Genomic DNA, 141,011 nt, shown 5'->3' with positions numbered 1-141,011 from the left:
CATAACCTTCCTATTGTCTACTCTGCATAGGTTTTGAATTTTTTAAAAAGATTTATTTATTTATTTTAGAGAGTGTGTGTGTGTGCTTGCGAGCAGCGGGGAGAGGCTGAAGGAGAGGGAGAGAGAGAACCTCAAGCCGGCTCCCTGCTGAGCGCAGAGCCCCACACAGGCTGATCTCCATCTCAAGACCCTGAGATCATGACCTGAGCCGAAATCAAGAGTCGGATGTTTAACTGACTGAGCCACCCAGGTGCCCTTGTAGGTTTTCTTTCTTTCTTTCTTTCTTTCTTTCTTTCTTTCTTTCTTTCTTTCTTTCTTTCTTTCTTTCTTTCTTTCTTTCTTTCTCTTTCTTTCTCTTTCTTTCTTTCTTCTTTCTTTTCTTTTCTTTCTTTCTTTCTTTCTTTCAAGATTTTTTACTTTTTGAGAGCGAGAGAGAGCGAGAGTGAGCATGAGGTAGGGGGAGGGGCAGAGGGAGAGGGACCCTGGGATCATGACCTGAGTGGAATGAAGGCAGATGCTTAACCGACTGAGCCACCTGGGTGCTCCTGTAGGTTTTCAATTTTTTACCTTTTGCATGTATAACTTAAAAAACATCAACATGTTTTATTTATTTTTTTAAAGATTTTATTTATTTGACAGAGAAAGACACAGCGAGAAAGGGAACACAAGCAGGGGGAGTGGGAGAGGGAGAAGCAGGCCTCCCGCCGAGCAGGGAGCCCTACGTGGGGCTCGATCTCAGGACCCCGAGATCATGACCTGAGCCGAAGGCAGACGGTTAACTGACTGAGCCACCCAGGCGCCCCAACATCAACATGTTTTAAAACAAAAAGAAAAATGCTCTGGTGCTTGGAAATAAACATGGAAAAAAGGGAAAGGGGTTTCTTTGCTCCGCCCTTTCCCCATACGGCCAACCCCCTGGGCATCTCCCCTGCAACTCTATTCGTTTATGTTTGTGTATCTGCCTCCTGCAGCGCCCAGTGCCCAAGAGGGCGGGGTGCTAAGGGTGGGAGGTGGGCTCAGTGGCACCCCTGGAGCCTGGAAGCTAGGAGTGGAGGACAGGCACAAGCAGTCACGTATTGGCAGCAGAGGCTGAAAGGTAGCCACACAAGGCAACAGAGGCCGGCTGGAGGAGTTGCGGGTTTAATTGCGTAGCACAAAGCCTTGATTTTTTTTTTTTTTAATTAGCCTAATTGCCAAATGAGTGGTGGAGACAGAAACCCCTGCAGGTTCCAGGGGAGGAGAGAGGTCTGTGAATGGGCAGCAGGGAGGGCTTGGCCAGGGGTGAGAGTGGGGGCGGGGGGAGGTGAAGTTCTGAGCTGGGCAGCTGACAGCTGAGCTGTGGGACGGCGGGGAGCTGACCAGGGTCAGGTGTGGTGCTGGGTTGTGGGAATCGGGCGTTTTGGGCCTCCTGGGCACCAGCTCTCTAAGTGACACGTATTAACGTAATATGTTGACGTGAGGGTTTCTAAGACCAAGATGAAAAAGCATCTGGAGCAGAGCTTCTCCAACTCTCTGTGGTCAAGGGCCAATTGTGTTCTTAATGTCTAGTCAATGACGGGCCATTTCTTTTGTGAAATATAACACAAGAGAATCACTGGAAAAAAAGGAAATGAACAAAGGACATAACATACAAGCCAAATTTTTTTTTTATTAGATTCAAGGGACATAAAACAACTCTGTCGAGTTGCTGTGAAAGTATCTAAATGCTTGGGGACAATTCCAGTACTTACCTCATCCTGGATCTGAGCTCTTGGCTTGCACAGGGGGCCCAGACCACACTTTGAGTAGCCCTGCTCCAGAGGGAGCCTCAGTGAGCAAGAAGGCAAGAGCTTCAGAGAAGATGATGGCCAAAGACTGGGGCCTTGAGAGCTGCGTCCCAACCACCACCCCCTCCGGGGCCCCCGCCCCTTCCAGGCTTCTCCCACATCCTGGTCTGGGACACTCCTGGGAGGAGAAGGCCCTGGGGAGGCAGGCAGGCCAAGCTGGGATCAGTGGCGTCCTGGCATGTTCATTCATCAGAAGACCTACATATTGTGTTATTTAAGTGCTTGTTCAACATTTGTTTGGAGGAGAGGCTGAGCCCTGCCTGGGGCGCAGAGTTGGAAGAGGGGAGGCTAGCTGAGGCTTCAGTTTCTCCCTGACTCTCCTGGGCAGTTTGCCCTGCTCCCAGTTGCTGACCCCTCTTCCCCCACAAATGCCCTGCCAGTGACCAGACTGTCGTCTCTGGAAGGAAGCTCAGTAAACAGCCCTGGATGGAGCATATTCCTCGGTGAAAATCTCTCCCTATCCCTATAGGCAGCTTGTCGCAGTGGGTCCCGTGGGCTCCTGAGGAAGGCCTCCAGCCCTTCCTGGAGGGGTGCTGGAGAGTGCGGCTTGCTCAGTCCTGTTAGGACTGGTGATGTTTCAGCACCCAGCGTGTGAGCCTCTTCCTGGCTTAGTATCTGGACAGCTGCCCAGCAGGCCGCCTTTAATTAGCTCTGTGAGGGAGCAGGTTAGGAACCTATTTCCCTGCTGTGAAGGGGCAAAGATAATAAGAATAAAGCTAACTACCCTCTCTGACTCTGAGCCGGGCACCGGGCTCAGCACCTTCTGTGCACCGTCTCCTCTCAGTCTCAGAGCCCGGGGAGGGGGTGTGTGGGCACTGCTCCCATTTACAGACCAGCAGACCATGGCTCAAAGTTTTAAGCCACCTGCTGAGGTCACACAGGTGGAGCTGGGAGAGGCAGGGAAAGCCAGGTCTGTCCTGCTCTGGGCCCACATTCTGCACCAGGGCGTGGGAGCCGCGAACGAGCGGTGGGGAAGAAGAGCCCAGAGTGGGAGCCGGGCCAGGGGAGGGTATAGAAAGCTGAGCGGCAGGGCAGCTGGGGCAGCTCTGGCGGGGCTTTGGGGAGGGGGCGGGGCTGCGAGCAACCATCATCTGGTCCATCCCCTTGGAAGAGGAGGAGGGCAGCCCTCAGCTCTCCTGCCACAGTTCACGCTCTGGCTCTGGGCTCAGGGGACCCTGGCAGGTGCCACTGCTCAGCCTGGCTTCGGCCGGCGCTTTACACTCAGCCCTCTCGCGCGGCTATGAGGGGCCAGCCGGGGATTTTACCCTAGGACCGTCGGCAGCTGTCCTGCAAGATGATGAATCAACCGGGGGCTTTGACTTTTTTTTTAAAGGTTAAAAAAAGGAAATGATTTGGGGGATATGATCGGGCAAGACTAATGACCCCTTCTTTTGCCGCTTTTCCCAGCAAGACCCTGGAGAGAGAAGGTCTTCAGGCCAGAGGGAAAGAAGGCAGCTTCAGTAAGACAGCCACCATCGGGGCCGGGCGTGGGGTGGGGAACTCGGCCTGGACCTTCTCACCTCTTCCTAGTGGCACCGAATCCCTAGCAGGGCAGACACTAGAAGCCCCACTTAGGTTTGGATCAAGAGTAGAGGGACCCGTGCTCTGCTTTCTGGCTGTAGCTCTGGGAGGCCCGCCAACCCCAGAGATTTAGTGACAGCTATCCGTGGTCCTGGGTGGCCTTACCCGGAGTCCCCACCCTCCCCCCATGAGATGCACCCCAAGGATTTTCTGCATGAACAAGGATCATACAAAGGTGAGGCTAAGGGCTGGAGGGCCCTGATGAGGGAGGCGGGCCACAGGGACGGAGCATGAGCCCACACGGGGCAGATCCGCACTGAGCCACGAGCCCCAAAACACCAACCATGGGGAGTCAGCCCCAGAGAGGAGGAGGATAAGAAGGCAAATCCTGATTATAATGGAGTTTAAGCAAGAAACAACTTAGAGATCATTGCAGTGACTAAGTTTATCTGGAAGTTATCAGATTAAATGCTATCTGAGATAATATGGGGGCAAATGTAGCTTATGATAAAAATTAAGCTGAATAATGGGAAAAAGAAAACGTACACGTTTGCATGTCAAAGTGTTAGGAATGTGGAATAATGTCCCTGGAAAACTGAGGCCAGCCTTCTCCACAAATCCTAGAGGCTGAGCTCTCCCACTCAGCCCCAGGACAACCACCCTGGCCTCCCTGTGGATCTCCTGAAGCAAAGGGACCTTCTGAGGGGATAAACTAAAGCTTCCCCCATGATTCTTTCCTACAAGGTGTAGGGGAGCCTCTCTGGCCCCCAGGGGAAGGAGAGAGTGACAAGCCCACAGGGGATGCTGCAGTAAATACGGCCCTCAGTGACACACGCCTCATGGCAGCCCCCAGAGAGAAACCTAACTCATCACTACATCTAACCTTGTGAGACTCCACGTCAGCTCACTACGCACAAATCACAGATGTCGCAGACAATATAAAGGTCATGAAGCATAATCGACGAATGCCATGGGGGAACCCACCACCTCACTTGAGGACAGCGCACAGCATTTACTCCTCGCCATGACCTGTGAGGTCCCATTTCACAAATGAAGAAACAGAGGCTCAGTGAGGTCAAGGTCACAGAAACCGTTGAGTGGCTGAGTCAGGATTTACACCCTGTTGGTCTGTGCCCTTCCTCCTCCCTCAGCTCCCTTACGAGCAGTCAGAGTTCCCTGCCCCGGCCCTCCGTGCCCTCATTTTCTGGAGGACTCTAGGCTCCCCCTCTCTCCGAGGTGTGTGTAGTCCGCTGAATCACAGAGCTTGAAGGGACCCCCCCCATGCCGAGCTGAGTCACCCCAGCCTCCGGGCACCCCCCAATGTCAGGGCAGCAAAGGAGCCTGCACCGTCTCTCTCTGTACCCCCTCAGCAGCCACGTGGGAACCCCGGACTGCCAAGAGTTGAAAATGTCCGTTTTATCAGCCATTCCCAGGCTGAACACACAAAGCTGTTGCTGGCCACAGAGAAAGGAAGGCCAGGGCTTGGATGGTGCATTGGTGGGTGACCTGGCCAGGTGTCCAGAAGCTAAAGGCTTGTCCCTGTCATTTGATTTCTCTCATCCCCTCCCCTACCCTGTGTAAATGGTGCCAATGTTCCTGGCAAGCCAGGGACTCAGTTCACAGAGAGGGAGGAAAGTGTCGTGCTTACCCTCCCAAGAGACCTGTTCTAAAGGGCAGTGGGGAGGGCTGTCTGGGTGGTTCAGTCAGTTAAGCATCTGCCTTCTGCTCAGGTCATGATTTGGGGTCCTGGCATCGAGCCCCACATTGTCGGGCTCCCTGCTCAGTGAGGGGCCTGCTTCTCCCTCTCCCTCTGCTGTTCCCCCTGCTTGTGCTCTCTTGCTCTGTCAAATAAATAAATAAAATCTTAAAAAAAGGATAAATAAAGGGCAAGGGGGCTCTCTTACCCTTGGCTCCCCTGGCTAACGTTGAACTGGTACAGCATTGAAATGCTTGCATTCCAGTTGGTAACTAGCGGCCCACCCCGCCTCCTTCCCCACACCAAACCCTCCCACTACTGTCCCAGTCACTCCCCCTGGGAACCTGAGGACCTCTCCCAGATCCCGCAACTACAGGGACATCTCTGGGGCCTTCAGGACCCTGACCCAGTGCCAAGGACAATGCCCATTCTGACTGCTGAGGCTGTGCCTTGGGGTCGTTAAAATATTTGACTATCTCCCCTTGTAGGATCTATTGTCTCTATGTTGAGGAAACACCATTTTGAGGGAAGTTAGGGACTCTGATTTCAAGCTCTGTCACCAGTAAGCCATGTGGCCTTGGACACACAGTCCTCCTCTCTGAGCCTCAGTTTCTTTATCTATAAAATGAGGGCACTGGACCAGGGGAGTCTAAAGGCTTTGATAGAACCCTCTGATTCTATCCTCTCTCCAAAGCAAGTGTGTAGGCGTGGGGGGTGGGGTGGCAAATCCCCAGTTTCCTTGCCACCGAGCCTCATCTCCAAGACTGACAAGACCTGCTGCCTTCCATACCTTCAGGCTTTAAAACCTGGTGACCCCTGCTTTGATGGTCCCTGGTCCCCTTTCTATGTCCCCTCCCCCCTTCAACCCTGGGCAGTTCCCAACCGCATGGGCCTCAGATCCTCTGTCTGCCTCGCAGGCTTCCTCAGGCAGAGCGGGGCAGGGCTGCTTCCCTCTGAGCAGCTCTTCTTCCTCACTGTCATCTACCTTCCCCCCCAACCCCAGTCCCAGGCTCAGCGCTGCCAGATCCCCGCTTGGGAGCCCCAGTGCGCACAAAGACCAGAGGCTCCCAAAATGCAGGCTCAGATGACCATGGGAACAGAGGGCCATGACCAACTCTGAAGGAGTGCTGGTGTGTGGCAGGGGGAGGGGAGGAGGGAACCCTGACAGATGAATCCCTGTGGATGTGGGAGCTTCCCTCACCCCCAAAGGGAATACCTGTGGTCTGTGGATTAGCTGCACCAGTTGGGGGCTGTAAAATGCAGATCCCTGGGCCCTAGGATGGAAGGGGTAGGGCTTATTCCTGCGCTTTTAACGGGCTTCCCTCCCCCTCTGATTCTGATGCACACCGAGTTTGAGAACTTTGGAGAAAGCAAAACATGTGCTCTGATAAGCTTTCCAACCTTCTCCCCTAGGACATCGCCATACCACCTGAACCGCCCGATCGTCCCCTAGGACATCCAGATAGAGATCTGTCTTAGCAGCTACAATCTGGAATTCTCTAGCCCTGCAGAGTCTCCAGGGCCTGTTACCTCCTGCTTCCCTCTCAGCTCGGGGTGGATCCTGGATGCTCAGCAACGCTGCCTTCGAACTATGGCCTCCCCACCCCAGCGCTGAGTCCGGCAGGGCCAGCCCATGCCAACTCCTCCTGGTCCCGTCCGCGGAGAGTCACGCTGTCCTCACTACAGCCTCAGAGCGCTCTGCTTCTCACGGTACGTAGGGCTGGCTTCACGGCCACGTCCCTTTGAAATTCCCATCTGGTGTTCTTCCATGGACGATTGAAAGCTGCCTCGAGGAAGGATTCCTAACCCTGGCAGCATGAACCCCTGGGAAGCCCCAGGATGGTCTACGGGGAGGGTCAGCAGACCCCCTGAAATTGTATGCAAAATTGGGGAGGGTGCCTTTTTCTGGGGCAAATACATAGTTTTCATCAGATTCTCAAAAGCGTCTGTGTCTCAGAACATATTAAGAGACATGTTAAGGACAGGGACTTTCTCTGGCACAACTCTGTGCTCCCCGAGGTGCCCCTCACCGTGGAGTTCCGCATAGGACACATGTAATCACGACGTTCACTGGGTTTGTTTCTGGAGGGGTGATGGTCTCCACCTTCTAGATGAGCTGACATGGGAAGGGCCATCACCCTGGTAAGAAGAGAGCAGTTCTTTCACTTTTCGAAATATCTCTAAGTCATCTTGGGGAGTAAACACACCACACCTGGGCATCCCCAAGGCGGGAAGGTGTGGGGAGCGAGTGGACAAGAAAGAGGCCCCTGGGCAGGTCTCCCATTTAATTCATGGCAAGAAGGAGCAATCTGCCAACTCTACAGCTCATGTTCTGCACTCACTTTTCACCCTGCACATCAGTGGATGCTGTCCCTGTCTCTAGAAGCTGCTACGTATAGGACATACTACATGGGAGAGACAGAAATATGGACAGACAGGGGTAGAGGGGGATCTACCATAGAGGGGGCTTTCACGTGGGTCGTGTTTGAGACGGGGGACGAATATGAAATGTCTTGGATGCTGAAGGATCCGGAACTGGACCCCTTGTGGGGAAGGAATGGGTGGAGGGGTGTGAGTCCCGGGCAGGTGGAGGGGTTTGGAACCAGGCTGAGCTGAGGGGAGGGTAGCAGGGTCCCAGCTTCAGCCCAAGATGTGTCTGTGCAGGAAGGCCTTCTAGAAAATCTGTTTGCGAGAGCCGTGGAGGGGTGTATGGATCTGACTCATCTCCAGGGAGGGGATCAGGCCCCGTATGCTAGGATCCAGAGGTGTCCAGGCGTAGGGGTAATTCTGGGGGCCACCAGGGAGTGTGACAAGGATTCCCCTCACACTTGAGCCATGTGGAAACCTGAGGCAGACATAGAGCGGGTGTGGAAAATTACAATGGGAAGAATTCTCTTATTCAAAATGGTTTGTGTCCCTGGGAGCACAAGCAGCCCTGTTTGGGGGGTTTTTACAGAGTTTCTCCCCCTGCAGCCAGGTGTGTGGACGGTGGCATGATTGTAACTGCCGGTGGGGCGGTGTCCCTAAGAATCAGGACAGAACAAGTGTCAACGGTACCCACAGAGTTAACCCACAGGTGCCACATGGTGAGGAACTGGCCTGGTCTGCAAATGCATGCAAGATGCCTGGAAGTTTCCAGAAGTTGTTGATAAGACTTAGGGGACACTTTGCAGAGGCCTTTGGTCCTGCATTAGTGACTAGAGGTGAGTATCAGGAAGACCAGGGGACAGGTGGGAGTGGTCAGCAGGTCCGTGTGTGTGCGTGTGTGTGTGATCAGATGTGTAGAGCTCATGGCTGGAAGTCTGGGACCAAGGGTCAGGCCTCAGGCAGGAACAGAGGCCAAACCAGGAGACGTGCACAATTAGGGGGTGGATCAGCTTAGGGGAAACTGAGTCAGGGAGCTAGTTGAGGTTTCTGAGAAGCAGGTGGGGTGGGGTTGATGGAGGTCAGAGGGCCAGGCCAGGGCCATGGTAGCAGAGGTGGGAACAGCTGGTAGAATTGTCGTCTGGGGTAAGCAGAGGACTGTGCTTTGTGTTCAGACCCTCAAAGGTCCTGGGGATATGGAGGCTTGTCCGGGGGACCCCTTTTATACTTAAGGGAGATGATGAATGAATGAAGATTTGTGTTCTTCAGCTCTTGTAGATTTGATAGACCCAGGGATGAGTCAAGATACCTTTGGATCCTTTCAACAATGGAAGGAACTCGAATCAGGCCTCCAGGGAGGGAAACCGGGGCTCTACTATGTTGGTGGCCAGAGTTGCCACTGGGCCTAGAGAGCTCTCAGGAGGACACATTCAGATCCCCTCTAGCTTGATAAGAACAAGAGAACAAGGCCTGGAGTGGGCACTGGGCAGCTGGAACGTGGGAGATGCAGCCAGGTTGGGGGGCAGAGTTACCACCACAGAAGGGGGAGGACCTGTTGACTGAGGACTTCCCTGCTGCCAGCGCCCCCCCACCAACACCATCATCCTTATTGAGGTCTGGGTTCACAGGGCCCCCAGCAGGGGGCTGTTAGCTCTCCCCTTACAGGTAGGGGGTGTCAAGTGTTTGGCCCAAGGCCCTGAGGCCAGTAAGTGGCAAAGCTGAGATCTGAGTCCAGAGCTCTCCTTGGCCCCGTCCAGGGAGGGCCCCCAAGAAGCTGGCGGCAGGAGCCTTGCTTTGCCCAGACACTTAGCAGTCGACCTCACCCAGCATGTGGGGGCTTCCCTGTTTGCAAAATGGGAGGGTAGCCCCCCAGGGGCTGCAGTGCCAGCCTGAGCACGAAGAAGGAACAGGGATGGAGATGGAGACTGGCGTGTGGTTGTGAGCCTTGGGACCCGGGCCCACGGTAGGAAAGCCTGCCCGGGAAATAAGTCTGAAATGGGTAAATTCACCTACCCTTCTGCCTGTCCTTCCTCCCTTGCAAAAGCAAGTCTTCACCGCCAATGTCACTGAAGACCTCCCTCACCCTTTTCTTGGGATTTTACTCGAGGCTGGCCCAGCACAAGCTTCCCACAGGTGTGAAGGATGAAAACCTGATGTGAGGCCCGCCCCTCCCCTGCCCGCTCCAGGCCTCCTAGGACAGTTTGCATTTTCATGGGAGGGGATTAGCAGCCTGGGATCTGACCGATGCCAAGGAGGGAGTCTCCAGTGGCCCAGATTTCAGCCTCAGGGACAGAAGGTGGGGCTTTTGAGACAGGCCCTGTCCCGGCTCCTGGCTCCTGCCTAGCCTGGCCAGTCTCTGCCAGGGAGGGCAGACTTCCCTGGGCCTGGCTTCTGAGAGCCAGGCCAGGCTCCAGGCTGGGCTCCAAGCAGATCCCCGAGTTTCCCTTTTTCCCCCCACAACACACCCAGGGTTGGGCCCCCTCTCCACCCTCTTCTGGGGAGCCTGGATTCTCCCCAGCCCTGGCCCGGGGCCCAGGGCCGCTCCCCTCCTGCCCCCTCTTTCCCGGCCCCGTCGGAGCCTGGACCAGCTGTGAGTGAGGTGGGGCGGCTGCAGGAACTGCAGGCCCGCCTCGGGGCGGTGGAACCTAGCAGTCAGCCTGGACCAAGCAGGCAGGCTCAGGCTGGGGGGGGGGGAGGGGGGGTGGCCAAGGCGAGCAGGCCCCAGCAGCATTCTGGAGGAATTTCTGAATTACTTACTGGCTGGAGACCAGAGGCTGCAGCAGGCCTGGGCTGGCCCAGCTGGCTGAGGACCTTGAGGAGCCTTTCTCCTGGCTCCGAGGCCTAACCGCCTCCCGCCTCTGCCCCCCACTCCCTTCTGCCTGCCTGCCTCAGAACTGAGGCCTCGTGCAATGGCGGGTGCCCGCTGAGGGGCTCACCCGTGCTCCCCATGACCCCATTTGTGGAAGAGGCAGCTGGAGCCTGAGGAGGAGGGGCTGGTCTTCCCCTGGCCCCTGCCTTTCTTCCTTCTTGGCCTTTTGGGCAACCTGTTGAAGTCAGGGCTGCTCTTGATCTCTCTGCTCTTCTGAAAACATATTCCATCTGTCCAAGAGAGGAACCCACTCTAGTTTCTGTGTCTTCATTGAGTTGTTGGGGGCAGGATGGTGGGTTGGCTGTCCCCATAGCCTCCAGTTCGGTTTCCCAGACGGGAAGGCCCTTTGTGTATAAATGTCTTCTCCCTCAGACAGGACCACTATGTAATTTGCAGGGCCCTTTGTTAAAAAATAATCAAGAATTTTAGGACAGTGACAAGGGACCATGAAACCAAGCCCCAGGCCCTTCTGAGTCGGGGCCCGTGCGACCACACACATTGCACCCATAAAACCAGCCCCGCTCGCAGAACACCCTTGGCCCTTATTGGCCCCTCCCCAGCCCTCTCCTGGACCAGAGCATGTCTTTGGCTGGAAGGCAGGTCTGAGCAGACATCCACCCACTCTGCTCCTTTGTATCTTACACTGTCCTTAGTGGTGGGGTCTGATGTCCCATACTCACGGTCCTCCCGGGGAAACTGAGGCAGCGAGGAGACTGGGGCCTCATGATCCCACGCAGTACTGCCCGTCTCAGACAACGGGCGGGGTGGGGGAGGCTTGGCAGTGACAGCTGGGCCCAGGGGCTCCCCTTAGCTGTCCGTGTGGTGTGCCAGCCCCAGAGCTCTGGGCCGAAGGTCAGGTGTCCCAGTTCCTGCCCTGGCCTTCTGTTCCCCATGAGTGTTATTCCTTCTGAGAGGCGGGAGTAGGGGGACAGCGGGGCCGCTCTGTCAGCTCCGGACCAGGCCTCGGTGCAGCCGAGCCTGGTTGCTTTGTTCTTTGTCACCATTGTGTCGCGGCTGATCAGCTGCCACCTGACAGGGGTACTGCCCTCGGGGCTGTGGGGTCCCCCGAGCCAGAGGAATGGTGGCGCCTGGCTCCAGGGGAGTCCTGACTCAGGAGTTTTGTTTTGTTTTTTTTTAAAGATTTTATTTATTTATTTGAGAGAGAGAGAATGAGAGACAAAGAGCATGAGAGGAAGGAGGGTCAGAGGGAGAAGCAGACTCCCTGCCGAGCAGGGAGCCCGATGTGGGACTCGATCCCAGGACTCCAGGATCATGACCTGAGCCGAAGGCAGTCGCTTAACCACCTGAGCCACCCAGGCGCCCGGGAGTTTTGTTTTGACTTCGGGAGCCGAAGCTCAGCTGAGGTCAGGGAGAGCAGGTGCTTCCTGCCCAGGGACTGGAGCCTCCCCGTCCAGCTGCATGGAAGTGCCAGGCCAGAGGGAAGGAAGGCCTGACAGGAACAGAAACCAGCGCTGCCCTGCCCTGGCAGGCCCCTGGGGCACAAGCCCGTGCAAGACCCTTCTTCTTCGGTAGCCTCATCCCCACGCTTCCAGGCCCGCCGTTAGCCTCCTGATGGTAATGGCCACCACCCCTCCCGTGGCGAAGCCCTTAGTCAAGGCCTTGCGAGGGGCATTTGTGGCCTATGGGCAGTGTCCCATTTCTTCTCACAAAAGCCACGGGAGGTGGGTCCTATTGTTCCAATAACAGAGTCTGATGAGCTGAGCGACTGGCTGCCGTCCCCACGGTGGCCACGTCGTCCCCGGACACTCTTCCTTGGTGGCAGCCCTTAACATAGCCGTGCTTGGGCGGCTGTGGGTTTCTGTGCGCCTCCCTGATTGGGGTTAAACTCCATGTCAGGGCGCCTGGGTGGCTCAGTTGGTTAAGTGACTGCCTTCGGCTCAGGTCATGATCCTGGAGTCCCTGGATCGAGTCCCACATCGGGCTCCCTGCTCGGCGGGGAGCCTGCTTCTCCCTCTGACCCTCCCCCCTCTCGTGTGCTCTCTGTCTCTCTCATTCTCTCTGTCTCAAAAAAAAAAAAAAAAATCTTAAACTCCATGTCAGTGAGCAGAGCTGCTGTTTGGATTCACGTCTGGCCAGTCGCCACGCTGAAGACTAGCCCTGGTGTCACACTCAGTGCCCAGCACAGAGCGGGATGGCCATAGATGATGAGGGGAGGAAGGAGGGGGGGGAGGCGGCTGAGCGAGCATTCCAGCACAGACCAGCCTGACACGAAGCCTGGGACCCTAACCACTGGACTGTACCAGCTCCTTCTCACCGGAGACTCCCCTGACATACTTCTGCCAGGCTAAAGTGGGTCCCTGTAGCAGACTCGAAGGGGGCAGGACTGAGCGTGGCATCGTGGAAGGAGCTTGGAACGAGGAGGAAAAGGCCTTGTCACCCTCTCAACTCCCAGTCAGGGGTCCTTAGTGCTGAGGTTTCAGGAAGACCTCTCCTTCTGGGGGCACCCCACTGGGCCAGTTGGTTCCTGGCTGACTTCTTGACTCCCCAGCCCTGTGGGGCAAGGGTTTGGGAGCTGCAAGAGTCTATCTCTGTAGGGGCTGGGTAGCAGGGTGGGTGTCAACAGGGAGGCCTTTTGTAGAAGAAACACCTGCATTTATAGCCTGCTTCCAATCTGGCCCCGTGGAGCAATTCAGTGCTCCGTTCCCCGTGCATTTGGAATATCTGCTTTCCTAGTGGTGCCGGAACTACAGCCTCTGGGCCAGTCCTTCTGTCAGCCGAGGCATTTGTGGGCGTTCACCCCAGACATGTTTACACACGGGCACTGCCAGGCTGCTGGAGTGCAGGGCATCTGCTGAGGCAGCTCTCAGGAAACCCAGCAGCTGGGCTGCTGAGAGCAGGGATCCCCTCACTCTGTCCTCCATTCTTTAAATGTATTCATCAAATATCTCTGAGCCCCTACTCTGTCCCAAGCATGTTGCTAAGCCTGGAGATCACAGATGGCAACACAGCCCCAGATTCGAGGGGCTCCCAGTCCCGTAGGGGAGGGCCATGTGTCACCAGACATTGGCCACACAGTGATGGTGAGGACAGGAAGCGTGGGAAAGGTGGCCTGCATCTCCTAGGATGCTTTGGTACAAGCCTGGGCAGAAAGACATTTCCTGGCTCACTTCGCAGGGCAGGTGTGAGGCTGGGTTGCCTAGCAACTTAGTGATGTCTTTGAAGTCAGGCTCGTCCCCATCTTTCTGCCCTGCTATGCTCAGCATTTTTGGGTGATGCCACCTCCAGCCCATGTGACGGATACTGCATCCTCACACAATCATGTCCAGAAGCAGAGAGCAAGGGTAGGCTCTCCCTGTGCCTGTTCCTTTTATCAAGGAGGAAAGAGTTTCCCACAAGCCCCTAGGGGCCTGCCCTTCATATCTCGAAGCCCAGCTGGGTCACCTGGGCGTGGCTAGCTGCAAGGGAGGCTGGGAGAGCGCAGGCCAGGCATTCTCAGCTCTCCCTGGAAGACAGGGAGGGGCACCTGTCCCCGGCTCCATTTAGTCTCAGTTTGTTCACGCTGCCACCAAAGAAGAGTGTAGACTGGGTGGCATATAAGCAGCAGAGGTTTATCTCTCCACAGTTCTGCAGGCTGGAAAGATAAGATGGCAGCAAATTTGCGGTGTGAGGACCTGCTTCCTGGTGTGCAGATGGCCATCTTCTCTGTCCTCACGTGGGGGAGGGGCAAGGGAGCGAGCTCTCTGGGGCTTCTTTTAGAAGGGCCTTATTCCCACGCATGAGGGCCCTACCTCATGATCTAATCACACCCCAAAGGCCCATCTCCTAATGCCATCACCTTGGGGGTTAGGATTTAAACACACGAGTTTGGGGGTGGGGCACAAACATTCCATCTACAGCAGGGCTCCCGTGTACATCACAGATGTTTGGCAGCACCTTGGCCTCTACCTACTCGATGCACCCTTCCCCAGGCTCTGACAACCAAAAACCATCTCCAGACGTGGCCAAAGGTCCTTTCGGGGACGTGGGATCACCCCCTCCCCCCATTGAGAACCACAGATCTAGTCTTCTTTAAGCCACGCTGAGGAGACAGGGAAGGTTTCCCCTGACTGAACTGAGCTGTGAAGGAGGGCTTACCTGGCTGAGGAAGGTGAAGGGCCTCCTTCCCCTCCTCCTCCTCACACGTGTCAGGCTTCCAGCAAACTCGGATGGCTACTCCCTCACATTTGTATACAGCTTTCGAGTTTGAAATGCGCTCTTGTTGATTTAATCGTACTTATTCCTCATCACAGTCCCGAGAAGTAGGCACTTGCCCCTCACTTGCGGGTAAGGAAACTGAGGCTCAGAGAAGTTATGATCTTATGGCCAGAGGATGGTGGCACAAAGGTCTGAACCCAGGTCTTTAAACCTGGAGTTCTCCCCATTGCTCTGGATGCTTCTGAGATGGTACAGACATTGCTACGTGACTGATGATGGTCGCTGTGGCGGGGGCCGCTTTCTAGGAGATGTGGGCACAGAGTGGGAGGGAAGGCTACTTGGGCAGCTATGGTAGCCTTGGAGACTGTGAGGTTTACAACTTCTGCCTCTGATCCCCTCCCAGCCTGACAGACAGTCGACAGTTCCGTTGGCTGCTGGTGTGACAGCACGGAGCTAAGACTCTTGCGGGGCCCTGGCAGGCGATTTGATATTTAGGACACTCTCCTGTCCCTTTATTCCCCGCTGGCCTTTGCCCTCAGCCCACGTGAGCTCTTCTCGTCCTGCTCACCCACCCACACTGTTCTTGGGAGAGGCTTTGGGGTGAGTCTTTTGGGCTTGGCTGCTTTCCTCAAGTGCCTTCTGGGTCCTGCACTGTGGGGTCCCCCCTTCCTCCTGGCTGGGGTGTCCCCCCGCAATGCCTTGTGCCGGTTCTGCTCTCCCTCTCTTCTCTGTCCATGCTAAGCCCCCCAGGGCCCTCCGCTGCTCTCAAGCCATCTCTCTGACACCCAGGACTCCCAAGCATACTCCTCAGTCCTGATCCTTCCCCCAAAGCCCATTCTTGGATTCCGAAGCCCTGCGTGACTCCTCCCTGCAATATCTCATAAACACCCCTGAATAAATTCTTGATTTTCTTTCTCCCCATCCCCAACACCCAAATCTGCTCCATCAGAGGCTTTCCCGTGTCAGCGATGAGGACTTTCTTCTTCCAGGTGTTTGGGCCCCAAACCTTAGGTCATCGCTTTCTCGCACAGTCCATATCTTACCTGTTGGGGAACCTTGTTGGCACCACCTGGAAGCACATCCAGGGTCTGGCATCCGCATCTCCCCCACAGCATCCCCCTTCAGCTTTTGCCGCTATTATCTTAATGGCCCCACTGGTGACTCTTCTGATTCCGCTTTTGTGTCCCTAAAGTCAAGCTTAACCCAGCTTGGCCCAAACATCCTTTCAAAAGGTGTCTGAGTGTGCCCTCTGCTGCCCCAAACCCTGCAAGGGCCCCTGTCACCCAGACCCCGCGTGCTGCCTAGTGGCCTTCAGGATGCCACGTGGGCTGGCCCTTCCCTCTGACCTCATCCCATCGCCCCGCCCCCCAGCAGGCTCCTCCCCTCGCTCTGCTGCCTTTGCACAAGCCCAGTCATGGGTCCTACGGGCACGGTCCTGTCTTGGGTCTTTGCTCAGCCTGGAAAGCTCTTCCCCGCCCCCGATGTTCTTCAAGTCGTTGCTCAAATGCCACCTGTTACCTGCCTGAAATTGTAACCGCCCCCAGTCCACCCCCCGCAGCAATGACCCTCCCGAACCTCCTTCCCCAGCTCATTTCCCCCCCATAGCACTTAATATCTTCTCACACACTGTAGGATTCACTTATTGATTGTCTATATTGCGTGTAAACTCCATGTAAGAGATGGGTTTTGTTTTACTCACTGGTGTAACCCAAACATACCCACAATAGCACTGGACACAGGGGGAGCTCTTAATAAATGTTTATTGAGTTTAAGTGAAGTCACTCACACTTTAGTATAAACTGAAGTACGTAATCGCTCTCCCTACCCACCCCCATCCCTCAGACTTGCATTCACCATTAATCTTAAGAAAAGGTTATTTCCTGTATCACAGTACCCTTAGGAAAGGCATTTTGGGGGCTGTGAGTTCTAGAATCTTGAAATAAGGGCAGGTAGATGGAGGACCCACAGTGAAGCCAGGACTCAAGGAGGGAGAAGCAGCACCTGGCTCCTCAAAAGGCAGATAGATAGAGGTGGCAGCCTCTGGGGTGTGGCAGAGAGGGAAGGGACAGCGGCCGGCCATGCACATGGTCATGGTGTGGTTACAAGTGGCTACTCCAAGGACAGTGGTGGGGGGAGAGGAGCCGAGACCTAGACAGGCGGCTGGCCTGAGCTGTGTCTTGCTAGCGTGTTTTCATGGCAGGATGGGCTCAGGAAGCAGGCTGGTCGCTGCTGGGGGAGATGCAGGCAGAGGCGGAGTCCCCTGCACCCCTAAAGAAGCTAAAGAGGCTGGAGCTGCACGGACCCTCACTCAATGAGATCCTCTACCAAGGCCCAGGGTCCATCTGACGTTCAGCTTCTAGAAAGTGTGCCTTTTGTTGTGACTTTTTCCTCCTTCTAAATAAACATCCACTTACTATACCTCATCTTGTATTTGTAAGTGTATATTTTTATAAAGAGGTCCCCCAGCTCGTGCAGCTCAGTCTGCACAGAACCTGGACCTGCCCCTGGGTGGAGAAGCTTGCTCTCCAGGCAGGGTGAGAGTTCTGGCCCACGCCCCTCTCCTGTGACCAGTGTCGCTGAAGCCAGGTGCACTGCTACCCTTTTCGGGCATCTGAATTTGACTTCCTGGAGCCAGTCTGGGGTCCTGTTTTCTTTTTATCCCCCCAAACCCCGCGTTAGAGAGCTGAAGCTTTCCGGAGGGGGAGAACTTGTGAGGTTGGAGCGCCATCTGCTGGGAACTCGGAGGTACAGCCAGGAGAGGTACAAGCCGGGACTGGCTGTGAGTTTAGTCCTAAGGATGCAAGCAATAAAGCAGGCGGATCTGGGGGTTAATACGCAGGTAAGGCCCTCTTGTTGGGCACAGAACCGTCTCATTGGTCATGGACATATATGAGCGCACACATTATGTCTCTATAGTTCAAACGTGATAATGCATTCATGTACAGTTTCCATTTCCATCACGCCTGGGGCTGGGGCAGCACCACCAGAGTGTTGGACAAATTCTTTTGACTTTTATGTAAGTCTTAAACCAAAGCCTGAGATTAGAATGCTTTCATGGTGTTTCGGAGGCCCGGTACTTGGATATTTCAAAGGAGGCTGCTTGGTTTGGGCCGCTCTTATGCCTGTGGGACCTAGGGCTCCTCTCATCCCGCCCCCCCCCCCCTCGGAAAGGAACGCCCACTGTAATGAGGTCATCCTTATAAGAAGCACTTACTGTGGGCTAGGCCTTGGGCTCAGTGTTTCACATGCATGAGTTCATTAAATCTTCACAGCAATCCTGTGGGGCGGAGGATACCATTATTGTTTCTGTTTACAGATGAGGAAATTGAGAGTCAGAGAGGTTGAATGACTTGCTCAAAGTTACAGAGCTGGCAAGTGGTAAAGCCAGGCAGAATTTCAAACCCAGAAATGTCACATGCCAGAATCTGTGATGCTGGCACATAGAACTTTCCAGACGTTTCCTTCTGTTCTCCCATCCTACCTCCCCTGGTGCAATTCCTGAGCAATGCAGGGGACAGGGAGAGCCTATCAACCTGACCTTGAGAAATCAGCTGCAATACAACATTACCATCTGCCTTTGCCTCCCTCCCATTGGCTAGTCCAGCCTGGCCTGGAGCTCATGCCTGCTTATGAATTTAGTTATTCCTCACTTTGTTGCAGAAAGAGTATAAACAGAGTAAGTGCCCATCAACTTCCCTGTCTTGATCTGAAGCTGCCACTTGGAAGCCACCGAGGGGCGGGAAGTATAGTGGTTAAGACCCCAGGGAGCCAGAGCTGTATTGTTAGGGTCTGAATCTCAGCCTCGCCACTTACTAGCAAGACACCTTGAGTGAGATGCTTAACTTCTCCATGCCTTCATTTCCCCACCTGTAAAATGGGGTTAAGAACAGACCTCCTGTACAGGGTTTCTGGGAGAAGCAAAAAGCGCACAAAGAAAGATAACCGAGTTAGGGCATGGAAGGAGGGGCACTCCCAGGGTGCTGTTTCCTGGGGCTGCAGCCTGACCCCCTCCAGTGCCAGGTCAGTGTCTTTGGGCCATTTCCACCCACCAGCCCCGCAAGCTTCGTCTAGCCCCGCCTTGGGCTTGCCGCTCCCGCCTGGGTCCTCCTGCCCGCCAGCCTCCCAACTTGCCAAGCCCATTGTCAGAGGATGAGTTCCTTGTGCAGTCCGCCCCCCCCCCCCCCAAATGAAGCGCTGTCTCCTCCTGCGGTCTTGCCCAGCTCCATGGTGGGCTGACTGGGGGAAGGACTGAATGTTTATGGTTTTTACCAGCCCCTGATTTTCTTCCCCAAAGGGTGCAAATGTAGCTGTTAGAAACCTCAGTTCACCTTGAGGACACTGAGCCTTGGAGAGGTTTGCCCAAGTGTCAGGCTGCTGGACGCTTCAGGGCTCAGATTTCACGTCGGGCTCTTGAGAGGGCAGAAGTTTGGGAGCTCACAGAAAGTGCAAGGCAAAAGCTGCAAACCAGTCTGTAAAGTCTGGAGGAGACGTGCTCCCCCGGACTTTTGGAGCTGCCCTGACACCTAGTGGCCACTTGTAGGAATTACTCCCACTTTGGGAAGGCTCCCAGGCTGCTACAAGGCAGGGTTTTTTCGGCTTGGCAATCCTTCACCCGCTTGGGGGTGGCGGTGCCAGGGATGGCCTGGATGGCCGGGGGTGGTGGTAGGGGTGGAGTTTAGCTTCCCTGTATCTCCATAATTTCCCCAAACCTACCCCCCCAAAAATTACATTTGATCAGAAGACTGCTGCCTTTTCATTTTTATGCAAGAGATGGTTTAAAAGCCTCTTGAGAAAACTTTGCTGTCTTTTTTTTTTTTAAAGATTTATTTATTTATTTGAGAGAGAGAGAATGAGAGAGAGCATGAGAGGGGGGAGGGTCAGAGGGAGAAGCAGACTCCCCGCCGAGCAGGGAGCCCGATGCGGGACTCGATCCCGGGACTCCAGGATCATGACCTGAGCCGAAGGCAGTTGCTTAACCAACTGAGCCACCCAGGCGCCCAAACTTTGCTGTCTTTATGGATCCATGGCCTACAGTCCTCAAATTCTGATACTTTGTGGCTTCATAATCCTCCGGGTTCCACCCAGACACCAGCAGTTATTGGATGCTCCGTATGGGCAGGAGACTTGATGGGGAAATTTATAGATTATAATAAACTTAAAAGACATAGCCTGACTTCAAGGGGATTCGATTTGTTTGTGGAGTCAGAGCAAAAGACAGCTACATATTCTGGTGAGTATGGTAGATGTGAGCTTCAGCTCTCAAATCCCTTATTGCATTTCTTTATTTTCTTTTATTATCCTAATTTTGACTCTGAGCTCCTATACCACCCAATCAATGGAAATTCAACTTCAGGCTAAGACCTCAATTAAGGAAAGGAAAGGGGGAAATGCACTGTGGGGAGGGGGCATAAATTATTTCGAATAATGATTCTGCCCCATGTGCAGAGGGGCCTGGGTGTCAGATCCACCCCCTGGTGAAGCAAAGTGAAACCCAGGGTGGTAACAGGATGCCTAGATGCCGGTCCAGCACTCCACAGTGCTCAAAAGTGTTGGTTCTTGGTTACCCCCAAATTTTCCCAGTTCTCCACCACTTGCCCCAAACAATTGCCTGGTGAATGTATTTGTTCATTCCAAAGGTATTTATTGAGCATCTACTTTGTGCCAGGCACTCTGCCGTGCTACAGAGATGCACGCTTCAGTCCCTTCCCTTGTTGACCCACAAAGACAACTGTCAAGGTTGATCAGAACCCTTCAAGGCGCCCACCCCCCTCACCTGTGCAGCGCATGCTGTTCTTGACCCTCCCTGCTCTTATGCTAAGCAACTCTTATCTCCCTAGCTTCCAAAGAATTTTAAAAAGAAATGCAGAATAGTAGATTCCCCAGAACAGATTGGGAAGCTTTTAGTTCAGCTGTCCTACTTTTCAGCTGGAAGCACAAGGCTTCAAGATCAGGTGGCCTGGTAGTGCTGGGCTGCGACCACCTGCCAGGTCTCTGTCTCCCATCCTGGGCTCTCTCCATGGGCCCCTCAGCATTTGCTTCTAGAGGTCCCTGTTCTCGTTTCCTGAGCATCTGTTCCCTCAGCCACTGCCTCCAGCATCTCAGAAATCTCTCTCCTGGACACAGTTTACATTTACTATGATGATTGCTTTTGTGTACTGATCTCCCCCCTTCCACTCCCCGCTTTTCTCTTGCAGCCTAGCAACCCCGTTGCATTCCCAATTTGTCTTCCCCCAGCTCCCACCAAGGCTGCCGAGGATGTGCCCCCTGCTGGCCACTAAAACCAGGAGGTGCTGCCCCGGGGAAGGGCACACCACCAGCAGCCCAGAGGCGTCGAGACCCAGCCAGACTTTATTGGCTCGCTCACAGTCTGGCCTTGATGTTTGTCTACGGAGATTTCAGACAGATCGCTGCCTCCTCCCTGCCACCATCTGACTTGCCAGGACTTCTCTGTCGCCAGGACTTCTTTCCAGACCAGACTTGTTGCTATGGCTTTGCCGTTTTCAAGAAACTGGTTTGAAAGGTAAGGAGATAACACTGGGTGTTGGTGAAGCTTCGTGGCTGACTGGCAGGAATGTTAGGCAGGCTCAAATCCATGCGAGACCATTTGTCAACCCACCCCTCCTGGTGGCAGAGGGTTGAACACGGGTAAGTTTCCGTGCCGGGCTGGGGGACGGGGCAGTGAGCTGGTTTACATTGTTGGCAAGCGTTTGGCAGTAGACTGAAATTTAGAATATGCATACCTTTTGGCCCAGCGATTGCACGGGATTTGCTCCACGGAGCCCTTGTTAAGAGAGTTAATGCATGCAAACACCGTATACAAAAGGATGCTGGTTACAGTCTTATTTGTAGTAGCAAAACAATGGAAATAACTTAAACGTCCATAAAAATGAGACTCAATAATGCGACTTCTGTGCTATAGCACATGGCATTTAAAAAAGATGGAGATGGATCTAAATGTACAGACGTGGAAAGATTGCCAAGACATCCTGGAAGGCAAAGCAAGTTCAGAGGAATGTGATAACATGCTTCTATTTATGATAAATAAGAACCTGTGTGTTTGTGAGGGTAAAATAATATATAAGAAAACATATGTGTCCTTTGAGCCTACCACATGCCAGGTAATGTTCTAAATGTTTTACAGGCGTTCACCCACTTAGTCCTCAAAAACTCGGCTGCCATGGGTACTATTATTAGCTTCATAGTACAGATGGGGAAACTGAAGCCCAGGGAGATTGGGTAACTTGCCCGGGAGTGGAGCTGGGCTTGGGACTCGGGTGGTCTAGCCTCGGAGCCCACGTTTAAACCCCTCTATCACACGCAAGCACGCTGATCGGGGCACAGGACAGAGGTAGCCGGGGAAGGCTCGTGGGGCAGGGCCAGAGGGGATCCCTCGGACAGAGCTCCCTAAGGACACTGCAAGACACAAAGCCGCAGGGCCAGACGGGGGTCCAAGCCGTAGGCCTCGGCGAGGAGGTGCAGCTCGGTGGAGCAGCTTCAGGAACCACACAGACCAGGTGCCCTGTTCTGTGGGCGCACTGAGCTTCTGTGCTGCCCTCCTCCAAAGCTCAGTGTCCGTCGCCGTGTGCGGGCGAGGACAGTGGCTATTGGGCCCTGTGAGAGGCCGTGGCAAGGGCTCCCTAGGGACGGCTACCCCGGCGCTTGCCTGTCTCTTTAAGGGGCGGAGCCCACGTCCCCCCCGCCCCCCCCGCCCCCCCCCCCCCGCGGAGCTAAGTGGCCCGCGGCTTCCCAGGGCAGCTCCTGGCCCTGCCGTCCTCCCCTCTGGGCTCCCGGGGGACCTGCAGACCCCTCTCACCGCACCGGGGCCTAGCCACGTGCTCCCCTGGGTCACCCCACTGTGTCCCCAGAGTCTGGCCCCGCAGCCAGCAGCCCATGGCTGAGGGGAAGCTGAGGCGGAGGGCAGCTCGCGGGAGCCCCCAGGGAGCGCTGCTTCGGGGGAGGTGGGAGATGGGGGGGGTGGGGGGGTGGGGGGGGTGGGGGGCGGACTGACCTGAAGTTCACCCCGCCTCTCTTGTCATCCAGTTTCTTTACCAGCTCCCTGACTTGGTACAGGTCTACGGGGACCTTGTCCTGCTGAAGGGGTCGGGGGGGGGGGGGGGGGGGTCGGGGGGGGGGCCGGGCAAGGTCAGCCGAGCTCTCTGACCACCGCTCTGCAGCCCCCGCCCCCAGACAGACACACGGACACACACAGACACACGGACAGACAGACACACACACACACACACACCCTGGCTGTAGCCACAGGGCCAGCACACCTGTATCATAGCTTTCCGGAAGTCGCCCACAGGCATCGTCATCAGTCCTTTAGGGTTCAAGCTCCTGAAGAAGTCCACGACTGTGATTCTGTGCTGGTCGGCGTAGCTCTGAGAGAAGCAGGCGACACCAGGAGCACGCACTTGACTTTATAACCTCTATTCACCACCCTCCACCCCTCACCCCCCACGGCCACCTTCCACCCAAGGGCGGCCTGGCAAGTGCAGGGGAGCTGTAAGAGGCAGCCTGGGGGGCGCGAGTCTCCTGTGGGTTAGCAGTCGCCTAAGCCCAAGAGCCCTGCACGGAGCTGCATGCCGTGATGGCTCTGGGTTTGCTCAGTGTCCGGAGCCCCCACTCCACGGAGCAGGATCGCCATGCGCCTCCAAAGAAGGAAGGATTAGAGTCTCTGTTGTTTGTTCTTTCTATCTATCATCTATCTATCTATCTATCTATCTATCTATCTATCTATCTATCTATCTCATCTATCTTTCATCTATCATCTATTACCTATCTTTCCATCCATCCATCATCTTTCTATCGTACATACTCTTTTATAAAATGCACTGTACTAATACATTGTGAACACCTTTTCAGTATCATTAAAACATTCTTTTGGGGTCCTTTCTAAGTATCTTTATGTTTCTCTTCCCCTCCCACTCTCAAAAGGCCCTCAAGGCCCAGCCAGATTGATAGATATTCCTGCAGATAACCGTGCTCACTGAGGAACTCCTCAGGGACCAGTCCTCCATCCCCTGCTCTTCTTTCCCCACACTTTGCCCTCTGGGGTGCACTGCCTCTCCCCCCAGGGGGACCCTACTTCTGCATCCTCAACAGCTGCTCACAAGTCCGTGCTGACACCCACTGGCACCTCAATCCATCACGTCCCAGGTGACGCTCGGGCAGCTCGACCCTGTCGGCGGTTGTAAGCACTGTGGCGGACCCCACGGGTGAGCCGACATGCCTCCCCTCCCTCCACAGCACGCCCCTGTACAGTGCAGATGCTGCAGAGCCAAATGTCGACATTCCCCAAACCCCCTTTCAGCTAGGCGTCGGAGTGGGATGGTTTCACCAAGCACCCAGGGGCGGCTTGTGTGGGAGGTCTGATTTGGAGGGAGCAGGCCGGATGCAGCTGGGGGCCGGTCCTGATTCAGCGGGTGATCCCCACTGGGCAGCCTCCCGATCATAACAGAAGCAGCCATCACCTTGGCAGCCCACATGGGGGATTTGGGGAGCCATTTCTGGAACCTAAACCAAGAATCTGTTTCTTCAGCCCCCTTCAATGTTTCTGGGGTCTGTCTCTGGTCATATATCCCTCTTTGTTTAACCCAGCCGGAGTGGATTGTGTGCTCAGCAACAAGAACTTTGACCAGCGCAAGAAGGGCTTGTTGCCTCGGTAGGTGCTAGTGATAAGACCCATCATTGCTCCTGCCCTGGAGGAGTTCAGAGACGGCCTAGCTACTCCTGACTAGGGAGTCTGGAAGGGTTGCCCAAGGACATGAACTTGAGTAGAGACCTAGAGGAAGTGTAGGAATGAGTGAGACACAGAAGGCAGGAGGAAGGGTGTTCCAGGCAGAGGAATGTGCGTGTGCACAGGCCTGGGGTTGAGCGAGAACTGGTGTAGAGAAACAGGGAGAAATCCAGGGGGGCTCAAATGTTGGAGAACCAGCTGGGAGGGGTGGACAGAGAGGGTGGGGCTAGAGAGGACTTCCCTACCCCTGCCAATGTCATCACCTTTATTTTAGTCCCTTGGGCTTGAACTTTTGGGATTATCTTTGGTTCTCTCCTATCATCACAGGCCTTCCTTCTCCCAGCACACACACACACACACACACACACACACACACTCGCACCCTCCCACACATGTACCATGTACCCAACCATTCACCAAATCTTGGAGGTGCCCCATAATGGTATCTCCTACATCTGTCTCTCCACTTCCATTCCCACTCTCAGGCAAGGCACCATTCTAGAATACTAGTTATCATACCTAGAATACTACCATAGTGTCCTCGTTGGCGTTTCCACTCTCATCTTTACCCCCTTCAGTTCATTTCCTCTCCATTGCCTGAAAAATTATTCCTCAGTCCTGCTGGATTCACATTACCCACTTCTCAGCCACTATCGCTGGCTCCCCGCTCCCTGTGGAATCCAACCCCAACACTGAGCCATATCCAGCCCTAGCCTCCCTGTGCAGCCTTGACTTCCAGGCTTTGCAGGAACCTGGAACCGTGTGGTTCTTCTGCTGGAACCACGTGGTCCTGCCCATCCCCCAAGCACACTGTGTGTACCACCCCCCCTGCTCCTTTGCTGGTGGGAATCCTATCCCCAGAGCTCCCTCCCTGTTGCTGTCGCTCACCTGAATCCTTTCTGCTCTTCAAGGCCCTTCCCCAGGACGTATCCTTTTTTCTTTGCCTAATCCCACAGTGGCCTCTACTCTGGACTTTGATGATATTTGCTGCGTTTGTCACTCAGTTATTATTTATCATATATCTTTGAGAAGTTACTGCATCTGTCCCATCTTCCCAACCAGATTGTTGGCCCCCCTGAGGGGAAGGACTGTGTTTTGCATTGCACATCTGGTTTGGTCTCTAATCTGAGATTCTTATGAGATTCTTAGAGATTTCTATGCTGTTTTAAACACAGGGTGGGACCCCCACTTTGCATCTGAGAACTCCATTCCTGTTCCCTGGAGCATCCCGCTCCCCTTGCGAAACAGGTTTCTTCTTGGTTCCATCTGATGTCATCTGACCCGTGAAGATACTTGATAACCCCCTTGCCTTCTAGAACTTTCCACACAACAATAATACTCATGCAGAGCTCTTCTATCTAGTCCTGGAAGCTAAGGCACAGAGCAGACCAACCAAGGAGCGGGAAGCAGCCCCAGCAGCACACACCCTGTAGAACCCACATCTGCATGGTATCACCACAGATGGCACCCAGTGTGCATCCAGCAGAGGCTGGTCAACCCTGCCACCGGGGAGAGCCAGGAATAGGAACACCAGCCTGTCCTGGGCACTACTCTGTGAGGTGATCAGACCAGATGAGCACCCTTGCAGCTCTAAAACTGTCTGATTTTTCATTTCCATGGTTACATCTACCTCCTGTGATCTGAGACTTCAGCTGGGAGCAGGTGACCACAAGACAGAAAGGACCTGAGGGTCCCTCTTTAGCTGAAGCCACCAAATAGCTGTCCTCACCACAGGGGTGTCTTGGCATCCTTACCAGCTACTGGCAAGAGCTTGCATTTGTTGGGTGCTTATTATTGGCCAGGCATTTGTGTGTAACAGAATTGGATCTCCACAGCAGCCCTCCCGGGGTGAGTCCTGTTGTTCTACCCATTTTCCAAGTGAAGAGACTGGGGCCCAGAGAGCACAGTGACTTGCCTTTGGTCGTACATTAGCAAGCAGAGGAGCCTGGCTGGTAGAAACCATCCTGTTCCAAGCCCCGCCCACTTCAGCCCTTTCCCAGATCGCCCCTTCCTCTGGGATCTGGGAAGCACTGCTGAGGGGATCCAACATCCACAAGGAATATTCCATGTCTGAGAGACATTCCTTGTCAGAGAGGATTGTGCAGACGCTTTTGGGGAGAGGGGACTCTTGGTCTTTGGGGTCTCCAAGAGGAAGGCAAGGGCTCACCTGGATCAATTTCATGGGGTTCGTCCACTGGAGGAGTGCTTTCTTGGCAGAGAAGCCTTGCACTGACTTGTATATCACATCCAGCTGGGGGTGGATGGCACACACCCCATCCAATATTTTTAGGAACTGCTCAGACACCAGCACATTCTGAGGTGGGAAGAGAAGGGACCCATCATGAGGAAGGCATCGCCGCCATTGTACCATCTCCACCCCCCTACTCCCTCCCGCACCTCCCCCTGCAGACCAGCAGGCCCATCCAAGCCAAAGGCAGAGCTTTTTTTTGTCTTTTCCAGCTTGTTCTGCAGTGCTGCTCCTAGACTGGGGTAGTTGACCTTTCTTAGAGCTTGCAATTTGACTTGTAAGGTTTGCACGTGATTTCGATCAGATGTTCTAGCTGAGGGCTGGTAGCCTGTCACATACTATCAGTTCAGCTCTCAGATGGTGAGCATCAGTTTCTGTGTGTGACAGATGAGACACAGCTATGGGGTTAGGAGACTGGTCTCCAGGCAAATGCCCTGAAATGTCCATTTCTACACCATATTGGTCTTTGGAGCAGGTGCCCTGGCAGAGGATTCCTCATCCCAACCACCCTTTCCTGGTTCAAAACCCACTGGAAATGCGCCTTTTGGAGGTGCCCTCAGAGCTGGGTTATAGGCCACAGGAGAAGACATGTTCTCTGAAGCAGTGTTTGACCAAAGCTGGCCTTCCCTGGTTTGGTCAGCCTGCTTCATTCCTCAGATGTGGTTGTGAAGAATTATTTGCCACTTCAAATAATTAAACCCATGCTTAAGGGCTGCAGGCTTACCTCATCCCGATTTGTAGATATTCTAGAGAAAGTTCTAGAGAAAGTTCATCTACAATGAAGGGATTCCAACACTGTTTAGAGTTAAACCAGGAGAGATGACGAAAGGGAAGGAAAAGTCTAATTCAGACCTGTCTGTGCTGGTAGGCTTGTAAGGTGGCAGTGTGATCCCAGCTCATGGGGTCGTGCACCACCCGGGGTTAGCCGAACAGCACCACTTCTAATGTTCCCTCAGACACCAAGACAGTGCCTGAGGGCATGCCTTCCAACCTGCCCTGGGTGGGGGGAGAGCAAATGCCAACAAAATCTGAACGTGTAACTGAGCTCCAGAGGCGGGGTGGGGTGTGGGTTAAGGCAGCATGAGGGGTGCAAGGCCAGAGCTGTAGGATGAGGGCGGACAGAAGGCCCCTGAGGAGAAAGACCATGAGCAAAAAGAGGAGCCTGGGGAAGGAGCAAGGGGAAGAGAACAGGGAGCCTGGCAGGGAGCAAGGGGAAGGAAGGAGCAAGGGGAAGAGAACAAAATGAAAAGAAAAGCAAGTATGTTTTTCTAATGTTTTATAATCTGTGGCAAACCTAAGTCCAAATTTTACTTATTATTTAGTTCCAAGGAGTTTGAGCTTAAATATTCAAAATACCATCACTGAGGGCGCCTGGGTGGCTCAGTTGGTTAAGCAACTGACTTCGGCTCAGGTCATGATCTTGGAGTCCCGGGATCAAGTCCCACATCGGGCTCCCTGCTCAGTGGGGAGTCTGCTTCTCCCTCTGACCCTCCCCCTGCTCGTGCTCTCTCTCTCTATCTCATTCTCTCTCTCAAATAAATAAATAAATAATCTTTAAAAAAAAAACAACAAAATACCATCACTGATATTATTGCAAGGCTTTAAGAGCTTAGCAAAATATCATATTTGTGTGGCATTAAAATAATGTAACATGACTTTAACACTGTCCCTTTATAGAACTCTAGAGTAAGAGGCAGAAACCCTGGGTTTACCCTTTGTCGTGTTTCTCGCTTGCCTATGTGGTCCTGGGCAAGTTATCTAACCTCTCTGGTTCAGTTTCCTTATATATAAAAGGGGAAAATGAGGAAAAGTTCTTGTTATGGGTTGAACTGTGTTCCCACCAAAAAGATATTGAAGTCCTAATCCCCCGTACCTGTGAAGGTGACCTTATTTGGAAATACGGTCTTTTTATTTATTTATTTATTTATTTTTAATTTTTAAAGATTTTTATTTATTTGTTTAACACAGAGACAGAGAGCACAAGTAGGCAGAGCAGCAGAGAGAGGGAGAGGGAGAAGCAGGCTCTCCGCCGAGCAGGGAGACTGGAGCCTGATGCAGGGCTCGATCCCAGGACCCTGGGACCACGACCTGAGCCGAAGGCAGCCGCTTAATGACTGAGCCACCCGGGTGCCCCGAAATACGGTCTTTTTAGATGATTGAGTTAAGATGAGGTCAGTGGGGTGGGCCCTAATCCGCTATGACTGGTGTCCTTCTAAAAAGGGGCATTTGGATACAGAAGACAGATATGCACACAAGGAGAACGCCATCTGAAGCTGAAGGCAGAACTCAGGGTGATGCTCCTACAAGCCAAGGAACATCCAAGATTGCCAACAAATGACCAGAAGCTGGGAGAAGCATCGAACCCATTCTTCCTTGCAGTCCTCCAAAGGAAACAATCCTGCCAACACCTTGATCTTGGGCTTTAGTTCACAGAACTGTGAGATAATATACTTCTATTGTTTGAGCCCCCCACCCCCACCCCGGAGTGTGGTACTTTGTTCACGATAGCTCTGGGGCATGAGTCCATTCTACCTACCTCCCAGAGTGGGGCCAGATGAGTGGAGCAGAGATCACTTTGGGGGAAAAACCAGTATAAAGTGGTGGGCCAGCTACCACCTGTCTGATGATCCAGGCAAGAACACCTGGTCCAGTGAAGTCCCCTCCTTGGGCCTTCCTCCTCCATTAGGGCGTTTACCCTTACATTCTACTCTCAGGAGGCCATGTCATGGAATACAAAATTTGTACATGTGTTAATATGCAGATTCTAAAAGTTCTGTGATTCTGGAACCGTTCTGGGACCCAGGGCTGTCCATGAGCAGGGCTGGCAGTGAACAAATGCTGCTCGGGGGGTCCCACCTCTGTCTCTGCTGTTTCTGCTCCCAGACCCACTTGGGCTCTGGTCTGGGATTTCACACCATAAAGTTATCGACGGAAGGGCTACTCCTGCGAAACGGACCCCAAGAGAGGGCCAAGTTGTACTCCAAAAGGAGTGACCCTATGGTGGAGCATTGGTGTAAGGGACAGAGCTGTTGGTGCCTGCCCACCCAGCGTGGCTGTGGTAACTGCCCACATGGCGTGCGTGGCCGTGGTAACTGGTGTGGGCCCTGGTGCGAGCAACCACCGTCTGATCACTCACGGAAATGTCGATCTCTTCCATCTTGGATTTGGGGTTCCTCTTGATGGACAGGATAAGTAAAACAGCCCCATCCATACTCATAGGGTTCAGGAAAAGCTGTGGGAGGAGGGGCAAGACCGGAGGAGGATGAGATGGGGACAGGAGAGCCTGGCTCAGAGCATGGCTTCCATTTCTTCCCATCAAATCATCATCTCTATCTTCCACCCAGATTTCTCTGTAAGCACCTGTCTCCCTGTTTGTCCAGTCATCCATCTGCTTGTCCATCACTGCTCATCCATCCATCCATCCATCCGTTCAGCAAACCTACCATGTGCCGGTTATTGGGAAACGTGCTAAGGGTTGCGCAGGCAGACAGGACAAGGTCTCTGCCCTCACGTAGCTTACACTCTAGAGGGGGCCACAGGCAAAGGAGTAAACGGCATCAGAAGTTCGGTGAGGGCAGTGACAGAGGCACATGCTGGTACTGCAGGAGCCAGGAAAAGGACATCCAGCACGGTGGAGGGGACACTTGAGCTAAGCCTTGCAGAACTAATGGGGATTCTTCTGGTCTGGAAGAAGCAGGGGGCAGGACCAGAGGAGAGAGTGAGATGCACCAAAGTAGACAAGGGCAGGCAAGTGCAAAGGTGCAGAGGTGTTTGGGCAATAGCAAACATTTCGTGAACAGGAGCAGAAAGAACAAGGCCATAGAGCTAGGATGGGCCAGATCACAGGGACCATGCAGGCCTAGCTGCGTACCCAGGGTAGTATCCTAATGTAGCTGAGAGCCACTGAAGCTTGGGGTAGAGGTTAACAGCAAAGAACATGGAGCCCAGTGGCTCTGCTTACTAGTTTTCTGGCCTTGGGTCAATTCCCTGACCACTGGGGACCTATCGCTTAGGGCCACTCTGAGGATCCAATAAATTAATTCAAGCAAAACATTCAAAGGAGTGCTTGGTACATAGTAAGCAGCAAATGAATGCTAGTTATTATTAGCGAAGGCTTTCCGCCAGGTGGTGTCTTGATGAGGCAGCCAGAACTTTCATTGAGCACCTACTGTGTGTCAGGTGTTTCCTGGGCTCTGACAGACTCAAGAGAGAAAACACAGACTTCATAGGGCTTAGCTTCTAAGAAGCCTTTGATGGACACACTTCCCTGGGGGGATCCTTATTTTTTCCAAGAGTAGGGGAAGGAGGGCTGTGCTCCACGTGGAAAACAAGAGATCATTCCACTGGCAAAACCGATGCAGCTTCCACCTACAACCAAACTGAGAGGTATGTTTTAAGTTGCGTTTAAAACTTTTTTCTTTCATTTTAAAACATTAAAAAAATTTAAAATATATTTAAACACATGACAATGGGTTTAATTAAACATTTAAGCAATGGCACATGGTCATTATACAAGAAATTCAAAAAGAGGTAGAAAAAGTGTGAAAATCACCAGTACCCCCATCAGTTAGAGAAAACCCCCACTGCCATGTTGTTAAGGCAGTGTTTCAATCTTTTACGATTCAGGTGCTCGGAACTTTCCTTGGCTTCATGGTTCCACGGAGGCTGAGTCACAGGCAGGCTGCATCAGTCAGTCTCTCTGAGTTATTCTTCGTCCCACTCTGGCCAGACCTCGCTCCCAGCTCTTGCGGTCACTAGCCAGCAGGTCGCCCTGCTCCCTCCACTGCTGGGAAGCTGGCTTCTTCTCTGCAGCTCTAAGGTGCTTGTCCTCTCAGACGGCAGCTCGTTGTCACTGATTTCTAACTCCCATCCTTCTCCACCAGCACCCCCACATCTGTGGCCTCCCCCTGAATCACCCCCACATCTTGAGGAATTTGGAGTTGCAGTAGGAAGCCAGGGAGGGCTGACTTCTTTGCCTCTCTGGAGCTGCAGGGCCTGAGCTGGTCATGTAGGCTCGGCTTTCTCATCTGACAGGTGGAGCGAGTGAAGCCCGAGCTGGAGGGCTGTGCCGTGAGCAAGAAGCAAGCCACCTGATATGCACCTGTCTCACTGTGGGAGCCCCAGGAAGGGAAACTGGTAATGGGAGGTCTCCTCTTTCATCTGTTTTCCAACTGCCCAAGAGCTTCTATGTGAGACATCTATAAGCCAATCTATTTATTTATTTTTGAAGATTTTATGTATTTATTTGACAGAGAGAGAGAGCACACAAGCAGGGGAAGCGGCAGGGAGAGGGAGAAACAGGCTCCCTGCAGGGCAGGGGGCCCGATGCGGGGCTCGATCCCAGGACCCTGAGATCATGACCTGAGCCAAAGGCAGACGCTTAATCCACTGAGCCACCCAGGTGCCCCTATCAACCAATTTAAAATGAAAGATGTATTCATTCATTCATTCATTAATGGACATTCATTGGGCATCTACTATATGCCAATAGGTACAAGGGGTATAATAATGGGCAGAAGCAAACACAGTCTTTACTCTCATGCAGCTCACACCAGTGGGGGTGACCAGACAGTCAGCGAGTCACTGAAGTCAGAGTCTAAGAAGGAACCTGGCAAGTTCTGCGTGAAGGGGTGAGCTGAGATCTGAGAGTCCGTGAGGACAGCTGCTGGAGTGCCGTGCTGAGCTGGGGCAGGGACTCAGGTAGGTGTAGGGAGGAGTGGGGGAGAGCACTACAGGGGAGGCTGAGTCCGAAGCCACAGGGAGAGTCGGGGCCTGGGATGGGGGAGATGAAAGAAGCCCCCGAGACCATGGCTGGACAGCGAGGGAGAGTGTGAGGTAAACTGAGGCTGGAGAAGCACACCGGGATGAGAGAACTGGGTTTGAACCACAGGAAGCCATGTGGGGGTCTAAGCCGGAGGAGACTAGATGGGGGTGGGGGTGAAAGTCAGACTTATGCTCAAAACACACACTCTGGCTTCAGTGCGGAGCAGAGTCTGGAGGAGACCCAGGCGGGAGGAAGGAAGACCGGTTAGAAGATGACACCAGGCACCCAGTGACCGTAGAGGGTGACACTAAGGTTAGAGCAGAGAGATAGTCAAGAACCTATGCACATGTGACACACAAGGTGAATTTTCCCAACAATTCTCTCCAGCAATATGCAGCCCCATCACCCTGCTGCCCCCACCCCAACACACACAAATACACACACACACACGGATGCACGGACACACACAGACACAGGGACACACCCACAGATGCACGCACATGGACACAAACACAAGGATGCATAGACACACACGTGGATGCACACACACAGATGAACACACATGGACACACACAGAGATACATACACGGATGCAGGCACACGGATTCATGCACACACACATGAGTGCACACATGCACACGGACACACACATAAAACGGCCCATTCCCAGCTTAAGTAAAGACTTTACCTTCAGAACTTTGAGGCTCTCATTGACCTCCAGCCCTTTGCTGATTCTGGAGACTCCGTCGTTGCTGATGCCATTGCTGCTGACGTCTAGGTAGACCAGGGAGTTGTTGAGTCTGAGGACCTCCCCTAGGGCCGTAGCCCCCTCGTTCCCAAAGCCGTTCATAGAGAGATCCAGTTTCTGCAGGGTCATATTAGCCTCCAGGGAGGGGAGAGAACAGCACTAGCATCAAGGCTGCGTGACTCTTCCAGCCACCAGGCCCTGGTTTCTCTCCCCTGCTGCCATCCAGCTGGGTGCTCAGTGGTGTCCCGGAGGGAGAGCTCCACCAGACCTTTCCAGATCCCTCCCAGTGGAGGGAGTCAGAACCTGGTCATTCCCGACCCCCTAAGGAAATTGCCCTCTTGAAGTATCCCCAAAGATGCCACCGAGGCCCCAGCAAGGTGAATTTGCTGAAGTAGGATTTATACTAAAGAATAAAGCACATGCAGAAATTATGGGAGGGATGCTAACAACTGGAAAGCATTTGATGAGAGCTCCATGTGCGCTCATCCATGGGGTCATGAGGAAGAGGTTCAAGATGGCAGGATGGGAGGCCCTGGACGTCCTCACTGGACTCCACACACCACTGCCAGAGACTGCCTTACCCAGAGACCATTGCACAAGGCCACAGCTCCCCGTATGCAGAAGTGATTCCAGCTCAGATCCAGTGACTGGAGCCCTATATTGAGGGCTGGAGGAGGGAGGGAGTCATCTTAGTGTTCCCAAATCCCAGAGAACCCATTCTCAGAGTTGACAGATGTCCATGGCACTGGGGAATAAGGACTACTCAATGTTCATGCGAAGTAAGACACTGGGACAATAATTTTTCAGTTATTCATTTAAACACAAAATTTTAAGAGGATTCCCTGTGCTGGCAACAATGTAGTAAAACAATCCTACTCCTGTATTGCAGGGGACAAGCAAATTGCTACAGTCTATTTGGCAAATGTGATCTGGCCACAGATATTTTGCTATCACACAAGCAACATCACCTCTAGACGCTTCCTAAGGAGACAGTGCAGGACATGAGAAGAGTTCCATGCTTGAGGTGTTTATCATGGCCTTACTTATAAAAGTAACATTCGTGACTCACAGGGGAAGGGTAAAGTATATAATAAACATCCATCTGGCAGAATATGATGCAACCAATAAACTAATAGAGATAGCGGGGAACACAGGGGTTGTATTTACATGGAGAGGCTGTGAAGGGGTATTACATCATGTGATGTGTTTTTCTTGGAGAACTATGGGAGCAGAGGTGGCTCTGAAAGCTTTAGGGACATCATCAGTTCTAAGTGGTGAGGCATCAGGCTTATCTAGAAGCTGGTTTGCATAGAAGTTGTATTTTTTTTAACTTAAAAATATTTTGGGGGCCCCTGGGTGGCGTAGTCCCTTAAGTGCCTGACTCTTGGTTTCAGCTCAGGTCGTGATCTCAGGGTGTGAGTTCGAGCCCTGGTTTGGGCTCTGCGCTCAGCAGAGAGTCTGCTTAGGACTCTCGCCCTCTCCCTCTGCCCTTCCCCCCGCTCTTTCTCACTCTAAAATATATAAATAAATAAATATTAAAAAATATTTTTGCTTACGTGCTACATAGGGTTGGGGAAAACATCCTGTTGAAAGACATTATCATGTTTATTTTTACGGAGGGAGGGCAGATATGCTGAGGACACTGTTGGGAAGAGGCTGAAGAACTCTTGAAACTTTACTGGGTGGGAGGCAGTGCCTTCAGCCCTCAGACCCAGGAAAATGTTTTACTCGATTTTCTTTTCAGTGCGCTGTGTACTGATTGTGTGTCTCTTGAGTCAACTACCAGGATGTACTTTAACTAAAGTGCACAACACCTTATATTGTTTTGAGAACAAACTTTCCCCCGCCTTCATTCTCTTCTTACCCCTACTCCCTCTTCTCTGCCAATTCCCTTACTTAATATGCCACGCACACCTGCATCTCTTCAAGGGCTGCAAAATTTAAATGTAAGTTCTGTTCTCGCCCCTGACTAGCTGTGTGACCTTGAGCAAGCTACTTATTCTTTCCTTACTTCTGTTTTCTTATCTGTAAAAATGGAGATATTAGGGTGCCTGGGTGGCTCAGTTGTTAAGCGTCTGCCTTCAGCTCAGGTCATGGTCCCGGGGTCCTGGGATCGAATCCCACATCGGGCTCCCAGCTCAGCAGGAAGCCTGCTTCTCCTTCTCCCACTCCCCGCTTGTGTCCCCTCTCTCGCTGTCTCTCTCTGTCGAATAAATGAATAAAATCTTTAAAAAAACAAAAAAAAAACCCCAAAAAACAAAAAACAAACAAACAAACAAAAAAATGGAGATATTAACCCATACAAGGTTTTGGGAGGGAACTGATGTGCAATGTCTAGCATGATGCCTATCACGTGGCAACCATTTAATAACTGGCAGCTTTAATAATAATAAATATTTTTAAAGCTCACATACAATATGATGATAACCACATTAAAACAGGAGGTAGTCTGTCTCACTTTAAAGTTGTTTTAAAATTTAGGGTTATTTATTTATTTAAAAAGATTTTATTTATTTATTTGAGAGAGAGAGAGAGAGCACAAGCAGGGGGGAGGGGTAGAGGGAGAGGGAGAAGCAGACTCCTCGCTGAGCAGGGAGCCCGATGCAGGACTCAGTCCCAGGACCCTGGGATCATGACCTGAGCTGAAGGCAGACGCTTAACTGACTGAGCCACCCTAGCACCCAAAATTTAGGGTTTTAAAAAAGATTTTATTTTTAAGTAATCTCTATACCCAACATGGGGCTCGAACCCACAACCCCAAGATCAAGAGTCGCAGGCTCCACCAAGTGAGCCAGCCAGGTGCCCCTAAAATTTAGTTTTAAAGTATTTGAAAATCAGTTTTCAGATGGACTCAAATTGCCCCACAAGGCTTGTACACTTTGCTCCTCCCCTCTGACCTGTCAGCCTGGACCCTCTCTCTCAGGGAAGATGTTGCTCAGCAGTGAGATGGGAGAGCTCTGCCCCCCACCCCCCCACCGGCCCACCCCCCACCCCCCGCCAGCCTACCTGCGCCTCTGGCACACACCTCCAGCCCCTCCCTCTCTCAGCACTGCTCCCAGAGGCCACCCCTGCCCCTTCGCTCCGCACTCCATGGCTGCCAGCCTTTGTTTTTTTTTTTAATTTAAATTCAATTAGTTAACATATAGTGTATTATTAGTTTCAGAGGTAGAGGCCAGTGAGTCATCAGTTGTATATAACACCCCGTGCTCACTGCATCAAGTGCCCTCCTTACTGACCATCACCCTGTTATCCCATCCCCCTCCACCTCCCCTCCAGCAACCCTGTTTGCTTCCTATGATTAAGAGTGTCTTATGGTTTCTCTCCCTCTCTGATTTCGTCTTGTTTTATTTTTCCCTCCCTTCCCCATGCTCCTCTGTTTTGTCCACCTTTTCAAGAACTTTGTCCCACAATTATCTCCTCTTCCTTCCTCACGACCCGTTTCTTCTTCTGTTCTTCCTATCAGCATTTTCCGTCTTTACGAAACTTCCTGCCTCCATGTCACCCATCTTTCTGCCCCAGCCTCCTCTCCGAGGGGCTCCTGGAGGTGCCCACATTGCCATTCACTTCTTTGCATCCCATTTTCAATTCTGCTCCCTCCAGTCAGGTCTCCACACTCACCTCCTTCACTAACACAGCTCTTGTCAAGGTCACCAATTAGCTTCATGTTGCTGAGTCCTGTGGTCACTTTTCTGATCTCATCTTATTTGACCTCTAAGCAGCACTTGACCCAGCCAAGACCTGACTCCTTCTTGAAAGCATCCCTTACTTGGCTCCTTGATACCTCACCTTCCCCCACCTACTCCTGCTCAGGCTCCTCCTCCCCCTCTGGGACACCTAAAGGTGTCAGAGTGGTCCAATGGCCACCTTCTTAACTCCATCCACACTCCTTGCCTAGATGGTCTCCTCTTGCCCCATGGTTTTAAATACGTCGCAATGCCTCTAACTCCCAGATGCCTATCTCCAGTCCTGACCTGTTCACCAAGCTCTAAATCCATATAGCAAACCAGACGTCTCCCCATAGATGTCAAACGGACAAGGCAAACATCACATGACCAAAATGGAAGTCTTGGCTCCTGACCCCTGTCCCTCTGTACCTGTTACTCCCCGAGTTTTTTCCCATCTAAGTAAATGGCACCACCATCCAACCAGTTCCTGAAACAAAATAACCAGGTGTGTATCTTCCTCTCTTCCTTTCCTTCATTCTCCACATCAGCAAGTCCTTTTGGCTTTATTTCCAAAGTCCGTTCTGGATCCATCCACTCCTCTCTATCACCACCTCCTCCCTCAGCTCCAGCTATGGTCCTGTCTTGCCTGGACTGCTGCATTAGCCTCCTAACTGTCCTTCCTTCTTCCATTCTTTTTTTTTTAAATTAAAGTGTAATTAATATACAATGTTATGTTAGTTTCAGGTGTATGACATATCAATCCAACCATTCCATACATTACTTAGCACTCACTACGGCAACTGTAGTCACTATCTGTCACCAAACAACACTATTACAATATTATTGACAGTATTCTCTATGCTATACTTCTCATCTCCATGATTTACTTGTTTTATAACTGGACGTTTGTACCTCTCAATTCCCTCCACCTATTTCACCCATGCCCCCCGCCCCTGCCCCAGCAGCCACCAGGTTGTTCTGTGTATTTAAGAGTCTGGTTGTGCTCAGCTGTGTTCTTCATGAAACTACATAAAACTTCACAAAACGGTATCTAAAACTGCAAATCAAACCGTGTCACTCCCCGACATTTAACACCCTGCGCTGACCTCTCATCGGGTGGGGAATGAAATTCAGACTTTATGCATGTCATGGCCCACCAAGCCCCACCTGAGTGGCTGCAGGCCACCTCAGTGACCTCCTCCTTCCATTCCCCTCCCCTGCCTGCTCCCCTCCCCACTCCCTTGCCTGCTCTGCTGCAGCCAAGCTGTCCCCCTCCTCAGACATGCCAGGCTCTGCTCCTTCAGCTTGGAATGCTGTGCTTCCAGAACCTGGCATGGCTGATTCTTCTTTGATATTCAGGTTTCAACAAGAAGCCACCTTCCCTGTGGGGCTTTTTCTCACCACCCCACCTAAAGCAGCGTCTCCCCCACTAATAGTGATCCCCTTTTCTACTCATTTCCCCAGGAATGAATGTTTAGGGTTCTTTCTTTTCTCTCTCTCTTTTTTTTAATGATTTTATTTATTTATTTGACAGAGAGAGACACAGCGAGAGAGGGAACACAAGCAGGGGGAGTGGGAGAGGGAGAAGCAGACTCCCCACTGAGCAGGGAGCCCAATGTGGGGCTCGATCCCAGGACCCTGGGATCATGACCTGAGCCGAAGGCAGACGCTTAATGACTGAGCCACCCAGGCGCCCCTCTTTTTTTTCTCTTATAACAAATCTACAGTGAGCCTCCTCAGACTTTCTCTGTGTACGTGTGAGAGCTTCTCTGAGACATGCACAGGTGAATTGCTCTATCATAGAATATATACATTTTCAATTTTACTAAATACTGTCGCATTGCTCTCCAAAGTGCCTTCACCTGGCAGCTTCAGAGGATTCTTATTTCTCCCTTGGGTTCAATGCACTGGATATTCTCTCACTTGAAATTTCTGTAGCTTTGGTAGATGACAAGGGGGAGCTTTTCATTGTTTTATTTTGCATTTCTCTAATTGCTAGAGAGTTTAGGCATTTGGCTTTCTTTTTGCGCTATCCATATGCCTTGGCCATTGTTTTATTGGGAGTATTTATCATTGTCCAATGGATCTATAGGCTCTTTTATCAACATTCTGAACACAAATCTCGTATATGATAAAGATGCTGTAAATATGTACTCTCTATCTGTTGCTTGTCTTTTAACATTGTCCCATAACATCTTTTATCATAGGCAAGTTTTAAACTTACTGTTGTCAAACAGATGAATGGTTTTTGTTACAGTTTACGCCTGCTGTGCATATTTACTCATCCTTAGCCTCCCTGAGGTCAGCAAGTTATTTCTTCATCTGTTTTTCTAATCTTTGTAAAGTTTTACTTCCCACATCCAGGTGTTGGTTCCACTTAAGATGTGTTTGGGGCATGGCTTCCATCCCTTTATGATCTGAACAGTCAGTAACAATAAAAATCAGGAGATACAGCCCTGACAGGCAACCGTCTGCCAAGTGCCTCTCCTTTGCTGGCCCCTTCCCTCCGCGGGGGGACTCACCCAGCATCTGGCCCACGTGCTCTCCTCCCTTATCAGAGAACTGGTTGTGGCTGAGATCCAGCGTCTTGATTTGGTAATTGGCCTGGAGAAAGAAAGTGTAGAGAGAGGTGAGTTTTGGCTTCTCTATGGCTGCGAATACCTCTTTCATCTCAGGGCCATGTGATGGAGGGCTCCCATGCACCAAAAATCGGGTGGATGTGAGTTTTTAGACAGAAGACATTCTCCTGTGCATTTTTGTGTAACTGTTGATGATCCTGGGAGGGTCTCGTCCCATCCAAAGGGCCCTGCTACTGCTGTGGCTGTTGTCAGGCTCGGCAGAGTCCAGACCCTCACCAGCTCCCTAGACATTCGGGGGACCTTGCCTCTCTCTGCCTGGAGCCACCCGCCAGGCCCCCCACATCACCCAGGGCCATCCCCCACAGGGCTCTCAGTGGCCCCTGCCCCTCACTTCTTACCGACAGGGCTTGGCACAACAATTCTGCGGCTTCATCCCTGAAGTTATTTCCTGCAGTGAAGGGTGGGGAGGTGTTTGCAATGTTGTCCAGACTAGGGCTCCCTTCCTCTCCTGCGTCCTGGCCCTGCCAGGCTCTTCCCTTTGGAACAATCAGCCATAGGAAAGGTGGCAAGTACTTAAAACAAATATACGGACATGGAAGAAAACAGGAGAAAAGAGGGCAACTATTTGCCTTTCGCTTTAACATTCCCTGCTCTCTCTGCCATGATAGGGCAGGGAGGTCCAGGAGCCTGCGTGCGGTCCCCTCTGCGCCCCCTGGTGGTGCCATCCCCTAGCTTAGTGCCTAAAATCTGTCACATGATAAAAAATAAGACAATAGCAGCAAGGCCAGGACCAGAGGGGAACAAGTGAGGCATGCCTTTTGTGTGCAAAATCTCAGCTCAGTAAGCACAATGAGCAGTATCTTAATACAATATTTGCAAAAATCAAAATTAATGCAACACTTCTATGTTGAACAAAATTTAAAAATTTTAAATGCAGGATCAGCCCCTACACTTGTGTGGCTAGGCCTCACTCACCTCACCACAATCTGTCCCTTTTGGATCCTGTTTTATATTTGAAGTGTTGATATTTTGTTCACCACAGACTTTTTTTTTTTTTTTTTTTACATTATTTTTGACTTTTACAATCATTGCAACACAATATTACTTACTTGGTTACTGAGTTTTTTTGTGCCCCTTAAATTCTGGGACTGAGGTGTGTGCCTTCCTTATCTTACTCTTATCCCAGCCCTGCTGGACAGTTTAAAAGATTTCTGGAAAATTGGGGTGCTTGGGTGGCTCAATCAGTTTAGCGTCTGACTCTTGATTTTGGCTCTGGTCATGAACTTGGGGTTCTGGGATCGAGCCCTGCATCAAGCTCCGTGTCAGGCTCTGTGCTCAGCGGGGAGTCTGCTTGAGGATTTGCTCCCTCTTCCCCCTGTTCCTCCATTCTCGTGCTCTCTCTCTCTAAAATAAATAAATCTTTTTAAAAAAAGATTTCTGGAAAAGAGATGATATAGAGACTTATCCCCAAATTTCTCCTTTAAACCCTTAATAATTGTATCTTTAGCACCTAAATAGTGCTTGGCATCTAACAGTGCTCCATAAATGTTTACTGAATGAATGAACGAATCCACTGAGACACAAATGCTTCTTGGTTGCATCTGTACCAGTGCAATAAAATGAGATAATAAGCTAGGCAAGGTATAAAATTAGGTCTCTAGCTACTCAAATTGTGTTTACATCAGTGGTTACAAATAGTAGAGTTGGCTGTAAGTTTGATAAAATACAGATTCCTAGATCCCTCCTTTAAAGATTCTGATTCAGCAGCCTAGGATGGGACTGGGTAATTTGTATTTTTACAGAGCTTTCTATATTATGCTAATGTTATATTAGAGGTCTTAGCCAATGCAACTAGAAAAATCACTGGTAGCTATAAATATTGGAAAGAAGAGACAAAACTCCCATTATCTGCAGAAAGATCACCTACCTAAATAATCCAAGAAAATTAACTGACAAGATGTTAGAACTAGTAAGATAACTCAGTAAAGTGACTGGGGCGGGTGTGCCTGGCTGGCTTAGTCAGTTTAGCATCTGACTCTTGATTTCGGCTCAGGTCACGATCTTGGGGTACTGAGCCCCATGTTGGGCTCTGCGCTGAGTGTGGAGCCTGCTTGAGATTCTCCCTCCCTCTCTCTCTGCCCCTCCCCACCCCCCACTTGCACTCTCTAAGTAAATGAATGAATGAATAAATAAATAAAGTGACTGAACATAGGGTCAATGTACAGAAATTAATAGCTCTCAGACATATCAGTAATGACCACTTAGAATATATGATAGAAAAAACATTCTGTTCATGCAGGAATAAAATGATAAAACACCTGGACCTAATATGAAATGGACAAGACTTCTAATGGAATAAAAGCATAATACTTTATTGAAGAAGATAAAAAAAAGACTTGAAGAAATAGAGAAAAACCTAGTGCTTGGGATTTGGACCCAAGCATTGACTTCAACATCCACACATTTAATTATTCTGATTTACAGATAACTTGCTGAGAGCCAAAATGGAGACAGTATAGGGAAACAGATTTTCCCCTGGTAGAATTGTAACCTGCTACTGTCTTCTTATATGAAGATATTAAATATTTTGAATATTTCAATTCTTTCCTAAATTAATCTAGAACATTAAATATAACTCCAAGCAAAATTCCAACAGTTTTGGGGGTTTTTTGGATGGAACTTGACAGGATGATTCTAAAATTCAGTTAGAGGAGAAATTGCACAAGAATAGCCAAGATTACTTTGAAAAAGAAGGTCAGATTTTGTCCACTCAAATATAAAACATATTGTGTCATATAATTATATAGCTAATATATCACATATTATATACTTGATATATTTCATTAATTACAACTAATCATTAAATTATAACACATGGCATATAATTTTAATATTCTAAACAAATATTAAAACAGTGTGGTGTTGACATAGACATAGACACAGAGATTAATAAAATGGAAAAGAAAATCTAGAAAGAAACTTGTATTTATATGGAAGTTTAATATACAATAAAGGTGACATTTCAAGTTAGTCAGTAAAGAGTAGTTTATTCAGGGGGCGCCTGGGTGGCTCAGACGTTAAGCGTCTGCCTTCAGCTCAGGTCATGATCCCAGGGCCCTGGGATTGAGCCCTGCATCGGGCTCCCAGCTCCACGGGAAGCCTGCTTCTCCCTCTCCCACTCCCCCTGCTTGTGTTCCCTCTCTCGCTGTGTCTCTCTCTGTCAAATAAATAAATAAAATCTTTAAAAAAAAAAAAAAGAATAGTTTATTCAGTTAATGATGCTGGGCACCTGGCTATTCATTTTGTAAATACAGTGTTTGATTCTTTCTCTACCTCATGCCATGAACAACAATAAACTCCAGATATATTGAAGATTAGGGATGAAAAAACAAAATCACAAAAATATTTGAAGAAAATTAAGGAAAACTTTTTATAATCTGAAGTAGAAAACAGTTTTTTGAGCAGGACTACAAAAATCAAATCCATAAAAAAGAATGATGAACTTGACAATGGTAAATAATACAAACTTATGTATAAGAAAACACCATAAGCAAAGCCATATGTAACATTCCAACATTCAAGTGTGAATATGTATAATATATAAAGAGTTTCTAACACTCAATAATACAAACAATCCCATAGAACAATTGACATTTCATAGAGGAGGAAATAAAAAAGGAAATAAGCATCTGGAAAAGATGTTTTATTTCAGTAGTAATGTGGGAATATAATAAAAATAGTAATAGTGATGAACACTTATTGAATACTTAGGTCCTAGGTATTGTTCTAGGTGTTACAGATTTTAATTCACTTCATCTCAACAGTCACTGTCTGAAGTAGGTAATATGATTCTTCCTAGTTTATAAATGAGAAAAATGAGTCACAGAAGGGCTAGATAACTCGCCTTGTGTCAAAGCCGGGATTTGCACCCACATACTGTGACTTCAACAGCCACACACTTAACTATTCTGATTCACAAAAAACTTGCTAATAACCAGAGGAAACAGATAGATATTCCATTGGTGGAATTGTAAGCTGGTATAGTCCTCTCTTTTTTTTTTTTTTTTAGACTTTTTTTTGGTAAGTAATCTCTACCCCCAATGTGGGGCTCTAACTTGCAACCATGAGATCAAGAGTTGCATGCTCTATTGACTGACCCAGCTAAGCACCCGTGGCATGATCTTCTACTTCTTCTTTTTGAAGATTTATTTATTTATTTGAGAGAGAGAGAGAGAGTGTGTGCATATGAGTGGGGGGGAGGGGCAGAGGGAGAGGGAGAAGCAGGAAGCCTGATGTGGGGCTCGATACCAGGACCCCAGGACCTTGACCCTAGCCAAAGGCAGACGCTTAACTGGCTGCCACCCAGGTACCCCTATTTCTAATAATTCTATTTTCTCAAGTTCTTGATGGGGCCACTTGTTAGAATCTGACAGCTCTCATGGTGTTTTGTTTCCTTGTTTTGCAATTTTGGACTGTGAGCTCATCTTTAGTGGAGCTTTATCTGTGGGAATCTCAAGCAGCCTGGAGCCTGGGTCAGGGACTGTTCCTCCAATGAGGTGTTCTATTTGTTCCTGTTGCATGCCCCAGGGCATTACCAGCATAGGACCACTTAGGTTAATTTCTTAGGGGTTCCAGGACCCTGAAGATAATATAAACTCAAACCACAAACCTGAGTGAGGACAAGTCTGTGGGTGCTAGAGTTCTCAAGTGACTTTTTTTTTCTGTGAGAGAGACAGATAATTAATTAAATACAAATTAAATTAATTTGTATTTAATTAAAAACTGAGTGTACAACTGGGTGTCAGGTAGCAATAAATGCTGTTAAGAAAAAAGATAGTGATGGTGATGGAGGGGAGGTCCGGGAAGTCCCCCCTCAGGAGATGACATTTGAGCAGAGGCATGAATAAAGCAACAGAGGGAACCATGCAGATATCTGGGGGAGAGACTTTCAAGCAGAGGCAGGCGTGCTGCCAAGTGGGCCAGAAGTCTCTTGTCCAGGACAGCCAGGAAGCCAGTGTGGCCATGGGGAGGGGGAAAGGATGGCCAGAGGGCTTAGCAGGGTGCGGATGCAGTGTTCTGATCTTGGATCGCAGAGGGTGCCTGGTCTGGCTCAGTTAGAGCTTGGATTCTCTCTGCTCTTCCCCTTCCCTCCTTTTCAGCCCCTTGTCCTCTCCTGCCTCTTCCATGGGCTCACCTGAAAGCTGGAGGTTCCAGAGTGAAGAGGTATTTCTCTGAAGGAATTCTGAGATTATTCTGGCCCCCTTCAAGCCAAGATCATTGTCGGAAATATTCTAAAAGGCAAGAACACGCTTATGTGTGTGAAAATCCCAGCCAAGGGCCCTCATTAACAAACGGTGTCGGGGTGGGGCTTACAGGAGGCTGGCACCAGGGAGTAGGGCTGGGAGGGGAGAGGGGCAGGGGTGAAAGGGTAGGAAGCATTGGGAAGAGCAAAGGAGCAGAGGACAATGGGAATTCAGCTTTCCTAACGCCCAGCTGTGAGGCCCTCTCACTGGTCTCCGTTTTCTCTGAAGTTGGTTTTGGTGACTCCCCACTTCTCTGGTTTAGCCCTAGTACTTTAGATAAGCACACTGTACTCTTATTATTATTTTTTTAAACCTAAGGCAGCTTTATTTGGAGAGTTTGGCATAAAGCAACTGAAAGATTCATTTAGAGTAACTCATTGTTGTAAATTCCATTCATTGATTCGTGAAGCATGGACTCTGCCAGGAACACGTAAGGATACAAATGGACATAGTCCTTTTGGGTTAGCAGGAGGGACCTTTATATAAACCAGCCCTTATTATCTTAATTGTTTCTCTTCTCTTTTTTCCCCCCATTTTTAAATTATGGTAAACTAGACATAACACAACATTTACTGCCGTAACTCTTCCTAAGGGTACCATTCAGGGGTCTGAAGTATATTCACATACTTATGCAACCCTCACCGTCATCTGTCTCCAGACACATTGTGTCTGATGAAAGCATGTCATGCCTTTATTTTCTCTAAGTTCACTTTAAAGCGATTCTGTGGAAGGGCTTATAAGGTCCAGACAGAATTGGTTTCTCAGGGTTTCCTTGGGCCACAGGGAACACAGCCCCCTGGCCAGCCTCCGACCCGCACGGCCCTCCTCTGAGAAGTCACCTCTGGAGGAGAAGAGCCTCCAGGCCACTCGCAGAAGGCTGGAGGCTGGCCGGGGCCGGGGTGGGGCCCTCTGGCCCGTCCCAGGTGGGTTCTGAGAGTCTTGGTGCGGGGGAGGGAGCCGGCAGAGCAGGGCACAGTACCATCTCCTGCAGGTAGTAATTCTCCTGAAGCATCTCCACCAGGCTCAGGAGGCCCTCCTCCATGAGACAGTTGTCTGCCAGCTCCAGCGTGACGACACTTGTGTTGGACTTCGGCCGCCACCAGGGGAGGGGGAGAAAGACAGAGGGAGTCTGTGATCCGGCCAGTTCCCCACCCTTGCCCAGAGCCTGTCCTCTTCCTTAACATCCCAGCCTTTTTGGAGGGTACGGGGATGCAGGCTGGCACTTCTGGAGAATGGAGAGGAGCAGGAGAAAGCCCAGGGACAAGCCATCCTGCTGAGGTGTGCTGGGACAATATGCTTATTCTGGGCACCTCCACCAAAGGGGGCTCTGCAGGGGAATTTAGAATGAGGACATTAAAACAATGAAGTCAGGGCACCTGGTTGGCTCAGTCATTGGCTGTGTGCCTTCAGCTCAGGTCATGATCCCAGGGTCCTGGGATTGAGCCCCACATCGGGATCCCTGCTCAGCGGGAAGCCTGCGTCTCCCTCTCCCACTCCCCCTGCTTGTGTTCCCTCTCTCGCTGTGTCTCTCTCTGTCAAATAAATAAAATCTTTAAAAAAATAAAAAATAAATAAAATGATGAAGTCCCTGAAAACTGCGAGGAACAGGGATGATCTAAACAGACCGTAGCTATTTAGCCTGGAGGAGAGAAGCTGTGACCTACTCTAAGATTAAGGAGAACTTGCTGCATTTAATCAGCGTATTTAAACATAAAACATCTACTGGCGCTGGCTTTCTCCAGAGGTCTTGCTTCTAGTTTAGGCTCTGGCTTATCTGGTAAGTTTCTTTAGTCAGGACATGGCCCCAAGGCTGCTTGGAAGGACCCGGGCTTCAGTCTTAAATATCTACATCCAAGCTAGTTGGCATGCCCACAAGCAGCAAGGTCAGAGGAAGTGACTTGCAGCAAGACGGCCAGGGGTCTGCTCTAAGCAGCACTGTTTGCTATTCAACCCTTCCACACCTTGGGGGTCCCGGTACGGAAAGAACAGATACATGGCTGGACTTGAGCATTTTCAAAGTGTGCCAAGCAGCGAGAGAGGTAGCCAGCGGTAAGGAGCTCTAGCTCCAGGCAAAGGGCAAATGTAAGCTCAGCTACTGCGATGCGAAATGGTCCGCTCGGGGCCTTCTGGTCTCAGCTCTCTGGGGCGGGCAAAAGTCCATCGTGCTCAACGGCCACGGTCCTGGCTCAGGTGGCCAGGTGTCATTTAACAACGTCCAGGATCGGGGGGTCGGATGGCCAGTTCCGGAGTCACCCTGGTGACCAGCACGGTGTGGGGGGCAGTGGGCAACCCCTCCCCCCAGGCCTATCCACATTCATCTCACACAGGCCAGTAGCCACTGGTTACCCTTTGTGCCCACTGCTGGGGAAACAAGAATGAGCAGAGAAGACCCGAGCACCCCACCAAGTGCAAGGGCGCAGAGGCGGGCAGGTGAGGGAGGGATGAGACGCATGAAAAATGACCACAACTATCAGGGTGCTTTTAAGCTAAGCCAGGGAAACACAACATGTGCAAAGTTGAACAGTACAAAAGATAAATAACAGTTCAGTCTGCTGACATGTCACAGTGATTAATTGTCAAATTGGTGACACAGAGAATCAGAGAAGAGAAAACTCCCCCCAAACAGAAACTGTTGTTACTAAGAGACACGTGGCCCAAGTCCTGAGAGAATTGCATTATTATCCAGTTGTTGTTTTTTTCATGAAACTCATGAGGTAATGGTGCATTCCTAACACCTCATTAATCAGTCTTTCAACACTCAATAAATTTCAAGATGGCTTTGTTCCTTCTCTGCTCTTCCCCTCTTCCCTCCCCGCCAGAAAGCAGCACAATCTCACATTTCATGTAGCCTCTTAATGGGCATGTGCTAAATGCAAATGCTGTGCGATTTCCCAAAATAAGTGAGTACTTTTTTTTAAAAATCAAACTTTCCCTTTACCATCCTAAATGAACAGTGTTGTGCTGACCTACAGTTGTCACATGTTCTGTTTTTCTGGGATGGAAGTTGGTTTGTATACAATCAATTATAATTATATAAAGCCATGATGAATTCAAGGTCAAGTCCTTGGTTGCTCATGCCAAGCCGAGAGAGAGAGAGAGAGAGAGAGAGAGAGAGAGAGAGAGAATTATTCCTATGGGAAAACATGACCTACTCTACAGTGTGATCTTGTAAGAATTATAACATTGCAAAAGGCAAACATTGAATGGAATAGCTCAGTAGTGAACCTATTTATAGCGAAGGTGGGCTTTGGAATTGAGACCCAGGCTGACGTTTTGTATTATGCACTTACATTAGTGCCCAGCGCAGCCACTTACCCAGGGCTGTTGCCTTTGCTTCCTGAATCAGAAAGAGCATAGGCTTCCAAGGCCAAGGTCCCTAGCAGCCCCCTTCCCAGGGGCTAATGGGGCATCCCTGCCTGTTAGGTAAATCAACTGGTAGTCAAGCAGAGCCTAGGGCAGGGTGGGCACAAAGCTTGAAATTTAGGGTCCCATGGAGGCTCTGAGTCTCAGGCCCACCACTCCATCAACCCCCACCTCTGTCTTCACGTGCTCCCATTGGCATGCTCACCACCAGGGCTGTAGCAACAGCCTTGGTACCGTTGGGGCCCAGCCCATGGTGGTTGAGGTTCACGTAGGACTCCTCCATATTCCGAAGAAAGTAGGAGACAGGCACTACGCCCATCAGTTTGCAGGCCTCCAGGTATAGCTCCCTTTGTCCAGTGGTGAAAAATTTCTCCGTATCTACACAAAAAGATGCAAATGGATGAAGTGGGGTTTCTCTTCTCCCTTTGCCTTATTTCCCCTCTAACCCCAGGCCAGGTGCGCTTCTGCCTGGGGTCCCCTCTGCCTGAGGATGTCCCTGTGGGTGTGTGCACTGGAGGGCGACTCCAATCAGGAAGGCAGCCGGAGGTGGGAGAGGGAGACCCAAATTTCAGAAAGCCCCAGATGGACGTCTCCCTTTGGGTAAGAGACAAGGCCCCTGGTTTTAGGCCCCAAGCTTTCCTAGGAGAAGGAGCAGTGTGCCCACGCCCACCTGCCTGGGTTGCCCACATCCAGGATTAATTATCAAGGATGCATAAAGGCCCTGCTCTCTTGCCCACCATGGGGCAGCTCCGAAAGGCCAAACAGACAAGAAACTCATTTGTGATAGTTGAGGGGAGCCTCCATTTAGTTTTAGTTTCATGGCCACTGTTAAAATGAGAGCCACAGGGAAGCTTTACTAAAGATTTAGAGAGGTTCCAACTTTAAAGTACCCAAGTAGGACTGAGTGGGCTTCTCAAGGTGGCCAATCAATGCAAGATGGAGACCCCCCCCCCAAATCAGCATGAAACAAAGAAACTTGTATTTGAGTGGGCTTTCCTCTTTCAAAGACTTTCGTGTCATTTTCCTCACAAAAAGGACGGTCATGCCTCCTTTACCAATGACAAATCTAGCCCCAAATCACACACAGCTGATCAGCGCTAAAACTAGCTAACAGAATAGGGGACTTTAATCTCTCCATTCCGACCTCTTGGGGCGTTTGTTCCTCGGGCTTTAGACCTGCCTGGCTCGTGGTCAACGGGCAGTGGGCGTCCCTGGGTTCCCTATGGCCTCACAGCTGTCTCCTCATTAAGTGAGTCCCTTCCATGGCTTCCCATGGCCAGCTGAGGTCTAAAGCCTGCATCTGTTTTTCGTTCGGATGCCAGGGCCTTTGGCCAACCCAGCCCGGACATTTCTGAGGCAGACAGTGAGAGCTTTGTCGGTGAAAGGACAACTTTACAAGGAAGTTGACTTTGCAGGCACAGCTACTAATTGGCCTTCTCCTTAGGATGGTGGTAGAGCAGAGTCTCTCAATCCTGGCATTACTGGCATTTTGAGTTGGATAATTCTCGGTTGCGAGGAGCTGTCTTGTGCCGTGAAGGATATTTAGCAGGATTCCTGGCCTCTGCCAGTGAGATGCCAGCAGCATCCTCCACCCCACGCCAGCCCAGGTTGCCCAATGTCCCCTGGGGTGCAAAATCATCTCCGAGTGAGAACCACCGCCGCATAGGACGGACAGCATGTGGCAGGGGAGCAGCTTGTCCTGTCTTCTCTGCCTCCTCTGTAGCTTCATTGCAGCTTGCTATTGCACCTGGGCTCAGGTCTCAGGCCTGCCCGGGAAGCCGTCTCTGCCCCACTCCCAGCACCTCAGTACCAGCGGCTGGGGCCCGAGAAGCTGGAGCAGCTGGGCCCTGGGTTTCTGTCCCAGCATGGCATAGGTGCCATTAGAGAGTCTTGTTCGCCAAGGCAGGGTCAGTAACCCCCACCTTTATCCTTGGCACTAATTCTGCTCTGTTTTGTTCTGCGGACCCTTTCTAGCTGTAGTCACTATGGTGGTATTTTAGTTTGTTTTTAAAAAGGATTTTATTTATTTATTTGTTTGTTTATTTATTTATTTATTTGGGAGAGAGAGAGAGAGGGCACGAGCTAGGGGAGTGGCAGAGGCAGAGGGAGAAGCAGGCTCCCCGCTGAGCAGGGAGCCCGATGCGGGGCTCCATCCCAGGATCCTGGCAGACGCTTAACTGACTGCGACCCAGGCGCCCCACTCTGGTTATATTTTAGAGGCAGCTTGCAACAGTGTTATCTTTTGTGGGGAGTTGGGGGGTGGGGGAGGAATGGGATGGAAGCAGGAATCTGGGAGAAAACATCCAGTTTCCATCTGCTACCCCCTCCAACCAGGTAAAACTCCGTGCTGAAAACATTAGTACATTAGCAGTCTTGGCGTGGAAAAGAAGTCAGAAAAAGAGCAACAAGATGCGGGGTGGGCGGGCAGGAAGGAGGCATGCGTGGAGGCGAGGTTGTGTGTTGACCACAGGTGGGGAGGTTTATGCACTGACTGACCTAGGCTGGCCCATCAGGCGGGGCGAGCCTTGTGCTCACCTTACTTCACAGGGGTTCTGGGCACCTCCCTCCTCGGGGAAACAGAGAGGGAGAAGAGGGTGAAGCCTTGTTTGCAGTAACAGAGTCTTTGCTGCAGCTCAGCCAGCCCCTCCTCCCCCGCCCTCCCACCTCCCAGGGCACACTTGCTTTGTCCAGGGCGAACTCTCAAGTAGGAGAACCAAGAACTCGAATGTGAGTAGAGAGGGAAGTCACCAGGATGCAAGATGGGCCACAGACACTCCGGGGGCCCCCACAGTACAGAGCAGATCGGCAGGGTGGGGTGAACAGGGGATCGGCGAACATTGGCAGCTCTCCGTGGCCTTGGGCAACTCACAATCCCCGTAAGCCTCAGCTTCCTCCTCTCTAAAAGGCGGGTGATGATGACTACCTCCCGGGACACTTGCAAAGATGACATGTGGAAATGTTGAGAAAACCAGAAATCCCCGTTCATGTGTTGGTTTAGCTTCAACAAGCTGATGTGACCACTCTGCTCACCAGGTAGGCCACGAGCACAGGGCTGGGGCAGCTGCCACCACCGGGCCAGCCTTGAGGAGGACGTGGCATAAAGCCGCCCCAGGCTGCAGCCACTCTCCTGCAGGACGGACGGCCCAGGGGCCAGAGCCACGGCCGCCCCAGGGGAGTGGAGCTGTCCAGCTTCTGAGGAAGGAGGTGCACCACCACCCCGCCCACTAAGGGCCCAGCCTCACCTTCGATCTCCAGGTCGGTTTCTGAGCTCTCCCAGGCTGCCTTCTCTTTTTCCACAGCCCCGGAGGCCTCGGCCTCACAGTAGAGGGTTTCATCACTGTTCTGTGGCGCTGGTTCGGTTTCGGGTTCATCTGGAAGAAAAACTCATCTCCTTGATGCTGGAAATGAAACCTGCTGGCCCTTCACATGGAGCCCGACCTATACGCCCTGGCTCTGCAAGGCGGTCCCAGCCACAGCCTGGGACGCCCCAGCCTCATGGGGCTCGGGGTGCCGAGGAACTGCAGTGTGTGTTCAGTTCCCCAGGGGGACTCCATTCTACAAGCCCTCCCTCCAGGACAGTGCCGCCTCCTGATCGTGTGTAGGGTCTTGTGCTAAACGCCCCCTGTGTCCTCTGGAGACTCCCTGCTCCTGCCCTGTTCCCTGCTTTGAGCTTATCTCAGAGACTGGCTTTTTCCTGCTCTTTTGGCTCACTCTTTTCCTGCTCATTGGCTTGGGTGGGGTTCAGGGTCTGCTTCACTCTTTCAGGGAGAGGATGTGTGCCGATGCCTAGGCTTCCTCACTGGCGGGCATAAGCCATGCTGCGGATGGCCCAGGGCAGGGCAGGGCAGGGCAGGCGACTTGGGTCAAATGTGAAATGAAGTGGAACAGGAACAGTGCCAAGGAGAAAGAAGGATAACTTGATTCCTAAGAATTTGACCTAGCTTCTCTCCTTTCCAATCCAACATTTTGGGACCATGAAGAAGGAAGGGCTTGCAAAATCTTGCTGGGGTTGAAATTAATTGCTATGATTAAATATCCACGCCCTACGCTTCTCTCCCACCAGTCCCTATACTCGCTGGACATGGGTTTTCTGCCATTGGACCACTGATCTGGAACCAGCATGGGTTCCTGAAAACCTCACACAAGGGTCCAGAGCTAGTCATCCCACCTCTGTGGGATGCAATGTTTGGGGAAGCCATGCTCAACCACCGGGTAGCCCATCAGAACTTGGCCAATCTACTCTTTGGGTGGGCTGAGCATTTGTGGCGGTGGTCCCAAGTTTTAACCACCCAGGTTCTAAGATAGTGGGGTTCCTAATGAGTCCACGCAGGTCTGTGTTTTCTTAGTCCTTATCCATAAACCCAAGCTCCAGTGTTTATTTCCAAGAGGATAAGACAAGGTCTGCGTGATAAGAGGTGGAAGGAGCAGTACCCCAGCAGTTAGAAGACATACAGTGGCTTAGCCATTGAACTCAGCCATCAAAAAGTGATGACTTTCTGAGCCTTAATATCCTCATTAGTCCTACAATTTCAGAATTCCATAGAATGCTGTTAAATGTTTAACTGTCTCTCTAGGAAAAAAAAAAAATCCTGATTTGGAGTGTTAGCCAATTCAGGTGGCGTAAATATTCCCAACATGGCTGATTTCAAACTACCAACATGACATAGGCCACCCACAAAATGAAAATTAAAGTCAGCCAGAGCTAGTCCAAGCCAGTTCCAGCACAGCATCGCATCTCGCATCCAACTCTCTCACTCCCTGTTTGGGAAGCCCTGAAGCCAAGTCACTGTGACACACTGTCCCAGTTCTAGAGGGTCCCACGTGAGGAGGGGAAGGGGTTTCAGGGCATTATACTGAGGCAGCCCAGAAGGGCCCCAGAGGTGAGAGATGGGATGCCTGTTCACCTTTTGTCTCAGGCTTAAGAGGCTCATCATTGTCCATGGTGTCAGGGCTCTCTCGGGGGCTGCTGCCAGCTTCTTGCCACCTTTCTGCTGCTCCCCTAAGAAGCACACCTGTCCATTCCCTTCTGTCTCAAAGTTTGTGCACCCTGCCCTCACACAGATAAATCCCGGGGCGGGGGACCTGGAGTTATTCTTTCATCCCAGAAAGCCCTGGGGAGAGGGGGCTTTGGCGGGAAGAGGATAGGCATGGATTGGACTCCAACTCTGTCTGGGAGAAGTAGCTCCTTCCCCGGATCATCAGGGAAAGTGGTACAGCTCGATTCCTGGGAGCCCTGTCAAAAGGATGCCCACCCGCCTGCGACTTTGTGACTTAGGACCCACTATCATTTCACCTCTTCAACATTCCATGACCTCATGCAGTCATTGTGATCCACGTGGGTGGACCTGGCAACAGCCAGCCTCCCCCCCTCTTGGTGGCTCTGGCAGGTCCTCTTTTCTCATATGTCCGTGGGGGCCGAGCCCAGGCTTGGCTGTGAGTGTGCAGGTGCTGTGGGGGGTCCTCTTGGTGGTGTTGTATTTCCCTCTGAGGCAGGAGCAAACCCAAGCCCATTAGTCAGGTGACTGTGAAGAGCGGCCACCATGTTCTTCTCTCAAGGTGGTTGTGCTTCAGGTACAAAATATTTCAGTGATGGGTGAGGTCCATTTTCTTCTACCCAGTTCTCTTTCCTTTTTTCTTTCCCCCTTGGGAAGGCATCCTCAACCTTGGAGCAGAAGATCAAAAGCAAAGCCCGACAAACATATGTTCTATCACTACAGTTTGTTGCAGCCAAAGCATGTTCAATCCAAATTACCGGGCTGCCTAACCTGAAACCACTCAACCATCATTCACACGCTGGGCTGTTTTCACATGTCTTGGAGTTGAAGTTCACTTGCAGTTTACTTTCAAGAGAATCGGGAGGCGTGTTTGTTCCTTCTTGATAAACCTGCAGCACATCAACGGTCAGGTCAGTGACTGGAGGGCTTCGGGACGTGGAAATCCCTCTTTGCCACTCAGAAGAATGATGACGATCTAGGAATTTGTGGAAGGAAACCATAGTTAGAAATCTGAGATGTCACTCATTCCTTCAGGCATTTGTTCTGTAAAATATTTATGGAGCATCTATTATGTATAAGGCACTGAGATAGTCAACCACTGTGGGGAGGGGATGCAGACATGAGTATGGCATGGACCTTTCAGGGCATGTATCATACAAGATACACCCTCTAGGGTGTGAGGGTTGTGGGCAAATATTTTTGGCAGAGCTCCCATTCATAAAATGAATTTGGGTCACCCTAAATCAGCATGGCAACACCATTCTACTGGTCCAATCTCCTGTGGTTCCTTGAAGGAAACACCAAGCAGACCGGGGCTGTGCTTGTCCCCTAGGATGATTTGGTAAGCATGAGTCCTGGAGATCCTTTGGGCATCTGATATACTCCATGCTGGTGCAGAGGATAAGAAAGTGTCCTTAAAGGAGAAAAAAAGGGGACTGGAGAGTATGTTGGTCCTGGTCTAAACTCTAGGTGCTCTGGACAGCACCATGTGGTCTCAGGCACAAAGGGAGAATTAGAAAATTTGGAGGAGAGCACCCTAAATAGCCACTGGGCAGAGGCACCAGGCAGTTACTGGAAATTGATAAGGGTCATGAGGGAGATTCTCTGGGAGTCCAAGGGAAGGTGAGGTTTCTTCATGCTGAGGAGCGTTCGTGGGCTCTGGACAAGTATCGTCCTGACAAAAGGCATTTCCAGGAATGTAGAATAAAGGAAGGCTACAGAGCCCCAGGTGGGTTTGGGGGAATATAGGGTGCAGGGAATAGTAGGGAAAAGGGAGGCAACAGGGACCAGAGTAATTTTAGGAATAGATTCAATGCAATGAAAAGTCAATAGGAAGCCACTGAAGATTTTTGAACAGGAGCATGATTTAATCAGAACTTCTCTTTATGATGATGGAGAGCAATTATTTATTTATTTGGGGGAAAGAATCTATTCTGGAGAAATAAAAATGTTCAAGAACCATAATTTTAAAATGTTATATCTTTTTAACATCATAAAATGTATTTGCAACTTCTTTTTATATGTTATTTTAAAAGTTTATTACTGAGGGGTATCCTTTTTATTTTTTAAAGATTTTATTTAGGGGCGCCTGGGTGGCTCAGTTGTTAAGTGTCTGCCTTCGGCTCAGGTCATGATCTCAGAGTCCTGGGATCGAGCCCAGCATCAGGCTCTGCATCAGGCTCCCTGCTCGGCAGGAAGCCTCCTTCTCCCTCTCCCACTCCCCCTGCTTGTGTTCCCTCTCTCACTGTCTCTCTGTTAAATAAATAAATAAAATCTTTAAAAAAATAAAAAAATAAAAATTTTATTTATTTGAGAGAGAGAGAGCACGAGTGGGGGGAGGGGCAGAGGAGGAGGGAGCAGCTGGGGTGAAGGGCTTCATCTCAGGACCCTGGGATCATGACCTGAGTTGAAGGCAGACGCTTAACCAACTGAGCCATCCAAATGCCCCAGGGGTATCCTTTTTTAAATTAAAATTTTAATTTTGAAATATTTTAGACTGTAGTAGAGTTACAAAAATAATAGAGTTCCCATACACTCTTCACTCAGCTTCCCCTTGTATTTACATCTTGCATAGCAAAATTGTCAAAAAGTAAGAAATTAACATTGGTACAATGCTATTCACTCCACTACAGATCGTATTTGTATTTTACCCATTCTTTCACTAATGCCCACTCTTTGTTCTGGGATCCAATCCAGGATCCACATTGTGTTACCATGTCTCTCTCAGTCTCTCCCAAAATATGAGCTTTCTCCAGTGTTCGTCTTTTATGACCTTGACAATTTTAAAGAGCACTGGTCAGATATTTTGTGGAATGTCCCTCAATGTGGGTGTGTCCGATGTTTTGTCATGATTACTGGGAAAGGTGCCAGAGCTGATGTGCCCTTTTCAGTGCTTATCAGGGACACATGATGTCAATATGTATTATGTTGATGTCTTGGTCAAGGTGGTATCTGCCAGGTTTATCTACTGTAAAGTTACTGTTTTCTGTTTAACTTTTAGCCCAATACTTTGGGCTAAAACAGTTACTGTTTCTGCTTAAACTTTTAGCCCAATACTTTATTTTGCCCCAAAATTTTAGCATCCATTGATCTTACTGAGGTCTTGACTCAACCTTTACTACCGTCATGTTTTAATGGTGATTTTCTGTTTCCCACAATCCTTCTATGTTTGTTAATTGGAATTCTCTTGTGGGAGAGAGTGGTCCCTCTCCTCTATTTATTTGTTTATTCAGTTGTTTATGTTAACAGGGATCATGGATGCTTATCATGGATAGTGTTGATCATGGATACAGCACTATCATTATTTTGCTGTTCAAGTTCCAGCTTTGGCTGTGGGAGCTCATTCAGGTTGGCTCCTGTGCCCTTTTGACATGCACCCCACCTTTTATTTTTATTTGTTTGATCCCCTCCTTCCTTTCTGGCACCACAGGCATCGAGCACTTTTCCAAGGAGAGTGAAACCCTAGGTCTGGGTGCTGGCATGCTCATCACTGTTGGGTTGGCACTGCTTCTAGTCCTTCCCAGTGGACAGAGCTAGGAAATACACATCTGTATGTATATATGTATTATGTATGTATGTAGGTAGGTAGGTACATACACTAACTCACACATAACAGACATCTGTATTTATTTCCATACCCATCTATCTGTATATATATTAAACAAAAGCCATGAACACACCAATACCTCTGATTCCAATCCAGCACCACAGGAGACATTCATGTCTTCTCCCTTTTCATATTTGTCATTTCTTTCTCCTCAAAAAACCTGGCTCTCATTTTCTACAATATATTTACTTATTTGCTCATCTCTAGGATACACATAGTTTCAGAATTGCTAAACCATAACAGGGGAAACAAATTTACCAACTAGAATACAGTGTTATTATATAGTTTGTGTGTGTGTGTGTGTGTGTGTGTTTATCCTTATGTATCCGGTTAAAATATTCCCCCCCAAATTATCTAGGTCCACCCTTTTTCTTCCTAGCCCCTTCAATGTGATTATTTGATTCATTTGTATTTTTTTTTGTTTAAGATTTTATTTATTTATTTGACAGAGAGAGAGACAGCAAGAAAGGGAACACAAGCAGGGGGAGTGGGAGAGGGAGAAGCAGGCTCCCCACTGAGCAAGAAGTCTGATGCGGGACTCGATCCCAGGACCCTGGGATCATGACCTGAGCCGAAAGCAGACGCTTAACGAATGAGCCACCCAGGAGCCCTATTTGATTCATTTGTAACATGGGTTCACTGGTCACAGCCTGTATTTCACCTCCCCCACCCCATATCCTGGTTGATTTTATTTAATTTATATACAGCAACATTCACTTTGTACAGCACAGTTCTGTAGGTTTTGACAAATGCAGAGAGTCATGTATTTACTACCATGGTTCCACTCAAAACAGTTCTATCACCTGAAAATTTCTCTCATGCTGCCCCTTTATGATTAACCCCTTCCCAGCCCAACCCCTGGCAATCACTGTTCCATTTCCATCCTTATAGGTTCACGTTCTCCAGAGTCATATTAATGAAATCATACAATATGTAGTTTTTTGGAGGGGTCTGGCTTCTTTCACTTAGTAAAATGCATTTAAGATTTATCTATGTTATTGCATGAAGCAGTAGTTTGTTCCTTTGTATTTCAGAATAATATTCCATTGTAGCATGTACACATTATCCATTTACCTGCTAAATCTTCATATGTTCCCTTTCTTGGTGATTTTGAATAAAGCAGCTATAAACAATCACATACAGGTTTTTGTGTGAACAGAGATTCTCTTGAGTAAATACTAGGAGTGGGATCGCTCATGTATGTGGCAGGTGTATGTTTCACCTTGTGAGAAACCGCCATGTTGTTACCCAAAGTGCAAAGAGCTGCACTAATTTGAATTCCCCCTAGAAATATATGGTAGCATCAGTTCCACATTCTTGCCAACCCTTGATATTGCCAGTTCTGTTTTTGTTTTGCCATGCTAATTGTGTAGTGGTATCTCCTGGTGGTTTTTTTTTTTTTTTAAAGATTTATTTATTTATTTATTTATTTATTTGAGAGAGAGTGCATGAGAGGGGGGGAGGGTCAGAGGGAGAAGCAGACTCCCCGCTGAGCAGGGAGCCCCATGTGGGACTTGATCCCGGGACTCCAGGATCATGACCTGAGCCGAAGGCAGTTGCTTAACCAACTGAGCCACCCAGTCGCCCTCTCCTGGTGGTTTTAATCTGCATTTCCCTAATGACCAGTGATGTTGAACATCCTTTCATATGCTTTTTGGCCATTCATATATCATTCTTATTGTTCAGATTTTTTGCCTATTTTAAGCTGGGTGGTTTACTTTCTTACTTTGAGAGTTCTTGATATATTCTGGGCAGAAGTCCTTTGTCAGAAATGTGGTTTGCAAATATTTTCTCCCAGTCTATGGTTTAGCTTCTTATTCTTTTTTTTTTTTTTAAGATCTTATTATTTATTTATTTATTTGACAGAGAGAGAGAGTGCACAAGCAGGGTGAGCAGGAGAGGGAGAAGCAAGCTTCCTGCTGGGTAGGGAGCTGGATGTGGGGCTCGATCCCAGGACCCAGAGACCATGACCTGAGCTTAAGGCAGATGCTTAACCATCTGAGCCACCCAGGTGCCCCTAAAAATTCATAATTGAAAAATTTTCAAAATTGATCAAAATTACCATTTTTTTCTTTTATGGATCATGTTTTTGGTGTCATATCTAAACTTTCTGCCTAACCCAAGGTCATGTAGATTTTCTCCTATGTTTTATCCTAGAAGTTTTATAGTTTTAGCTTTTACATTCAGGTCTATGATCCATTAAATTTTTTTCTATTGTGGTAAAATATGCCAACATAAAATTTATTATTTTAACCCTTTTAAAGTGTACAATTCAGTGGCATTAGGTACATTAACAGTGTTGTATAACCATCACCACAATCTGTTTCCAGAGCTTTCTCTAGGATTCATTTTGAGTTAATCGTTGTATAAGGTATAACAGGTACCTTTGTTGAGGTATGGGTTGAGCTTCATTCTGCTTGTGGATGTTCAAATGCTCCAGCACCATTCATTGAAAATACTGTTCTTTCTCCATTTAATTGCCTTTTTACCACTGTCAAAAGTCTGTTGGCCATATGTATCCTTTGGGGTTATTTGTGGGGCTAGCGTTTCAGAAACCATATAACCATTGTGTGATGTCCCACCTAATCAAAATGTTGTACTTTTAAACTACTAATTAGAAAGACGAGCTCCTGTGGTGCTGGGAGGTAGGCATAAGGCACATAGGGGGTAGGAGGTAAACTGACTCTCTAGTTAATCCACAGAGCAGCGACAAAAGAGACAGTCCCAGGGGAAGAGGGGAGGCATGGTTTTGACTTGAAATGAGTCAAAGTCTGCCAGCTAGAAAGTGGCAGAGCTGGGACATAAATGAAGTCAGTCTGGTTGCAGAGCCCATACTGCCTCTCTACACTGCCCCCTTGCTGTTGGTTTAACATGACAAGGTGGTTCTCCATTCATGGCTCAGAAGGGTCTGGGTTCAGGTGATAGATTTCAGGAGCTGGCAAACTATAGTCTGAGGACCAAATCTGGCCCATTGCTTGCTTTGTAAGTAAAGGTTTCTTAAAATACAGTCATTATCACTCATTTAGGTATTTCTGTGGCTGCTTTCATGCAGCACTTGTTGCTACCGAGACCCATAGCCTGCAAAGCCAAAACTATTTCCTCTCTGGTCCTTTAGGGAAAAGTTTGCCATTGAATTTGACTGCCATTAGCATAAGATGGTGAAGATTCTAGTTCTCCAAGGAAAGAATGGAGAGAAGAGAATCCAAGAAACTTGGCAGAAACCACATTAGGAGGCAAGATGAGGAAGTGCAACCAAAGAAAGAAACAGATGCCATTATTATTAGATGTAATAATATCCCATTTTTTTGCAAGAGCTTTTTAAAATAAATGATAGTTGTAAATCAAGTGGGATTTCAGATATGGGGGGGTCTTTGAAAGAAAGGCACTTGCAGAATTATAAAGCAAGAAATTCCTCATTATGTGTCCACTTTTGCAAGTTTGAGTTTTATTGCGCTCAGTTTCCTCATGAAACTGAAGCTCTTCAGAAAGAAGGACTTTTTATTCATTCATTCATTTGTTCATTGTCTGTGTTGGATGCCCTTGTGCTGACTTAGGCGACGGGAACAGAGTGGCGAACCTCATGAAGTATACAGTTTACTGAGGGGTACTGATGAGTAAAGAGACAGTGACAGTGCTGGGCCCAGAGGAAGCAAGGGTGTGAGAGAAGCAAATAGGAGAAAGCTTCTGGTCCAGACTGGGGGCGGTGGTGCGTTTGTGTGTGGGTAGGTGCTAGGGATTCGGAAAAGCTTCCTTGAGGAAGAAATGTCGAAGTTGAGACTTGAAGGTCCATTAGGCAGTAACCAGTGATGGCAGAGGGGGGGCAGACCCAGGGGAGGAGGAGAGGGAGTTGAGGCTGGGAAGGAAGCATGCACAAAGTCCCTGCAGCTTGCGGGAGTGGGATTCTCACTGCGGGCAGTGGTGATGGAAGGAAAGAGCTGAAGGATGTGGGCGGAGGCCAACAACAGAGGGCCTGCAGGGCTATGCTAAGGAGTTTGGCCTGCATTTTGAGGGTAGTGGGGGTTTGCAGAGAGGTTTGAAGCTGCAGTGTGACCGGCCATGATTTGCAGAGTAGAAATGCTGCTCTGGCTGCAGTGGGGAAAGCAGATTGAGGACAGGAAGAGGATCAACACCAGTTAGAAGTGGCTGCAGGAGTGACGTGGACTCACTGAATAAACATAAAGAAGGCCAAACCCCTTGGACTTGGGACAGATCAGATATGAAAGTAAAAGGGAGAAGAAAAAGCCAGAGGCCAGGATAACTTGGTAAGTGATTGTGCCATTCAAAAAGAAGAGGACAGAGGAGCCGAGGGGACAGAGGGGCTGTCATTTTTGGGAGGATGGGGGCGGAAGGTGCTGAATGCAACTTTGGGTGTGTTGAGTCTTTGCCTCTGGGACATCCATTGAATAGGTCCACAAGTGAAAGGATTTATGAGTCTATAGCCCAGGAAAAGGAATAAAAATATAGATGTGTGAGTTGTCAGTATGTGGATGGTATCTAAAGCCATTGGAGGGGTGAAATTTTCTCAAGGAGGGACTTTAAAGTAAGAAGAGGAAAGAGACAAAGGATGAAATCCTAGGGACACCATCATTGAAAGGGGGGTGTTCAGAGGAACAGAAATGAAAGACACTAGGACAAATGTCCACAGAATCAGAAGGAAAACAAGAATGTCACAGAAACCAAGGGAAGAGAATCTTACAAGAAGGGGGGAGTTATGAAAGTTATAGAACATTTAAGAAATAATAAAGCCTGGAGCGTGCCCATTAAATTGGGCAACAAGGAAGGCACTAGGAACTTTGGTGGGAGTTTCAGTGGAGTGATAAGGGTAGAAGGTACATTTCAGTGGAATGAAGATGAATGAAAGGTAAGGAAGTATGGATATCAGGAGCAGACAACTCAAGAAGCTTGACTGTGAAGGAGAGGTGGGGAGATGGACAGATGGCTGGAGGGGGCCTTGGGCTGGGGGAGAGTTTCATATAGGAGAGATGTGAAGCATGTTTAAATGTTTATGGGAAGGAGTCAGGAAAGAAAAGGAGAGGGGTGAGCAGAAGAAGCATAATCTCTGAGGAGGCAGGAAGAAGGAATCCCAAGCATAGTGGAGTGGTCAGCCACCGTGTTGGGAGGGAAGGAAGAAAGTTGGTTTTGGATGCTGGCCAGTGTATTGGTGTGGCAACAAGGAGTAGAGAGTTTTCACCTTGGTGGTTCTATTTTTTCTCTAAAGTTGGCAGGGAGATGATCTCCAGAGAACAAGGGGGATCATAGGACAACAAGTTAGGAAAGAATGGTCATCATGGAAATGGAAGAGAAAGCTAATTAAGAACACAGGATTGCTGCAGTGGGTTGAGGGCTGAAGTGTGAGGTTGGAGACCAGCACACTAATAGCTCCAGTCCAAGGGGTTGGTAACTTTACCAGTGCTCAGCAGACCAGATGTCAGAGCCAGGAAGGAGAATGGTTTTACTGACCTCAACAGGTGTCATTTAAGAACAGTGGGCAGGAGAGTTGATATTGGGAAGAGTGAAAAAAGATGGTTCACGGGGATTCCATATTGGATAGAAAAAGAAATGGTGACTGAGGGGAAGCGTGAGGACAGAAGAGAGAATGCTAGGGTTTGATGGAGTTAACAGCTGAAGCAGAATTGAGAGTGGGAGAGGCAGAAAGCCATGATGTGATTCACTGGGGTGGGTGTCTGAACTTATGATTTCAGAGGTGGAGCACTACTTAGCCATGATACTCCAAGGGTATCTGAATTATAGTGGGAATGAAGCCACTGAGGAGGTGGTGACAGTGAGCTTCTAGGATTTGGGATGGCTCATTAACATTGGGCGTGGGAAGACTTGAGGTAGGAAAAACTGAGTCAGGGCTAGAGTCTGCAATGAAAGAGAAGGAGGGGATCTGAGGTCAAGAAAACTCAGGGTGAGGTTGGGGTAAACATTGATGAGCGCTTGATAAACATTTGATGAATACATGAATGCAGGAATCAGTGAATAAATGAATGCATCAACTCAGACCAATCTGGCACATTCTGGGAATATCGAGCCATAAATACCAAGATCCCAGAGGAAACACTAGGATTACAGAGGCCAGGTTAGGAGGAGTATACGGGTCTCAGGTTATCATAAGAGTTGAAGGTAAGCAATTCATTTCAGCCTATCCTATCTGAGAGGCTGTTTGAGCCCTCTAGACCTGCACAGGTCCAATCCGATAGCTACTAGCCCCTGTAGCTATTGAGCACTTGAATTGTGGCTAATCTAAATTGAGATGTGCTGTCCACGTAAAACACACACTGGATTTCAAAGATTTAGTACACACACACACAAAAAGGAACACAAAATATCTCATTTTAAAGTACTGATGAGTTGAAATGCCAATTTTTTGGACAGATGTGTTTAAATAAAACATATTATTGGGCGCCTGGGTGGCTCAGTTGGTTAAGCGACTGCCTTCGGCTCAGGTCATGATCCTGGAGTCCCTGGATCGAGTCCCGCATTGGGCTCCCTGCTCAGCAGGGTGCCTGCTTCTCCCTCTGACCCTCCCCCCTCTCATGTGCTCTCTCTCTCTCATTCTCTCTGTCTCAAATAAATAAATAAAATCTTTAAAAAACAAAACAAAACAAAACATATTATTAAAATGAATTTCACCTGCTTTTTTTTTTCCTTTTTATATGACGCTACTAAAAATTTTTAAATTACATATGCTGTTCACATTGCATTTCTCCTAAGCAGCTTTGCTCTAGGTCTTGGTCAGCAGCTTCTGCAATCCTGAAAGGAAGGATTATACCAGCCTGTATGATGCACATGTTCTACCAGCAAATTAATAAAGGCAACCATCTTGAACTTCCATACATCCCTGGTGGCAGAAGTAGATTTTAAACCCGCAACGGCTTACATTTCTTGTGTACAGGAAAGTCCCCTGTAAAAGAACACTTTGTATCCCTCAAAGTATTGCAAAACCTTCCACTGGCCCCACTAGACAGGGTCTGCATCCTTGCAACCACTCAGTGGTTTATCATCACCTCCACTGTCATCACAGTTGGGATAAATTGAGGGTCTCATCCAGTCCCTCTTCTTGGAATATTTCTGACACAGTGAGGCTGCAGATGGTGCAGACTGTACTTACACTTTTCCTTTGACTGGGGAAGCCCGAGGCTGCTCTTCTCCAGGACAAGTCTCCTTGGAATCTGCAGGGAGGGCTAGTTTAGCATTACAGTTTGGAAGGCTCTATTTCTGCCAGGGATTGTAGAAGATGACCCTACATTAGCAGTAGCCAGAGCTGGTTTAGGCTTAAATTAAAAAAAAAATAAATGGTAAACACTAAGAGTTTACCCTAGGTTGGAGGAAACTGAGGCTCTAAGAGGTTCAGTGACCTGAGAGGTTCCACAGGTGTAAAGTTGGTTGAGCCAGATCTGAACTCAGGTGGTCTAACTCCAAACCTTGTGATGCTCACATCCCCCTACGCTTTTCAACATAGCTGATTATGGATTGGGAAACAGAAAGAGGGCAGTCTCACTTACTTGGCCTTGGGGAAAAGCCTCTGAAGGAGGCTGGCATCGGTTGGCCTGACACATTTTGCTCACACATGCATTGAACAGTACAGTTGAAGGCAGGTCCTTTAGCAGAGGTTCCCAAACTGTCCACCAGAATAACTTGGTCTGTGTTAAGGGCCCCGTTCCAGACCTGTTAAATCAGAACCCTGGGAGTAGGGCCTAGCAATTTGTATTTTTAAAATATTTCCAAGTGGATAAGGGAACCCTCGTTTCCCAAAATGATAAACATAGGCTCTAGGTAAGTACCTTGATTTAGGATCTGATTTAGAACTTGGACTTCTGGGTAACCATTGGGACAAAATGGAAGGAAGTTACAAGGAAGGTTTATTTCAGGCACCTAAAAGGAGCGGGCCTGGCTTTGGGGGCTCCTTAGGCAGAGCTGACGTTTGTGTGCTAGTTTCTAAGAGGCTTCCCAATCTTCAGATTGCCCTTGGGGCCGCTGCTTCATCTCAGGCAACGGGTGAGTGCTGTTGGTGGAAGCCAGACTGACTTTCTCCTTCTTCTTCCTTTTAGCCTTTCAGTGTTATGATGTACCCAGCTGGTCCTGGATCTGGTGACTCCCCAGAGGGCTTCCCCGAGCAACCGAGGCTCCAGCCACAAATCGGGAATCACACAGCTCAGACACTAGGTACTGAACTTGGGAGTATGACACAGTCCTTGCTTCCCAACGTGGCTGGGGTAGACTGAGGGTGAGGGATGCGGAAGAGAGACTCAAAGAGGTCTTCGGGTAGCACAGAATTGACAGAAACCCCGGCCTTCATTTAGTGATCCCTGCTTTGTTCGGTCAACAAAGATTTGGTCCCTTCTCTGTGCCTGGCACTGTTGTAAGCCCTGGAGAGACACCCCAATGAAAACCAACCGACCAGACTCGGTCCCTGCCTTGTGGAGCTTTTCCCCCTGCCTTCGACTCCCTTCCCAATGGGACACCCCCTTTTTTCCAGATTGGGTAAAAAGAGGGCTCATTGGGAATAGGATGGGAAAGGAGACAAAGGTGTGGACTTAATTTGTGACCTAGAATCTGAGCTGGGGAAGACTGAGCAGAGTCAGGAAAAGAAAACAAATGGGGAAGAACGCGCTCTCTTCTCTGGGATGAGAAGAGAGAGATTATAGAAGCCGGGGCTGGTGAGGCTTTAGAGAAAGTCCAGCCCCTCATTTTACAGGTGAGGAAACTGCGGGACGGAGAGGTTATAGTGTACCCCAAGGGGACCCCTAGTTAGGTGGCAAAAGTGGGAATGAAACTGCGGCCCTGGAACGATACTATGCAGCCTCCAGCGAGGCGCTTAATTTTCAAACTGGGCCGCTGGATGCTTCGGGGAGCTAGGCGGGCCGTTACCACGGGAACAGGCTCCCCGCCCCCGCGGGCCCCCGCGTGGCACTGCGCTCCCAATAAAGTTGTTGTTGAAGCGCAGCGGTACCACGTGAGCCGGCCCGGGGGCGGGGCCGGGGGCGGGGCCGAGCCGAGAGAGACCCCGCGGGCGGCGGTGAGGAGGGGAGGCGGGCGCGGGCACGAGCGCGGCGGCCGGCCATGATCGCGTCGTGCCTGTGTTACCTGCTGCTGCCCGCCGCGCGCCTCTTCCGTGCGCTCTCAGGTACCGGCCCCGCGTCCTGGCAGGCGGGTGCCAGGCCCGGGCCCACGTCGGCGGGGCCCCGCGGGGCCTGGGGCGGCGTGCGGCGCGTCGGGCCTCACGACCACTTCTCCCCGACCAAGGTGTGGGGAGGCGGCCCTCGGCCCCCGGTGTCCGTCCTGGGCCCCACGAGGCCCGGGCCCGGCCGGCGCCCCTCCTCTCCCCGCGCCTGTGGCCTGGTGGCGTCCGGCCACAGTTAACGTGGGAGGGGGCCGGCGAAGGGGCGGGAGCCGTCCTTCCCGGGCCCCGGGGGTGCACAGCTTTCAGGGGTCCGCAGAGTCACTGCCCGGAGGGGTCGGCGAGGGTTGGCAACTCGGGTCGAGGCGAGCGCCCCGAATTGTCGGGGGCGGGGGGTCTGTGGGCCGAAGACCCGCACGTACCTGCCTTCCCCCGGGTTACTCCACACTCGCCTTTCACGGCCGCCTCTCCCGTTTCCAGCCGAGGCTTTGGTTGAAAAACTGGTGCTCACAACCCGGAGAGCCCATAAACCCCAGCTCTGAAGCAGTCTCCCGTGCGTTTAGGGATGCGGCGGGGAGGGGCCGATGCCCAGCTGGTCCTTCAGAGCGAGAAGAGAGTTATTCTTTCACTTTTTCATCATCTGCCTGCGCTGCCATTCCTGGTCTTTGAAATTCCCGAGGCTCTTAGGAGAATCACTTCCCACAGAACGCCCAGAATGTTCTCTGGCAATTTAGAGGGCGGGATAGACCAGGAGCTGCTTTCTTGTAGAAATAAGCGCTCAACAGCATTCTGTGCTTTTCCTTTCTGGAACTTTACACAGTGTGTGTGAGTGTGTAAATTCATTTATTTATTTCTGTGTGTCTGCCGCTGGAATGCAAGCTCCAGGAGGGCAGGGCCATGACTGTTTTGCTCCCTGTATCTCCAGTGCTAGCACACTGCCCAGAATGTAGTAGACACTCAATTCCGGATGAGAAACTCCACGGAAGTCATTGTTTTCAGAGAATTAAAGCATATTCCTTTATCCATGTTGCTGTCATTTCTGGAGCTCTCCCGATGTCCAACATGGTAGCCTTGGTGACGTATACTAGTCTACAGGTTTCTAGGCCGGTAGTCAGAATTTAGAGATCTCAGAGGAGGGACCACCTCCCTCTCTCCCCCATTAAAGTAGTGCCACTTTTTTTAAACTTTGTGTATTTGGTTTTTACAGAAGGTTTTCTTTCTTTTCCTTCCTTCCTTCCTTCCTTCCTTCCTTCCTTCCTTCCTTCCTTCCTCCTTCCTTCCTCCCTCCCTTCCTTCCTTCCTCCCTCCCTCCCTCCCTGCCTCCTTCCTTCTTTCCCTCCTTCCTTCCTATAAAACAATTCTGTTGAAAAACCAACCACCACCACCACCACCACCACAAATCTGCGAAATTGGAAAACAAGTGCCCTCACACACATAAACCAGAGAACCTCTGCCATCTGGTATGCAGAGGATGTTTCAAGGGACAGGGAATTAGCAAATCTGAGATTAAAGCCAGCAATGAAGTTCATGGATTTAAAGCAGGGTTTCGCAATCTCAGCACTATTGACATTTGGGTCTGGATGATTTGTTGTGGGGCTGTCCTTTGCACTGCAGGATGTCCAGTAGTATCCTTCTCCACTAACCTCTAGATGCCAGTAGCATCCCCACAGTTTTGACATCCACTGTGTTTCCAGATAATACCACATGTCCCCTGAGGGCAAAATTACCCCTGGTTGAAAACCACTGGGTTAGAGGGACATAAATCCACATAGACTATAAATAAGATAGTATCTTTCAACATTTGAACCATTTTGAAGCTTTTCTTGCCTTTTAAAAAATAGAGCTGATAAAATGAATCTCTGGTGATTGAGGGTGAGCGTGTCCCTGTCTTGTGCTGTAAATAAGTGAGTTAGTGAGTGTGGGTGTTTGCACCAAAATACTGTGCTTGGAGTTTGGGGGCTCTAATATTAGAGTTTTCCCACTTGCTTTCTTGCCTGTTGGCTGTCATTTGTGGCCGCTGTGGCAGAGAGATGACAGCTGTCTCTTGCTGTCACTTGTTGGCACCTTCCGATTTACAGCTTCTGGCATGTTATGGAATGGGAAGGCTGATAATGAAGTTTGTGAAGATTTATGAATAGAATATATAGCTTCGAGAAAAAGAGCAAGGGCCTTTGCCAAGAAGTAAATTGTATAGATTTTGAGACTCCCTTTTTGTCTACCTCAGGAGTTTTTCTTTTGGAATGTATTTATAGATTAGGGGATTTATAGAACTAGAAAGGCTCTTGGAGATTATGTAGTTCAAACTTCCCCTGTCCCCCTTTACAGTCAAGAGTGAGCCCCTCTTACTAGGGGCATTGTCCAAGATCACATGTTTTGTTAGTTTCAATGCTAGATTATAACCCACAGTTCTGATTCATGGTCAAGTTCTGGTTCCAAGGTAATGTGGCCCTTAGAACCAGAGAGTTGGTGCTTAATAGGAGTTGTAACCTCGAGATAAAAGGGGGGTGGTGGTTATATGTTACCATCTCTGTCCTAGATTATGTGGGACGGCCATTCTTTTTTTGTTTTTTTTTTAAGATTTTATTTATTTATTTGACAGACAGAGATACAGCGAGAGAGGGAACACAAGCAGGGGGAGTGGGAGAGGGAGAAGTAGGCCTCCCGCCAAGCAGGGAGCCCGATGCGGGGCTCGATCCCAGGACTCTGGGATCACGACCCGAGCCGAAGGCAGACGCTTAACGACTGAGCCACCCAGGTGCCCCGGGACGGCCATTCTTTCATTCAAGCACTGAATATATATCAGATCCCTACCATACAAATTAGTTAGTACTTGTCAAGCACTTAGAATAGTACCTGGCACATAGTAAGCACTTTATGCTAATGATGATGGCATTCCAGGCACTAAAATGGGCAGGCTCAGTGATGGATGGTACCACGATGATCAAGGTGCATGTGATTCTTGCTTGTATGGGACTTTTGTTCTAATTGGGAGAAGAGTACGGATTGGGGGACATTGTCATCTTATAACATGATATTTTGGCTTGCTTCTTAGATGCTTTCTTCACATGTCGAAAAAATGCCCTCCTGGCGAAGAGCTCGTCCACCCAGGTAGAGGGCAACTTTGCCATGGCCCCTCGGGGGCCCGACCAGGAGGAGTGTGAGGGCCTGCTACAGCAGTGGCGAGAAGAAGGGTCGAGCCAGGTGCTCTCAACTTCGAGTGAGGGTCCCCTTGTAGATAAGGGACTAGCCCAGAGCAGCCTGGCGCTCCTGATGGATAATCCCGGAGAACAGGATGCTGCTTCAGAGGACAAGTGGTCCAGCAGGCAGCTGAGTGACCTGCGGGCAGCAGAGAACCTGGAGGAGCCTTTCCCCGAGGTGCTAGGAGAGGAGCCACTGCCAGAGGTCGAGGTCCCAATGTGGGCAGCTGTCCCCATGCAGACCGGCCCCCAGTATGCAGACTGTGCTGTCCTCCCAGTGGGTGCCCTGGCTGCAGAGCAGTGGGAAGAGGACCCCGCAGTGGTGGCCTGGAGCATAGCACCCGAGCCTATGCCCCAGGAAGAGGCTCCCATCTGGCCTTTTGATGGCCTGGGGCAGTTGCAGCCTCCCCCAATGGAAATCCCATATCATGGTGAGTCTGACAACTGGCTGAGGGAGCCTGGGCAGCAGCTTGTCTCCAGTGTGAGCAGAGCCATTGCTAGAGAGAAGATTCTCTGGCAGCGAGCTCTGTTGCTGCCTTCTGTTTTTCTGAGAATCTTACAATATCAGATCTAGAGGGGCCTTAGAGATTGTCTCATCCAGCCCCATGTCTTTCAAATGAAATAGCCGCGGTGCAGAGCGGTGGCAGGACATGCCTGAAGTCACATAGCCAGGTAGAGGCAGAACTGAAAGCACACCCTCGTTCTGATTCTCCACGATATTGTTTCTAGGAGTAGTGGTGGAGAGATCTCAGGGCCTCCACTCTCTGCCTCAACCAGAATTTTATCTTCTGGTTTTATCTGTGTTATATATTTGGCTTCCATTAAAATTTGAAGAATGAGTTCTGTGGCTCAAATAGCTTTGAAATCCACTTTGCAGCTCCATGCTCTAGGGGAGGTGGGGACATGTGATTTATAGCCCCACAGGCTTTTTTGAGTTTAAAGGTTAGGAAACACCCAAGGCTGAGATTACTCTAGAAATGTCTTTAACCTCAGGTGACTATGAAGCACATTGATCTGTGATTCTCTAGAGATCTATAGATTTATCAAAAGCGAGAAATTGTCAGCCTAGGTTTATTGAACATGTACCAGGTACTATGCTAGGTGCAGTGGCGAACAGGCCAAGGTTGTCTCTGGCTTTGTGGAGCTTACTATCTAGTCTGCAAATGTCCTAAGAGTGCTGCTCAAATAGCCATAGAGATGCTATGGCATTCCCTGGGTGGCAGGGAAGATGAAAAAAGGAACTTCAGGCATAGTATCTCTGAGTCAGGAGTGGAGATGGCAGGCCCTGAGGATAACAGGTACTTGTTGTGGACCTCTTCTTTCCACCCCTTTGCAGAAATCTTGTGGCGAGAATGGGAGGATTTCTCCGCTCAGCCAGATGCTCAGGGCCTGGAGGCGGGGGATGGCCCTCAGTTCCAGTTCACTCTGATGTCCTATAACATCCTGGCCCAGGACCTGATGCAGCAGAGCTCAGAGCTCTACCTGCATTGCCATCCAGATATCCTCAATTGGAACTATCGCTTTGCGAATCTCCTGCAGGAATTCCAGCACTGGGACCCCGATGTGAGTGAAGAGGGGAGGAAGTGCCATCTTGTATTTGCTTTGAACGTGGGCTATTTCCCAGTGCTCTTAGAAAATGAGTTCAACCCCATAGTTGTTTATAGGATTGGAGTTCTGCCTAGGGCTAGAGCTTTCCTGCCTGGAGTAAATGAGTTTTTGGCAGGTGCTGAGAAGACTCCGTGGGTGCACACTTTCCAGCACCTTTATGCAGGGAGGGAGACTTGAGGGATTCAAGAAGTGGGAAAATCCAGCGCATGCATCTGGTCTGCTCAGCTTAACTCTAGGCCTGTCCTTGCTGCTGGTGGCTGTGTGGGAAGAGTCAGCCCTGTGGAAAGTTCCAGTGTGACCCTGCGTGAGACAGGCAGCAGCTTCCCACCTGGCCTCTGTGCCTGCTCCTAGGGTGGGAGTCACTTTCTAGCACTGTTGGTACTTTGGAGTGATTGGTTTCCTTGTCACTTTCCCAGATCCTGTGTCTCCAGGAAGTCCAGGAAGATCATTACTGGGAGCAGCTGGAGCCTTCTCTGCGAATGATGGGTAATGCATGTTCACCGGTCTTGCTTCCTCCAGCCCTGTCTGCTCTCTCCTGAAGGCACCATCTTTTCCTTTTGCTTCAGTAAATCCTCAGTCTCACCTGTGCACTAGCCCCTCCTCCGTATGGGTGAGAAAGAAAGAGTTCTGCCGTTTTAAAGCAATTCTGACATTTACTGCCATTTAGTCCTTGAAGTAACCCACCCTGTGAGGCTGAGTTATTGTTATCCCCGTTTCTACAATGAGGACACTGAGGTTCTGCAAATGTGTGTGACTTGCTCAAGGTCACCCAAGCTACAAAGCTAGGAGGTTGTGGAGCTAGGACTCTGATTTATCTGACTCTAGAATCCATGCTTTTCCTATCCAGTTATATTGCTTCACACCCTTCTGTCCTACTTCCCCTTTAGCCACTCGGTCACCTGGCTATAACTGTAAGGGGACGTCTGCAGAACCAAGGAGTTGGCAAGGACAGGAACCCCCTTCCTGAGCAGCAGGAGCAGTGCCATAGGCACACACGCCCCGGCTACTGCCGCTGGTTGGAGGGATTCAAGCTTGGAGGACTCTGACCCATCTCCTTGGCCGGGTGTTCCTTGCAGGTTTTACCTGTTTCTACAAGAGGAGGACCGGGTGTAAAACAGATGGCTGTGCTGTCTGCTACAAGCCCACGAGATTCCGTCTGCTCTGTGCCAGCCCTGTGGAGTACTTCCGGCCTGGCTTGGAGCTCCTCAATCGGGACAACGTGGGCTTAGTGTTGCTGCTGCAGCCACTAGTCCCAGAAGGCCTGGGGCAAGTGTCGGTGGCCCCCCTCTGTGTGGCAAATACTCATGTCCTATACAACCCACGCCGGGGTGATGTCAAGCTGGCCCAGATGGCCATTCTCTTGGCCGAAGTGGACAAAGTAGCCAGGTTGTCTGATGGCAGCCATTGCCCCATCATCTTGTGTGGGGATCTGAATTCTGTTCCTGATTCACCTCTCTACAACTTCATCAGGGATGGAGAGCTCCAGTACCATGGGATGCCAGCCTGGAAGGTGAAATGGGAGAGGCCACTGCGGGGGTGGGAATACGGCCAAGGGAGAGATTCAGGTATGGGCAGCTAGTGCTGCTTCTGTGGCAGGGACCTCAGTTACACCTTTTCTGGCTCCCTCCGGCTTTTTCTTGTTCTGGTGAATAGTCTGTACTCAAGCCTGGAAGTTAGAAATTCCAGGGTGCCTTTGGCATCTTGAAATCCTTTCAGTTTTTATCATTAATTTTTAGTTTATAAGTAATACAGAAGTGCATCCTGGCAAGAATTCAAACATTGTAAAATAAGAGCAAAACCCTCTTTATCACCTACATTCCTTACCTTTCCCTTTCGAGTGAAGTAGTAACTGTTTGAAGTTTGGTGGTGGTCTCCCAGAATATTCTGTATGCATTTACAGTGATATCTATGTTCCTGTGATATTGTAATGATAATTTACATTTATTAGGCCCTTCTTGGGTTCCAGGTGCTATTTTGGCACTTTACACGTGTTAACTCACTCAACTTTGACAGTTTCTATCATTGCTTCCATTTTTTAAGTGAGGAAACTAAGGCGTAGAGAAGTTTGGCAGTTTGTTGGCTCTAGGCTATGCAGGTAGCTAGTGGTGGAGCCAGGATCCCAGAGCTCTTGCCCTCCGATACTGTGCTATAATTGCTTCTGACAGCTGATATATGATCATATGATATATGATAAACCTATTACTGTATGTTTCATTCTGTAGCTTGGTTTTTTTCACTCAACAATGTATATATGGGTCTATCTCATTCCTTTTAACTGCTGAATGTTGATATCATAGATTCATAGTTTTATCCCATTTAGCCCTGCTGATGGACATTCAGCTTGTGCTGATTTCTTTATATGTCACTTAATCTCCCTGTTCCTCTGTTTGGCCACTGCTGTCCAACTTATTGCTTAGCTTTTGGCGAGGCGCAGTGGAGAAAGGACACAAAATGGCTGAATAGTTGAGCACTTTGGGCTTTTATTTTAATGAGGTTACTCAAATGCCAGCAATGTCCTGGTTCCCATGTGTGCAGAGAAAGGTCTTATCCTGTCGGAAAGCTGCTATAATCAAGGAGCTCGGAGAATGGGAAAAAGAATTTACTAAGTGCCTACCATGTGACCACGCCATTAAGCATAGTGATTAAGAGCCGACAGTCCTGAGTTCCAGTCCCTGCTCTGCTACCTTGTGCAAGTTAACCTCCTTAAGCCCCATGCCTCATCTATACACTAGGGATACAATGGGACCCACTTTAGAGGGCTTTTTTTGTTGTTGTTTCGTGGATCGAATACAAGAACGCATGGTAAAGTGTTTTCCAGTTCCTGCTTCAGAGGAAGCAGTCAGCCATCAGTTGTTATTATCAAGATTCTTAATTGTAGGTGATATTATTATCCCATTTTATAGTAGAGGATATTGAACCCTAGAGAGTTAACTAACTTGCCCTAAGTTACACAGTAAGGAAGTGACCATTAAATTTTAGATTTGTCTTACTTGAGATCGCATATTGAAAATTTATGTCCTTCACGGGCAGAGATTGTATCTGTCATTGCGCTCTCCCCAACACTTAGCTAGCGTCTTGCACATAGCTGGCATTCAAATATTTATTGTTGTTAAATGAAATAAAGGGAATTTTGCTACACACGGTGGAGATGTGCAGATGACTGATGTTACCCAGTGTTTCCCTACTACATTCTGTCCATTGCCAGGCTGCTCATTGGCTTTGACCGAGGTTGGTGACATAGATACAGTAAAGTTCTTTGGTGCATTTCCCATTTGGTTTGACCCTGTGTTTTCCTCGTGGTGGACTTAAGATGCTAAACCTTGATCCCAGAAGATCTGAAGATCAGGATAAAACCTTTTCCCTCTGCAAATTAAAGCCCCCTGAAAGTTGATATTCCCCATGGAGACTCATGTAGATTTTTCTGAGGTGAAATTTAGGGGACTGTATGTTCATACAGTTCTATTCTCTTTGACTCACGTACCTTATTCTCTTAGCCCTTGTTTCTGCTTTGTGGCTATTTCAGTGCTTCTGGTTTAAAAAAAAAATGGTTTTAATTAGCTCCTTATTTTTAACCTTCCCCTGAGACTGACGCGTTTTGCTTATGTTATGTACACAGTGTGTGATTGTGTTCGTGTGTGTCTGCATGTCCCAAATCACGGGCTGTTTTCTTTTTCCATCTCGGTATCCTCATCCCCACCTGCTATTTCCTTCTAGGTCTCTGGACAGGAAGACTTCTCTCATCAGCTTTACCAGAGGAAGCTGCAGGCGCCACTCTGGCCCAGCTCCCTGGGCATCACTGACTGCTGTCAGTATTTCACCTCCTGTCACCCCAAGAGAGCAGGTGAGCCTGTGCCACATTCTTGGTTGGCTGTGCCTCTGTGCCCATTTTGGGAGACAGCTGGTATTTTAGTGACAAGAGAAAATGTAATTCCCTCAATTCTCTTAGCAAGTTCCTTTGTTTTTTCCACTGTCCTCCTCATGACCTCCTGGCGAAATGGACAACTTTAAATCCTATCTGTTGGAAAATCAGCTTGTCTTCAGAGCCAGGCTTCCTCTGTGTCCCTACACTGGAAGCTTCTCAGTATTAAGGCGGTGTCAGCATGTGGCTTCTCTTCCTTTCTCTCACTGTATGGCTTTTCCTGGTTTGCAGAGAGACTAAAGTATAGCCGAGACTTCCTGCTGCGATTCCGTTTCTGTGACATCGCCTGTCAGCGACCAGTAGGACTGGTTCTTGTGGAAGGAGTGACAGATACTAAGCCAGGTAATGGAAACTAAGCTTGTTTTCTTGGTCTTCTTTCCTCTTCACCCCTGATATTTGTCACTTATGTGGTTTCTTAGTCTTTTTGTAGGTATAATTCTTAAGGTCAGTTTCTGGCAATAAGCCTGCTTAGAAGGAAGGTCAGTGGAGTTCTGTGGCCATATACACGCATAGATGTGCAGCACAGTGAGAACATGGACCAGGAATCAAGAGACTTGAGTTCCAATCATGTCTGAGACCTTGGATGAGCCATGTAACCTTTTTAGGCTTAAGTTGGTAATAACCAATGTGTGTGCAGCATATAGGGAAGATGCACATGACAGGGTTTGAAAATCATAAGGTGACGGTAGCCCTGCTTGTGATAGAAAGTTACTCCTACTGAGAACTACCAGATCAAACATGGTGGAGTACACTTGACATTCTCCCCTTCTTGTCTCTGAAACCATTCCAAAGCAACAAGGAGAATGGAAAAAAGCAATGCAAACTCCATCTTTGAGAAAACTAGGAGATCTGAAGGTATCTGAAACCATGAATCACAACATAAGTAGGCACAGAGGCACAGCCAACCAAGAATGTGGCACAGGCTCACCTGCTCTCTTGGGGTGACAGGAGGTGAAATACTGACAGGGGTGCTGTCAGGGGTGCGGGGGTGCTGGAGGAAGTATGCAAGGACTTATCTGGGGACTATGTAGATCTCAATAAAGAACCAGCACAGTGCATTTCTCCAAGGTGAGGAGTGTACCTCAAGGCACAAAATTAAAATCCCTTATTTCATCAGCAAGAATAGGATGCACAGGTTGTGATAGGGAATTGTCTGAACCTGTTTTGGTCTTAATAGGCACTGGAGAAAAGCCTGATCAAGGAATCAAGCCCTATTTGCATTAAGCAATCTGTTTGAGTGGCAGGAAAAGCAATGAGATACTTACAGAGCTGCATATTGCTTTTGGCTGGGGAGAAATAAAGATTAAAAGGACTCATATACAACCCTGGGTCATCAGGAATATTCCTGTTACTTGGAATGCATACCCAGTTCTTCCCTTAGAGAAGCTGTACAGATAGCTGGTACAGAAAAACCTCAACTAATTCAAAGCCAGGCTGCTTAAAAGGAACCAGCATGCAAATTGTGTTATAATACTGCAAGAAAGAAAGAAGAAGGAACAGGAAAAACAAAAGGCAGATAAAGAATGCTTACCTCAAAGATAAAAATTGTTGTCATGAAGCATATGAAAGATTATGATTATTTTCCCATGAATAAAAAAATGAAGCAATTGCCTTTATGAAATAAGAGTCCAAAAATAATTGCCTTTATAAAATAAGTTCAGGCACATTGCAAGACATCAGAAGATGAAATGGAAGCTGCAGAGCTAGGAAAGAATAAAAAATTTAAAAATCACATAAAATGAAGACAAAATTGGGTGCAGCATAAGAAGGAATAGGAATAGATCCTGCTGAAAACAGGCCAAGAGACAGAGGCTATGAAAGAAAAGCGAAATAAAAAGGAAGTAAAAGGATAAAAGGGATTAGAGAGAAATGATAGTAGTGGAAGATAAGGAGACTGTCAACATGCACATAATTGGAGTTCACAAAGAAGAAAACCAATATAATGGCACAGAAGAAATATGTAAAGGTATGATTCAAGGAAGATTTTCCCCAAATTAAAAGATTTGAGTCTTCAAATTGAGAGTACCATGTTTCAGTAAAAAAATGACATAGGAGAATCAACAATAAGACATCTTACTGAAGTTACTAGAAGCCAGAGACAAAAGAAACCTTTGGGCAGTTGAACCAAAAGGATTGGGCTGCTCTTAAGGGTAAAAATAACCAGGTTGGCTTCAGACTTCTTAACGTTATCATTCAGCTCTAGAAGACCGGAGAACAAGGCTTCGAGGAAAGAAGGTATGATTCAAGAATTTCATAGTCAACCAAAAGCTTTTCTTGACCAAACTGCTAGAACAACCTAAAACAACCAAGCAATGGCTGGAAAAACTATATTAGAAGGACTGGTGATAAGCAATGAATTTATTTTTTCTTGTAGGAATTTAATTTGAATTAGCATTTTGCACAAAGTAATGAACATTTCAGTGGCTCTGTTTGTTTTTTTATTTAATTGCAAAACTAAATCTATTATATAGCTGTAGAAATCACGATAATGTTAATGATAATGATGGCCCCCATGCATGAAGCAGCTAGCATGTTCCAGGAACTGAGATGACTGCTGGTATTAAGTGGGCTCAGGCAGGGAAGCAGTGGCTCAGTGTTTTATAATTACAAAATCCTAAAGTTAAAACAGTAGTAGGACCCCACATTTCATGTTAAGAATATATTATTAAAAACCAAAACAAAACAGTATTGTACTTGAAACATAAAACAAGCATTTCAACTCAATAACAAAATTGAACCTTTAAAACACATACTGATGATCACTTTGTAAGTAGAATCATTATGTAGGGGGAAAATATCCAATTCACTAACTGTAAAATAATAGCAGTATTTTCAAAATTGAGATTAAATTTGAGTAAACACACCCATCCACCGTAAGTGTAGTTACCATCTATCACCATACAAAGTTATTACAATATTGACTCTGTTCCCTAACCTTGTACTTTTCATCCCTATGATTTACTTTATAACTGGAATTTTGTACCTCTTAATCTCCTTCACCTATTTTGCCTCTCCCTCACCCTCTCCCTTCTGTCAACCACTGGTTTGTTCCCTGTGTTTATGAGTCTGTTTCTATTTTGTTCTTTGTTTTGGTTTTTAGATTTCACATAAGGTATTTGTCTTTCTTTGTCTAAGTTATTGCACTCATAATGCCCTCTAGGTCCACCCATGTTGTCACATATGGCAAGATTTCATTCTTTCTTAGGGCTGAATAATATTCCGGGTGTGTGTGTGTTTGTGTGTGCACACACTATATGTTCTTTATCCATTTATCTGTTGATGGACACGTGGGTTGCTTCCATATCTTGGCTATCGTAAATGAGGCTGCAGTAAACATAGGGGTGCATGTATCTTTTTGAATTAGTGTTTTTGTTTTCTTTGGGTAAATACCCAGAAGTGGAGTTACTAGGTCATATGGTATTTCTATTTTTAATTTTTTGAGGACCTTCCATACTATTTTCCATAGTGACTAGGTTATATTCCCACCATGAGTAGAAAGACTTAAGTGCAATAAGGAGATCATAATATGTGATCTTTTTTCTAGAAGATGTGTTTAGATATGCTAACAAAGAATATTTCCACTCTAATACTGGAGTCATGCAGCCCACCAGTGCACATCAGAACTTGCTGACTTGACTGTGACACTGGTTTTACTAGGCAGCATGTGAGTTGCAAAAGGAGCTGCAGTGCTAGGAGTGGTGGTCTAACCTTCCCATTGGCTGACACTGCAATGCACCAGAGAATTCTGCATTACCCGAGTTGTGCAATAAAAACATTGTGATTCTCACTCTCCCCAACTCCCTTTGTTGGGGAATAATTCATGAGAAGAGAATCTAAATTTTAAGTCCCCTTCTTGTAAACATTTTCAATTACTAATGATTTCTTTCCAGTATGGTCTTAAAGACACCGAAAGGGGGTTACTGATTTTCTTTCTCATGACCACTTGCCTGTTTCCACTGAACTCTGGACCCTCAGGTCTTTTAACAAATAACAACAAACCATATGCCCAATACAGTACATTATAGAAAAAGCAATGGCTAATAGATGGTTTTTGTAACCGCTATTTACAAACTGACCAGATGGCCACAGACCGAAAGCTGTCTGATCAGTTTTCTAGCCAGGAAAGTTCTGAATCCAGCTTCTCCACTGGCCCATGCCTGGACACAACTTACCCTCTTCCCAAGTACTTGCAGAAGAGCTTACTTGTTTGACTGCTCCCAGTGCTGACTGGGTCAGGAAGACGCTGCAGCTCCGGGAGAGGCAGCCGTGGTCCATGTGCTCATCTGGCCTGGCGGGGCATGCAGAGGCCCCTAGTCCCGTGTGGCTGCCAGAACAGTGCTGTCTGGGCACAGTGCTGCGTGGACAGAACCTGCTGTTGACGGAAGCCATTTGTAGTCCTGCTGCTCACTGAGAGTTTTCTGGTGTATTGTTATGGTAAAGGATACAACTCAAAATGAAGATATTAGCATTATAAATATTTAAGCTTCAAATAACATTACATCAACAATCATAAAGTGAAAGTGCAGGCTTAACAAGGAGCAGTAGTCAGAAAATAACTAATGGTAAAGTGTTTTAATTTATCTGTCTTAGCCCACGATAGGTCAAGTAGAAAAAAGATAACCAAGAATATGGAAGACTTCAGTTAACATGTTGTATATGGTAAATCTGATTGCTGCATATCAAACTCTGAAAATTGAAAGCAAGGACATCTTTTTAAGTATTCGTAGGAAATTCTTAAGAATTAGACCACCAAAAAAAAAAAAAAAACCTCAGTAAATCTCAAACATAGAAGTCATACAGTCTTTCTCTGATCACACATGCAGTAAAAATAGAAATGAGAAACAAAAAAGAAAACATCATCTGGAAAATTTCAAACAACTTTTGAGTCAAAGGTGAAATTTAAGCTAAAATTGCAGAGTATCTAGAAAATAATAATAATGAAAGTACCATATATTTGTGGGATATAGCTAAAACTGTTCAGTGAAAAGTTCATGGAATTATACAGAATATTTAGAGGCACAGAATTACATTTGTAGATAAGAAAAGACAAAAGTAACTAAATTACACGTTCAACTTAAGTTAGAAAAAAAGAACAAATAAGCTGAAAGAAAACAGAAGATACAAATGGGAATAATTTAGAAAACAGAAAAATAGTGGAACTAATAAACTCTAGGAGTTTGTTGTTTGGGCAGAAAAACAGCTGTCAATTAGGTAGGCCCATTAGCCAACCCATTTCGAAGGGCAGGGAAGGAACAAAAAGTATCCGGATGTAGAATAATTAATAGGATTATAAGGGGGTTCTTGGCCCAGCTAAGTGCAAAAGAAATCAAAAACTTAGATGGCATATATTAATTTTAGAAAATGTATTTTAGTAAAGTTGGTTACAGAGGAGAGAGAGAATCTAAGTAGGGAAGAAATACATAAAGTTCTCAGAGATGTAGTACCACAAAAACACCAGGCTCAGGTTGATTGGAGAATTAATCAAACCTTTAAAGAACTTGTAATTCCATTACTATTTAAATTATTACAGTGCACAGAGGAAGAAAGGAGCTGGTTATTTTTATGCAGCAAGTTGACAGAAAAAACTGTCAACGCTAAAATTCTCCACTTATGAATACTGATGCAAAGAAAATTTAAGTAGAAGATCAGGAAATAATCTAGCAGCACATTGAAAGAGCAGTATACCATGACCAAATGGAGTATATCAGAAATACAAAGATTGTTTGATACTGGGAAATCTATTAATATAACTTAACATACTAATATATATAAAATCTATTAAAATATATGAATGTCCAAGAGACTGTTAAAATTCAACATCTATTCTAGATTCTTTTTAAAAGACCCCCCTTAAATTAAGGAAAAACTAGATACAGGCATACCTTGTTTTATTGTGCTTCACTTTATTGTGCTTTGCAGACATTGTATTTTTTACAAATTGAAGGTTTGTGGCAGCCTTACATTGAGCAAGTCTATTAGTACAATTTTTCCGATACCATTTGTTCACTTTGTATCTGTCACATTCTGGTTATTCTTGTAATATTTCAGACTTTTTCATCATTATTATATTTGTTATGGTGATCAGTGATCTTTGATATTATTATTGGAATTGTTTTGGAGGGTCATGAACCACACCCATATAAGATGGCAAACCTAATCGGTCAATATTTTGTGTGTTCTGACTGCTCTCCAGACCAGCCATTCCCCTGTCTTTCTTTCTCCCTCTCCTTAGGCCTCCCTGTTCCCTGAGACAAAACAGTATTGAAGTTAGGCCAACTAGTAACCCTACAACGGCCTCTTAACTGTTCAAGTGAAAGGAAGAGTCGCATGTCTCCCACTAAATCAAGCGCGAGATGATTAAGTTTAGTGAGGAAGGCATGTTGAAAGCCAAAAGCTAGGCCTCTTGCTCCAAACAGTAAGACAAGCTGTGAATGCAAAGGAGAAGTTCTTGAAGGAAATGAAAAGTGCTACTCCAGTGATCATGTGGATGATAAGAAAGCAACAGCCTTACTGCTGATGTGGAGAAACTTTAGTGGTCTGGATGGAAGATCAGCCTAGCCATAACATTTCCTTAAGCCAAAGCCTAGTCCAGAGCAAGGCCCTAATTCTCCTCAATTCTGTGAAGGCTGAGAAGTGAGGGAAGTGCAGAAGAAAAGTCTGAAGCTAGCAGCGGTTGGTTCATAGTGTTTAAGGCAAGAAGCCATCTCCATGACATAAAAGTACAAGGTGAAGCAGCAAGTTATCCAGAAGATCCAGCTAAAATAATTAATGAAGGTGGCTACACTTAATGGATTTTCAATGTAGACGAAACAGCCTTCTGTTAGTAGAAGATGCCATCTGGGACTTTCATAGCTTAAGAGGAGAAGTCAGTGCCTGGTTTCAAAGCTTCAAAGGATAGGCTGACTCTCTTGTTAGGGCCTAACACAGCTGGTGACTTCGAGCTGAAGCCAGTGCTCATTTACCATTCCAAAAATCCTAGGGCCCTAAGAATTATGCTAAATCTATGCTGCCTGTGCTCTCTAAATGGAACAGCAAAGCCTGGATGAGAGCACATCTGTTTGCAACATGATGTACTAAATATTTTAAGCCCACTGTTGAAACCTACTGCCCAGAAAAAAAGATTCCTTTCAAAATATTATCGTTCATTGACAGTGCACCTGGTCACCCAAGACTCTGATGGACATGTACAAAATTAACGTTTTCATGCCTGTTAACATAGTATACATTGTGAAGGCCATGGATCAAGGAATGATTTTGACTTTCAAGTTTTATTATTGAAGAAATACATTTTGTAAGGCTATAGCTCCCACAGATAGTGGTTCCTCTGATGGATCTGGGCAGAGTAAATTGAAACCTTTTGGAAAGGATTCCTTGTTCCAGATGCCGCTAAGAGCATCTGTGACTCCTGAGAAGAGGTCAGAATACCAACATTAATTAACAAGAGTTTGGAAGAAGTTGATTCCAGCCCTCAGGGATGACTATGAGCGGTTCAAGACGTCAATGGAGGATGTAACTGCAGATGTGGTGGAAACAGGAAGAGAACTGGAATGAGCAGTGGAGCCTGGAGATGGGACTGAATTGCTGCAACGCAGGATAAAACTTTAATTTATGAGGAGTTGCTTCTTTTTCTTTTAAGATTTTATTTATTTATTAGGGGGAGAGAGCATGAGCGAGGTGGAGGGCGAGGGGGGAGAGGGACAAGCCAACTCCCCGCCAAGCGGATTCCCAGGACCCTGAGATCATGACCTGAGCTGAAACCAAGAGTCAGACACTTAACTGAACTACCCAGGTGCCCCCAAAGGATTTAAAATATTACATAAACTTAGTTGATAAGGCAGTGGCAGGGTGTGAGAGGATTGACGCCAATGTTGAAAGAAGTTCTCTGGACAAAATGCTATCAAACAGCATTGCATGCTACAGAGAAATCGTTAATAACCACCACCCTCATTAGTCAGCAGCCATCCACATTGAGGCAAGACCCTCCACCAGCAAAAAGATTATGACTTGCTGAAAGTTCGGGTGATGGTTAGCATTTTTTAGCAATAGAATATTTTTAAATTAAGGTATGTACATTTTTTTTAGACACAATGCTATTACACACTTAAAAGACTACAGTATGGTATAAACGTAACTTTTATATGCACTGGGAAACCGAAAAAATTCAGTTGACTGGCTTTATTGGTATATTTACTTTATTGCCATGGTCTGGGATTGAACCCATCTTGTCTTTGAGGTTTGCCCTTAATCCCTTACACCATTAAAATGATCTTGGTCAGTCAGAGTGCATGGTGGCAACAATGTACAGGAGAGGTAAGGAGCAGGAGGAGGGGAGTGGAGCCGCTGCAGGCCTGTAGATTAAAAACCAAAACCAAACCACATTTATCTCAGCTCCACATACTGGCATCTGGCTTAAAGAAGACACTGTAGTAGCATTTCTATCAAAGTCAGGAATAAGACAAGGATGACCATTGTCATTATTTAGCCATATTCAAAGATGCCAGCCAGCAGATTTAGAAACAGAAATGTGGGTCAGAAAACAGAAGTAACAAAATGGAGGGGAAGGGTTAATTACTTGCTCAGGTTGTTAGATAACTGGTGATCCAATCAACTAACAACTATTACAAGCATTAAGATAATTCTGGAAAGTAGCTGGTACAATATGAATATACAGAAATACAATAGTATTCATATATAAAAATAAGGATATATTTGTTAAAAGAGAATAATGAAGAAAAGACCCTATTTATAATACCAACAACAACAAAAAAATCAACAGGGAAAATGTATATAAAGGAATCTTCCATTTAGTCTGAATTATTAAATTTGTTGGCATGAAGTTGTCCATAACATTCCTTTACCCTTTAAAAAAACAGCTTTATTGTGATGAAATTCATATGCCATAAAATCTACCCACTTACAGTGTGTAAGCCAGTGGCTTTTATTCTATTCAGAATTGTGTGTACATCACCAGAATCTAACTGTAGAACATTTTCATCCCTCCCGAAAGGGAACCCTGTATCTATTAGCAGTCATTGTCCATTCACCCCTCCCCTTGTGAAACATTAATTGAACATGGCCATACAGGTTTCTGGACACTCAGTTCTATTCCGTTCACTATATGTCTATCCTTATGCTAGTACCACAATGTCTTATTTCAGCTTTGTATAAGTTTGAGATAGAGAAGTATACATTCTATAACTTTGTGGGGTTTCAAGATTATTTTGTTTTTTCTAAGTCCCTTTTATTTCTATATGAATTTTAGGATCAGCATGTCAATTTCTGCAAAGAAACTAGTTGGGATTTTGATAGGGATCTAGAAATCTATAGATCAGTTTGGGAGGTATTACCATTTTAATAATAATATCTTATGATCAGTGAACATGAATGTCTTTCCATTTATTTAGATCTTTAATTTCTTCCCATGTTTTGTTTCCAGTGTGTAAGTCTTACACTTCTGTGAACTTTATTACTATTTTATTCATTTTGATGATATTGTAAATGGAAATGTTTTCTTAATTTCATTTTTGGATTTTTACTGCTAGTGTATAGAAATACAATTTTTGTATATTCTTATATGTTGCAGTCTTGAGAACTCATTTATTCTAGTAGTTTTTTAGTGGATTTCTTAGGATTTCTGTATAAAAGATCATGTCATCTTGCAAACAGAACTAGCATTACTTCTTCCATTCTAATCTGGATGCCTTTTATTTCTTCTTCTTCCATGATTGCTCTGGCTAGGCCTCTCTAAAGTTGAGTGGTGAGGGTGGACATCTTTGTTTTCCTGATCTTAGGGGTAGAGCTTTTAAGTGTGTTGTGAGTTAAGTATGATGTGAGCCCTGGGGTTTTTGTGGATTCCCTTTATCCTGTTGGAGAAGTTCTCTTCTGTGTCTAGTTTTTTATGTTGCTTTTTCCCCTCCGTAAAGCAGTGTTGAATTTTGTCAAATGGTTTTTTTGTGTGTGTTCAGATGATCATGTGGTTTTTATCCTTCAGTATTCTATTAATATATTACATTAATTGATTTTCAGATGTTAAACCAACCTTATATTCCTAGGATAAATTGTACTTGGTCATAGTATATAATCATTTTTATATTTTGCTGGATTTGGTTTGCTATTACATTGTTCTTTTGGTGTTCTGAGACTTAATATTCAACATGGAGAAGGGGGGGGGTTAAACTCAATTCAGTTCTGACACCATCTACCCAGAGATAGCACCAGATTCCACAGATGAAATAAAGGCTCAGTCAGTCCTGTAAGACTTCCCCACTCCCCAACTTCAGACACCAGTCACAAGCCCAGCCTGTGCTTCCAACAACCCCCTTCTTGGACTTCAGATACCAGTCAAAAGTCCAGGTTGTTAACTGTACTTTCTGACCAACTGGCTGTTATAAATCAGAGGTTCCCATGACCCTCTCCTTCCTTGGGTTTAATTAATATGCTGTAATGGCTCACAAAATTCAGGGAAACATTTTACTCACCAGATTACCCATTTATTATAAAAGGATAAAACTCAGGAACAAGCCATATGGAAGAGACGCATAGGGCAAGATATTTGGGACGCTTCCATGCCCTCTCTAGGCATGCTATTCTCCCCAAATCTCCACCTATTCACCCTGTTCACAGTTGTTTATATTATTCTCATAATTTAAAAATTTCTATAGGGTTGGTAGTGATGGCCCTTCTTTCATTCTTAGTTTTAGTAACTTGAGTCTTTTTTTTTCTTGGTCAGTCTAGCTAAGGGTTTGTCAATTTTGTTGATCCTTGTTACCCTGTTGTCATAGTCAGTTTGGGCTATTATAACAAAATACCACAGCCTAGATGGTTTATAAACCACAGAAATTTATTTCTCACAGTTCTGGGGCTGGAAGTCTAAGATCAGGGTGCCAGAATGATCCAGTTCTGGTGAGGGCCCTCTTTTGGGTTGCTGAGTGCTAACTTCTTGTGTCCTCATGTGGCAGAAAGAGGGTGAGGGAGCTCTCTGGGATCCAAACCTATTATAAGGGCATTAATCCAGTACACAAGGGTACCTAATTACCTCCCAAAGGCCCACCTCCAAATACCATTTCACTGGGGGGTGGGATTTCAACATACTTGGGGGAGACACAAACATTCAGTCCATAATAAGGTCACCGGAAATGTGTATTTTTTTTCCATGTATGTGTGTGTACTTATTTATGTGTATTTAAGAATGTATACATATATGTTACATAGTGTGCATACATATGTATATGCACACATACATGTATACACACACAGCTGATGGTATGTGATAGAAAATCTCTGAAGGAATATAACAGGGATTGGTAACATTGGTTGCCTCTGGAGAGGGAAATTGAGTGGCAGGAGCCCTGGAGCGGGAGGGAGACTTTTCACTGATATTTTTCTCTACATTTTGATTTTTGTACCGTGTGACTCTATTACCTAAAGAATAAATTGAAATAAATTTATTTCTAAAGAATAAATTTAAATAAATTATTTGAAAAGGTGCTGAGCCAGGGAAGAAATGGCTGCATTCAAGGTCTCTGCCTTCCTACAACTTTGATCTGTTGTTTTCTTCGTCCCATCACCTCTTCTCTTCCCCTTTCCCCTTTTGGAGCAATCTGGTCAAGGATCTGAGAGGGATTCCAGGGTGCAAAGTTCTGACCCTGCTTCACTGTCTGGGAATAATAAAACCTTTTCTCTCTGGTCTTCTACAGAGCGACCTGCTGGCTGGGCCCAGTCTGTCCTTGAGGAAGACACTTTGGAGCCTGAGCCTGTCTTCCCCAGGTGATCTTTCTTCCAGTTCCCTGCAGCTTGCTTTCCAGCCCCCATCTGGGTGAATGAGAGAGATTCTCATTGGCTTTCCTGAGGCACTTTTTGCTGAGGTCTCTCTTCTCCTAATACGTGCTAAGCTTTTGGAAGGGCTGGTGTGCAGAGGCCAGAGGTGACCCACCTAGGTTCTTGCAGATGAAGAGCCCATGCACTCTTCCTCAGGGAGTAAGGCTTCACAGAAGAACTTGCTGACCCCTGGACAGGGTACATTAGGTATACTTTACCAGGTAATGAGAGGAGAGTGGGGTGGGGGTGGGGTGAGGAAGGTCAGGGGGACTGCATATAAATGTGTCTGTTTCTAGGCTAATTTTAGCTAAGACCATTTGCCTCTTACTAGCATGGGAAGGAATCTGCTGAGATAGAGTTATTTGGGATTGTCCCTTAAAAACCATAAAACCCGTAGAGGAAGTGACTTTGAGAAAATTTCAGTGTTTGTTGACTGACCTCTTCCCCTTCATCCCTGCAGGACTGTAGGCACCATCCAGCACTGCCTTCACCTGACCTCAGTATATACTCACTTTCTGCCCCAGCATGGCCGCCCAGAAGTCACCACAATGCCCTTGGGTCTTGGAACGACAGTGGATTACATCTTCTTCTCAGCTGAGTCCTGCGAGAATGGGAACAGAACTGGTAAGCCTGTGGATCCTGGGTTCATAGAAGCCATCCTCAGAAGTCCTTGGGAACAGCTGATGGTAGGGCAGGCATTTGGTCACATGGCTTGGGCTGCTGGCAAAAGAGCAGACTCGCAAAAGAGCACATTTCATACCTTCCTGGCACTGGTCATCCTCATCATAATTCCCTTAGGCCACTTGCCTGCCTTCTCTTTTTATCTTTGCAGCATTAGAGAGAGGTGGGCAGAACCAGCCCTACCTCTGTTTAAGAGGTAAAAATAGGGCACCAGGAGGCAAGTGGGTTTTGAACATGGCAGCCATTTAGTGAGGGACTTGGTTAGGTTAGAGACCCTATTTCTTGTTTCTTCACCCTCTACTGGCAGTCACAGTGTGGCAGCCTACCAGCTACATGCCTGTTTTATTTAAAGCATGTCTTTTAAAATGTTTGAATTGATTCCCTATGTTTAAAAAATCAGATTTTATGTAGAAAATCTGGATTTCCAGCTTTTCTCGGAAAATCCGAAGTTTTCATAGATGCTGGGCCTGGGCACACATTCTCCGGTTGCCACATTCTCCCTGAAAACACCCTGCTTCATTCATTGATATATCAGAGTATCTGAGAAAGTGAGGCCTCAGCCAGAGGCAGCAGGGGGAGGTGGGGGAGGGCGGGGGAGCCAAGGGGATGCAGCCTCCATAAAGCATAGCTCCCACAGGCCCCAGCCACCCCATGTAGTGGCCGTGGCTACTTTCCCCACTGGCTTCTGCTTTGTGCCCCAGATCGCAGGCTGTATCAAGATGGGACTCTCAAGCTTCTGGGCCGTCTCTCCCTCCTCTCTGAAGAGATTCTCTGGGCTGCCAACGGCTTACCCAACCCCTTCTGCTCTTCAGACCACCTCTGCCTGCTGGCCAGCTTTGGGATGGAAGTCACCGCCCCATGATGGGGCTCCCAGGGGAAGAGAGCTTCTCTTCCAGAAGAGCTCACTGGATCAGAGACTGGAAATACCCCATGCTTCTGGCAACTTAGATCCAAGAAACTTACGTCCCCTCTCCTCCTCTCCCCTTCCCATTTCCCTTTTCCCATGGTTAGATTTTCTCCAGGCCTGTCCACGTTCTCTGCCTGTGGTCCCTGCCCCGCCCCAACCTCTTCCTAATCCTGTGCCACATACTCAGTGGCCCTGGGAGAGGCCGAAGGGTGGTGGTTTCCCCTTTCCTTCCATGTATCCAGCGTTCCCCCTTAATTTTTAATTACCAGGGTTGTGGGAGCTATTGATCTCATTGGTTATTTGGTTTCAGGCCGTTTCTTGATGGTATCTTCTAACCCAATCTTCTTTCTGCTTTCATGGCCTCTGGGCCCAGCCGTCTTGCCAGGCACACACATGTGAGGTGCGTAGCGTGCATGTGTCCTCTCGGGGTGGGACTCCTCTGTACGGCCGTGCCTGCCTCTGACCAGCCCACTTTCCACACCGGGGCTGTCGCCCTCCTGACAGGTCGAGGGCATGACCTGGTAGCTGTGTGCTGCCACGCAGCAGCAGGGGCATGGGCCCCTCTCCCCTTTTATCCCCTGTGTCTCATGAGGCGCTCGTCATGCCACCCAGGGCATCTGGCCGCTGGGAATGAATGGGCCTCATAGCCTGGAACAGCAGATTCGGGGCTGCACTGCCTGCCGCAGCAGCCTCTGAGCCTCGGACCCAGAGCTCCCACAGCCCTGGCACGCTTTCTCTAGGGCTCGTCCCTTTCCCCAGGCCGCTGTGAGAGAGGTGCCAGTGTGAGCCCCTGTGTGGGGTGAGTGGACTGGAATAAGAGTTTGAGGTTTAAAGGACTAGAAAGAACCTTCAGGAAACTCTTGTCTCACTGGACTCTGCCCCCTGCAGAACTGGGGCAAGGGTGGGAGTCCTGGCAGCGGTGAGAGCAGGCAGGCTGTGCGGCCACTTCAGCCGGGACCCAAGACCTCAGGGACTTGTTCTCTTTCCTCTGCACACCTCCGAAGCTGTCTTCTGTTCCTTTCCTCCCACGACTTTTTACCTCGCTGCTTCCCCCATTCCTGTCCATTTTCTCCTAAAAAAGCCTGATACTTAGGTGGGGCCAAACCCTCTCTGCAGAAGATGGCCTTGGGCAAGACCTGTCCAAGAACTCGAGGGGGCGGTGCTTTAGGATTTGTTCTGGCCAGCAGGGCCTCAGCTGCTCATTGCCAGGGCTTTTCTTCCTAGCACAGGGCCACCCTGGCCCGTTCGGGGGGCCCCTTGCCCACATGTATCACCTGCATGCCTTAATCTTTCATAGCTGGGGTGCAGCCTGGGTGCTCCTGGGCCGGCAGCTCCTCACACCTCCCTCAACTCAGAACAGCTGCTGGTCTCTGCAGATTAGCCTTGCTGCTGCCCCGCTCGGCCTCCGGAATGGGACTGAAGGGAATGGCAGAGAGGCTAGATTAGGGACAGTTAGCCAGAGCTTCTCTCCCCCTTGTTTTGAAAGCCAAAGACCCCGCCTGAATTCTGCTGCTGTGTTCATGGTTATAAGCTTTCCATGCCCAGGTACTGGGGAATTTATCTGTGCGTGTGTATTTTTGAACATTGTATCCTGGGTACTGGGCATGTGCCTGTCTGAGCCCCAGGCCCACCTGTCCACACCCTACCCATCGTTCATTGTGTTTCTCTCTCCCCGGGCACCTCCTGAGATGGTCTCAAGTCAGTGCCCTTTTGGTTTTCAGGACTATGGCCCATCACTGTTCTCTTCTGCCAGGAAATGCAGTTTAAAATGCCTCAAGATGGCAGAGGGCAGGAGTTTTATAAATGATCTTTTCCTTGTTTTCTTATTTGTTTCTGTTTTGGAAATGAAATGGGGGTTTTAAGTGGTCATTTAAGCTCTCTTTTCCAAATAAAGGTTTACCATTTCCCCCCTACTGCTGATCATTTTGTTAGGATCCTGAAAGGCATGGGGGAGAGAAGGCCTGGAGAGTGAGGTGGGCGAGAGGAAGAGACCGATCCTGGGCTGGGTTCTCAGGTGCTAAAGCTTGACCTGAGAAAGGTATAATGGCCCTGTGATAATTGGCACATATCCCTGCTGCTTTGAGGCCTGTGAGGAACAGGGCCTGAAGAAGCCTCCTCGCTTGCCTTTTGTTGGGGTCCAGCTCTCTTCTCCCTCCTCACCAAGTTGGAGGACAGCTCCTTCAGCTGCTTTCATTCCCATTCCGTCTGCTGCCACCATATCTTCCCCTGGTCCACATGCATTTCAGGAGAGTCTGAATGGAACGTAGGGTGAGAAGCATTTTCTTGGTCAAAGCCATGGCAGCTGCGTGAGGCGTGATGTGTGTGTGGCAGTTGCCTCTTGCTCAGTGCCTATTTCTGATCATCTCTTTTACATGCTGGAGTCAGAGCTGGACTGTGGGCCATCTGTCGCTGGGAAGGTTTCCCTTCTGGGCCTCATTCTGCTGGTACTTTCGTCTTCCTCCAGTCTCCTTCTGCAGCAGGTCCATGAAGCCCACATGCCCCTGGGAAGCCTGAAACTAGGTGTGGCTTCCTGCCTTGCCTGAGTAGAATCTCAGACCCCATACCTCTGAATCAGCCTCTGAGAATCTGAATTATTTAAAGTTACCTGGTGCTTCTGTTGAACCACCTGGGTTGGGATTCAGCCGAAAGGAAACAGCCAGAGATACATATTGGCCTGGTCATTTGGTGACTGTGGGTAAGTTCATTCCTTGTTGTGTTTTATATCTTGGTGAAATAGGAATTAAAGTAATAATCTTTTCCACTTGTGAGGAATTTTCAGATCTGAAATTGTGTCGTTTGGGCTTTGGCAAGCAAGGGGTGCTAAGACTTGCAGAGTATCATTGGTAGGCATTGAGGGTGGGTAGTTCCCCCCAGCCTGGCTGCGTAGTTTGCCCATGGGCGAGGCATTATTTTGCAGCTCTAAGCTTTGAGGTGTGTCCCCAGAGACCCCTTCCGGGCCTGGAGGGGTTCCTGAGTCACGTGACATTGGCACAGACTTTTACTAAGTTGAAACAGTACTTCCACGTCCATTATCAGTTGACAACACTAGGACGTGGCAGTGCAGGTGTTCATATATTACCTCTATTTATATCTGAGGAAACACAATTCCCAAAGAGGTAAATTGAGTATCTCCTTTGCTTTATTCCTTGACACTCCACCCTCCTCAGAACATAGCCTTTCCTGGAGTAGGCGAGACAGGTTCTCTTGTAAGGCAGACCCATGGGGGGTGGGCCTGGGAGAAGGGAAATGACCAACCAGCCTGCTGCTGGCTTTTGTCTTTGAACTTTGTTTTTTCCCCCAGTTCCTGCCCTGGTGTAGCAACTAACCAGAGGGTTGTTTGATGGGTTATGTAATGCATAGTGTGGCCTCTCTCCTCCCAGGAGTCGGAGGGAGCCCCCTCTTGTAGTTTCCACCTGAGGAGAGGGTGGACCTGTGGCCCGACACTTCCAGCCTCATCCTGGTGCGCCTCCCCCCTCCTGAGCAAACGCGCAAAGCAGAACTGTTCTAGGCAAGGACCAGCCAGATGAGAGCCTGGTAAGGTCAGCTCTCACCCCGGTTAGGAGAATGTGAACTGAATGTGTTTCCAAGGCGACTCTGCCTTCGGCCCCATCCCTCCTCAGGTCCTCTGCTGCTGAGGCCGCACACAGCTGTGGAGAGAAGACTGGAGTCTCTACACTTAAATTCCGGGAGGTTTCATCTTTTCCACGACCAAGCCCTTTCTTGTTGGGGGTTGGAGGAAATGCATATCCCCAGAGAGCTGTCCCTCCAGCCGACCTGAGGTGGCCCATCTCCACCACCTGTCAAGCCTCAGCAGCTGGTCCCCTCACCCCCTTGGCAAACACTAAGGGTTACCAGGCAGTCCGCATCAGGGCCAGTTGTTTTGGTCTTTGCTATGACCACTTTTTCTTGTCACCCCTGCCCTCCAGAGTGGTGGTCAAGAGGTCAGATCCTGGCAGATCGGGGTGACAGGGCTTTCAACCTCTTCATGTTCAGGGATCCAAGAAGTGCCACCTGCATCCAAAAGTCCAACACAAATTAGTCATGTGCCTAAATGAGGCCGGGACATGCTGAGAGCCAGAAAGAAACAGAGCAGCAGGAAATGAGGTAACCCCTCTCCCCCATAAGTTGGGTCCTGATCTTCCCGGAAGTCCACAATGATACTTACCTCTCTGCCAATTCTAAGCAGTGTCCACAATGAGCCTGCTGAACTCATGATGGACTCTGGTCCCAGCACTGACCCAGCCCTCACTTGTACACCAGCGATCCAGGGGCCCCGCGATGAATGAGCCCATGTCACTGAAGTCTACCCGCAGGCCCTTGACTGGGTATTTTAGCTGGACTTGAATGTGTACATTATAATGTTGCCTTTGGGTAAAGGTGTACAATCCACATTATTCACAGATTCTGGTTATCTTTACTGAAAGGTCTTTTTTGGGTATCATTTAAATTGGACTTAAATGAGCCTGTAAGTAGCAAAACTGCCTCTCTCTGGATGCTCTACAGTCTAAGATGTTCGTGGATTCCAGCAGGCTGCCTCTCTTCTGAGCTGCCATGCTTTACAACCACACCCCTGAAAGTCAGCGAGTCTTGCTGTTTAGCATAGGACCTTAACAAGGATTGGCTGGAATAAGGAGGAAATACCCTACCTCTTCTTACAAGTTCAGGTTTTACTCTCAGCTGAATGAAAGGAGAGCAGAGGAAAGAAGGGTACAGGTGAAAACTAAAGCTGTGGATTCTACAAGTCTGGTTGCCACGGTTGGGCTAGTCTTAAAGCATGGGAAGGGGCTCAGAGCCGGAGGGAGCAAGGGTGATGGGTGGAACCAGAGGTGTTCTCCAAGGCGGTGGCTTTAGCCACCATAGATTCTGTGCTGAGACTGTGGGTAACTGCTGAGCAGGGACTTCAGATCCCTGTTGCTGTGGTTTTCTCAAATAACCTTTCCTCCTAGGGGAATACTCCTTCCTCCTCAGTTCCCCGGGGGCTGCTGGGAACTGGGATGGGAGGAGCAGATGCCGGCCTGCAGGGCTCAGGCTGGCTGTGTGAAGGAGAAGGGTTCATTTCCAGCCAGCAGGAAAGATCTCCCAGGCTAGGATTAACAAGAGCAGAGTGGCTTAGGCAGGCTGAGGGTGATGGTCTGGAACCCCAGAAGTTTCACGACTGCAGGGGCCTCAGGTTTTCCTGTAGGCTGGTTTGGGGCTCCCCTCGTTTCTGGTCAGGTTCTTCCTGCAGCCACCGAGGCTGACACTGGTGGGAGGGGTGGGCTCTAGCCCCAGCTCCCAGGGGGAAGGAGACAAGGCTTCCATGTGGTTTCTGCCCAGCCCGTGCAACCAGAGCCGGGGAGTCTTTATTCATTTCAGGAAAAAAGTGAGCACAGCAATGAGAGGGGTGTAACAGTGAGAGAGGAGGGGCAATTCTGACACAGGAAGAGCAGGAAGGACAAAGTCTGGTCCCACAGGCAGCCCAACACAAAGCTTAAGGGAGGGGCGGCCCCCATCACCAGGCCCCTGGGCCAAGCACACCCGAGAGAAAGGGAACTTGGGACTCAGGAGCACCAGGATGTGCAAGGGGGTCAACACTGACGGGCCTGCACCTAGCACCCGCAGCAGCCCTGCCTGGCCTGGGGTGGCCCCTCCCACCCTTCAGCTGGCTTCTCAGCGGGCACGAATGGAGCCTTCTGCGCAGGGCTGCTCCGGCACAAAGAACACAGAATGCCGGCCCAGCTTGCACTCTCCTGTACTCCGAGGCCAGAAGGTGGGCCCTAGGATGTTGGTGCATCGAAGCCAGAAAGCCACCCAGGCAGGAGACCCAGGTGCACACAGACACATGGGCCTCTGGGCACGCTGCTGACCAGAACTGGACCCCATCTCAGAGCCAGAAGGTCAAGTTCGAGATGGAAGGAATGGGGGGGCGTGTGCTGACAGGACCCGAAACCAGACACAGCTGACCTATGGCCCTTTCTGCTCCTTGGAACCCTGGCCCTAGGCTTCATGGCACCCAGGCCAGGGGGCTGCTACCCTCCCCATGTGGCCACGGCCAGGAAGGATGGCGCCTGGCGCGATGGCTGAGGGAACAAGACTGCGTTGAGGCCATGGGAGGGAGAGGACTGGCAGGTGGGCAGGAAGGCTCTGAAGCCAGTTTCCCAGTGTTCTGAGCTAGCACTGAGCACAGGGAGCTGGGCTTTGGGGAACAGTCACTGCCACCCCGACCCACCTTCATTAAACAGCTTTTTCTGACCTCACCTTGGGGCCTCCTAGGCCAGCAGCTCCCCCCCCCGCCCCCCCGCCCCACTGCTGGGGGCAGAGGAGCCCCCACTGAGTGCTGGAAGGCAGTCCTGAGTCAGGAGCCAGGCCCCTGTTCCTCACAGGAAGTGAGATGAGGTGAAACCAGGGATGGTGACTAAGGCCCCAAAGTCCTTGCCTCTGCCTCCCCAGAACCTCTGCAGTCAGGCCGGCCCCAGGGAGCAGATCCCGTGTAAACACGCTCAGGAGGGGAGGAGGGGTTGCTACATATGAGAAAATGTTAAACAGAAATTACAAAGCACCGCTGTATCCTGTGCTGGCCTCCACTGGCCGAGGGCTCAGCGAGGAAAGGGAGTGCGGGGGGCTATCAGCTCAGGGTGATCAGCTCCCTCTTGCAGGCAGCAACAGGGGTGGGCCTCATTCCACTTCCTTCTCCCCAGATGGCTTTGGCAAAGGAGCCTGTGGGTTGAGCAGTTTCCTCCCGTCTCCCTGACCCCAATCCCCTCTCACACGCCTTCCCTCAAACCCTGGGCTCTACAGGGGTGTCTGAGTCCCCTCCCCTGCTGATGAGTGGCTTGCACGAGGCAACCACAGACCTGGAAAAGGCCTCGTTCCTTTTCAGCTGCACACCTCCCAAAGGGAGCCATCTCTGCCTCAGGCCAATGTGGGGAACGTGGGGACCACCACTCCACTCCCTGAGAACTGGGATGGGATGGGATGGTGAGTCAGGGGTCACAGTGGCCCTTGAATTGACCTGGCTGGGGTACAGTCCAGGTGCAGGTTAGGTGCCTCCCCAGGGCCTGGTGACCCCTGAGGAACCCAAGGGACTGCCCATCTGGCTTCCTGCTGGGCCTGGCTCTGGGCCCAAAGCTGCTGGTGTGAAGAGCTGCCAGCCTCTGGTGCTTCCCTGATGGGCACTCACATTTGCAAAGGCATCCTATCTCCCTCCCGCCCTCTTTCGCCCCATCCATCTCCCCATCCATCTCCCTAGCAGGCTGGGAGTTGCACAATCTTCACTCCACCCCTGCTGGTGACCGGGTGGGTCTCTGGTCTGCTAGGAGAGTGAGGAAGACAAACATGGGCCGGCTTCAGCGGTGAGCCCGCCCTGGGAAGCCTAGAACTTTCGCGATTTCCACCTCAAAGCGTCTCAGTGGACTTCTACCCAGCACCAGCTCTCTCTACTTCAGAGATTACAAACTGGCATTCTCTTCCATTTTGGGTTTTTACATTTTCTGAACTGATTGCCAACATTTAAAGGTCAGGATATTTCACATAAAAATCCAGAGTTCTGGCTTCTGAAAAAAAATCAGACAATCTGGCGATGCAGGGCCCCTCTCTGAGCAGAGCTGAGCAGCAGTAGCGCCCACCCAGCCCTGCAGCCCGCCTGTTAATGCCCTGCCTGGCCCTGGGGGCGAGCGAGCTTAGCACTCTAGTTCTGATCCTCCCTTCTCCGGGGCCCAGGCCCTGGCTGAATCATAGCCTCTCGGTGAAAAGAACCCTTACCGGTCACCTTATCTAGCTACCCTCCCATAACCTGAATCCTCTCTACAGCTTCCCGACAAGTAGCCATCCAGGCTTTGCTTGGATACTTCCAGCAGCAGAGAACTCACTATTCCCCAAGCAGCCCGATTCTAAACTCTCCCCCACATCCTTTTCTCACGTACACTCCCCAGTTCCCAGGCTCTGCTCCTCCGTGGTGGCCAGCTGCACCCTTGCCCTACCACCTCCTTGTTGCTTGAGCCTCTAGAACCTTCCCCCAACCCTGCCAACTTCTTTCCACTTCTCACTCGCCTGCCAGGTATCTCACACTTGACAGGCAGACTGTGCAGACTCCAGCTGTTCAGATTCTTCCTTGACAAGCCACACGCCAGAGGCCTGATCGCCACTGGTACCCCCAAACCTAGATGGGCTGCTAAAGGAGGGGAGACAGGCCTGAGGCACAAGCATCCTGATCAGGTCTTCCTTTTCACAGCAAGGACTGAGGTAACAGAAAGGCGGGAGTAGCAGTGCCTCCCCCCAACCCTTGGGGACTGCCAGGGGATAGCCCCAGGCCTGAGTGTCCCACTCTATCCCCAGCCACGGTTCCTGGACCCACCAGGCCTGCTCAGTCCCTACAGTCACACTGAACCCAGTGAAGCTCTGGGCCTTTGGCAAAGCCCAGCCCCTCTGCAGGGAGCCCCCCAGCTTCAGCACCAGGCAGAGCTGGACTAAGCAAGGAGACCAGGTAGGGGCCTGCGATCTCTTCCCCCAGTGGTCTGTCCTGGGCTCTCCTACAGCCCGCATAGCATTGTCCGTGGGCCACAAGGGCACAAGGGCTCTCCTGGGCCCTGGGCTCTGCTCTTGGGGCAGATGTGGCCTTGTGCCAAGCTCCTGATACTGGCCACACAGACCTTTCCCAGGATGATTTCTACCCTGCTTCCCGTTCCCTGGGTCAAGATTCTGCCAGGGCAGGGGGAACCGGACAAACACCTCCATCCCTCCCCAGACCCCACCCCCATCCTGCCACAGGCTTAGTGGGGCTGGGAGATTTCCCACAGACAGGATGGACTCAAGTCCCAGAGAGACGCCAGCAGAGCCAGCCACCCCTCCTGGCCCAGCCTTGTGGGACTTAGATCTCCTAAGCACTGGCCTTCTGGCGATGGGCAGATCCATTAGTTTTTTAAGTTTTCCCCAAAAACTTGAAACTTCAGTTATCAGGTTAAAAATTCCAAATAAAATACTAACTGCTTCTTGGCCCAAAGTTAGGGGTCTTGGCCCAGTGGGAGGGGCAGCAGCTTGGGTGGCTGAGCTGAGACAGGCCCTTCCTGCTGCCTCTTGCCCTGCCCCCCATCACCAGCCCCCCTCCCTCCCCACGAACGAGGCTGATCCTGGCAGATGGATCCTGGCCCCCAGAAGTGGCGAGGCTGGGGTACTGCCACGTGCCTCACACCCGGATCTGGTACCCATTGAGGTCTGGCATGGCTTTGGGCTCAGAAGGCTTCTTTTCACCCGATGGCCTGCAGGGAAAAGAGAATGGAGAAGGGGTAGGGGTGAGTGGCTTGGTGGGGGCGGGGGGGAACAAACAGCGGCTGCTCCCCGTAGCTCCCCCTCCATTCTTCAAGGTGCCCCAAAGGCAGCAGCGAAGTCCATGTGGGAGTGTGTTCCTGGAACCCCGACCTGCCTGTGCTGTCCTGCGTGTGGTCCCGACACTCTCCTACAGGCCCCTGCTCTTTGCTGGAGGGCCCCCCGCTGCGGCTGGCTGTGACAGGGTTAGCTCAACCCTGTCGCTCGCTGCACTGGGAGCCTATTCCCTACCAACCCCCCCGCCCCCCACCCCGGGTCGAAGGGAATGACACTGCCCACGGAGGCCTGCTTGTGCCCCTTAATCATCCCGGAGCTTTGGTTCCTGAATGACAATGATATTAACGCAAGAGCCAGACCGCTGGGGAGGAGACAAAGGAGAGGAGGCGGCCTGGTATTTTAATGGGATGTTTCTGCCATCTAGATCGAGGCAAACACCAGACTTGCAGGGGCAAAAGCCAGGTTCAAAGCCGCCCACCAGCTGACATCTGAGGTTAACCTTTCCCAGCGGTGTTCCTGGGAGAACTCATTGTCTGGCAGGAGCCCACCCCTCCCCGCCTCCCTCCCACATAAGCTGCCTCCGACCCTCTGTGTGGGCCCCTTGCTCTGGCACCAGGGCCTCACACGGGGCAGCCAGGGGGCCAGTGAGTGTGGTTTTTGCCCCGGGGAAATGGGACAGCAACCCACCAACCCACATCACCTCCCTCCGGCCAGGGGGGCGGCGGGGAGGGAAGGGGGGCGGCAAAATAGGGAAGGGTGGGAAAAGGGTGAGAAAAACACAGGGATCTAGAAGATGAGAGGGGAAAGCTGCCTTCAAGCTCCCCCAGGCACGACCCCATCACCCCATCCCTCACCGCCTTTCGCTGCGGCTGTTCCTGCGGTGGGGGCTGGACTGGCCCCGCTGTGGGGAGGAAACATCCTTCTTCCGGTCCTTGGTGGGGGAGGGAGGGCCGGTCCCTTTGCCAATCTTGGTGTGGAGGAAGAAACAAAGACACCCTTAGGGCTTTTCCCCAGAGCCCCTCCCGCCCTGAGACTACCCTGTTCCCAGGGTCATCCCAAACCCGTTTCCTAGGAACTAAAGCTGCCGCCGGAGCAAGGGTTCCTCAGCCGGGCAGCCTGCATCAGGGGGAAGCCGCTGAGCTCTGTGAGCCTGTAAGAAGCCCTTGAGAACAGGGCCATTACCCATGCCACGTGAATGCAACAGCTGGGGAAGCAGCCTATGTCTGCGTTCTGGGTTGGGATCCTACCAGTCCCAAGGGGGACACTGGTAATCTTGAGCCAAGCCCAGAAGCTCAGACTGGCAGCTATGTATGATTAAGCAAACAGGAGAAGAGCAAACGAAACATCGTTTATATGTCATGATCAGCTTGACCTGAATTTTCAAAACATGGGGTATACAGTGGGGGTGCCGGAGAGGGGCAAATAACGTGGGGATCCTTAGCACCATACAGATTGCGAATCACAGTGCTAAAGAATAGGTAACTCTTGGCTCCAATTCTGGGTCTAACCTGCTCCTTTGAAGACCCCGTACGACCCCAGCAGCCGGAGCCAGGGCAACTGGTATACGCCGGGGAGGGCCAGCCCCCCAGAGCCGCGCAAGGTCACTGCACAGGGAAGGTGCTGTCACTGCAAAAGGTCGTGCGTGGGGCCTGGCAAGGCAGGGCAGCCGAGCTCGGACCGGCCCTGCTGGGGCACTGCCAGCACCTGTGACGTGCCCGTGTCCCCCATCTCAAGACTGAGCGAGCGCCTGTCCGAGCTCCTCATCGCCTGTGAGCAAGCGCCTCGGCTCCTTGTACCTGTTTCCTGCCCTGAAAATAGAGCTCGTCCCTGCCACCAACTGCCTCCTGGGCTCATAGTGACTGACCAGTGGGGAAGGGCTGAGCACCCAGGAGGGGCCAGGCAGGCACCAGGGGAGGCTCCCCAGTCCCAGGGGCACCCAAAGAGAGGTCAAGATTCTGCCCACTGTAAGGCTGCGGGTGGGCAAGCTTCTCAGCAGCTCAGCCCACCTGCTAGGGTACAACAGCCCCTCGCCCTCCTGCTCATTGCAGGTGGGCAAGAGGGAGAAGGAACCACCACCCTCTTCGTCTTCCCATGGTATGTCTTCCTTCTTGTTTCTGACTTCCTCCTGGTCCTCTACTGAATGCAGGGTTTGGGAGGTCAAGGGTCAGGATATGCAGGACTGACGGAGGCTCCTTGCACCTGGCCCTACCTTTTCCTCCAGACAGCCCCTGATCTCCCAACCAAGGGCTCCACCAGAGAGGGTCGTACCCCTGCGGTTCTCCCCGGGGTGGCAGACTTGCCCTCCACCCACACCCAGCTCACCTGCTGCTTCCTTCCAGAGCCTTCCCTGGCCTGCCCGCCTGAGGGGACCGGGAGGCAAGCCCCGCCCCGCCACGGAGACTCTTCACCCCCATCACGTCCCTTGAGCCTCGCTCCACCTCTGCTGGGGTGGGGGCCAAGGTGAGGGGGCCGGGTGGCGCTCCCCCGAGAAGTGGCGCACTAGGAAGCGGTGGCCGGGCCCAGGGTGGGCGGCCGCACTGACCTTGAGCCGCATGTCGCGGGCGTGGCGCTCCAGCTCCTTGCGGAAGTCCTCGCGGCCCAGCCTCTCCACGTCCAGCACGGAGTGCTTCCACTCGATCTGCTCCACGCTGTGCGGGTCGTGGGACACGCACTGGCCCAGCTTCACCTTCTTCAGCACGTGCCAGCAGCGGCCGTAGGCGGCCTCGTAGTCCAGCACGAGCTCGCTGAGCGTGCGGAAGGCGGGCGGCTTGTACATCAGGTCCTCGCGCCGGCTCATGCCCAGCGCCCCGTAGCGGCCGCCGAAGTTCACCCCCAGCACGATGTGGCGGAAGTAGTTCCCTGAGAAGTAGGTCTTGAAGCTGATGGGGAAGCGCTCCAGGGTGGGCATGCTGTTGGTGAGGTAACTGGGCCCGCCGGCCCGGCTAAGGAAACGGCCGGCAGAGGCGCGGGGAGGGCCCCCCGCCCTGGCTCCCGAGGGCCGGTCCCCAGCCGGCCCCACCCGCATCCCGTCCTCCCGCCTGGAGCCTGGCATGCAGTAGGTGCTCAATAAAGTAACCTGTAGGGTCAGGGCTCTCAGTCATTCGCGGCCGCTGCGAGGATGTCAAGCAGGGCTGGCGAACTATTAATAGCTAACCGTGAGTTCCCCGCTGCAAACTGCAGGGCTTTCCAGAAGCCCTCGTGGCTGGAGGAGGGATGAGAGAGGCCCGCCGCCGGCAGCCCTGTCTCTCCCTCCCTCCTTCTGTCCCCTCACCCGCCCCCCACTCGCTCGCAGACACATGCTCTCACGTTCTCTCTCTCTCTCACGCATACACTTCCTCCCAGATGCACAGGCAGTTGTTCGCTTTCTCGCACTGCTGCCCCCCAGGGCACAGCCGCCCTTGGCCACTGCCCCTCACACCCAGCCAAGCTCCCCGGCCCGGGAGGCCCACACGGCCTGGGCCGCCTGCCGGCTCCGACCTCTCACGCCGCCTGCCGCGCTCCTTCGGTCTCTCCGTCCTGGAGTTCCCACCCAGGACCTTCTGCACCAGCTCTTCCCTTTAACCAGGGGGCCGTCCGTGTCCACCTCAGCCGGCCCCTCTCACGCCCCAGGCTCAGCCGTCATAGCTGACCTCCCCTTCTAACGCAACTCGGCTCTCCCGTTTCTTTCCTCCCTGACACGCTCGCCATAAACTGCAACAGTTTTACTTATTTCTTTGTCCGCTTGCTTATTTTTGTGTCCCCTGCCAGAACGCAAACTTCTGAGAGCAGGGACCTTGTCTGACCACGTTCCTTGATGCCTGTCTGGGGCGCAGCCCAGAGCCAGGCACCTAAGAGTTACTCAATGAACTCTCCTTGAACACACGCGTAGAAGGGGATGAACAGATAAGAGCTTGGAGCAGATACCCTGTAGAGGCACTGCGCCAAGTGTCCTCTATGCAGTGACTTGTTCAGCTGTCCTAACAACCTTGCGCGACAGGCACGACCAGCGGGCCGGGCCCTCTGGCAGAGGAGGACTCCGAGGCTCAGAGATGTTAAGGGACTTGCTTGGGGTCACACAGCCAGTAAGCTGCAGAGCTAGGATTCAGGTCCAGGTCAGCCTGCCCCCGAAGTCTGTGCTTTGGGTCGCTAGGGTACTTACTGAGCCCGACTCCTTGCAAGTGCCGGAGGACACAGAGATGAACAGGGCACACGCGCAGGGCTCAGCAAGGAACGGCACAGGAGAAAACTCGGTACAGCGTCCGCTGTGCGTGCAGCAAACAAGGGGGCTGTGGCAGTTCTGTGGGGACCACGGGGAGGGGCCCCAGCCCAAATGGGAGTGGCTCTTGTCATCTCCCTGTCCAGCGGTCCCCAGGTAACCTCTGAAAGGCCTCTGGGACCACGTGATCCTGCCTGGGCCAGCTTCAGGTGAGCTCTGCGGGGAGGAAGCAGAGTGTCCCCCCTCCCTCCTGCAGTGTGGGCAGGAGCCTCGACCTGTGTGTGTAGCCCCTGAAGAAGAGAGTGTGGGCTCATGAAGGAGGCACTGGCAGCGGCCTCAAGTTCACGGGCTGGCCTCAGGCACATCCCCGCCAAGAACCCTTTGGACAGGGCCAGGCTTCTCAGGCTCCACGGAGGTGGGCCTGCCTCTCAGCAAACCACCGCCACAGTGGAGTTAGCTCTTGGGGCGTCTGCGGGAGGGGGCCTGAGGAGGCAGCCCTATGGTCTCTGTGTATAATTTCAGGTAGGTATGTCCATGAGGGGTGAGGGGAGTGCCCCCTTGGATCACGGTCCTCCTGGAGAAGCTGAGCTCCTGGCCTGACCATCACGTTCTCCTCCCCGTTTTGTCCCAGGTCTGTTCGGCAGCTTGCCCCCCGCCCTCTCTGCAGCACTGAGCCAAGCACCTATACCGGGGGGTCGGGGGCAGACGGAATACTTAGGAGCTGGGAGGTACTATGGGAAGCGGGAGATGGGAGGGGTGGGCAGAGATGAATCAAGACTGGCCTTGGACTGGTAAGACTGAGTGACGGGCACATGGGAGTCACTGTATTATTCTGTGTGTACAAGCCTAACATTCTCTGTCGTGAGACAAAAGGCTATAGCTAAGGCACAGACGAGTCAGAACAGAGAACAGGCCATAAACACCTGTCTGCCTCCTGCTCTGACTTGGGGCTGATCTGCCCCACCTCGCTACCCTGGTGGCCCAGCTATAGGGGCCTCAGTTCTGCCCATTGGATGGGGGGGGTGACCCAGAAACTCTGCTTTGTTAAAGAGGCAGTTTTGTTTCAAAGACCCCATCCATCATTTCCACAAATCAACGGGTCCTGGAGATGCCGACGTTTGGGCATTTAAATGGCTTCTCCCAGACTGTCTGTTTCTCCGAAATGGCACGATAGCCTTTGTGAGACAATATGCCCTGATTTGGGGGCTCAGAGAACACAGTCACTGTGTCTACACGACTCAAAAAAGATCCGCCTAAGGGCGCCTGGGGGGCTCAGTCAGTTAAGCATCTGCCTTCTGCTCAGGTCATGATCCCAGGAAGGGATAGAGCCTGGTGTTGGGGCCCCTGCTCAGCGGGGAGCCTGTTTCTCCCTCTGCCCCTGCCCCTCCCCACTGCTCATGCGCTCTCTCTCTCTCTCTCTCTCTCACTCTCACTCTCAAATAAATAAAATCTTAAAAAAAAGATCTGCCTAAAAAGCCTGGAAAGTTAGCAACTGAGGTGCTGGGGACTGAGTCTGCCAAGAGCTCTTTCACTTTGGGACCAAGTTCATGACTGCTGGGAGGACCTTGGAGCTCATTCAGCCCTCCCTTTCCAGAGGAGAAAGCTGGAGCCCAGAGAGGGTGAGCCCACCTGCCCCTAGTCTCCAAGGGCCAAGGAAGGATACATTCCCAGGATCACGGCTTCCAGGCATTTGATTGGCAGAGCCTCTTTGGTCATTTCCTTGGCCAGGTCCATCAGCCTGGGGGAAGGGAGGCAGAACCATGAGGACACAGCCTCCAGGCCCTTCCAGTGGGGGAGGGTCAGCAGGAGGGAGCAGGTGGTCTAGAAGTGCCCCCTCCCTTCCAGCTCAGGGCCAGCACCCCCCTGACCCCTACCAATCTGTCCTGAGCCTGAATGGTGGGAGAAGAGGTGGGCGGCGGGGGGCATGCCCTGGAAGGCAGGTCTTGGACACCCACGGGGCTGGGGGCCTTCTATGAAGACGGTGTTGCGGGGGCCAGTGGGAAAGCCTGCCAAGGATGCTGGGGGCCCTGGCAGTGCTCTTGTCCCTTTCGGAGCACAGTGAACACCCCTAACTCAACCATGGCTTCTCCAAAGAGCTTGTAATTAATTACAACTGCTCCCCCCACCGCTGGCTGGCTGCCCGGGGCCTAGACACAGGCTCTCAGGCAGTTAGCTGCCCAGTGACAACCCAGCCTGTTCCTGAACTTGCAATTCAGGCCACTTTGAGACAGCCTATCCCCGAGGCCTGGTTCCTTCCTCCTCATCAGATGCTGCTCCCAGGCCTGGGAACGCAGCCTGGCCACTGGCTCTGCCCAGGAAGGTGCTGGATTCCTCCATCCCACTGAGGCTGGAGTGGGGCCCCCAGCACCCAGCAGCCGTAGGACAGTGAGAGCAAAGCTTCTCGGCTAGAGAGGCTGGATTCGACCCAGGGCTTTCGAGAAGGGGTAATTAAGCCATTGAGCAAGCAGACCATGTAAGCATTTTTCATAAGAAAGCAAACATGGACCGGTCGTGTGTGGAGAAGGATGTAAAATTCACATTAATTTTGAAAACACAGGGTTTTAAACTTTGGGCTGAGCCCCCAGACCCAGCAGTGGCATTCACCCTCCACTCTCCTCTGCCTTTGGGGCTTCTTTGGGGTGAAGCCTGCCAGGGGTCTACAGGGGCTGGCGGAATGGGAAGTGAGAGATGCAGTGTTCTCTCCTGCGGGGTCCCTGTTTCGCAGACACTGGGCCTTGTACTAAGTGACTAGAAGAGTGTCCAATAAGGCAAATGGGGCAGCAGACAGGTCCCCTGCAATGGGGAGTATGTGGGCAGCTGCAGGGACTGGACAGAGTGGGAGGCCTGGCTCTCTCCTGCTAGGCTCATCAATTAAAAAAAAAAAAAAGAGAGAGAGATGAGGCTAGACATCTACCTGGGACACCCTCTGTCATCACCAAGGCAGGCTGGGGGGCTGCCCATCACTCTCCCAGCTCAGCATGGATGTTCCATCAAGGGAGCCCTGAATATTCATCTTGGGCAAGAGTTCCCCCTTTAGGACAACCTAAGAGCCCCACGGTGGTACTTGCCCCCACTGGCTGGCTCCCCTGGGAAGTGTCCCTGTCTGCCTGTCCCCAGGCGCTCCAACCTGGCTGGGGGCACTGTTACCTGGGTGCAGAGAGACAGGGTGCTCCCCAAACTTACCCTGTCAGAGGTCTGCTCTTCTTAATTTCAAAGAACTGTGTCCCTGTGTGATTGTACCTGCGGGTGCCAGTTAAGGGCTTCCTAGCTGGGTCTGGAAGTGCTGCGTCCCTCTGCCCCCACCCATCCGCCAGACCCCGGGCCCAGCACTCCCAGGGTGCAGACTCGGTAAGAACCCCACAAAGTGCTGCCACAAGGCACTCGAAACTGGAACACCAGAAAGGAGAGGCCAGCACAGCTCTCCCCTCCAGGCTGTGAGCTGTGGAGCGGGCAGCCAGGCCGGCCAGGGCTGGGAGAGACGGAGCGGACAGCTCTTGGCAGCGCATCGTTTTCCAACCAGCGGAGAAGCAATGTGCATGGACAGGAGGCTGGAGCTGGGGAGCTGCATCCAGTGCAGCTAAACTACCAGGTGCTGCTCCTGAGCCAACCGCCTTCCCCAGTTCGGGCCACAACGTCCCCACTGGGACAATGGAAGGGCTGGACCTGATTTCCGGTAACGAGTCTGTCTTTTCTCCTGCTCAGGCCCCATGTCTGGTCCTTCCATCCCTGTCACATCTACAGCTGGAAGGGCCTAGCGAGAGGACTCAGGACATACAGCTCTGGGCAGGCACAGGGGGTGGGGAGGCCCAGAGCAGGGATACTGGGGAATCGGGCTTAAGGGGGGTCAGGTCTTTCCATGCGAGGCAGCTGGCCTCCTACAAGGGAAGAAAGAGGCAGAGAACTAGGAGAACGTTCCAAGATGTAGAAGTTACTTCCTGGAGTGTAAAATCCTTTTTCTCCTCCACCTGCCTCCCCCCTATCCCTTTACACTCCCCTGGAGTGTAAAATCCTTTTTCTCCTCCACCTGCCTCCCCCCTATCCCTTTCAAACAGCTGTTAAACAGCCCCAAGGGAGCTCCCCCTCTCTCCTGCTGGGTCTGGATGGACAGCAGAGGAGGAGGTCTGGGCTGGGGGACCCAGGCTTGACAATCTCACCAGCGGGCCCCTCAGGAGACATTTACCCTGTCACACGGAGGACGAGGAAGTGGGTGGCAGAGAGGCCCGCGTGGGGCGGGCACTTGTCCGAGAAAACCCTCCCACAGCCAGGCCCTGCTAGCTCGAGGGCCACAGAGATGCGCTGCGAACAGCGCTCTTGGGCCTTGTGGAACTGGGCCGCTCTGCTGATGCCTCTCCAGCCCCATCTGGAGATGGGCCCCCCTTTGTCTTTGGACCAGCAGGCCAGCCAGATGGTGGCCATGACCCCGAACCTGGGAGGATACTGCAGCTCCCTGATGTAGCGCTGCACGGCTTCCAGGCGCTCAGGGACAGGCGTAGAGGACTGGAACGTAGGCACACTCGGTATGGGAATCTAGGGGCGGAGAAAGAGCTCTGGTCATAAGAGGGAGGCTCACCCTGGAGCTTCCAGCCCACCCGACACCCAGGATTCTCCCCCAGAGAAGCCGCTGCCTGAAGGCCTCCCCCTTCCCTCCTGTCCTGACCCTCTGTCCTCGGCAACTGCTCCCAGAGGTTCTGGTCAGGCCCCCCACCAAGGCCATTTCTCTCCCTCCTGGCACTCGACAGCATTCCTAATTTGGACCTTATGTTGATGTTTCGATTTTAGGCTTCTTCCATAATTTTAGAAAAACACAGGTTGGCTCACAGCTGTTTTGAATCTTAAATATCCATTAACTTCCCGGCTCAACAAGAATGTCAATATTGGGGTTAATTTCATTTGCGTTTGGGGTTTGCTCTGGTTCAAGTGTTGGATCAAAATGGATCTACCCCTTGTCCCCTTCCCCCAGGGCCCTGCCTGGGCTGGGGGAGTGCTCCTTCCGTGAGGGTGAATGCACCCCAGTATCACAGAGCATTGGAAGGCACAGGCCTTCCACCTGCAGCCCGAACTGCTGAGGAGTCAGTCAGTGGTCACTGGCTGGAGAAACAGGTTTTGGGACAGGCCTTGCCGGGGATCTATTTGCCATGGCCTAGCCACTTTGGAGGGGTTTCGTGGAGGCACAGGAGTCCCCTTCTCAGGCCAGGGGTCCTGAATTCTAGCAGTTTGCTGCAACAAGTCAGTGAGGCTGAGGTGGCCAAGCGGAGCACCAGCTAGGGTTCTCTGGGGTTACAAAACAGACTTCTTTAGGTAGAAGAACCGGACTTCCAGGAACAAGGCCCACCTGTCTGGGCTCCCCCTCGGCCACCAGGACATCTCGCTGGGAGGTGGCCTCAGGCTCCTCACAGAGAGGTCTCCCCCTCTCCCCCTGAGGTCTCTACCCCCCTAACCACCCCCGCCCCCCCCCCCACCCCCGCCAGCCCACATGGAGCCCACCCAGCAGGGCTGGAGCTGCTCAGAGTCTCAGGCTGCATGGATAGGGGTATGTGTGAGCCAAAGGGTAAAGCAGGAGCTCTGTCTGTGTGACCTTGGGGTAGGGCTCAGGTGGGAGAGGTTCTCCATTGTGAGATATTGAGCCCACAGGGCACAGCCTTTTAAATGACAGGGCTACCATGTCTGGGGCTCTAATGTGGAGGGAGGTGACACACCAGTGATCACTGTACACTCACGTGTGGGCGCCACTGCTAACAGGGAGACAAAGGACAGGCTCAGACAGACCCCTACTCACGCTGAAGGGTGAAGATGCAGGAGGGAAGGCCCGGTTGGGAGAGTCCAGAGCAACAGCTCTGCGTGAACTTCCTCTCTTCCTTGCTGGTCCCCTCCTTCCTGTCTGGGCAGTCCTGAGCAGCGGACACCTCTCTCTGGAGGAAGCTATTTCCCCTTTCACATCACAATGCAGCCCAAACTGACGCAGCCACGTACAGTCACCAGGGGGATAAAAGTCCCAGGATTGGGGGGAGGGGCGCTCTTCCACTTCCTGCTTGACCACCGTGGGCCAGATGAGCTCCAGAACTCTCTGAGGGCCTGGCCTAGCCTTCCCTGTGTAGGGATATGGGGTGAGGGGGAGGGGAGAGAGGAATTGGAAAAATTCCCTCGCAATGTGCTGTGAACAGCATGGCGCCTGACCTCCTCAGGTGGAAGGTCCCTAAGAGGCAAAGTGGGTCATCCCCTTCTCGAGTGAGGCCATCCAGGGACTTCCAGGAGCTTTGGATAGAGACTGAAAATGTGTCCTCCTTTGAGACACTCCAGACAAGGAGGGAGCTCCAGTCAGAGGGTCCTTCATGGACGCTTACCAGAGCCAGCCTTGGGTCAGGGCATCGCCTGCCATCCAGAGAACCTAGGGATTGATTACTCTGGGAGAAGGCAAGGACTCTAAGAGAGGCAAAAAAAAAAAAAAAAAAAGATGTGGGATTCACAAGTGGGGCCTCAAAGGCCCCCACCACTGAGGCTTAGCTGGAAGGAGCTGCCTGGCCAGCTGCATGACTCACGTTATGTGTGTTAACCAGTGCAGACAGCGCTGACGCTGTTCTTCTGAACGTCCACGTACACACTCATTCGCTCAAAAACAAATACGCAGGATTCTGTACATCCAAATGGCCAGGCCCGCTTTAGGACTGGTAGCCTGGATTTGCCCCCAACCCCCAGCTACAAACCAGGAGCCAGGAAGTGTCAAGGGGTACTTAAGTGGGGTACGTGGCAGTAAGTGGTATCTACTACCCAGATCTCTTCGGGGACAGCTCCTCCTCCACTACCAAGGCCAAGGGTTACCCTTGGTCCACGACCCCCTGAAGTCCTGAACTCTACTAAGACAGTCTCCCTGGTGGAATCCATTTCAACCGGCACAACAAGAAGGCTTTTCGGGGAGGTGGATCAGCCCGCAGATGAAGGTGGGGGCAAGAGGCAGGACAGCCTGGAGGTTGATAGAGCCGGTCAGAACCAGACCATCTCAATCCAAATCCCAGCTCTGCCATTTACTGTCTGGCATCAAGTTCCTGAAGGTCTCTCTGTGCCTCAGATGCCTCATTTGTGAAATGGGCACCGTAACAGAACCAACCTCACAGCATAAAGGAGGTGCTACACGTTGAGGCCTTAGAACAGGGACTGGCACAGGGCAAAGGTTCGATTCCTGCTCAGCGTCACTACAGTGTGGGCCAAGGCGGCTGGTCAGCGTGTGGGGATGCCGGCACATTGAGGAGATGTCCAAATTCCCATCTGGAGGAGCTCTGTGGCCAGAGCCACCGTCAGAAGACCAGCAGCAGCTGGTCTGGGAGAAGTGGCCCCTGAGCTTTTAAAGGTGGTGGCAGCTTGGAACATCAAGGAGAGATTCTTATGAAAGGACACGAACTGTTCCCGGACCTGAGATCCTTTTGGAAGCAGGCTGCCCTTCAATGAACTATATCATCCTCTAAAGGATGCTCCCCCAAAGCACCTGGGGCGTGGCCACCGCACCTTCAGGCCTTGCTCCATTTGCTGGGCACACATTATGTGCTCCCCTGGTTTCACATGCTTGACTTCATCAATCCCTCCCCAAATCCCTCAGACACTGGTGTTGCTACTATCCCCATTTTACAGCTGAGGACACTGAGGCACAAGGAGGTTGCATGCCTTCCTCACACAAAAACAGTTATGAGAGAATGAGGATTTGAATATGCTAGATTCTTCTGCCGAGCTCTTTGTATCACACTACACTACAGGGCTCCCAGGCTGAGCCCCTGGCAGGGGCCGGGCAGGAAGCACAAAGGGGGAAGGCAGGCGGGGAGGGCGTGGTGGGGACTGTGGCCAGTTGGGAGAGAGGGAACGACTCCTCAGCTCCAGCAGCCAGCTGCTATGTGGGATCACAGATTCTCTGTTCCCAGATCTTCTCATTTTCTGAAAAGATGCCCACAATCTGGATCTTTAGGTGAAATCTCCCAATTTTACATTTTGGCTCTAGTGATCTTTTAAAACAGTACGCCAACCCAACAAAACAGCTCTCGGGCCCGCCATGATGTGACCTCTGCAGAGAATGCCTCCAAGGGCACGGCCACCCAGGAGGGGCCAGCCCAGGGCTTGGTTGTCTCTGCTGCTGGCACTCTGGGATCCAACCACCGGTGCCTCCCAGACTCTAGGGCTCCTTTCTATTCTGGGCTAAGGTCCAAGAGGAATCCCACAGAGATGTCCAGCTTCTCTATCTGTGACCTTTGTCCCATGGTTTAAGGAGGGAGAGTTCGGAATTTTTCCAGTCTGCTCACAAGACCCCTTCCACTCCACCAGACTGTCAGTCATGACATCCCCTCCACACCCAACCAAGAGCTTCATTTTTCATGGGTGTCCTTCCTAGACGTGAAGGTTGAAGATGACAGGATGACATTACAGACCAGTCTCTAATGAGTTGGCAGATTTTTTTTAGTCTTGGGGAGTGGTGACAGTTTTGCAGGGAACCATTCACACTCTCCCACAGCCCAATTCAGACATAAGCAAGGTGCTGGAGAGCTGTCTGCTAACCCCCGACTCACTGCTGTTTGGGAGAAGCGTGGGGCTCTGGCCCTCTTGGCGCCAACATCATGTGAAACCTAGCCTCCCCTCCTGACGGAAGACGTGAAGAGAGGTAACAAACCTCCAGTAACAACTATGGGCTTTGACACGTAGTCTCTCACTGAATTTTCCCCACACTCCACTCCATCGCACAGGTGAGAAAATTGGCTCAAATAGGTCGAGGGCCTGCTTGAGTTCACACGGAGAGGCGGGCAATCAAAACCATCATCCGTATCCTTTGACGCAATGCTTCCTTTCCCGGAATTTATGCCAAGGAAATAATCAGAGACGGATCCCCAAATGTATGTCTTAGAATGTTCGCTACCGTGTTCATCTTAAGAATAAAATATTAGAAATAATGTCCAATCATAAGGGATTAGCTTCATAAGTTCCAAGTTTCTACACAGGGCAATTATGGAGCCATGCAAAATCAATCCATATTTTATTTCCCCAGGAAATATTAGGCCATTGTTCAGCCTTCAACCTCTGAATTCCCTTTTCCCGGAAGACAGTTTCTGATGGCTCCACCAATAACTTGGTAAAAATAAAACAAAACAGGCTGTGTCCATGTCTATTCCACATGAAGGGCCGTTGTCCCTGGTCCCCTTCTCACCTGAGCAGGCACGACTAAGCACTGGGCTCTGATCTTTGCCCCAAGCGCTTTTCTTTGGGCATTTCTGCATCGGGGAGAGTGTTTCCTTAGTCTCAACCATAATGCTAAAATACCCCAAAAATTATGCATGCGAAAACTTCAAGCACTTTCATCCAGCAAACACACACCAGTGCCTGTCCTGTGCGAGGCGCACAGAAGGCCCTGGAAAGACAAAGATGAATGAGACACAGCCTCAGCCTTCATGGGGGACTCAACCAAAGGACAGCCATCATGGAGTCAGCCCTATAGGAAAGATGATTTAATTTTACTCCTCTCCACAGGCCCTTTCCGTACTGCCCCACATCTTGTATCCAGCAGAGCAGAGGACGTGGAACCCGAAGACCCGTGGTTGAGTCTATGGCAACTCTATGGCAACTTATTGGCTGTGGGACCTGAGGTCCTACCTGAGTTTCCATCTGTAAAATGGGACCCCAAGCCCTGCTTGTTCTGCAAGGCTGTCTGAGAACTCAGTGGGATGAGGCATGAAAATATTTTCTCAACACTTGAAGCCCTGTATCCTCCTTAGTCTTTCATTACCTCTCTGCCCACAGTTCATTGGCTTAGCAAATAAGATGTAAGCCACGCTGGTGTACTCGTTAGTTAATCCACTGCCCTGCCCACAAAACATGGGTATTTAAAAAGAGATGGAAGAGGGGGCACTTGGCTGGCTCAGTCAGAAGAGCATGAGACTCTTGATCTCTGGGTCATGAGTTCAAGCCCCACTGGCGTGTAGAGATTACTTAAGTAAATAAGCTTAAAAAAATAAATAAAAAGAGATGGAGGAGCACCTACTGGAAACAGGGTATGTGGACCTCACAGAACCTCAGTGGCAGTTGAGAGAAAATTCTTCTGGACAAGTACAACCTGTCTGTATTTTTAAAGCGTTACCATGCCAGTGGTCCCCTAGCCCACCAAGGAAGGTGTGGTTTTGTTCTCCCAGCCCCAACATCACTAAAACCCTGAATACCGCCCCCCCCCAATCCACACACATACACATCCCTCACCTTGGGCAGGTCTGTGGCCCCACGGATCCGCTGGGCCACCTTCTCTCCATCGGGGTGGATCTTGGCCACGTGCTTCCACATCCTTTCCCAGGTGGCCTCGTCCACAGGCAGCCCACCCCGGTTCACAAAGAAGGGGACGCCTCCATCTCGCAGGTCCTCTTCCCCTTCCTCTTCTGGCTCATCATCTCTCTGGGCTGAGGCCCCTTCGCTGGTCTCCAGACGTCTGACCCCAGAGGGGGCGGCAGCGACAGTGGGGGCAGCACCACCGCTGCCACCCCCGGCCACCTTCTTCCCCCCTGGCATCCCCGAATCTTTGACGGGGGTGGGAGTATGTATCAGGAGGCAGAAAAAAAATAGGTGGCTCACAGGAGGCCTCCCACACACCAGCTGCAGAGATAACACATGGCCAAACAGAGTGCAAGGCGCCTTTAAGAAACCAGGGCGTGGCTCCTGTACAATAAAATACTACTCCATAAGAAAAAGAAAAAGAAAAAAAAAAAATCAGTGCCTCAACGTGAAGTAGGGAGTAGAGAGGTGGTTGTCCGGGGTCAGCCTTAGAGGCTTTGCTCTTTTTGTGAAACTGGATAAAGAGAACACACCCCAAGTTGGCAGCCTTCACAAAGCTCCCCCATTTGACAGCGAGAACAATGACGGCAGCAGTCTGGGCTTGCAGAGGAGAAAAGTCGGAGGGAAACTGAGGCCAGACAGCTCCGACCTGCAGCCACAGAGGGTCAAGGCACCGGTGCCCGGGCCGACCGGGCGCCCCAAGTCCCAGTTCTGGAGAAAACAGATTCCCCTCCAAAATATCGCACGCTCACGCCGGCGTGCGCTCCGGGGGGTACCGAGGCGACTCCCGGCCGCATCAGCTCGGAGCCGGGACCCCCGGACCGGAGGGTGGCGAGGGCCCGCGATTTCTTCGACGCGACGAGCCTGGGAGCCGAGACTCGCAGCTGGCGGGGCGCGGGGAAGCGGCGCGCGCCGACGCGCTCATTCCACGCCCGCGGCCAACTCCCCGCACAAAGTGGGCTTTGTCTCAGCCCCCGTCCCCTCGCCCCCGGGAAACAGCAGCGCAGCTCTCAGAAGGGGGAAGGGCGCGGCGGGGAGCGCCAAGGCCCCGCCGGTCCCCAGCCCGGCGCGTCTCAGCGGGCGGACAGCGGGCACCCGGCGCCGCGCAGCGCCGGCCGAGCCATCGTGGGGCGCGGGTCCCGCTCCCGGGCGCGGGGCTCAGCGGGGCCGACTCGGGCGGCGCGCAGGGGCCAGGCTGAGGTCACCGAGCGGCGGGCTCCGGCCGCGCGGTCGCAGCCTCGGAGTGGCTGCGGCATGGGCGGTGGCGCGGCCGGGCCGGGCGAAGGATGCTCCGCGGCGGTCCGCTCGCGCTCCCGCTGCCCGGGCTGAGCGGGGCGGGGAGGAAGGACCGCCCGCGGGGAGGGCTCGAGGCTCGCGCAGCCACAGCCCGCGGATGGAGCTGAAGCCGAGCGACAAAGCCCCGGCGAGCGCGGGCTGCGCTAGTCCCGGGAGAGCAGCCGGCCGAGCGCAGGGTCCACGCGCAGGTCGCCGCTCGGCTGCTCCGCGAGGCTCGGGCCACCACCGCCCCCGCCGCCCCAGGGCCCAGCTTGCGCCGGCCGCGCGGCCCCTGCCTGCCCGCCCGCCGCCCACCCGGCTCGGCTCCGGCCCGCGCCGCGCATGCGCTCCGTCCCCCCCTTAAAGGGCCAGCGCGTCCCCGCCGGGCCCTCCGCCTCCCGCGGCCGGCCCTGCGCCCCAAGTTATCTCTAGGAGGCAAGGTGTCGTCCGCTCGACTCTCACCTCTCTGTCAGGGCGCGGCGAAGCCGGCGCGGAGCCGCGGAGGAAGTTCGCAGCGTGCTGCACGGAGCGCAAACGGCGCGGAGATTCCGGGCTCGGGAGGCCCGCGGTCGGGAATTTCCTAAAGGAAGCACCTCGCAGGGGCCCTCAGGGGGTAGGAGCGAGAGCTCGGGCCTGGAGGACCGGGTTCTAGACAGGAGTTAGAGTCTAGTTTCCTGCGGGACATCCTACAGATCGCTTCCCTCAGTGGGCCTTGGTTTCCCCATCTATCAGCCGAGCTCGTCACCCCGGGTGAGCGCAGAGCCCTCCTGGCATGCGGGCTCCTTAAAGGAGGACATCTGGGGGTTAGGGTCACGACTTCTGGAAGCGAAAGGGTTAAAAGCCACCCAGTTCCACCCCAAGACCTCCACCAGTGGGAGGGGCAGGCGTGGGGTTCGCCCCTAGTTGGCTTCCCTGGACCCGGCGGTGGGCGCTCTCGTGCCGAGGGCAGAGGGCAGAGGGGCTGCTGGGTTTGGGAACCGCGCGTCCCGTGGGAGTGTGAGGCGACGGTCCTGCAGGGTCCAGCCGGCTCAGAAGAAGGGGAAAGGACAGCCCAATCCTGTGTGTGGGCCCAGGATTGCGGAGACCCAAGGCAACCTTTTCTTCCCCCTCCACGGAGCAGTAACGCGGAAAAGGCGCGAACAGGGAGCAGAAGGAAAGAACTTTAAAGGAGACAGATAGCCATGGGCGCTTTAAGCCTTCTGTCCTCTCTCCCACCAGGAGTTAGTATGAATGACAGTCTTGTGCGGGTGGGGGGTGGGGTAATGCAGATTCCTGGGCTCTGGCCTGCCAACCCGCATATGTGGATTGTTTAGGTCTGTAACTGCTGCATTTCTCACCACCCCGTCTCTGACAAGCTGAGGTTTCTACACCTGGGCTGGGACAGAGAAGGCCCTGGAGAATCAGGAGGTGCTCAGTGGTTCCTCCTCTGTTCCCTAAAGTTATCCCTGGTGTTGAACTTCCTAGGTCCCCTGAGCTCCAGTAGCTACCTCTTGCTGCCTCCAGGGTCAGAAACCAAGGGTGATGAGTGATGGGAAGGGTCATGGGACTTCAAGAAAGCTAGGTGAGAGGCGATCCTCTTAAGCTCACTGAGGCAAGAAGACTCCGAGCATGAAAACCACCAAGCACCAACAATTGCAACCTACTCATTGTACAGATGGGAAAATTGATTCTCAGAGAGCAATTCCTTCAAGCTCACACAGATAATAATTTGAACTGAAGCCTTCTTTAGACACTTACTTTTCACCCTGCACTTGGCCTCTTGCGCTAGCTAAGTGGTTGTGGTAGTTTAAACATGTTTGCAAGTTCTTTACCACCTCTCTTTTCAAAAGATGTTGGCTACTTCCCCTCTCCTTGACTGTGGGCTGGGCTTAGCGACTGATGTTCTAATGAACAGAACGTGGTGGAGGTGATGCTATCTAACTCTTAAGCTCAAGTCATAAAAAGGAGACGTTCCTCCTGTCTCTTTCATACTTTCCCAGGACAGCCACCCTTGAACCTAGCCACGCTGCTGTAAGGAAGCCCACACCACATGGAGAGAGGACAGGAGGTGCTCTGGCTGACATCCCCAGCTAGGCTGTCAGCTCACAACCAGCATCACTCATCGGATAAGTGGTGAGCTGAGATTATTCCACCACCAGTCTTTGAGTCTTCCAGCCGAGGTCGCAGACAAGGAGCAGAGATAAAGCCAACCTCGCTGTGCTCTGTCTAAATTTCTCTCCCACAGAAAACAAGAGATAAGAAGTGATCATTGTTGTTTTAAGCCAGTAAGTTTTGGGGTATTTTGTTATGCAGCATTAGATGGTTAATTCTGTGAAACGACGCTTCCTGAAATGACAAATAATAAAATGGATTTGGAGTCTATTCAAACATTCTAACAGGAAATAGTTACTGAGCATGTGCCTGGCTCTGTACGAGGCACTGGGGATATGGTGGTGAACAAGAGGAATGTGAGCTTTGCCCTGGTGAGGCTTATGGTCTACTACTGGAAGAGATGGTTAAACATGATTCTAGTAAAGTGCTTTGCCAGAGGCTTAGTCCAGGAAGCTATGAGAGTGCATACCCAGGGCAACTTGCCAGTTAAGTGGGTTGCTGGGGAAAGAAGAGATGAATTGGGTACAAGGCCAGCGTGATCTAGCCTAGAGTTTTCTGGGATATATTCGTAGAAGGAGGAGGAGACAGATGTCCGGCAAGGTGGGAGATGCATACAAATAGATGAGAAAATGGTGAAACTAGAGAGGGATGTACCTTAATCTCATTTTAGCAGAAAGCTGAGCAAGGACACGTATCTTGCCTGGGTCACAGAGCTTGTGAACGGGGCCCAGATCTCGGGTCCTGCATCAAACCCTCCCACGGTTCCCCATACGTATACCCAGGAAACAACACCTCTGGTGACACTTTGGTCACTCCCTCATTTGGCTCAAAGCTCTTATGACTAATTCTTTTGCCACCTTTACAAAAACTCTGGAAGAAATTTGGATGAGTTCATTTCCATTTTACAGATGGAGAAATGATGCACAGGGAAGGTAGGCAGCTTAAGTACGTGGTTTAGGAGCCGGCATGTCAGGGCTGCTAGGTACTGCTGATGTGCTTGGATGATGATAGCGATGATGATGATAATGATGCCTAGGTCACATCATATCTCACTTATTACTGTCACACTAGGGAGTACTGTTCTGGAAACTAATACACAGTGTCTTAGGGAATCAACATTGGTATTAATCTGCTCCAACTCATTTTCTTGCAACACTGAAGCTACAGTCAGATTCCTGGAAAGGAGTCTGGTTGACTGAGTTGGGGTTCTGGGCCCACCCCTTGGCTGGAAGAGGGCAGGGCAACTTCATGAGCTGCCCCCAAAAGACCAAAAAGGCAGTAGGGGCAGGGGGCTGCCCTAAATGAAAACAGGGCACCGTTAGTCAAAGAGGGGCATAGAGGAGCACAGCTCTAGGTATGTTTGTGAAAGGCAGACACTCTATGTCTGCACTGTCCAGTAAGGTGGCCAGAAGTCACACATGGCTACGTGATTCACATGACATAAAATTAAAAATCTAGTTCTCAGTCACACTAGCCACATTTCAAGGGCTCAAGAACCACATGTGGCTTATAGCTACTGGGTTGAACGGCACAGATTATAGAACATTTCCATCATTGCAGAAATTTCTATTGGATAGCACCGCTCCAGGATTCTTATTTGCAATTCAACTGTTTGTTCTTTTACCTCATACATCGTCAATAGGGAAAAAGCAAAAAACCTGAGTCAAAATCTTCACTAACTTATTCATCAAACATATACTAAGTGTCTACTTTTGAATCATACATTGCTGTAGGTACTAGGATGCTGAGAGGGACTTTGGAGAGATCCTGTCTGGTGGATCTCATGTTAGAATCATTTGAGAGCTGTTAGAAGTACTGATATCCAGGCTCCACCTAGCAGAGACCCTGGTGAAAGTGGTTTGGGATGGGGCTGGCAGCCCCTTAGGGTGGAAGACCGCCCCAGGTGATGTTAATGTGTTGCTGGGCTGGAGAACCACGACAGTCCGGTCTGACTAGGGAAGTGATTTGCTTCAGACAACCTGAAAACCTGAATCTGTGTGTGTGTGTGTGTGTGTTTCTGACCTCAGGGTCCTTATGGTAACATCAGAACTCTCCGTGGATGTGGCATCTAGCTGATCAAATATAAAATTCTTAAGGAAGAACAAGTCAACTCTTCCTTAACCCAAAGAGAATCCAATCCAAAACCAAAAGAACTTTTGGTTTTAAATCACTTCTTTCTCAAACTGTTTGCACGTTTTGTGCCTGGACCTGCCTTATTCAGCAAGCCGGGGAAATCCTTATAAAAAGACTGCCTATTCCAAGTACCTCGTGTAGGTCAGGCACTTCCTAGGCAGTGTTATTTAATCCTCAGGACACTGTTACAAAGTGAGTTTTGCTGACATCAGTTTATAGAGAAGCAAACTGAGATGCAAAGAGGATAAGGATGAAAACTTGTCCAGGTTGGTACAGCTGGGATTCCAGCTCCAGATTTCTGACTCTTTCCCCTTCGCCACCCAGCACCTATCCATAGTCAAGAGTGCAGGGCAGCCAGCAGGCAGGGGCATGGTGCCTGATCTGTGGAGGGAAGAAAGCTCTGTGGAGGTGACATGCAGTCCTTCGTGTGTCAGGGATCACCCTGGAGCTGATGTGAGTTCAGTGAGAGTACTGGGGGCCTGGACGGAAGGGGGATTCAGGGATAAAACAGATGAGGGGATTGGGAGTGGAGTTCTTTTACGTAATGGTTGTGTCTGGATTCCTTTTACCAAGGGATTTGGAGGAAGCAGCTAAGAATAGTGTTGTACCTGGAACACTGAGCTCTTAGATACCTAGCAATTATGATATAGGCTTGGTAGAAGCATTATCTATTCTTGGCCTGGATTCCTGTGGGCTTGCAGAATGTCTGTGTCGCCATGTATCTTTGCAATCTGAGTCCCTGCCTGATACTTCCTGGGCAGCCTGGCCTGGCCTCGGGGGGCTGTGAAGGGACAGGGCTCATTGTGTCCATTCCAAACAACTTGAACAGTGGGGGAGATATGTGTCCCCTGCCATTCTCTGTGGGCCACCTCATACAGTAATAGGAGATCCCGGCCTTGGAGAACAGAAGGGCTGCCCTTGGACTGCATCGGGGCTTGTCTGTATGGCATTTAGCAGGTCTCTGTGGGAGCCAAGCCACGACTGGCCATAGAAAGAGCATAGACTATCACAGCCAGAAAGAACCGTAGAGATCTTTGCAGGTTTCGTTTCACAGATGGGAAACTGAGGCTCAGTGAGCTAACAGGACTTTCTTTGAATTACAGCCTGTTAGAGACAGGGGTCACACTTGCAGTCAGGTCTCCCTCCTGGCCCAGTAGGCCTTCCCTGATGTCTTCATCAGCAGGAGAAAAGGGGTAGTAGGTGAGCCGCGGAAAGCTTTGCGGTGGCAAGAGGTAGAGATGGTATATTCACATTTGCTCCCGGGTGTAGCTGAGCTATGTCAGCAGTTGGGTGTGGACTGGGTATGTGTTTAGGAAGTCACCATTCAATCTGAAGGACTGGAGGATGACCACTCTCATTTTCCAGGCAGATCACACTTCTCCAGGCTTGCATCCCTCCTGTTAGGAAACTGGCATTTCCTTTGACTTTCTTCTGCCTCCACTAGAGCAGGTGTTTGGCTGGTGGCGGGTTATTGAGTTGCTCAGCCAGGAATGGCCCCAAGCAGTGGCCAAGACTCTGGCAGTCCCAGAAAGAATGGAAAGGCCAGTGTCAGCATCCCCGCTCACTGGAAGGGCCTGGGACTTGGTGACAGGGAGACACAGAGGCTGAGATGTTGGTGTATCCTGAAGACTAAATCAAAACCATTTAAAGGTGTGGGGCCATGTATAGGTCCCCGAGATGGGCTGGGTTTATTTCTTAATCCTTGGCTTCCAGGGAACACTTCACTTTAGTTCAACAATTTCCGAGCACCTACTACGTGCATGGCATAGCCTAAGATGCAGATGTATGCAGGACATTACTTGACCTTCTGGGTTATATCTAGTGAGATGTGTCCCGATAACTTGATGGGAACCTGCCACGTGCCAGGGATTCTCCACAACATTCCATGTAACCCTGCCCTTAAGCTTGTAAATTAGGATTCTAATTCTCCATTTTTCAAATGAGGAAATGGTCTCAGAGAAGCTAAATGACTGTTTCTGGGTTTTAGCCAGCGGGTGGCTGAGCCAAGGCCCGGGCCCTTCCCGCTGTACCAGGATGCCACCAGCTAACTAGCATATCTCGGGGAGTCAGGCCAATACCCCAACCCAGGCTCAAACAAGGTGTTTGCAGAGCATAGAGAAGGGAGAGCTTCGTTTTCATCTTGGCAACCGTGTTTGGCTTTAGGCACTGTTGATACTTGGGGCTGCATGATCCTGTGTTGTGGGGAGTGCCCCGTGCCTGGCAGGAGGCTAAACAACCTCCAGGGCCTCTACCCACGAGTTGCTGGTAGCATTGCCCCATGGTGACTCCTGGCATAGAATCACAGGTGGTAGGAAAGAAATGGTCTTCCACCTGGGCCTGCGAGAATCCTGTAAATAAGACAAGGATTTGGGCAATTGGAGACAGGAGGAAAACAGTCACTTGCTCACTGTTTTTCCACTGGACAAAGAGTTTCCCCTTTGGTCTTCCCCCTGGCCCCGTGACGTGCCTGAGTCAGCACACAAAACAAACAGCTGCATCAAGTCGCCATGGGACTGCCGTGCACCAAGGGGCCCTGCATGGATTGCAGGCGTCCTCGGGAGCCAGGTCCTTCCTGGCCTCTGTTCGTTCAGCCTGCAGTTAATGCCTCGTTTTCCGCTTCTGGCCCCTATTCCCTTTCCGGGGGGGCTCTTAGAGAATCCGTTTACCATCGCCACCACCAAGTATGCTCCCCCAGCACTCACTTGGAGTGTGGCTGTGTTAAGGGCTTTATAATGGTTAACCCATTTAGCCCTCACAGAACCCCAAGAAGAAGGGGTTCTTACTATCCCCATTCCATGGTGGTGGGGAGGGAGATGGCAGCCAGCCAGAAGAGGGGGAAGTGACATGCCCAAGTTCATGCCTATGCAAAGTGGCAGAGGCAGGATTTGAACCCAGGCCTTGTTGATTCGCCTCTCTTAACCTCAGTATGCTACCGTCTCTTAAGAGTGTCCTTCCCTCATTTGGCAGCCCACTGGGCTTTATGCGCCCCTCGGATGAGTTCCCAGGAGAACCACAGGCAGCAGCGGGCCCCAGCAGGCTTGATGGTGGTTGGGGAGGGGGATGGTGAGGGCTGTGGAGGCTGTGGGAGGGAAGACAGTGTTTCTGGTGGTGCTGGTGGATCCTCCCCCAGGAAAGGGCAATTATCGGGTCTGCGTGGTGCTTGGCTAGCAGGAGGGCTTCCTGTGAGCGGGGCAGAACCCCCAGTCAGGCTGCAAGACAAATGGGTGACATATGGACTCCAGATCAGCACACAATGGGCTCATTATTTTGCATCTGCCAGCAATGAAATAACATTCTATTTTGTAGGAGGCATAGAATAAATAAGCACAATATTTGGGGCTGGGTTCTGAGGTCATTTTATCTGTGTCCTCCCTTCTCTTGGGGGTCATGTCCCTTTGGCACCATTAGTTCTGAAGCTTGGGCGTTTTAGCTGCCACGGAGTCAGACCAGCGGGCACAAACAGACCCTAGATGAAACTCTTAAAGATATCTTGACATTCATGTTCTTTCTGGTTCACAAAGGACCCTTGTTCCATCCCTTTGTGCTGCAGGGAGGGAGTGATGAGATAGCTGAAACGTCCCTGGAGGTGAGAGAGAAGGGTGACCTGGCCTGCTCTCATCCATCACAGACAGACCACATGAGGAGGTCAGGGTCCAAGGTTTCAACAGAGTCAGGAATAGAGCAGTGTCTTGATAGAATTTGCTGGATGTCCTAAAGCAGTGCTTCTCAAACTTGAGTGTGTATCAGGACCAGGGGGCTCCTCACTGCACAAACAGTTAGACCCACCCCTCAGAGTTTCCACCAGGGTTGAGCAGGGGATTTGGAGCTCTAACTTTTTAAAAAGCCTTTCAGCCAGTCTTCCTGTTTCTGCCCATCTCCACCCTTACTTCCTGAGGTGCTGGTGCCTTGTGTTTGGGGCAAGCTGCCGTTCTTCTTGGATTTTAGTGATTTTGGTATTTCATTTTCCCTACTAGCTAAGCCATTTGCTAATTGACCATCTTTTCTGTTTCCAAAATTTTGTGGATATCATTTCCTCTCCTGTTGCTTTGTCATCATGGGTTTATGATCCCCCCCCCTTTAAAAATCCACATCCCTTTATTGTCATTTTAGTGTAGTTTCAGAAGGGGATGGAGCACACCACATCCATTATCTTGCCTCCTGGCACTCTGGGCCGTGCTGTGGCCTGGTTATCACAGTGCCTCTTTTATAAGTGAGGAAACAGACTCAGAATTTACTTGACCAGAATCTCCTTTTGCAGATCTCATTCCATATTCCAGGCTCTTTGCACAAGAAAAATTGTTCTAACATAGTCCGGTTTTCCCAAGTACCTTGGCAGAGTTTCTCTTGTTGGCTCCTCATCCCAATCTGACGGAGCAGGCAAGGCAGGGGTCTGTCTCTGCTTTATAACTGTGAAGACTGATCAGGAAGGGGAAGGGACTTGCCCAGGATAACACAGCTTAATGTGCTTTGAGCCCACTGTTTATAGGTTCACATCTAGGACCCTTTCTCCTGCAGACTTTGGAATAGCTTTAAAGACATCTCCAGATAATAAAACATCTAATTACTCAACAAATATTTATTGAGTGCCTACTATGTCCCTGAAACCCCACTGGGTTCTGGGCCTATCACAGGGAACAAGATGTCTCCAGTGCCTCCTCCATCCCTGTCGCTCATCTCAGAGGTCGCCTCTAGATACTTCCATGCTTGCTTATGGCCTCCTTTTGTCTCTGCCTGGGGTGCCAGGGCGTTAAGACCCTGGTGGGACCTTCGGCTAATGAGGTTGGGAGTGGGTGGGTACACCCTTGAGCTTCCTTGCCCCTCAGGGGGGTACTTGTGAGGCACATTCTATACAGTCTCTACGAGGGTCCCCCAGGACTGAGCCTCAGTTGCCCACGGTGATAAGTGTCTCATTAACAAACTATTTATGGTCTTCCTTCTTCACTGTCACTTCCCCATTTGCTCACCTATGCTTCCTGGGATCACTTCCCCAATAAGCAACCTACTCCCAAATCCTTATCTTGGGATCTCCTTTTGGGGGAACCCAAACTAAGACCCCAGGCTTCTAAGATCCTTTTGATTTGTAGCTGATGGTCCTGTTACCTGCTGTTCTCCATCATCCCTGAGGGCACAGACACCTCTCCCCCCAGTAATGTAAGCTGCAAGAAGACAGGACCTTTCGTTGTGCTGTTCATTGCTGTGTCTCTGGTGTTTAAAATAGTGCCTGGCACATGGTGGGTGTTCAATAAATATTTGCTGACTCAGCAAGTACCGATTGTTGCTACATTGATCAAGGGGGGATCCAAGAGACTGGAGTGGAATGATGTGGGGGTAAATCACAGCAAAGTCTTTCTCTTTTTTTAAAAAAAGAGAAAGACTGTTTATAAAACAGTCTTCATGTCCTGGGGGCTTCATTCTGGTTCATTCTGGCCATTTTCTCCTCTAGACTGGTGGAAAGAGGTGAGCACCAGAGCTGTGTTGGTGGCAGGCAGGGCTTGGCAGGTGGAGGAGGGTGTCTCTGAGGCTGGGCTCAGAGAAGGGGGTGTGAGTCGCTAGCTCAGACTCAGAGGCGCTGACAGTGAGGGCATCACCATTACCAGGGACTGGCCCCAGGAAGAGGCCAGGCTTGGCGTTTGTCTGTTCTGCAGATGAGAATTTCTCTGAAGATGGGAGGTAGCACTCAGCTCCCACTGAAGGCTGGTCTAGGCTAATTTTCGGCGATGGTGTCAGGAGCTCATAGATTGAGTGAGATATTGTATGGAGTGTGTTCAGTCCCTGAGTCTTGATTGAATGATGTGCTTTTTGAAAAACTACCCGCCCCCCCAGGCCATCTGGTGGCTGTTGGGTAAAATTAAAATTCAGATTGAGAACTCGTTTTTGTTTTTGTTTTTGTTTTCCCCCTTAGAGTTTATTCCAGGCCGGTAACTCTCTTCTTGGCCTCTGATGTCACTGTTTTTTGGCCGTTTGGGTTGGATAGCCTCAGCATCTTGGTTAATCAACAGATGCTGAGAAAAATTCCTTAAGGGGGTGTGTCGACTGGCTTTCCAAAAGGATGTGTTCAGTAATGTTGGTGGGAAAGAATATCTCAAGTTTGTATAATGTTTTACATTTTGCAAAGTACTTTCCCCAGACATTATTTCCTTTAATTAATATCTTTAGTATTTACACATATAATCACCTAAAGACATTGCATATCCAGGGCTAGATTTAATGAAACATGTGCAAGACCTCTTCCCTGGAAACGACATATCATCATTGAAAGAAATTAAAGAAAACCTAAATGCAGGGAGGGCTAGACCACGTTCATAGATCAGAAAACTCAGTACTGCAAAGATGTCAGTTGTCTCCAAATCAATTTTTTGATTCAGTGTAATCCCAATAAAAATACTAGCAGGTTATATTTTGTGGAAATTGACAAGCTGATTCTAAAATTCATATGGAAATTCAAACAGCTAAGAAGAGTAAAGATAATCTAGAAGAAGAAAATGCTGGAAGATGTATGCTGGAAGAATCACTATTACAAAGCTCTAGTACATAGGACAGTGAGGTATTCCTCCTATGGCCCCACTTTAAGTTTTCCTTGTATGGTTCTGAAGGCTGGGATAGAGACAGTGGGAAGCACAGAGGTGCAGTGTACATCTCTGTTTCTTTCAGTTGTTTAAAGTAGGCTGGAGTAAGTCTTATTGTGGGGTTCATGCTATATAATAGCCATCACCAGTGACCCAAGGGCCACTGCAGGAGTTTTAGGCAATCCATTCTCCACACAGCACCAAAGCACTCCTTTGCTTAAGGCTCTGGGATGGCTTCCCTTTGGAGTAAGGACGTATCCCAGCTCCCAACCCGGACTTAAATAAAATGGTCCTTCATATCTGGCCCCTGCCTGCCACTGTAACCCAGCCTTCTGCCATACTGATCAACGCTTTTGGATGTCTTCAGTTCGTTAGGACTCATAGACTCTAGACTTAGATTGTGGGCATCAGTCTGCCCATTGTTTTTCCTCCTGATCCTCCCCTTGCCCTGCTTGGCCCACTTCTACTTATCTTTCATGTCTGGGTTTAAACTTTCATTCCTTGGGAAGGCTGGATCCTCAGCTCCTTGGCCTGGGTGCCATCCCCTGGCCATACATTCTCAACACACCCCCTGCTTCTCCCTTTTCAAGCCACTCTGCACCTCGTTCAGAATCTCTCCTTCTAGCAGCATGAGAACAGGGACTGTGTCTGTCTCGGCTCACCATTGTGTCGCCTGCTCCTAGAATAATCCCTGGTGCAGAGTAGATGCCTAATCAATATTTATTAAGCATGTGAACAAATAAATGAATGTATAAATTAAAAATCCATACTTGAAAGGCTGACTTTATAAAATCAAATCTATTAAGTTTTGGCAAACTTCACAGTTTGGCAAAGAGTGCCAGCTTATGATGCCCAGTGCCATGGATGAGGCCGTAGAAGGTTAGTGGCATTGCCTATTTACCAAGCCTGCCCTCCTTGTCTAAATGCTTCTCAGAGTGGGCCAGAGAGCGTGGCTGGAACATGGCCAACCATCTGTGCTCCTGGAGAAATAAAGCCAGTGTGGGTTGGTGGAGTCCTCTCTGGGTGAAAAGGACAAGGCATGAACCCGTTCTCTTTGGTAAGCCAGAGAGCTACTTTGTCCTGAAAACTAGAGGTTTTGTCTTCTTGGTTGGTTCTGGCAGGAAATCTTTGGATGGGCTAGATCAGCACTGCTGCAGATGCCAGGCTGTATCTGGTGGGGATGTTTTAAAGTCCCTGGAGGGTGTTGCCCCCAGAAGCTGTATCCACTCTCAGTATTGTGTGTAAGCAGTGCGTAAAATGAGCCATTTCTTTAGTTTACCAATCTCTTGTTCAAATGGTTTTTCGTTACAGTAATAGAATAAATCTTAGGGTGTTGAAAATTTAGAAAACGCACATAAGCAAAAAGGAAATAAAAATCAAGTAATCCCATTACTCAGAAATGAGGGCCAAGTCATCTGATAGCCCCTGCAGGCACAGAGCCTGGCGCCCATGAATATTTTCATTTTAATTTCTCCTAAAATGAGAAGAAAAAAATGAATAATAATGAACATTTAACAATGAATCCAGCCTGGGTTGTATTATCTTCATACCAATGCCACTATGAAATATAATTTTTAACATTTTTTATGGGGGAAGGGGTCCATGAAGACAAAAGTGCCTATGGCCCATAAAAATCATAAAGCAACCCTGGCAGAAATAACCACTTTTAATAGTTTCTTGTATATCTTCCCAGTGTTCCCGTACCCTGTACATGCAACACACGTCTATGCATATACATATTTATGTCATTATTGCAAAAATGTGAGCATATTTGCCCAGATATACATATTTGTGTCATTATTACAAAAATGTGAGCATATTTGCTCATTTTTTAACAATACATTGCTCATGTTTTTCTGTGTTATCAGATATTCTTCTCCAGGACTCTTCAGTGTTTTATTTTTAATGATAAAAGTAGCACCTATAGGGCGCCTGGGTGGTGCAGTCGGTTGAGCAGCCGACTCTTGGTTTCAGCTCAGGTCATGCTCTCAGCTCTGGGGCTCTGCACTCAGCACGGAATCTGCTTCAGATTCTCTCCCTCTCTCCCTCTACCCCTCCCGCTCGTGCTCTCTCTCTCTCCAATGAATAAATAAATCTTTTGAAAAAAAGTAGCACCCATAACAACATTCTTAATGCCTGTATAGTGTTCCAAAGAGTGGATATATTGTAATATATTTAGCTAATCTTTTTTGCTGTTTTTAGGGTTTTGCTATTGTAACAGTAAGATGAACATTATTTTAGCAAAGTCATTGCATTCATCTGTGATTCTTTCATTGGAATAAAGCCATAGATAATTTTGAAACTTGATACATTATGCATAACTTAACAGTGAAAGAGTAGCAACGCAATATGGGTCATTTATGATGCCTATAACGTGTCCTGGCACCTTCTCTTACCATCAGCGACACTGTAGTGACCTCTCCTTGGTTTAGGATGAATGTCTCTGAGTGCATGAGCACTGGTAGTCTTGGAAACCACCATGACCTCAGGTCTTGTCTCTGTGTACGAGACCTCTGTGGAAGCTCAATAACTACTTGTCAGATGAACAAATGGATGAATGTATAGTTGGTGTGAATGTTAGTCTACAAGCTCAGATGTTCAAGACTATTACATTTCTTTGTATTCTTTAAATCAATTTGGGTTTATCTCGCCAGTTGAATTGATGGGAAGTTACGTTTCAGTGGTTATTGGCTCTTCCCCATAGCACTCTGCCTTCTCCAGGTTATACAAAGATCTTAAAACGTTAAGCATTAAAGCCTCCTCTGAAATACTCTGCCAGCCTCAATCCCACTGACCACTCTGAGACCCCTGTGTCTCAGTTTCATGTTCTAGATTTAGGCCCCTGCCCCTATGCCACTTTTGGGGCCAGGACTCTTGAGAAGACTTGAAGCTTTGGTGCCTGGGGCTCAGCCCACTTAGGTGCACCAGACAGCCAACTGTTGCTTCAGATCTTGACAGAAAGAGGTGCATGGCTCCCCATCGCAGGCTGGGGGATTCTCTTCTGCCCTTTGCTATTCTCGCTCCCCACCTGATGTAGCACACCGCTCTTCACTACATTCCCTTACTTCTTGCCCCACCCCCGTGCCCCACCCCAAAAATAGTGAAGGAGGCATTGACTACAAGTTCTTGTGCCTTCTGCTTTGCAAAATGCAGACGCTAAGCAGTTCCAAAGGGCCTGGCTATCTGCTTGAAAGCAGAGGAGAGCAAACCCAAGTTAATCTCAAATGACTCTGCTGTTGATGGACTCATGAAGGCATATTGCATTTGGGTTTGAGTTAGCGGGAGCGAGATTATTGGAAATGGTTTGGTTTTGAGAGGAAGCCAGTGTTTTCCTGAAGCCTTTGTTTTGGCGGTCCCTGACCTGCATCTGCATTTCTTGCAGTTTCTTACAAAGAAACTTCCTTTTGAGAGTTAAAATGTATCAACTGAAGTTATTCCCCCCACCCCCGCCCCCCGGAGGGAAATGTTTGAAAGTCAGCCTTTGTTAGCCTAAAGAACATTGTTTCATCAACAGTGGTTGCAATACTAATTTCCTTTGGGAAGGCTTAGCTATTGAAGCCAACTTTGATGTTGGAAGCAAATGTTTGGGCTCTAAAGATGGCATCCAAGGGTTACAACTTCTTCTGGCTCCTTAGCCATTTTATTGCAGTGTGATGATAGTACGTTTCTTCAGGTTTGAACAAGGAAAGCTGCTTTGGCTGGCCGGGGCCATGTTAAGAGGCAGTATATAGTTCAGTGGGAGGAGCAGGTCCCTTACAGGGGGCTGCCTGTGTTTGCGTTCCTCACTTGGCCACTTCCAAGCTGAAATCTTCAGCAAACTACGTTAACTGTTCTGAATCTCAGTTTCTGCATCTATAAAATGAGCAATGATAGTATTTACTTCCTATGATTGCTACAATGATTGAAGAATTAGTGTAATAAGCAGCACTTAGAGAAATCCAGTGAGCGTCATCGCTTACTTAATAGTATTGTATCCATGTGAATTTCTTGGTTTTGATCATTGTACCATGATTATGTAGGATGTTATTGAAGGCAAAGGGTACATAGGAATTCTATAGTATTTCTCTGTGAGTCTAAAGTATTTCAAAATATCAAGTTAGGAAAAAGCACTTAGAGGAACTATATTTGATGGTGTCATTCCTCGAGTAAGGTATGTCTTTGACCAGAGACTATGAGCTCTCAAGTTAGGGATCATGACTGTTTTTCTTCCCTAGCATAGTGCCTGGCACACAGTAGGCCTTCAATAAATATTTGTTGACCGAATGAATAAAGAGGAAGTTGAGATGCCAAGGGTCCTGGGCAACAGGGGCCAAAGCGACCAAACAGAGAACCCAGTTCCCACATTTGGGGGTGGGAGGAAAGAAGCGAGAGGGCCATGCATCAATTTTTAGTACAGCCTTCACCACACGGATGTGCCCATGTGTACGCACACTCACACAAACACACCCGCCCCTGTGTGCATGGGGGAAATGGTCTGAGGCCAATGTCTAGGTTGGTATGCAGAGCAATGGCCACAGGAACAGGATGGCAGGATGATTCCTAACGTCAAGTAATTCAGCAGAAGCAGTTCAGAGCCAGAGGTGACCCCAAGGGTGGGATGAATCAATATTATTTGGATCTTGGGTGGCTCAGTGAACCCAACCAACAGTTTTAGTAAATAAACGTAGAGCGCGTAGTAGGGGGGGCATAACTTTACCTCTACTTTCTTAGGGTTTCTGGCTGCTCCTAAGAATTAAATTGACATAAAAGAGATTAACAGGAGAGAAGCATACAGAGTTTTGCATGTATGTGGGAGCCCCCAGAGGAAAATGAAGACCCAAAGGGCAGATTGGACCTGGTGCTTATATACTAGATTGAACAAAGACTAGCAATTGTGGAAAAGTACCTAAAATACACGGGGAGACTAGAGGAAGATAAGTTATTTTATTTTATTTTATTTTATTTTATTTTTTATTTTATTTTATTTTTTTTTAAAGATTTTATTTTTTTATTTGAGAGAGAGAATGAGAGAGAGCGAGTACATGAGAGGGGGGAGGGTCAGAGGGAGAAGCAGACTCCCTGCCGAGCAGGGAGCCCGATGCGGGACTCGATCCAGGGAGTCCAGGATCATGACCTGAGCTGAAGGCAGTCGTTTAACCAACTGAGCCACCCAGGCGCCCCAGATAAGTTATTTTAAAAAGGTCCATTTGTACAGATTTTTTTCTGCCTCCATCCCTGTCTCTGGGGATGATAATGTTTCTTTCTTCCTGGGGTAGGGAGGGCCTCTTTCACATGAAAGCCTTATCTTATGCTTCCAGGAAAAGGGGAGGTCAGAATGACCTTTTTGCATCTGCTGTTCTTAAGGTGTCTTTAGCTCAAAATAGTCCTTACACCAACGTGGCATATTTTGGGGTGATGTATTTTGCCAGCCTTCACCATCTTGTTCTGTACTCAAATGTTAAACGTAATCTTGATTGTTTTAATGCTGTTCTAATCTAAAGGGTGCTGGAAAGCTACCTATTTTGCTAGAATATACTGGGAAACTGGGAAAGAGGGTCAAACCCGGGAAGTAAACTATGTTGCTGGGAGCATCAGAATCACATCAAGTAAGCAATGAGCTGATCAGAGTATCATAGACTTTAAGCTGATAACACTAGGATTTGGAAGTATTCCAGAAATTGAGAGATCCTCTGATGTATTTATGCCTCTAAGAAATACAAAAGTCTTTGTTGTGAATTAGGTTCTATGTTATAGACAGAGTATTTAAATAAAGACTTTGCAAACAATTCTTAGGCAAACCTTAAAAGGCCTGGGGCACCTGGGTGGGTCAGTCTGCTTTCAACTCACGTCAGGATCCCAAGGTCCTGGGATCCACACTGGGCTCTCTGCTCAGCAGAGAGCCTGCTTCTCCCTCTGTCTGCCACTCCCCCTGCTTGTGTGCACTCTTTCTCTCTGTGTCAAATAAGTTAATTAAAAAAAAATCTTTAAAAAAGCCCAAAACCTAAAAGCCCTGAAAGCATCTCCTGGAAGCTGTTCGCAATGCCTGAATTACATTCTGTCCATACCAGATATAATACAAAAATTTTGTGTAGAGTTTTTTTTTTTATAAAAAGCAAGTACTTACAGTTCAGTTTCACTTCAATATATACCGTATCATTGGGAAGGATGGGCTAATGACAAATATTCTACAGCCCGCAGAAAAACACTGGCTTCCTCTCAAAACCAAACCATTTCCAATAGTCTCACTCCTGCTAACTCAAGCCCAAATGCAATATGCCTTCACGAGTCCATCAACAGCAGAGTCATTTGAGATTAACTTGGGTTTGCTCTCCTCTGTTTACGTCTTGGTTCCCCAAGTAGGCACTTGGTCTTTGAAGTCATGACCTGTGTGTGGGACTATGGATCTCTTTTTGGTACTCTCTACCCTACCTCCTCATACTATACTGTTCTGCAAATAGTTGGTAGATTTTTAAAAGCTCTCCACAGTGCTCCGTTAGATACATAGTCTTCCCAATCCGTTGCCTTTCGAGACATTCTTAGTGGAACCGTTAAAAAAGAAATATGTGTTCATTGCACCAAATACAAAAGGTACAGAAAAGTGTAAAGAAAGAAAATAAAAATCAATAATAATTCCACCATATAGCAATAATCACTGCTGACAGCTTCACACATAACCTAGACTCAGAGATGCTTTTCTGCACAAGACAGGATTTATGTAATATCAAGATAATAACCTGTTTTTTTCTGATTATCACCTAGAGAATTCCTTCATTAAGTGTAGTGTCATATTTAATGACTTCACAATATATATATGTACGTGTTATAATGTCAACCCTATTGTGGAATGTTTGGGGTATGTCTGCATTTTCTCTATCATGTGTTGTAATTCGGTAGATATCTTTGGATTTTCTGAGGAAAAATTCCCAGGAGTGGAGTTGCTGTTAGTTTTAGTTTAAAACTTGTTTATATTCTAAGTCGTTTAATTTTAAAGGACATTGAGCTCATGTATATATGGCTAGTTTCCCCACCTTGACTATAAACTTCTAGAATAGAAGGATGAAACCTAGGCTTAGATGTCTCTGTATCCTTTACAAATCCCAGCATTGTGGGGGTGGGGGATATTAGAAATGCTTTGGGCTGCAAGTTGTAGAACACCTGCAAAAGAGTAGCTTACATCAAAAAGCCACTTAATGATCTCACTTCATGAAGAAGTCTGGGTGTAGACAGTTTGGGGGTTGGTGGGAGAGCTCAGCGATGTCACCCAGGGCCTGGGCTCCCCTCCTTCCATCGTCAGCATGCTTCCTGACCTCAGGCTTGCCACCTCATGGTGGGGGATGACCGCCTCAGTAACAGGCGTGGTGTCTTCCCACTCTGCATCCAGACGGGAAAACATTTCCTAAAAGCCAGTTGGGAGAATTGTGCCTCTCTTTTGGTGGCCAGAACTGGGTCACAAGGCTGCTTCCAGCTGCAAAGAAGGCTGGGAAGGCAAGTCTTTGGCATTTTGTCCCCTCCCTTGAGAGGCAAGCTCAGGGGAGGAGGGAGTCAGGGCCAGTTACCAACAAATGGGGGTACAGTGCCAGGACTCAAAATATTCCCTGAGTTGGGATTCAGATTGTCTCCTTTCTCACCTCCTTGTAGGCTCTCATGAAGGAAGATGAGTTCTTGGGGTGTCCTGGTAGCTGGGGGACCTTCTGAGACAAAGTGGCTGTGAAGGACAAAGGCTCTCTGTGATCATATTTGAGTCAGGTTTTTCTGAGCGCTCTTCTTGACCTGGCCTTGACCTTGGCCCTATCCTTGCTGGGCCTGCAGAGCCCAGTTACAGAAGCAGGAACCCTGCCAGATCAGTTTAGAGAGAATCCCCCCACCCTTGAGGTTCGATCACCCTGGTTGCCTTCAGCAAGGATCCTATGAAGTGGGTTGAGGAAGAACACCCTGGCCTTGAGGTTTCCTCCTAGAAATGCCCACCCTCCAACCTGCTCCCTGGCTATAAATCCCCACCTGTTCTTTTGGGTTTGGAGCTGAGTCCCATCTCTCTCCCCTGTTGTAACAGTCTTGATACCTATTGGAATAACCTTAAATAAAATCTTCCTTACCATTTGAACAAGTGTCAGAATAACTTTTTCTGGAGCAGTTACGGTGCCGTGACTTCCTTCCTGAATATTTTGGTGGGGCCTTCCTTGTTCCTGTGGGTGTCCTCCAGGGTCTGAGGCCTGGGGCTACGGCAGGGTTGCTCAGGGATTGAGGGAGACTCGGGGTCACCTCTGTTTTTAAAGGTCCTCTGTAAATTAAAAAACAAAGAGCAGAACCCAAGCAGCATTATAAAATTTGTGATTTATTTTAAATGTTTGCCTTCCACAGATTAGCCCATTAAAACTGGCCACAGTCATCAGTGAAGTTGTAAGCAGTACCAGTTCAAGTGCATTGCGGCTGGAGTCATTCAGGATGGGGACACACTTCAAGCTGAAGGTGGAGCATTATCTTCAAAACACAGGTCTGTGCTTCTCAGCATTTCTCGGCATTTCATTTGGAGCTCTAAATTTGAGGGGATCCAGCACACAGCCCTTCTGAGCCCCCATGAGAGGCCCAGCCAGGCAAGAGTTGACCCAAAGCACTGAGGACACAGGGTGCCACGAGTTCATAATTAGTTACTCATTATGTTTCCTCTTCTTGGGTTTTCCTTTCCCCACCAGTTCCCACCTCCATTCTCTTAGATTCCTTCTTTCCCTACCCCCCTTTCCCTTCCTTCCTTCCCTCCTTTGAAAGTCTGGGCAGTGGGAAAGACTGGAGTCTGAGATCTGGCCGGCAGCCAGCAGGGGACAGGGATCTCCTGTGGGGTCAGACCAGGGTCACATTTGCTGCCCTCCCCACCCCGGGGGGGGGGGGTGGGCAGTGAGGCTGCATATGCTCCCTGCCCCACTCCCTCCAGAAGACCCCCCCACTTTAACCCCCTCCATTTGCTGGGAAGATCAGGGCTTATTTTAAAAGCAACGAGGGCATCCATCATTCCTGCATCATTTTGCTCAGGACTGCTCTTTGCGGAAGGGTTCCTTACAACCCCAGGGTAGGAAGTCACCCTATGGAGTGGTCACCCTCAGTGCTGGTCGGGAGTTTGATCAGTCTAGGCTGAGAGAGAAGAGACACTATCCTCTTGACCCAGTTCTGGGGAGAAAGCCTGGAGCCTCATTAGCTCTGACTGTCTTGGCCCTCCATCTACAGCACCCACTTCCCATTTTTTTTTAAGTTTCAGGGTCTTAATGGTGCCAAGACCTACTTATGCCAGGGCATTTGGTCCAGGTAATGGTCCTCCAGCTCACTCCTGGGCCATCCCTTAGTCTTTTCCATGTGGCCCTGGGGAGGTGTGGGGGCTCTCTGCTGCCCTTTGGCATAGGGACCTCGAGCCCCTCTCAAGATCTGTCCACACAGACACTCCCTCTCAGGGGTCTGCCATGGGCATCCCCAGAGCTTTGCCCTTCTTGGGACCCATGTCCCATTTTGTTCTCATCCTCTCCCCTCCAACACCCATCCAGAGAAAACCTCTCTGCTCGATGTTTTGGTTGTCACCTACAGGCTTCTGTGTTCTTCCCAAGTGTTGAGATGTCAGAGGTCAGAAACTGGGAGTTCTCAGACTGGTCTCAGCTTTCTGCCCTTTCATTGCTTTCTTGAGGAAAGAATGTGGAGCTCAGGATCTGCTTCACAAGGGCAGGTGGCAAAGGGGGCAGATATCTGAAACTGTGACCCAGTCTCTGAGCACTTGTCCCAAGGCACAGAGCCCAGCATGCAGGAAATGGTTGTTTGAAGTGAATGAGCAAGTGAGAGAAGGCGCGTGTGCTGGGCCCTGGCCTAGAGCTGCCAGACTTGGATTCAGACCCTGTCCTGGCTGACCGTCTCTGTGTGTCCCAGCGACCTCATCCCTAAGGGAGGGAAGGGATTAGATCATCTCCTGAGCTCCTGCCAGCCCCCAAACTCTAGATTGTGTATCCACATAGGAAAAAGAAAAAGAATATTTATGCCACCATCCCACGGAACTGGAGCAGGAAGGAAACCTTCCTGAATAATTCAGGCTCACATACACAGCTGCCTCCAAATGTTTTTCCCTGCTGTTGAATGCCGTCTCTTCTACATCACAAACGGTGGGATGAGAAGGCAGGACTGAGCCTATTGCTCACTGTGGTAAGGGAGAGCACCCTCTACAGGGCCTCAGTGTGGCTCACAAGGGAGGGCAGAGTTGAGGTATTTATTGAGACTTTAAGCCTGGTTTCAGGTGGCTCTTTGAAGGTGGATGTGACATGTTTAATTAAGAATGTTAAGGATCGGGGCGCCTGGGTGGCTCAGTCGTTAAGTGTCTGCCTTCGGCTCAGGTCATGGTCCTGGGGTCCTGGGATGGAGTCCCACATGGGGCTCCCTGCTCGGCGGGAGGCCCGCTTCTCCCTCTCCCACTCCCCCTGCTTGTGTTCCCTCTCTCGCTGTGTCTCTGTCAAATAAATAAATAAATCTTAAAAAAAAAAAATAAATAAATAAAATAAAATGCAAAGTCCCAAGGGGCGCCTGGGTGGCTCAGTCATTAAGCGTCTGCCTTCGGCTCAGGTCATGATCCCAGGGTCCTGGGATCGAGCCCCACATCGGGCTCCCTGCTCTGTGGGAAGCCTGCTTCTCCCTCTCCCACTCCCCCTGCTCATGTTCCCTCTCTCGCTGTGTCTCTCTCTGTCAAATAAATAAATAAAATCTTTAAAAAAAAAAAAAAAAGAATGTTAAGGATCATGATATAATAAATAGTTGGGTTGGTGGACACAGCTAAGTGTGGATTTCCAGCCTAGGGGTTCAAAGAGTCTTGGGTGTAAACTGTCTTTTGATGCTTCCTATGAGAGAGATGATCAGTCTTTCAGGAAGTTGCTGGGATGAACAGTAAAGTCATTTGCAACTTTTGTCTTCCTGGGCAAGAATCTTCTGGAATAATAGTAAAGTTATTTTGATAAAGACAAGGGAATAGTAAGGTCGTGTTAATATAGAGCTGTGAGTGGTTTGACTCTCACCCCAAACCGCCTTTGCTGGCGGCTGTCTGAATGACAGGGATGTGCCCTCCACCGTGCTGGACCCTGGAGGCTGCCACCATGTATGACTACATCCATTCTTTCTTACTTTCTTGCATCCAGTTGGCCCAGGCCAATGGGGAGAGGGGAGGATAGCGAGGTCAGGATACTCATTTCTGTTCTCTCCTTGTCGGGTTGGTTGTTTCCTCCTATTTGAGCTCCCAGCTCCCATCAGGCAGCCTTCTCAGTCCCCCACCCTGTTGAATTGGCGTAACTGCTCCCCCTGCCGGCCCTCTCTGACCTGCAGGAGCCAGGCTACTATTAACCCTATTGTTTTGCCTCTTATTTCTTATTCCTAAGGCTCATATGTTACTTTTCTGAGGGCACTTCTACAACACTTTATATTTTTAATTATTATTATTTTTTTATTAACATATAATGTATTGTTTGTTTCAGGGGTACAAGTCTGTGATTCATTGGTCTTACACAACACATAGCACTCCCCACAACACATACGCTCCCCAATGTCCATCACGCAGCCACCCCAAGATTTACTTATTTGAGAGAGAGAGAGAGCAGGGGTTGTGGGGAGAGGCAGAGGGAGAGGGAGAGAGAATCTTAAGCAGGCTTCTTGCTGACAGTGGAGTCTAACAAGGGGCTCAATCTCACAACACGGAGATCACAACCTGAGCCGAAATCAAGAGTCAGACACTTAATGGACTGTGCCACCAGGCGCCCCAACACAACACTTTGTTGTTTAATTAATTATTTATCTATTTTTTACAATTTAAATTCAATTTAATTAACAGAGTGTATTACTAGTTTCAGAGGTAGAGTTCAGTGATTCATCAGTCTTATATAACACCAAGTGCTCATTACATCAAGTGCCCTTCTTATTGCCCATCAGGCAGTTACCCATCCCCCCACACACCTCCCCTCCAGCAACCCTCAGCTTGTTTCCTAGAGTTAAGAGTCTCTAATGGTTTGTCTCTCTCTGATTTCATCTTATTTTATTTTTCTTTCCCTTCCACTATATTCATCTGTTTTGTTTCTTAAATTCTACATATGACTGAAATCGTATGGTATTTGTCTTTGTCTGACTTATTTCACTTTGCATAATACCTTCTAGTTCCATCCATGTCATTGCAAATGGTAAGATTTCATTTTTTGATGGCTGAGTAATATTCCATTGTATATATATACCACATCTTCTTTTTTTTTTTTTTTTAAGATTTTATTTATTTATTTGCAAGAGAGAGAATGAGAGACAGAGAGCGTGAGAGGGAGGAGGGTCAGAGGGAGAAGCAGACTCTTTGCTGAGCAGGGAGCCCGATGCGGGACTTGATCCCGGGACTCCAGGATCATGACCTGAGCCGAAGGCAGTCGCTTAACCGACTGAGCCACCCAGGCACCCCCACATCTTCTTTATCCATCCATCTGTTGATGGACATCTAGGCTCTTTCCACAGTTTGGCTATTGTGGACATTGCTGCTATAAACATCGGGGTGCACGTACCCCTTCGGATCCCTACTTTTGTATCTTTGGGGTAAATACCCAGTAGTGCAATTGCTGGATCATATGGTAGCTCTATTTTCAACTTTTTGAGGAACCTCCATACAGTTTTCCAGAGTGGCTGCCAGGTGCCCTATTTTTTAAAGATTTTTAATTTATTCTTTTGAGAGGGAGAGAGTGAGAGCATAAGCAGCGGGGAGGCTCAGAGGGAGAAGGAGAAGCAGACTCCGCCATGAGCAGGGAGCCTGACGCGGGGTTCGATCCCAGGACCCTGAGATCATGACCTGAGCAGAAGGCAGATGCTCAACTGACTGAGCCACCCAGGCACCCCTATTTAGCTCATTATTAAGGAGTGCAGCTGAGATGTCAAATGAGAAGTCAAAGAAGCACGAATTTATATGGAGTAAAAGCATGTTGACACTTGTTTTCTCTTGGGGGTTAGGGAGGGAACTTAATTAAGCCTCCACACAGGATGGAATTTATTTGTGCATCTGTAAACAAGAATTATTTGCATTGCTATCGGTTGCCCACAATTTACAGAGTTGTAAAACAGCTCAAAGGCAATGAAAGGGTCCCCTAGCACCATAGTGAGATAACCTGGAAGAGCGTGCTCTAAATGATGTGTAGTTTTCCACCGAGGTGCATATTTTTTCCCATACAACATTTATAAGGTGCTTAATATTTGCAGGGAGTGATCCACTGCATTAGAACTGAGAGTCTCGTGGGGGTTTAAGGCACCTAGAGCTGAGCTATCTCCCTCCCTCAGTCTGATCGCTGGCATGCTGATTATATCCTCCACCAAGCGACATAGGATATTTACAAACAGACTTCCATCCTGAAGTTTTCTTTTGGGGAAAAACCCAATGTTCCATTGCTTCAAAAAAGTTTAAAAACACTCAAACATGTCCAACTGCTGCATATTACAGAAGAGAAAATGAAGACTCAGAGGGGGAAGTGACTTTCTCGAGTGCACACAGCTGGATAAGTGATCTCTGGTTGGAAGACGGGCTTTAAGGGCCAAGAAGGCCTTCCTTTTGGCATTATTCGGTGACACAAAGAGCTTTCCTGGAAGGAAGGGCTTAGGAAGCAGGCTGTGACAGATGGTTTTCATCTCCTGTGCTCTGGGAAATCTGCTGCCATCCCTCTAATCGGATGTTGGGAGCTTCGAGCAAACTTGGAATCTACATTATGTCATTGTTTAGTAGCCCTAATTATACCTTGGAATTTGGCTTAAGTGCAGCTTAGAGGATGTTCATTAAGAGTGTGGACAGGGACACTCAGCATTTATAAAATTCTTTGCAGTAATTTAAGTCCCAACACTGTTCCGGTGCGTAAGGAAGTGTGTTCGCTCCCAGCTGAAAGATGACTTAAGTTCAGAGAATGGGGACTGGCTGACAGAGTTGGTTTGAATGCAGAGCTTTACAATCTTGTTTTCATCAGCTCAAGGAAGCTCCTAGCTGACTAACATTCAGGGCTTAATCCACCAAAGTTGGAGCGATCTGCCCTTGGCATTTCATAGCCAAGCTCAGCTTCCTTTCTCTTGGCCATTGTGTTGTCAAAAACCTCATATTCTTGTTTGCATGACCAGTTTACAGAGAAGCTTTGTCTCCATAGACAGACTGTGGCTCCATCTGGCCCCGCCACCAAGAGCCTTGTGATTCCAGATGGAAAAATCCCCATCCCTCCCCCTATTTCCAAAGCAGCTCCCACCCCCATTGTCTTATCTGCAGCCAACCGCACAAATCCTCCACAAACCCTCTCTGCAGGGGTGGAAAGACCCACTAACGGGGGGAAACAGCTCATCTTTTCTTCCGTCCTTAAACCCTGTGCTGTGTGAACGGAACACGTGCACACATCTGGCCAGACTCGTTGAAATGAGGGGCTCTGGGGCAGAGAAGCTGGGGGGCCCCGGCCTTTATCACAGAAGATGTTAAGGGAAAGGCTATTCTCACTGTCAAGGAAAATTATAACTTCAGGTCATGACTGGAGTGATTCAAACATCTCAGCTTTTTTTTCTCTTCAAAAGACATCGTTCAGGAACCCCAAATATTTGGTTAGAATCTTCTGGTGATGGCTAGCTTTCTTCCAGGAGGTTGGAACCAAGCCCCCTGTGTGTGTGCTTGTGTGTGTGTGTGTGTGTGTGTGTTTAGAGGAATTAAAAGCAGTTGAACTGGTTTTTGTTCAACAGTATCCTCACCCACCTGCCAAATGAGAAGGCAAGGGAGAGAGGATTAGGATGGGAGAAGAAGACTTCTGAATTTAGGGAGCAAAGTTTCAGCTGCCAACAGTGCCTGGAGATATGTCCACTCGTTCATGGGTCTCTGCCTATGGTGCCCTCCCCGCCCAGAGGCGTCTGGGACCACACTCTCACTGTTCATTGCTTCCCTCTCAGCTACAAGACAGGCCAGATTTTTGGTGACCTGTTGACTATGCTGAAGTTGATCTGAGCCCTGTGCTCACAGAGAGCCAGAGACCTGAGACCCGAGAGAAACTGCAGAGGACCTCCCTCCCTGCTGGCACAGATTCAGCCTGTTTCCCGCCCCCCCATAAGACTTGTCATCTCCTCCACCCCCCACTGTCTTGCCTCTGCAAAATCTCAGGCCCACCTTCGTTTTCTCTGAGATGTTCCTCTGTGTTAATGAATGTTCACCCAGTTGCAATAGCCCGAATAAAATCATCTCCTTCATTCTCCGGTGGATTTTTTTCACACCTGCTGCCCTGTCCGGGGAGTCTGAAATAGCACCCTAAGCATATTTGGAGTTAAGAGGAAGAATGACCCTAGGGGGTCTTGGGCAAAATGCGCACAGGACCCAGTGAATGGACCGAAAGGAAGGATTCCTCGAAGCCTGCATCCTCCTTCTGACAATGTGTTTCACTTCGAAACCTCAGAAGCCATTCACTTAAGAGGGAGTTTATTAATACGCTAAGAAGCAAACCAGAAATCCACATTGTGCGTGTGTGTGTGTGCGTGCGTGTGTTTGTGTGTGTGTGTGTGTGTGTTGGGGGCAGTGCAGGAGGGGGGTGTTCAGGACAGCCAGTGAGTGAGGGGGAGATGCAGTTTTGTTCCATTCACAAAGACCCCTTGTTGCTTGCTGACAGCTGGGAAGCACCGACGACTTCCCGTTGAGCGCCTACCCTCCTACGTGGCACCGTGGCTGCCGTGGCCGGGCCCTGGTGGTACAGACTTGCCACTTGGCAGGGGTTGTTCAGACAACAACTTCTGGAGGAAGTTAGCTTTCAAAATTGGGAAGCTTTTTGGCTTGTTAAGTGGAAAAAGATGACGGCCTCTCTGTCCCTACTATAGGAGACATGGGGGTGGGGGGAGCCGGTCTGAAAATGCTACTTGAAAATACTGCTTTAGGGGTGCCTGGGTGGCTCAGTCGGTTAAGCGTCTGCCTTCGGCTCAGGTCATGATCCCAGGGTCCTGGGATCGAGCCCCGCATCAGACTCCCTGCTCAGTGGGAGGCCTGCTTCTCCCTCTCCCTCTCCCCTCTTGTGTTCCCTCTCTCGCTGTCTCTCTCTCTGTCAAATAAATAAATAAAATCTTTAAAAAAAATGCTGCTTTAAAAGATACGTAGTGGGGCGCCTGGGTGGCTCAGTTGGTTAAGCGACTGCCTTCGGCTCAGGTCATGATCCTGGAGTCCCAGGATCGAGTCCCGCATCGGGCTCCCTGCTCGGCAGGGAGTCTGCTTCTCCCTCTGACCCTCCTCCCTCTCATGCTCTCTGTCTCTCATTCTCTCTCTCAAATAAATAAATAAAATCTTAAAAAAAAAAAAAAAGAATAACTTAAAAAAAAAAGATATGTAGTGATGTGGTAACAGCCACTAGTTTAATTAAAGAAAAACAACATCCATAACCTCACATCCAAACACAATATGATGGGTGTTTAGTGTTTTCGTTTTTATGTATTAGGTTCCACTCTCACACTTTTATGGTTAGTGGCCATCCTGAATCATGTTTTTTTACTCTTAATGTTATGTCATTTAATCATTTTATTATTACATAATAACTATAATATTTAATTCCATTGGGTTTGTGGAACATATTTATTATTGTTAATCCTTTCCCCTGATATTAGACATTCAGGATGTCTCTTTTATCTTTTTTTGTTGTTGTTGTTGTAGCGAATGCCAAAATTAACATCATCAGATATTTAGCTTTCTGATTTTGAAGAATGAAAGATAAATAAGGGAGAGCTAATGAAGGGGTTAATGAAGCTCCCAGCATAGTGGTTCCCAAATTTTTGGGTCAGCCTTTATACTTCTCCAAGTGATTGAGAATTTTGTTTATATGAGGTATTTGATATCTGCCTTACTATATTAGAAATTATAACTGAGAAATTAAAAATACTTATTTAAAATAACTATAAAAACCCAGAGCATATTAACATACATTACATATTTTTATAAACAGTAACTGTATTTTCCAAAACAAAGAAATTTTTGAGAACGGCATTTTTACAAATCTTTTTAATGTTTAGTTTATAGATTCTCATATGCACTTGTGCATCCAGTCTTTTATGATATATTGTTTTGACTGAAGTTTCTAAAGAAAACCGGCACCGGGCACCTGGTTGGCTCAGTTAGTAGAGTGTGTGATTCTTGATCTTGGGGTCATGAGTTCGAGCCCCATGTTAGGCATGGAGCCTACTTAAAATTAAAAAAGAAAAGAAAAGAAAGTCTGCCCTCACACAGACATGTGGTTGGAAAAGGGAAAGGGAAACCTTAGGGGACCTTGGACCACAGTTTGAGAACCATTTTCTTACAACCTTCCTGGCACTGCCCTAAGCATTTCTCTTCTATATTTTGCAATTAGAGATTTAGATGATAGTATAAATTTAACACTCTCTTCTTTTGAAGTCAAGGTCCTAGTAAGCAAGTCCCTTAGATAAAGTCACCCAGCTGGTTTCAGACACTCTGCTTTTAATTTACTTCAACCACCTCTGATGTTCGATGTGT

At 49.6% G+C, this 141,011-nt stretch overlaps 3 protein-coding genes across 6 annotated transcripts; 1 reads left to right on the top strand and 2 right to left on the bottom strand.

The window, feature by feature from the left end:
* Positions 1–21,835: 21,835 nt before the first annotated feature.
* Positions 21,836–66,144, bottom strand: LRRC74A (leucine rich repeat containing 74A). Its single transcript, XM_064571756.1, has 15 exons — positions 65,988–66,144; positions 52,923–53,810; positions 51,083–51,211; positions 48,046–48,218; positions 45,457–45,564; positions 44,369–44,465; positions 39,573–39,622; positions 39,118–39,199; positions 33,512–33,597; positions 32,871–33,065; positions 29,555–29,650; positions 26,338–26,484; positions 22,705–22,812; positions 22,440–22,522; positions 21,836–21,923 (listed from the first exon to the last, which is right to left on the bottom strand). The coding sequence occupies exons 2-15, from the start codon at positions 52,987–52,989 to the stop codon at positions 21,836–21,838; spliced, it is 1,509 nt and encodes a 502-aa protein (XP_064427826.1). The 5' UTR covers positions 52,990–53,810; positions 65,988–66,144.
* ANGEL1 (angel homolog 1) lies at positions 65,433–89,891 on the top strand. Its single transcript, XM_045901290.3, has 10 exons — positions 65,433–65,571; positions 68,618–69,193; positions 70,099–70,325; positions 70,787–70,856; positions 71,447–71,880; positions 74,085–74,211; positions 74,521–74,631; positions 85,986–86,055; positions 86,567–86,730; positions 87,489–89,891. Exons 1-10 carry the CDS (start codon positions 65,508–65,510, stop codon positions 87,647–87,649), a joined length of 2,004 nt encoding a protein of 667 aa, XP_045757246.1. The 5' UTR covers positions 65,433–65,507; the 3' UTR covers positions 87,650–89,891.
* A 924-nt stretch (positions 89,892–90,815) lies between these two features.
* VASH1 (vasohibin 1) lies at positions 90,816–113,219 on the bottom strand. 4 transcript variants are annotated; one of them, XM_064571408.1, is made up of 8 exons: positions 111,405–113,219; positions 105,625–105,713; positions 104,370–104,429; positions 102,850–102,924; positions 99,534–99,915; positions 97,846–97,958; positions 96,854–96,927; positions 90,816–91,705 (listed from the first exon to the last, which is right to left on the bottom strand). In XM_064571408.1, exons 1-7 carry the CDS (start codon positions 111,705–111,707, stop codon positions 96,855–96,857), a joined length of 1,095 nt encoding a protein of 364 aa, XP_064427478.1. In that variant the 5' UTR covers positions 111,708–113,219; the 3' UTR covers positions 90,816–91,705; position 96,854. The 4 variants fall into 4 exon arrangements, with proteins under 4 accessions (XP_064427478.1, XP_064427477.1, XP_045757247.1 ...); XM_064571407.1 differs by lacking the exon at positions 90,816–91,705 and having other exon boundaries at positions 92,997–96,927; positions 111,405–113,214; XM_045901291.3 differs by lacking the exon at positions 90,816–91,705 and having other exon boundaries at positions 92,997–96,927; positions 104,370–104,426; positions 111,405–113,205.
* Between the last annotated feature and the right edge of the window lie 27,792 nt (positions 113,220–141,011).

This window comes from Mirounga angustirostris, unplaced genomic scaffold (genome assembly GCF_029215605.1).
Source record: "Mirounga angustirostris isolate CCGP_5_RB_7025 unplaced genomic scaffold, mMirAng1.0.hap1 SCAF_9, whole genome shotgun sequence".
In the NCBI taxonomy this organism is placed as follows: domain Eukaryota; kingdom Metazoa; phylum Chordata; class Mammalia; order Carnivora; family Phocidae; genus Mirounga; species Mirounga angustirostris.
This window is presented reverse-complemented; position numbering and strand designations above follow the sequence as displayed.

What these genes read in the sequence shown, in the direction of transcription:
- LRRC74A (XM_064571756.1), bottom strand. Translation starts at nt 52,989, where the DNA reads ATGCCTATCCTCTTCCCGCCAAAGCCCCCTCTCCCCAGGGCTTTCTGG. An exon ending in GGATGAAAGAATAACTCCAG is followed by an intron (nt 51,212 to 52,922) that starts GTCCCCCGCCCC and finishes TTTTTCTTCCAG; the next exon opens with ATGAACCCGAAACCGAACCA. An exon ending in TGTTGTGCCAAGCCCTGTCG is followed by an intron (nt 39,200 to 39,572) that starts GTAAGAAGTGAG and finishes TTCTTTCTCCAG; the next exon opens with GCCAATTACCAAATCAAGAC.
- ANGEL1 (XM_045901290.3), top strand. Translation starts at nt 65,508, where the DNA reads ATGATCGCGTCGTGCCTGTGTTACCTGCTGCTGCCCGCCGCGCGCCTC. An exon ending in CTGTCACCCCAAGAGAGCAG is followed by an intron (nt 74,212 to 74,520) that starts GTGAGCCTGTGC and finishes CCTGGTTTGCAG; the next exon opens with AGAGACTAAAGTATAGCCGA. An exon ending in CGAGAATGGGAACAGAACTG is followed by an intron (nt 86,731 to 87,488) that starts GTAAGCCTGTGG and finishes TTTGTGCCCCAG; the next exon opens with ATCGCAGGCTGTATCAAGAT.
- VASH1 (XM_064571408.1), bottom strand. Translation starts at nt 111,707, where the DNA reads ATGCCAGGGGGGAAGAAGGTGGCCGGGGGTGGCAGCGGTGGTGCTGCC. An exon ending in GAAGCCGTGATCCTGGGAAT is followed by an intron (nt 99,916 to 102,849) that starts GTATCCTTCCTT and finishes CGGCGGGCCCAG; the next exon opens with TTACCTCACCAACAGCATGC. An exon ending in CCCGCGACATGCGGCTCAAG is followed by an intron (nt 97,959 to 99,533) that starts GTCAGTGCGGCC and finishes CTCCACACCAAG; the next exon opens with ATTGGCAAAGGGACCGGCCC.